Source organism: Medicago truncatula, chromosome 1 (genome assembly GCF_003473485.1).
Source record: "Medicago truncatula cultivar Jemalong A17 chromosome 1, MtrunA17r5.0-ANR, whole genome shotgun sequence".
In the NCBI taxonomy this organism is placed as follows: domain Eukaryota; kingdom Viridiplantae; phylum Streptophyta; class Magnoliopsida; order Fabales; family Fabaceae; genus Medicago; species Medicago truncatula.
In genome coordinates this window covers 9,090,149-9,220,272 of record NC_053042.1, presented here as the reverse complement: position 1 = coordinate 9,220,272, position 130,124 = coordinate 9,090,149, and the positions used below count along the sequence as shown (strand labels likewise).

At 33.2% G+C, this 130,124-nt stretch overlaps 11 protein-coding genes, 1 long non-coding RNA gene and 2 pseudogenes across 12 annotated transcripts; 6 read left to right on the top strand and 8 right to left on the bottom strand.

Moving 5' to 3' along the window:
- Window positions 1-8,734: 8,734 nt before the first annotated feature.
- Window positions 8,735-10,989, top strand: LOC25482294 (rust resistance kinase Lr10). Its single transcript, XM_013610844.3, has 2 exons — window positions 8,735-9,634; window positions 9,713-10,989. The coding sequence occupies exons 1-2, from the start codon at window positions 8,884-8,886 to the stop codon at window positions 10,801-10,803; spliced, it is 1,842 nt and encodes a 613-aa protein (XP_013466298.3). The 5' UTR covers window positions 8,735-8,883; the 3' UTR covers window positions 10,804-10,989.
- A 5,094-nt stretch (window positions 10,990-16,083) lies between these two features.
- On the bottom strand, window positions 16,084-21,690 carry LOC25482293 (wall-associated receptor kinase 2). Its single transcript, XM_013610843.3, has 3 exons — window positions 20,790-21,690; window positions 17,780-17,941; window positions 16,084-17,517 (listed from the first exon to the last, which is right to left on the bottom strand). Exons 1-3 carry the CDS (start codon window positions 21,661-21,663, stop codon window positions 16,355-16,357), a joined length of 2,199 nt encoding a protein of 732 aa, XP_013466297.2. The 5' UTR covers window positions 21,664-21,690; the 3' UTR covers window positions 16,084-16,354.
- Window positions 21,691-29,968: 8,278 nt separating this feature from the next.
- On the bottom strand, window positions 29,969-36,252 carry LOC25482291 (LEAF RUST 10 DISEASE-RESISTANCE LOCUS RECEPTOR-LIKE PROTEIN KINASE-like 2.1). The gene is made up of 4 exons (XM_013610841.3): window positions 35,236-36,252; window positions 34,292-34,324; window positions 34,133-34,156; window positions 29,969-31,336 (listed from the first exon to the last, which is right to left on the bottom strand). Exons 1-4 carry the CDS (start codon window positions 36,071-36,073, stop codon window positions 30,093-30,095), a joined length of 2,139 nt encoding a protein of 712 aa, XP_013466295.3. The 5' UTR covers window positions 36,074-36,252; the 3' UTR covers window positions 29,969-30,092.
- A 1,884-nt stretch (window positions 36,253-38,136) lies between these two features.
- Window positions 38,137-42,472, bottom strand: LOC25482289 (LEAF RUST 10 DISEASE-RESISTANCE LOCUS RECEPTOR-LIKE PROTEIN KINASE-like 2.1; annotated as a pseudogene).
- A 5,556-nt stretch (window positions 42,473-48,028) lies between these two features.
- On the top strand, window positions 48,029-49,336 carry LOC25482287 (rust resistance kinase Lr10). Its single transcript, XM_039831788.1, has 2 exons — window positions 48,029-48,777; window positions 48,879-49,336. The coding sequence occupies exons 1-2, from the start codon at window positions 48,042-48,044 to the stop codon at window positions 49,304-49,306; spliced, it is 1,164 nt and encodes a 387-aa protein (XP_039687722.1). The 5' UTR covers window positions 48,029-48,041; the 3' UTR covers window positions 49,307-49,336.
- LOC120575814 (rust resistance kinase Lr10-like) lies at window positions 49,310-49,994 on the top strand (the record flags this gene model as incomplete). Its single annotated transcript, XM_039829981.1, has 1 exon — window positions 49,310-49,994. A coding segment is annotated over one exon (669 nt), but the record flags the coding sequence as incomplete, so codon positions are not given.
- Window positions 49,995-52,538: 2,544 nt separating this feature from the next.
- LOC120575817 (rust resistance kinase Lr10) lies at window positions 52,539-53,752 on the bottom strand. The gene has a single exon (XM_039833609.1). The coding sequence runs from the start codon at window positions 53,739-53,741 to the stop codon at window positions 52,620-52,622; it is 1,122 nt and encodes a 373-aa protein (XP_039689543.1). The 5' UTR covers window positions 53,742-53,752; the 3' UTR covers window positions 52,539-52,619.
- Window positions 53,753-54,646: 894 nt separating this feature from the next.
- Window positions 54,647-78,685, bottom strand: LOC25482285 (uncharacterized). The gene is made up of 3 exons (XM_039829978.1): window positions 77,782-78,685; window positions 77,228-77,260; window positions 54,647-54,720 (listed from the first exon to the last, which is right to left on the bottom strand). The coding sequence occupies exons 1-3, from the start codon at window positions 78,605-78,607 to the stop codon at window positions 54,647-54,649; spliced, it is 933 nt and encodes a 310-aa protein (XP_039685912.1). The 5' UTR covers window positions 78,608-78,685.
- A 363-nt stretch (window positions 78,686-79,048) lies between these two features.
- Window positions 79,049-81,437, top strand: LOC25482284 (rust resistance kinase Lr10). Its single transcript, XM_013610834.3, has 2 exons — window positions 79,049-80,083; window positions 80,187-81,437. Exons 1-2 carry the CDS (start codon window positions 79,333-79,335, stop codon window positions 81,278-81,280), a joined length of 1,845 nt encoding a protein of 614 aa, XP_013466288.1. The 5' UTR covers window positions 79,049-79,332; the 3' UTR covers window positions 81,281-81,437.
- A 3,206-nt stretch (window positions 81,438-84,643) lies between these two features.
- On the top strand, window positions 84,644-94,459 carry LOC25482283 (LEAF RUST 10 DISEASE-RESISTANCE LOCUS RECEPTOR-LIKE PROTEIN KINASE-like 2.1). Its single transcript, XM_039833607.1, has 4 exons — window positions 84,644-85,598; window positions 85,680-85,712; window positions 91,517-91,540; window positions 93,086-94,459. The coding sequence occupies exons 1-4, from the start codon at window positions 84,746-84,748 to the stop codon at window positions 94,336-94,338; spliced, it is 2,163 nt and encodes a 720-aa protein (XP_039689541.1). The 5' UTR covers window positions 84,644-84,745; the 3' UTR covers window positions 94,339-94,459.
- A 2,794-nt stretch (window positions 94,460-97,253) lies between these two features.
- On the bottom strand, window positions 97,254-103,149 carry LOC112418733 (2-oxoglutarate-dependent dioxygenase 19-like; annotated as a pseudogene).
- A 3,322-nt stretch (window positions 103,150-106,471) lies between these two features.
- Window positions 106,472-108,679, bottom strand: LOC25482281 (2-oxoglutarate-dependent dioxygenase 19). Its single transcript, XM_039831773.1, has 4 exons — window positions 108,390-108,679; window positions 107,819-108,042; window positions 107,278-107,608; window positions 106,472-107,030 (listed from the first exon to the last, which is right to left on the bottom strand). Exons 1-3 carry the CDS (start codon window positions 108,636-108,638, stop codon window positions 107,296-107,298), a joined length of 786 nt encoding a protein of 261 aa, XP_039687707.1. The 5' UTR covers window positions 108,639-108,679; the 3' UTR covers window positions 106,472-107,030; window positions 107,278-107,295.
- A 5,308-nt stretch (window positions 108,680-113,987) lies between these two features.
- Window positions 113,988-117,012, bottom strand: LOC25482280 (2-oxoglutarate-dependent dioxygenase 19). Its single transcript, XM_024772394.2, has 4 exons — window positions 116,780-117,012; window positions 115,884-116,107; window positions 115,434-115,764; window positions 113,988-114,440 (listed from the first exon to the last, which is right to left on the bottom strand). The coding sequence occupies exons 1-4, from the start codon at window positions 116,966-116,968 to the stop codon at window positions 114,192-114,194; spliced, it is 993 nt and encodes a 330-aa protein (XP_024628162.1). The 5' UTR covers window positions 116,969-117,012; the 3' UTR covers window positions 113,988-114,191.
- A 6,816-nt stretch (window positions 117,013-123,828) lies between these two features.
- LOC120579452 (uncharacterized) lies at window positions 123,829-125,482 on the top strand. The gene is made up of 2 exons (XR_005645303.1): window positions 123,829-124,037; window positions 125,056-125,482. It is a non-coding gene; the product is annotated as an uncharacterized lncRNA (long non-coding RNA).
- Window positions 125,483-130,124: the final 4,642 nt, after the last annotated feature.

The window sequence follows — 130,124 nt, the reverse complement described above, 5'->3', positions numbered from 1 at the left end:
AGTATATTTTAGTAGAATTTTTTTTTATTTAAAGAAGATGATGAACATCTTCATCATATTTCTGAATTTTTTTATTTTTAATAAAAATATATTTTTAAAAATAAAATTATGTATTTTTTAATAAAAATGAGAAAAAAATATGTACATGTGCTTTTAAGAGAGATAAAGGACCTAAACGGAAAAAAATAAAGATAAAGGGCCAAAGTGCTACAAATAAATAGGATAATCGACCCCTAATGTAATATTGCCTTAATTATATTTAGGTGTTCAATCTTAATTAATTTACACTACAGGACTGACTTAGAACAATTAAAATTTCACATCAAATTTCAATTTGAATGTCCTTAAGTTTATAATTTACATTCATAAAATTTCTTGTTCCTATTTTGATTGTTCAATTTTGTCGCACCTTTGGAGGAGGAAGCGGAAATTGTCCCACATCCGCATCACCAATCCACAAATTCAGATATTCCAGTTCAAAGACCACTTGAGGTCGCATCTTTGGAGGCTACTTTGAAGATGGATGCAGCGTCCCAATCCCGACGAGACGATATTATTGACCACACATATGACATCCCGGTTGTAACACCGACAATTATGGTAACTCCTATTTCTCATAGCCCTGCTATTACTAATAATACTTTTAGCATACAACTTGAGAATGTATCTGATGAGATAGCTAGAAATGATTTTGAGGAGAACCAAGAGCATATTTTATCCCCAATCAAGGAAAAAACTTTAGATATCAGTAGTGTTGGAACAAAATGTGTTTCACAATTAACCTTATTAAGTTTTGATGATAACAAGGTATTAAAAATTGTCAATTGGTTATTACTAATAATTGTTCAAGTGTACAGGACCAAAGGCTACTCAAGTTATTTCAATAGGTCTTGGAAGAACAATGGAAAGAAAAAGAAATTCTGAGCATCTGAAGAAAACTGCTCCTGAAGCTGAAGTGCTTCTGAAGTGATGACGTCATCAGAAGCAGAAGGTCATCAGAAGCAAAAGTTTTCATCAGAAGCAATATCTTCACCAGAAGCTACGTTTGATTTTTTAATCAAACTGAAGATTCAAAGTAGCTGATTCTCAATTCAGTCTTATCCAAGAAGAACGAAGAATTGAAAGGGAGGTATCAACGGATATATGGATAGCACTAAGCACTTGTCTCTCGTTAATAGAGTTGACAAAGTACAAGTGTACAACCACTACCTCCACTACTCTGTTTTCTGTCTACGCTACAAGACAAAACAACAGCCATGCATGCAGAATTTGTACGTTCAAGATGGGAATGAATTTGAAGCTTATTCTTCAAAGGACTACACCCAAATCAGGCAAAGGATCACTAGTGGATAATCAAAGGATTTCAAACGACTCTTTAGACGTGCTGATTATCTCAACGCCTCTTTCACGCCTCTATATAAAGGAGTGAAGACTTGAAGATTGTAGATAGAGATACATAAGTTCAAAAGCGCCAAAACTCTGTCAATTTGATTCTACAAAGCACACTGAATTTCTGCACTGATTTGATACATCTTAGAAATTCAAAGTCTAGAGTCTTTACTGTATTGTATTGTGAACACCACTGATTGTATATCAAGTGTTCAACTCAAACTCAATTCTCTGTATTTTTGTTTGATTAGAAGTCTCTTGCCTGCGTGCTTGAGCATTAGAAGTCTCTTGCTTAGTGCTTGAGCATTGGAAGACTCTTGCGTGTGTGCTTGAGCATTAGAAGTCTCTTACTTAGTGCTTGAGCATTGGAAGACTCTTGCGTGTGTGCTTGAGCAATTTTTGTGAAGTCTCATACTTAGAAAGTAGTGAGCAGTTGTAATCTTTGTGATTATAGTGAAATCTCCTTGGAAGTGCAAGGGGGACTGGACTACTTCCGTGTTGTGGAAGGAACCAGGATAACTGCTTGTGTCTTTGTCTTTCTTTTCTCTGCTCTGTTCTTTTCCGCTGCAATCTGACTCTGATCATTTCATCAGAAGCAATCAAACTGCTTCTGAAGTTTTATCAGAAGAAGTATTTTTTAAGAGAAAAAGAAAACACAATTCAACCCCCCCCCCCCCCCCCCCCCCTTCTTGTGTTTTTCACCTTCAAGTAGTATTGTGGCGCCAGATGGTGCTCATGTACACCCGGTGCTGCGGAAAGACTTAGATTTTATGCAAACTTGGCTAGCAAAGGCTGCTATGAATGAGTTGCCATTTAAAGAGGTTCAGAAAAAAAAAAGAATTTGCAAAAGGCTTCATACAAAACCCGCTCTCAAGGTCCTCTTCCTCCGTTTAAATGAATATATTTTTTTTGGAACATCCGGGGGATTGGTAATAATGATTTCAGGCTTGATACTACGTGGTTCACTAGTTTGCCTTCTTCTTTGATGGTAGATTTGACATGAATGGGATGGCTAATTATAGTTTTCCTTAACTATTTCGGTCCCTTGTTTTTCCTGTATATATTTCTTTTTCTTTTGAGGGTTTTGGCATAGTCCCCCCTTTAATGTAAATATTTTTCCCTTTTTTTTTTTTAATAATATTACATATTCAAAAGGCGGTAAAGGATGGGGGCTTCTGTTGGGTGCCAACCTGGTTGGGATGCTTCAGATTTTCCAGGATGCCTAACATTTCTCTTGGCCTTATCGGTAAAAAATGTATATTACATTTTGATTGGTTAATATCATGAGAGGGTAATTACCTCCTAAACAAGAGAAGGTAATGTAGGCCATATCTATATAAATTATTCACATCATTTAATAATCATCTTTCATCATTTAATAGACACAAACATATCACCAACTTTAAATAAACTCATCTTTAACTATAAATATATATATTTAGATACTACATTGTCAAATATACTACATCTTCAAATATATATTTATATATAGATACTGCATCGTTAAATATACTCCATCTTCAAATATGCTTGACAATGAATGCAATGTCCCTAACTCGACTCTATATGCATGTGGTACCGGTTTTGGATATCAGAGGTATGTTACTGATTTATCCCCCATCTTTAAATCACATCTTTAAATCGGACTAACTATGAATGCATGAACACCAAATAATGACTCAACAATGCACATCTTTATATGACTCGACAAATACACATCTTTAAATAGCACCATCGTCACATATCCATTTTATATAACACGTATTTAAACCACACATCTTCAAATAGCACATCTTTATATAACACATCTTTAAATCGCACAACTTCAAATAACACATCTTTATATAACACATCTTTAAATCCCACAACTTCAAATAACACATCTTTATATAACACATCTTTAAATCATACATTTTCAAATAGCAGATCAATTCAAATATTCATAACATTATACACGGCACATATATCCTTAGGTTACCTTATGATTAATTTAAATCAAAGACCCTATCCTTTACTGATAACTATATTCTAAAAGTAAGAAATCAAATTATTTTAATTCTTAAATAAAATAACCCACCTAAATACCAAACTTAAAATTATCTTTAGATATTGAAGAAAAGAAACAGAAGTACCGATAAAAAGATTTAATTAGTTTGATAACTCTAATAATGTCAATTTTTCTTCTATTATAATAATTGGTGTAACTGCATACATGGAGTATAAGGGATGGAAAGAACGTAGATGCAGCTGTTGATCAATTCGGATTTATAAGTACATCCAATGTACATGAAAATAATAAATTCACATACAAGAATATACACAAAATCATAGCAGCAAATTAAAACACGAATTTAACATTAATTCATTCAAACATCATAGGATAACAAAACCCTTCATTATCCGTATGATTATACAACACTTATGGTGAATAGAGACTCCTCCTTACCTCGAGTTTTGCGAAATTGATGATTTCCTACAACAAAATCTCTCTTTAGATTCTTCTTGCTATTCCTCTTTACTTCTTCTCTCCATAACCCTAGTTTTTGTTTTGCTGCTTTGTATCTCTCTTTCTCGGTAACCCTTCTTCTCTAATCCTCTTCTCTATTTATAAGCTTTAATTGAGTTTGTTACCAATCGTTTTAGATTACTCTATGTCCTCTAAGTTTGTTACTAATCTTTTCAAATTACTATCTTCACCTCTCGAATTTGTTACCATTTTTTCTGTAACTACACCGCATTCACAATCCCCTCTACTTAAATCATTAAAGCACTGCTCATCTCACTAACTACATCTCTTTTCTACCCAATTTTACTAATCCCCCCGTCGCACTCTAATTTCTAATTATCTCTAAAAAAAACTCTATTTTCTTTCTAAATATTATTTTCTCTCACTCTTTTTTCTAATTAAACTACTAAATTGATTAAAGCTCTAATTTATATATGCTACTCTTATTAATCCAATGTCTCTATCCCAATTAACAAAATAATCCCACTCAAACATGCCAAAAATTGATTTAAATCAAATAAAAATAATAATTAAATGATAATGTCAAACTATCAACACAACTACTAATAATAATAATACTAATATTATATTAATAAACTAATATTAAAAATTGGGATGTTACACTGGGGAAAGGATGTATCGAAATTGAAAGCGCGAAACGAAGAATTATTAGGGAAGTGTTGCCTTTGTGTGAAAGAGGAAAAGAGATTGTGAAGTTCTACCGGCCACTGTGATGATGAAGAAAGAGTGAACTCAACAAAGTGGAGCACAACATTGAACTCAACGACGAGAAGCTCGATGGGTGTGACGGTGGAGGAGAAGTGACGACGTGAATTTCGATGGCTGACGGTGAAGAATTGGTGGTGTGAAGCTCGATAGGGTGTGTAAAATTTGTTTAATTATGCTTCAACTTCTAAATTTTTGAAACATTTTTTTATATACATGTTCATAATATCGTAAGACACTCTTTTATAAAATTTTTTAGTTTTTTAACATGTAATGAATTAAATATGAATTTTTCTAAAAGTCAAATTTTCAAGATTATATTAATGAAAATTTGGATCTAATAATAAAATTTTGAGTTACTTTTTTGCGAAGAAACTTTGTATAATGTTCTAAGTAAGTATGTAAACAATATGTTAAAAATTTAAAAGTTTAAGCACAATTAAGCAAATTTTAATTTTACAAGAACTAAAATTAAAAGTTGTTTAATTATACTTAAAATTTTATATTTTTAAATGATTTTTAACAAATATGTTAAGAACATTATACTAATATCTTTTATAACAAATTAGAATTTTTTAACATGTAATGAATTGAGTATAATTTTATTTAAACGTAAAAAATTCAAGATAAAACTAACGAAAATTTGGACCTAAAAATAAAATTTTGAGCTAACTTATTGCGGCAGAATGTTTTATAATATTTTAAACAAGTATGTAAAAAAGCTTAAAAAAATTTAAAATTTTAAGTATAATTAATCAAATTTTAATTTAATAGGGACTAAAACAATGTGCTGAAAATTTTTATAGGGACCAAAATCTGTCAAAATTTCTTATGAGGACTAAAAACAAAATTCGGTATTTTTATAGGGACTAAAAATTTAATTAACCTTTAATTTTTAATTTTTAGCATGGTACACAATTTTTCCAAAAAAGAAAAAGGCACGTGATGTAAGCTTTGTCAAAGTTATGCTTTATTGAAATTGAAAAGAAGGCAAAGTTCCTTTTCAAACAAGAAAAGAAGACAAACTTGTACCAGTAGACATGTAGGTCCTTCATCATCGAGTGTGGGTATAACCTTATATGGAAAAAGTCACAGATTCTTTATTGATTGATAGATATTTATTTGTGAGCCATGCTGGTCCATGATTTGAGTGATCTTGCGGCCGTTGGATGAATGGGATTGAGAGTAGAGATTTCATAGAATTTGTGGTCCATTACAAATGTCTGCACTTGGAGTTTTTGTGGTTGTTCAAATACTCATTCCGTCACTCAATATTTGATCTATTTGAAAAAAATATTTATCTCATAATATTTTACCTTCTCAGATTTTTAAGCAGAATTTGATAAATTTACCCCTTATAAATATTTTTTGTGGTCTCCATGTAAAATTTTGTAGTGGAACAAAGAAAGTAATCATTACTTAAAAGTGAAAGTTTAAAAATAATAACAAGGACAATTGAGTAAAAATATTATCATTCTCTTTCTTTTATCTTTACACTTTTGTTAATCTTTGTGAAATAGTCAAGTATATCACGTATTGAGGGACCGAGGGAGTATTTTTTAGTGGTAAATGCTCAATCCAGCGAGAAAATGAACCGCGAGAGCATCCCGACATTACGTGGTACAGCTGTATTGTAGTGTAACCACTTGAATGGTAAGTGGGGCCTGTTTTTTATTTTTTTTGTTAACAAAGCTTTTTCACATTCAGGATATATTCGCGAGAATTTTCTCTGCTGGCGTTGTGTTATCACGTGTTTTTTGTGACAATGTGTTATCACGTTTATGCTGCTTAAGTTAGACGGCAGGACATCTTTGACTCGTCTCTTTTCACACTATGATGGGTTTGTCTTTGACTCATCTCTTTTCACATTAGGACAGCAGTACTTCTTTAATTGGCGTATCATACCTATTACAAATCACCTAATACAGAGTCAAAAAAATAATCACATGAGTAAAAGAAATGTGAAGTAAATATACACTTTCAACTATTGTTGTTAAAATCACGACTTAAATCCTAAAAATTAGGATCTTGCGACTTTCTTCACATTTAACGACTCAAATTTATAGTAGAATCTTAAAATAGACAAAATTCATCGATTTTGATTGCGATTTGACGATTTCTTATAAACTAAGTTATTTTTGACTATATACCATTTATAACATATCTTTAGTATTATTATTATCATTTGTAAAATTCATAAATTTTGATTGCGATTTTACAATTTTCTATATCGATCCTACAAAAATCCTTTAGTAAAATCCTTCGATTTTGATCGTGATTTTACGAGTCCCGATTTTGCTATTCCCTTTTTTACTTGAGGTAAAATCCCGATTTTGATAAACTTAGTTTCAACTCATCAAATGGTTTTGATTTGTGTTTTGACCCCGGTTCTAATTTTTTTTTAAATACACTCTGTCCTCTAATAATAATTAACTTATTTATAATAAAAAATTATTCAAAAATTATTAATTAATTTTCATTTTCAGGTAAATTAAAGATTTTTTTTATATATAAAAAAGTTTAAGTGAGTTAAGTTTCAGAAGGTCATCAAAATCGAATAGGCTTCAAAATCTCCTCAAGTTAGTAGCGGGCGTTAAACCCATGTCCTTATGGAATATTCTCTCATGAATCACGAGCTAAGGTGTGGTTCACATCCTAGCCATCATTTTTGTAAAGCAGTAATATTTAAAACACATTTGTAAACAATACTACTCCATCCGTCCTAATTTATAAGTAAAAAATATTAATTCACACTTATTAAGAAAATTAACACTTAGTGATTTGAGGTATACTTTTTTGTGTTCTCCTTGAAATAAATTTAATGGAAAGATGTAAAAATAATTCTCATTGGTTAAAAATTATGGAGAAAATAAAAAGGTAAATAAATTGAATGCAATTTACATTTAATTTTACATTGAAAAAGATGATTTGTTTGAAAAAATATAATAATAGCATAAAAGTTGGTCTTTTTTGCTTATATTTTGAGACAAAGAATATGAGATTTTTTTGCTTATATTTTAAGACGGAGGGAGTACATCTGTTCCTTTTTAATTGTCACTTTTTGACATTTTACACAAACCAAGACATTCAATAAATGTTACTACTTTTGATACAATAATATATACTTTTACTATAATAACCTTATTCATTTAATATTTCACTTCATATATTTCTCTCTCTCCACAATAAATGAGCAAGGATAATACTGGAAAAACAACATTTAATATTGCATTGAACTTCGAAAGTGACAATTAAATAAACACAAAAAATTTATCCAAAAGTGACACTTAAAAAGGAAGGGAGAGAATATTTTATTCTTCTTTCTTGTAACTTTTTTTCAAAGCTTGAAGTATTATCCTTTCGGCCCTTGTTTTTTTTGACTGATATGCATTATTTCAAATATGCACTTAGCATTAATAATTTGAACCATATGGTCAATTTTCATTGACACGCCAATCACGAGCACAATAGATAATTTTTTAAAGGAGTACTGGAGATTGATTCATTATTATCACCACTTTCGAACCTTGCATAATATTTTGAATGGCAGGAGCACATAGTAGCAGTATTTTGATCATGCTAACATAGTAGTAGTACTTTGATCATGGTAACTTCTGTTAATATTTGCTCATGTGAGCAAGACATTAATTGTAACATTGTTAACTGGACCCCACTTTAAGGCTGATGTCTTATGTTAAATATTGATGGAAGTAGTGGTGCTTTTGATAACAATGGTTATGGCGGTTTATTTCGTGACAACAAGGTCGATTGGATAGTTGATTTCTCTTTTAATGAGGGATAAGGGATGCACTTTTTGTTGAGTTATTTGGTGTTTATGATGGTTTGATGTTCGTAATAAAAAACTCAATTCAATAGATTATTTGCGAGATAGATTTTCTAGTAGTTCTCCTCCTTCTTCAACATCCGGACCACTCGCGTATGCATGCAAACACTTCTTTGTTGGTGAAGATCTTTGGCAAAGTTCGGCCGTTCTTCAAAGTTAGGTGTGGCATTTTAGCAAACTCCTCCTTCAAAGTGGGAATCGGTGTTGAGGCTTGATGCCCTAGACTGAGTCCTGTTTGTGCGTTTTTTTTCCTTTTTTTCTACTTTCCTTTGCATTCTACAAAAAAAATTGCCATATTTTTTATTTTTACACGGATCACGAGCACAATGCACTTTTTATAAAGGAGCACATAGTTTGGTTTTTTTTCTTATCGTTCCACTTTCTTTTGTTAACAAATTAAATCTTTGCATACTTTAGGATGGCAGGAGCACATACTACGATGATTATACTATCGATTCTTCTGAATCTCCAGCTTTTCAATAGCAGCAGCTATCATGACGAGTCGACAGAATTGTCCTGTGGAACTAACGAGCCGGTTATTCGATGCCCATTCCAACTCGTTAAGGAATCATCACAAGATCAATGTGTTTATCCTGAGTTTTGCCTGTATTGTACAAATCAGAAAACCATGATTTCGCTTCCTACAACTTCAGGTCCAGTTCAATTCTTTGTCTCTGAAATTGACTACAAGTTACAAATTATTTCATTTTCCGACCCGGACAATTGCCTTCCAAAGATGTTACCAAAGCTTAACACTTCATCATTCCAATTTTACAAATTTGATACAAAATTAGCAACAACTGTAGTCTTCTTCAACTGCTCTTCGGTTAGGAAACGACACCTGAGAAACTACGATCAATTATTCCAAGGGTCACAAGATATGATCACATGTCCAATTTACGCTGCTGATTCCAAAGACAGTATCCTCACATTGGACCTTTTATCATGTACCAAGATGTTCAACTTCAATGCATCGATCGTGGTATCAAACCTGACGTTAAATCGTCTTAGTTTGAGTTGGCCAAATCCAAATTGTACTGTCTGTGAGGCGAAAGGCATGAAATGTAGATGGAATAACAACGGCACCAAATGTGACATTGAATGTTTCCACTGCAACAACAAACAGAAAAAATTTCAAATAAAAAAATATCATGTTTTGGCTACAATAGGTAAATGAGGCTTTGTCACACAGTTCAAATTACTTAATATGTTGGAAAGAAAATCTAACCGTTCATATTCTATTGCAGGTTCAATTTTATTGGGGTTGCTCACCATTGCATTTATAAAGATTTATCTACATTTCAGAGAAAAAGAAGAAGATCAAGTTAGAGTTGATAGGTTTTTAGAGGATTATAGAGCACAAAAGCCTGCCAGATTTTCATATTCTGATATAAAAAGAATCACTAGTGGGTTTAAGGAAAAGTTAGGAGAAGGAGCACACGGAACCGTGTTTAAAGGAAAACTCTCTAGTGAGATTCTGGTGGCTGTGAAGATTCTCAACAATACACAGGGAGAAGGGATAGAGTTTATCACAGAAGTGGAAATTATGGGTACAATCCACCACATTAACGTGGTTCGCTTGCTTGGCTACTGCGCAGATGGAATCCATCGAGCTCTTGTATACAATTTGTTTCCAAAAGGTTCGCTACAATGCTTCATATTTCCACCGGATGACAAGGATCATTTCATGGGGTGGGAGAAGCTACAACTAATTAGTCTTGGTGTAGCAAAAGGAATTGAGTATCTTCATGAGGGTTGTAGCCATCCAATTCTTCACTTTGACATCAACCCTCACAATGTTTTGCTAGATGACACCTTCACTCCAAAAATTTCAGACTTTGGACTCGCCAAATTATGTTCAAAGAATGTTAGTGTTGTATCCATGACTGCGGCTAGAGGAACCTTGGGATATATGGCACCTGAAGTTTTGTCACGAAATTTTGGAAATGTTTCTCGTAAGTCTGATATTTATAGTTATGGGATGTTGTTGCTGGAATTGGTTGGAGGACGCAAGAATGTAGATTCCTTGTCTGATGAAAATTTCCATGTTTTATATCCAGAATGGATTCATAACCTATTGGAAGGAGATACACATATAAATATTGAAGATGAGGATGATATTAAAATTGCAAAGAAACTCGCAATTGTTGGACTTTGGTGTATTCAATGGCAGCCAATAAATCGTCCCTCCATAAAAGCTGTGATACAAATGTTGGAGACAGCAGATTACAATCGGTTAACTTTTCCACCCAATCCTTTTCATTCTAGTACTTCTGTTAATACTACTGGATGCTCTTTGGCAAGACAAACTTTTCAAATGGAAGTGATTCAAGAATAAAAAAAGATGATCATATTTTAGATTAATTTGAGTTAATCACTTACCACTTGAAAAGATTAAACTGTTTGTGAAAAAATAGCTTATGTATTTTTTTAGTAATATGCTCACTTCAGAGTGTTGTTTTGTAGTTATTTTAGAACTTTTGAGGAAAAATAATAATGCTGACTTTCTCTCTGTATCTCTTGAGGACTGTTGTAAAATGATGGTTATAATTGGTAACGTGTTTAAGAGATTGTTTGAATTTGTTATAATTGGAATTTGATGAGAATTTTGTTTAACTTGTCTTCAATCTACCCTAGATGTTAGCAAGGTGACTGACTTTCTAGACAAATTCACATCCGTGGTCGAGATAAGCAATTCCACGAGCTACTCCTACTGAAATATCATATATTCTTTTGTAGCTTAAATTTACACTCCCTTCTTTCGAGAAAATAAATTTATCAAAAGATCCATTATGCATGAATTCATAAATAAGAGGGTTTATTTGATCCCTCGATACAAAATCCATGTAATTGACACTTCACTGATAAAGTCTTGCTCGTTTCCTTTTAAGATTACCCCCAACATCTTTATTACGACACAAACCCTCCTTCGCCCAACTTTTCAATGAAACCTCACGGGGATGGTGTGATCTCTTTTTAACTGTATGAGTTATTGGAAAAAAAAAAAAAAATATGCATGGCATGGTGATCTTTTTATGACATTGTAAATTAAAATATAGGGAAAATTTCATTGACCTCCGCAAAAGTCTCTTTAAATGACACATAGACCCCCTCTAGTTTTAAATTGGACATTCACCTCCCTTAATTGTTTTAACTAATGACACACACCTCCCTCCACAACTAACACCGTTGGCCAGAACCTTAAACAACACCATTGAACAAAAAGAAACAGGAAAAGCATATCAAGGGAGGTCTATGTAATTTCCCCTAAAATATATTTAATTCGTACCCATTGACAAACCTAAGGCAAATATGCTATTGTAATAATTTAATAAAAAGATTCTACCAAAAATAATATTGTTTACACACATGCAGCACATTTGCAATTGTAAATTTGTTGTCTTTAACGATTTGCATAGAATTTGAATGATCATCAATGATCTAATGGATAGGACTGATTGATATAATTTTCTAATTTTTTAAACTCTTAGATATGGTATCATCTATTCAAGTGAATAATTTTGTTCTAGCAGTATATAGTGTATTTTGTTCTAGACAATACTTCTGAAGACAAACTCTCTGTTATAAATACGCTTAATACATGCTTTGGTCCCTTAACTTATTTTCGGATTTTATTTTGGTCCCTTAACTATAAAGTGTTTCAATTTGGACCGTTATGTCTTTTGTCGTTACCTCTTTTTGTCCTATTCGTTACATTTTAACTGTTTGATCTAATTTTCAAATAGAAACCGTTGGGTCATGTAGGTTTATTGTAGCCTATGGTGAATGATTAACATCTGATTTTTTTTAAGGCAAAAATATATAAAGAAATTCATATTTTTTATAAAATATGAAGAAAAGTATATTCCAGATTTTTTATAAAATCATTTTCAAAATAAAAAAAAAGGTTAAATATGTTTTTGGTCCCTACATTTTATGCAATTTTGAGAATAGTCTCTACATTTCAATAAATGTTTTTAAAATCCCTACATTTTTCCTTCTTTAGTTCAATTGGTCCCTGCCATCACTGCCATGTTGATGAAACACAAGCCATCCTAACAAGTTCAACCCCACCCCACCAAATCTCCACCACAACACCTTCCATACCCGCAACGGCAAAAACTTTCAACGATAACATCATCGCTTTTGGCCTCCAAATCTTCCCCTCTAAACCAACATATTTCACTGGAAATGTGACGAACAGTGGCGATCCACATCTACGACGCTGTAGAGAAAGATCGTGGTGAAGTTCCCCGTCGTTTTTCGGCGAGATTGAACCGCCAACATTGGCATCACGTTAGAAATTTGACAACAGTGACTATTTACGCTAACGGAGAAAAAATGTAGGGATTTTAAAAACATTTATTGAAATGTAAGGACTATTCTCAAAATCGCGTAAAATGTGGGGACCAAAAACATATTTAACCCTAAAAAAAGTTGAAAAAATTTATTTTTTTACGAAATTTTTAAAAAAGGTCAGATTTTTGTTTTTGGAAAAAAAAAAGGTTTTTTCAATTTTTTCCTACAAAATTCTGGAAAGTATTTTAATTTTTAAAAATCTGGAAAAATATATTTGTAAAAAATTCAGAATTATTCTTCCAGAAATATATTTTTAAAATAATTTGTATCCAGATTTTTAAAAATTAAAATAATTTTCAGAATTTTGTAGAAAAAAATCTGACCTTTTTTTTTTTCAAATTTTGAAAAAGATTTTTTAAAATTCAGGATTTTTTTTTTACGGAAAAAAATATGACCTTTTTAAATTCAGAATTCTGGATTTTTTAAATTAAAATATTTTCCAGAATCTTGTAGAAAACTTTGTATCCAGATTTATTATATATTTTTTAAAAAATTTGTATCCAAGTTTTTAAAAATTAAAATATTTTTCAGAATTATGTAGACAAAAATTTTAAAAACATTTTTTTTTGGAAAAAAAAAACTGACATTTTTTTGAAATTTCGTGATAAAATAATTTTTTTTCAAATTTTTAAATCTTGGAAAAGATTTTTAAATAATTCTGGAATTTTTTTTCTTCTAATTTTTATATATATTTTTCAAAAATCTGGATACAAATTATTTTAAAAATATATTTCTGGAATAATAATTCTAAATTTTTTACAAATATATTTTTCCAGATTTTTAAAAATTAAAATATTTTCCATAATTTTGTAGGAAAAAAACCCTTTTTTTTCGAAAAAAAAAAATCTGACCTTTTATAAAAATTTCGTAAAATATTAAATTTTTTCAATTTTTTTTTATTCTAAAAAAAATATGGAATATTTTTTTCTTCATATTTTATAAAAAATATGAATTTTTTTAGACTAATACCTCAAAATAGTCCTTGAATTTTGAAAAATCGGCCAATTTCGTCCCTAAATTTTTCGAAATATCAAATTAGTCCCTGAATTTTGCAGACGTCCATCAAATCAGTCCCTCCGTCCAAAATGTCCGTTAATAGTGATGATGTGTCAGCCACATGTACAAGGACTAAACTGATGGAAATTGTCAAAATTCGATATTTAACATTTCAGTCTCTTTTTTCCTGTGTTTCCAATTATACCCCTCTATTACCATTCACTTTCATCCTCACATTTTCACTCAGAAGCATCAAACAAGTCCCTAACCTTTCACCTTCCCGCCTAAACTGTCACCCTCTTCACTTCACCAAAATCATCATCATCACCGGCGATCATCCTTGGAAAAGATTCGGTTTTGTGGTTTGTCAAGGTATAGCCATTAAACTTTGTTTTCCATTCACTCTTGTTCGTTTGTCCCTGTTTTGTGTCCGTTTTTTTGTGATTTTTGGTTTTAGTTTTAGGCATTATTTTTCAACTTTTAACTTCATATCATGTTTCGTTGTTGTTTGTTTGTGATTGTTGTGTGTTTGATTGCGTTTTTGAACGAAATCACGTCCTGATTTAAACAAATTATAAAAAGAGTTTGTTGAGGTTCGTATTGAAGTCTGATTTGCATTTTTTATGTTGTTTTACTTTTGATTTTGACGATGTTAGCATAATTCGCAGGATGGAAGACTCTATTACGGTAATTTTGCATCACGGTGGTTGTTTAGAGCGAGATGAGTACCAGAGGCTGCAATACGTCGATGGTGAGTTTTGTGTTTGGGAGAAAATGGATGTTGATCAGTTATGCTTGTGGGACATTGAGAAGATGGCGAAACGTTGCAGAGGATCACATTGATCTCTGTTATGATAATTCAAGGACCAATTTGATGGTATTTTCATTAATTTGAGGATCGAAATGATTGATATGATTATAATTCAAGGACCAATGTGATTGAATTTTTTTTGACATCAAATAACCATTGTTAAACAAACCTTATGCAGAGGGCAAGCATAGAAAGACCTTCCTGGGTTATTGACAGTGTTTGCTCTTCTTACAACACAAATTCTAGGACACCAACATTGAAGCTCTCTCACATCATCATTGTACATAGAGCTTGAAGATAAATACCGGTTGTTGTAGTTGTTTTTGCCCATCCGCGCACCGCCCATCAATTCTAAACACTGAATCTACAAGTGGGGAAGAAATTTCGAACCAATACATTATGTTATGAAATGATTCCAAACACTGAATCTACCGATATGTTTTTGGGGAAGAAATTTTACATCAATTTATGGAAGAAATTTTGGGGATTTTGAACTCTATGTAAGGAATTATAACATTAGGGTTCCAAATTTATATCTTTGGGGAAGAAATAGTCCTTAATGAGGAAGTGGAGAAAGAGCCGTTACTCACAAAGAAGGAAAAGAGCCGTTGCCAATTTTCTGAAAATCCATCAATTTGGTCCTTGGAATTTTGTGTAAATCCATCAATTTCGTCCTTCAAAATTTTGTGTAAATCAATCAGTTTGGTCCCTGCTTGCGTGTCATCTGACGTGGTAAGCTTTGTCAGAGGTTAACGTGACACGTCACCCCCGTTAACGGACCAAATTAACGGAGGGACTAATTTGATTGACATTTTGTAAATTCAGGGACTAATTTGATATTTCGAAAAATTCAGGGACGAAATTGACCGATTTTTCAAAATTCAAGGACTATTTTGAGGTATTAGTCAATTTTTTTATATATTTTTTGCTTCAAAAAAATCAGGTGTTAATCATTCACCGTAGGCTACAATAAACCTACATGATCTAACGGTTTCTATTTGAAAAATAGATCAAACCGTTAAAATGTAAAGGATAGGACCAAAAGAGGTAACGACAAAAGACATAACGGACCAAATTGAGACACTTTATAGTTAGAGGACCAAATTAAAATCCGAAAATAAGTTAAGGGACCATGTATTAAGCTTTATAAATAATAATAGTTTTTTTTTTTTTTGACAAGATAAATAATAATAATTTTTTTTGAAGGAAGATAAATAATAATACTTGAAGAACCACTACTACACTTTGTTAATTTTTGTCCATCATAAATAGTACATCATATAAAATCTTATTACAGTATGAATTCGAAATCAATCAAACAGAAATAAAAATTCGATTTATTTTGGTCCCTTAACTTCTCTTTGTTACACATTTTGGTCCTTTCAGTTAGTTTTAATTCAAAAACGTTAGGTTTTCTTCATTTTCTTCTGGTATTTTTCTGAGATTCTTGTTGTTGAAGGTTGATGGAGAAGATATTAAGATGAAAAAGAGGAGAAGAACACGAAGAAAATCTAACGTTTTTGAATTGAAACTAACGGAAATAAACAAAATGTATAATGTATAGAAGTTAAGGGATCAAAATAAATCAAATTTTAATTAAGGGACCAAAGCGATACTACCTAAGTAGTTAAGGGATAAAAAATATAATTTAACCTATATTTTGACATGTCACAATCATCTTCCATCATCCTCGGCAATTAACGGTTGATCTTTCAAGCTATCATCATACCCCACTATATCCAAGGTTATAGCTATCAGTTTCATCATAAAAGCTAGAAGATGCCTCATGAAGTAAGCGTTGGCTTTCCCCAAAATTTAGCTCTGTATCATTCCATGGATGCATCTCCTTTAACCTTATACCATCCAACTCCATAGCTATTTCCTTCATACTAGGTCTTTCCTCTCCTCGAAGTCTCAAACACCTTGCTGCAAGAATAGCAACCTCCTTAATCTCTTCCTTGTTATCATCATTCAAAATTCCAACTTGAATAGCTTCAAAAAGTTTATCTTGTTTTAAACAAGACAAGAAGTGCATAGCAAGACTAATGGTCTCTTCTGGCCTGTTAAAATCAAGAGGTTTGTCACCTGTTAGAAGCTCTGCAAGAACTACTCCAAAGCTATAAACATCACTTTTCTCGGTTAATTGATGCGTTTGCATGTACTCTGGGTCTAAGTATCCAAGTGTTCCTTGTACCACTGTTGCTATCTCGGTTTGATCAAGTGGAACCAATTTGGAAGCTCCGAAATCGGAAACTTTTGCAGTGTAATTGTCATCCAAGAGAATGTTGGTACTCTTAACATCTCTATGGATAATTGGAAATGATGCAGATGAATGTAGATACGATAAAGCTCCAGCTGTCTCTGCTGCTATCCTTAGACGTGTTTCCCATCTTGGATTATTTATTTTATTCTTAGTATTTTGTATGAAATCGAAAAGTGTACCGTGGCTAACGAATTCATAGACCAAGGAAGGAACTTCTGTCTCTAAACAACACCCTAAAAGTTTGACAACATTCCTATGATTTATTTGGGACAGAATAACTACCTCATTAATGAATTGCTCGATTTGATTTGCGTCTATTATTCTGGACTTTTTGACAGCCACGATTCTGTTATCGGGTAAAACTCCTTTGAAAATTGTACCGAAACCTCCTCTTCCAATGATTAAGCTTTCGTCGTAGCTGTTGGTAGCTTTTTTAAGTTCCTTTTCTGTGAATATCTGAGCTGATTGAGACGTGTCTTCTCTTGTAAAGAGTTTTTGTAGCAAAATGAAACCACCATTTTGTTGAAAGAATTTTTGTTTTAGTTTGATGAGTTTTCTTTTTTGGTATATCAAGTATAGAGATGAAATCCCCACAAATAGAATAACGATTCCAGCACTTGATCCTGCATTTGAAATGTGTAAAAGCCAATTCTTAAACTATACTACAAATCAAATATCAAAAGCTAACTGGTTTTATCACATTTATCTCATAACCCTTAAATTCTTCAGATAAAGATAAAAATTCTGATAAGTAGAATTTCGACTTTAAGTTAAGAAAATTTGAATAAAAATTGTACTGGTTTCAGTAATGGAACTCTGTATTAATTCAATCTTAATTAAAAACAAGTATCTAATAGAAAATTTGGGATATTCTTAGAGGCTTACCAATGACAACCTTGATAACTACATCTTGTGTATGACACCCTCCTTCCCTTGTTCCATTGCCGGATTGCCCCTTCGGACAAAAGCATTTGTAAGATCCATCAATGTTGTGACAGTGATCTTTATATATGCATGTGTTATTCCCTGTCTTACATTCGTTAATGTCTGCAAGTGTATACAGCAGAAATAATTAATTGGATCATGCTAAAAGGTGTTACATATGTTAACGATTTTATCATGATGTTAAATAAGTTTTTTGTCCCTATAAATATAACAAATTTTGATTTTAGTTCTTAAAAAATTAAATGAGGTGTTTCATCCTCACAAAAAAAAATTTGTTTTGTTTTCGGTCCCTAACGGAAATAATTTTCATGCGTTCTTGACATTTTTTAAACATAATATGAACCTCAAAAAATGAACATAATAAACAGACATAACATGAACACATTTTGAACATAAAAGATTTATAATCCTTACATTTATATTAACATTAATTGGTAAATATTTTAGAGGTGAAAAAATTATTTAACTAATGGTAAATATTTATTGTGAAACTTTTTTTTTTGAAGAAGTTAAATTAGCACGCCCAAATTAGTACTGGAAAGAATCGAACCTGAGACCTCAAGGAGGAGCACACTTCCAGATCCCAAGCCCATACCAACCGGCCAACCCAAATGGGTTATTTATTGTGAAACATTAATTTTCAACTTTTAAAAAATAGACAAAATTTTCACTTTAAGTTCGTTAACATGTGCCTTTAAAGCATATGTTAACATTTCCCTTAATTTTATTTTTTTTAAAGAACATAAATAATTAATATATTGTATTATCAGAAATACCTATATTAAAGTGAAAAATGAGTCTTCGTGAGTTTAACTCAGTTGATATGGACAATGCATAATATATGAAAAAAAATTGAAAAATGAAATCACTTAAGTAAAATAAATAAAATAACTATAAACAATGATTAATGATTTTTCTTTAAAAAAAAGTTATTGGTGATTTTTGCTTATTAAATAGAAACCGTATAGAAACTAATTCTAACATCAACTTTCCAATATTTGACGGACTAATAAAAAAAAAACGCCTAAAGGAATAACACCGAATAAAGAAAAAAAGAACTACCTTTCCATTGTACGAGGTTTTCATATGTATTCATGGGTACCCATTAATTTTTGAATTTTTTTTTTGTAGAAAGAATAATTTTCTTTTAATTACCAAAAAACTTCAACTTTTAAACATCCCATACATAATTCGGTTTTAAACTTCTTTTATAAGCACTAGTTCGGGTTTTCAATTATTTTGACCACCCTTACCAAAAGGGAAGAGGAAGAGAAAGTTGTAACATAAGAAAAGGTGTACCATGTCCATATCCATAAAATAACGGATAATCAAATACCTATTTATTATATCCGTAGATATTCATTTAACTACCCGTCCTCGTGGATATAGGTATTTTTGCCCACCCCTAGTCCGAAGTTCACAAAACAGTTGTGAGGCCCAATTTGGAATATGGGGACCGGTGGTATAACAATATTAGCATTTGCCAGCCAGTTCAGTTTTGTGTTAGAGAAGAAACAACATATATAATTAGTAGGACCAAAAAAGTTTGTTTTAATCTAATAGATTAATTTTGAGAGGATGATTTTGTAGACAAAAAATAACTAGGCTTAATTAATGTATTATCCTTTAAGTTATTTGTTGGTTACATTTTGGTCTCATAAGTTATTAACGTTTCGTTTTGGTCTCTTAACTTATAATCCGTTAGCTAAATAAATCATTTCCGTTAAATTTTGTAAAATACTGTTAATCTTCATCATTAAACCCAAAATTCATCACTCCTTCATCATCAAAACCCAAAATTTATCATCCATTCATCACCAAAACCTAGGGTGTGTTTGTTTCAAGTTATAATTGTTGATTCCCGGGAATAAAATGATAGAAATGTATATGCCTATGTTTGTTACAAGTTTACTAAAATTTATTCCTTGGTATAAAATGTTCCTGGGAATAGAAAAAATTTCCCAAGGAAAAGGGTGGGAATAAAGTTCCCATGGAGATGGGAATAAATTCATAAATAGTTTACCTATTATAATCCCTATTTTTATGGTTCCTAGGAATATTATAAAGCTAACCAAACATATTTTTCCTAAATTCCTTGGAATAAAATTCTCATCTTTATATTCCAAGGAATGTTATTCCTAGGAATAAATTTGGTAAACTTGAAACAAACACACCCCTAGAATTCATGAGAAATTCATCATATTCATCCTTAAATCCAAGAAAAATAAAAAATAAAACCCATCAAACCTAAAATGAAAACTGAAAGTACATTCATACCCTCCAAAAACACATTTGCAAGTTTTGTTGCCTTCACCAACAAAATCAATTGATAAATCGAATATCAATTTGAATTGTCTAGGCAACGCTTTCTTTAGGCTGGGCACTGTGCATGTGTGCTTCAGTTTTTTGGGTGGTTTTTTTGTTCTGTTATTTTCCACCCTGCTGCGTTTTGACAGTTTTCAGGGACTGTTTGTAGCTGTTTTTTTTTTTTTGTCTTGCCCTTCTCCTCTCTTCTTGTGAGGTTTTCGGTGGCTTAATAATATTTGGCTATTTTAAAAAAAAAAACCATCACCCTCTAAGAGGAATTTCAACATTCAACAATTTCAAACATTCATGATAATTTATTTATTTTTCTTGTTGTTGCTTTTGTGCTATTATTTTTGTTTCTATGTTTAGATGATTGTTGAGTTTTTTGTTTTTATTTTCTGGATTTAGATGAATTATGGGTTTTGATGATGAATGAGTGATGAATTATGGGTTTAATGATGAAGATTAACAGTTTTTTTACAAAATTTAATAGAAAGGATTTATTTGGCTAACGAATTATAAATTAAGGGACCAAAACGTAACGTTAATAACTTATGGGACCAAAATGTAACCAACAAATAACTTAAGGGACAAAATCATTAATTAAGCCAAATAACTATGTGTAGAGAATGAATTAAAATACCTTTGCAGCCATCTGGAAGATACGGGTTTCCTTCAAAACCATCCTTACATTTGCATCGGTAACCAAAATCAATGTCTTCATCGTCACAAACACTATTCTTCATGCAAGCATAACCATCTTTACCCTTTGAAGCCTTACAATTTTCACTTGCAACACTCCAATCAAGAATCAAAGGAAGCTCCGTGTGAGGAAATTTGTCCAAATGAGAAACAGAAAAATTATAAGCTCCATTTTTAACAACAAAAGAATATCTACATCTCAAAGATTCATTGGAATTAAAAAAAGCAAAAGCTTCTATAGTTATATTCCTCATCTTAGGTGGAATATCAACTTCACAACAACCAATACCAGAACATGTTCCATTTTCAATTCTCTTTCGATTACCGTTACATATTGTTAAGCAACCGATGGAATATGTTTCCTTGTCGTAAATGCTGTTGAGAATACCGTAACTATCACAACCAACTGTTAAGAACTTGTTTTCTTTGCGTGATATGCTGAACGTGCCGGCAGTGTCTAAACTTGGCAGATAACTGGAAATATTTTCTTTGTTAGTACAATAACTTGAGACATAATTTAACACACTTAGTTGACCTTGGAGGAAATTTATGTTGGTAACTGGTACGCCGTCCCAAAATAAGTTTCTGTTGTTTTCACATATGAGTTCAAATTTGGACTCTAGGTAACAGCGACCTTGAGTTGGTATTGATGAATTTGATATTCCAAATGGATATGGAATTTCTACATTTCCACATGTGTTTTTGCAACCGGGTAAGGATGAAGAAAAGGATTCATTGGATGCAGATAGTGTTACCATGGTTATTGTTACCATTAAAATTTGGCATAGTTGTGTGAGCTTTGTGTTTTGTTTCATTGTGTTTGTTAACTAGTTCCTTGCATTGTTTTGTAGTATTGTTGTTTATATATATGTGACATTTTAAGTTTATAAGGTTTCTTTCTTGGCTTGGTGGAAAGAAAAATTTAAGTTACCACGAGGTCAAATATTTAATTAATACTATGTAATTTCTTTTTCCACGTTCTTCATCTCTCGTGGACTGTTCATTTTAACCATTTTCCCCTCTTCAAATTTCATAAACTGAATCATATTTAATGTTTTTTGAAATTATAAAATTGGAAATGTATTTGACTCAGTTTAGTGTCCTTTACTACTATTAATGTTACTTCGATCACAAAAGTACACAATCTAATACGAGCATTGTTATTTATCTAAAGAGTTTTTTATCAAGAATTTATTAAGAAAACGTTTAATTAAGGGAGGTAATGATCTGTAATTAAGGAAAGGTTTTAGCAAAATACACTCTCTTAAAATTTTCTTGATATATTTTATCACTGTATCTATCATTTATGTTATCGGTTAATATGTCATAACTCTGTATCTATTATTTCAACAAGAATATGATGCATTATTTATTAAGTTAAACGCTTTGAGGTTTATATATTCCAATTAATTAATACAATTTTTAACATACAAATTGTACATTGTTGACAATTGCTCCTTGTTGAGCTAATTATTTAAATTTAAAGATGTATATTCTTATGATCGAAATCATCAATGTTATGCTATTAAGTTTTGGAAAGAGATGATCTCAAAAAAAAAAAAAAATTGGAAAGAGATATAATAGAAAGTAAGAGATAGTCTTAGAAATTGTATTTCGATCTAACACAACATTACAAACCAGCTTGTGATGTGATGATTATCTCAATTTAGAAATACTTGTTTATGTCATATCTTATCAGATGTGAGTCTCTTCAAACACTCTCTCACGTCCAAGGCCGGACATTTGGAGTGTGTATAAATGGCGGGTAGCCTGATAGTGAGAAACTTGATAGCAAGTGGCTCAATGGATATTGGAGAAGACCTTGACATCATTTTAAAAATTATGGTTGGGTTTAACACAACCTCACAAAATCGACTTATGAGATGTTGATTGCCTCACTTATAAACAGTTGTTGGAGTCATCTCTTATCCGAGATGAAACTGTAACAAATAGAAATATAATCAGATATTAAATGAATTTATAAGAATACATATGATGCTTTAATATAAGGATAATGGTTGTACTAGTAGCCCTATAAGTCCTTCGTCATCAAGTGTGGGTTTAAACTTATTGTATTGAAAAAGTCACGCATAGAGGTTTTTCTTTTTATTAACAGGCTTGATTAATTTCCTAATAGGGCTAATTGAAATCGAGAGGATTTAGATTCTTTATTGATTGATTGATTTATATTTTTGATCCATGTTGCCCTACCATTTGAGTAATCTTGACGCCATTGGATGAATGAGATTGAGAGTGGAGATTTCATGTGGATAGAATTTGTGATCATGGATGTGGTGGATCCATTGCAAATTCCTGTACTTGGAGTTATTATGTTGTTTGAATTTTTTGGGTGGTTAATGTGTTTCACGTTTTCTGTGACAATGTCTTATCACGTTGCTTAAATTAGGCCGTAGTACATATTTGACTCATCTCTTTTCATATTATGACAGTCGTACATTCTGGAAATTCCGCGAAGATCATATTTCCAATAAAACTAGTTACAAATCCGTGTTTCGCACGGATTAAATAACATATCTTATAAAAAAATTGTTTTAAAAGAAAAATGAGCAAATTAATAAATATTGCACAAACATTTTGTTCCATGTTGCTCTATGATTAGAGTAATCTTGTGGCGAATGGATGAATGAGAATTGAGAGTGGAGATTTTGTTGTAATTTTAGAGTTTTATTTTATTTCAAAGTTAATTCTAACTAAATCCATTCAAAAATGATGTTTCCACATGTTTTTTTTTATCATTTCCTAAATAAGCTAACTATGTCTCATCCTGCTTACTTAGTCAATTAAGCCTTACCTTAATTTTCTCAACTGAAAAAATAGTTTTATTTGTGGCTATTTTTGTGGAATTAGTGGCATGTTCGCACAAAATATGTTGGAAGTATATATGATAATAACACAGTGCTTTTTACGATGGACAATAGCTGAAGCACGCTTTTTACCAGAAGCATACCCAAAATATATACTTTCTTTTTAGAATTTGGGAAACACTTCTTGATCAGAAAATACCACTTTTCCACCAACACAAAAACTCTTTCTTTCTTCCCAATTTTTCTTCCTGGTTACCTCTGATATGATTTATATCAGTGAAGAACTGTTGTATCCTGGGAAGATATGCGCTTATGAGGCGGATAAAATCCTCAAGGACAGTGACTATGTCACGCCTCAGATTATATAACAGTTTACTATTTTGCAGGTTATTGCTATTCATGGAGTGATGTTTGTTTGCTCTTCATTACGAGCCTCAAATCACCGCAATTTTAAAGATAGATAAGTCTAATGATCTCTCTTTTGCTTATTGATTTTAATGTTTATATGTTTATACTTATTGTTATTTTGAGATAATTCACATGTCAATGTGGATAGAGTTTGAGATCATGGAATGTGGCGGATCCATTGCAAATTTCTGTACTTGGAGTTATTATTGTGTTGTTTGAATTTTTAGAGTGGTTAATGTGTTATCACATTATGCTGCTTAAATTAGACAGTAGTAGGACATCTTTGACACATCTCTTTTCATATTGTGATGAGTGACATCAACTTCAAAAATTCATCAACTTCATGTTATAACAATTCCAGGATTGCGCGATGATGACAGTTCCAGGATCATAATCACATGAGTTAAAAAATAAGTAAGTAAATATACAGTTTCAACTCATCCAATGGTTTTGATTTGTGTTTTTACCCCTGGTTCTGATTTTTAAAATTTATTAATAAAAAATTATTCCAAAATTATTAATTAATTTCCATTTTTCTGGTCAAATGAATGGTTTTTTGTTTAATGTAAAAGAGGCTAAGTGTGTTAAGTTTCAGGATTTCATAAAAATTAAAGTTTGCCTCAAGATCTCCTGAACTTTAAGTTGGGAGATATTCTTTCTTGGTCACAGACAGAAACAAAAATTTTTTAGACACATATAATTGAACAAAATTATAGAAAAAACAATTGAATAATATGATTAAATTTTTTTTCATTTATTTTACTCTACTTGTTTGAGTGTGCTCAAATCTTTTTTATTTGTATTTATATTCAAGCAAATCTTCTTCCTTAAATTGAGAGCCGGCGTTGAACCCATGTCTTAACAAAACATGGGCCCAACTCCTAACCAACCTTCATTGGCATAATTTTTTTCTTTCAATTTTATAAGAAATATTTTGGTGTATTAGAAAAAGAAACTTATTTTCAAATGCACTTACTGCTTTATTTTATTTTTATACCCAATTTGATGTGAGATTTTTGTTTTAGTAAAAGTAATATATTCTTTCATTTAAATTGGTAGAATATATCGCATCTAAACATATATTTTACATCAATAAAAACAGAAAAAACGATGAGTCTACGAACAATATTACATCATGTAAGTAAATAGCATAAAATGGAAAAACTTTTACAAATAATATCATAAAATCATAGTTACTAAAATATCCTTGTTTCTAGATATGCAATATTCAATATGATAGAATAATCATTGATTGAATCTGAAATCGAATTTTATCCGTCAATTTGAACCAAACAAACAAAGTAGTAAAATGATAAATCAAAGCACGCCGCACGATTGGTTGGCAACGTGGCCCGATGCACTACTAAAAAAACAAAAATTAGTGAGGGATATTTAGTGAGGGAAAACATGAAATCCCTCTCTAATTCCGTCACTAAATTTTGCGACCAAGAAATTTGTGAGGAATTTCATTTTTTCCGTCACTAATTTCCCTCGCTAATTTTGCTTTTTCTAGTAGTGATGCCTCAGGGTCTGAAACACTATTTAAGCAATCCTTGACCCATTTATTGAGACAACTTGGTGAATGTCATGGAAATCAAATGATGAAACTTTTGGGGTATATAAATACTAAAGGTTGAGGGTATTTGGGTGAGGTTCAAAACTTCAAGATGTGAATCTTGGAGAACCAAAAAAGGGGACTCATGGGAGAGGGTTGATGTCTTTTGGGGAGAGATTCATGAGGTTGGGAGACACATCAAATGAGAGTCTTTTGTGAGCAATTTGGATGAGTCTTGGGAAATCAAAATAGAAGATCATGAGGTAATCAAAGACTAATGGTTGGATTCTATAGTTAAAAAGCAATTAAACTTACATTTTGGCTGCGAAATCCTTGAGTGTCTTGTTCATGGTAGGAGATTGAGAAAATGGAAGAAATTAAGTTTTTACTTGGAGAACTTGTTGAAGTTAATTTCTTGTAACCCTTTTGTATCTCTTTGTAAAGAACACGTTGATAGTGTATTGGAGAGATCAATCTCTTCCATAGAGTAAGTCATCGTTGAACCAAACTAGGTAAACATTTTTTGGGGCTGTTATTTAGTCTCTACTCTCTTTATCTTTGTTTATTCTTTGGTTTGATTGTGGTTATGCTTCACAGTTGGTTGCTAGCTTAGATCTAGATCTGTTGTTATTACTTGTGGTTATTTTAGTTATTGGTTGTCATATTGATACTTGCTCAAGAAATCTAAATTTTATTGATATAAGATTTGGAGTTATAGAATTCAAAACGTATTTCCCTTCCAACTCGTTAAGGGGCTACAATCAATTTCTCTATCTCTTATATTGACTAGGAATACAACATATTTCAATTTCAGACCCAGACAGACAATTGCCTTCAAAAAATGTTTTTATGCTCAACAGTTCATCATTTTGACCTTACAGATTTTATTCAGAATCAAATATAATAATTTCCTTCTCCAACTGCTCTTCAGTTAAGAAACGGCACTTGTCAAATATAATAATTTCCTTGTCCAATTTACTCTACTTATTCCTACGAAGATATCGTTGATTTGAACCTTGTATTGTGTACCAAGTTCGACGTCAACAAGTTAGTGTGAACTCAAATCTTATCTCAATATGAAATTGAAATTGAGAATATTGTATTGGCTCATTAATTGATTCTTTCCTTCCAAAAAAACACATTGGATTCTTTTTATGATATATAACTTTTACCATACTGTTGTAAATAATGAAAGCTTTTGGCATCCTTGTTCTTTGTTAAGTGGTCATTTATTAAAAAGTTGTTATATTTTTTAAATTGTAGTAATTAAATATTTAGATAAATGCGTTTTGAAATAAGGGGTTCGGTTGGGCGGGAATTGCTTTTCAAATAAACTATAGGAAATACATACTTTTTGGCTTGATTTGTGGTTGGATGAGGTTGGTTTGTATAAAAGGTGTATAAGGCTATTTGTTCTAGCTTTAGAACGACACTTTTATGAAGACACCAAAAACCAACTTAGACTGGAAAAAGGGTGAAAAATGCATAGCCGCAAAATGCCAATATGTATATGTTGTCTCTTGCACTCTGCGGACAGGCTGAAGCGCCCTGAACTTCTATGACAAAAAAACGCACCATTTGCACACAGCCACATGCATCTAGCTTTTAAACTGAAATACTAGGCGTTTCTGTGCGAAAATTACTATTATAAAAGTCTAGTTTCGGTACAAAAAACAAAAAATTAGGGTTAACACTTGGGGAACACTTGTATACCTAAAGGAAACATTGGGTACTTTTTGGAGGCTTGTTTTTTATTAGATGTCAGAATTAGGATCAAGTAGAATTGAATGTATATGAGTATCCTTCATGGTTTTATAATTATGTTTTAAGTTTTCTCCACTTAGTAAATCACACTATTGTAATTATGAATCAATTCACTTCTCTGAAAATAACCTAAAATAGTTTTATGATGTTTGTAAATCGATTCATATTGATTTTATTATAAATTAATTCAATTTTACACGTGGATCGATTCATTTGCTTTGAAAAATTAATCTTGCGTAGATTTATGCATTATGTGAATCCATTCATAATATTTTATATGAATCATATCACTTTATTTAAACTGATATTTTTATCGATCTGATTATTTTTTTTTTCTTTCAAATTTTATAAAATCTTAACAGACTTTGTAGTCAAAGACCACATCGTTCATTGATGTATTGGATGCACCATCAAACTCTAACATACATTTCAAGGAAACCAGACTCCAAGGATTCCCGTAAGATAATATATAAATCCCTCCCGAGACCGCCTAATCAAAAACTTTGATCACAAAGGTGAATATTTTAACATCATGAAAGAGAAAGTGTAACCATATAAAAAATTACAAATTATACACATATATCATATAAAAATTGATAAACATATTTATGTCATAAAATCATTAGAGGCAAATTGATGCATGATGACATATTCCACTAATCCTAATTAAGATAACATTTTAGAAATCTATGGATACATATTTGAGCCTAGAAAATTGGCATATATATGAGACAAGTAGTAAGCGGAGATTGTTAGAACTAGATTGGTTAAAATACAATTTCAACTAATAATGTTATGGTAATAACAACTCAAAACAAGAATTAGCCTACTAACAGTATATTTCAGTGTGCATGGTAAGTTCGATAAAAAATATGCAAGTCAGTCTGTGCCGTAGGTCAACGGAGCAAGGGTCCTGAGGTTAACACTCTATCTCAAAGGAAGAAGTTGAGTTTGACGAAGCATGAAGAATAAATCCAAAACCTCTTATGACTGCCTCTTGTCAGAAGAATTTAAAGGCCGAAATTTCAGAAACCTTTGGAAGAAAGAACAAACTGAACCTTCACTGACTTTAGAGAACCCGATGTCTAGAAGATCGCTATTGTCAGGTCCTCTTGCATTAAAGTCATCAAGAAGACATGCTTACCAGAATATCATAATCATCTAGCATTCATTCCCTACAAGGGCTGACATGAGTTTATCCTCCAATTTCACTTCAAGTACATGTGTACAACGACCATTCTCATTGTAATGTATAATACAACTGGTTTGTTCGAACAGATAATTGTACCATCTCAAACTATCATATTTTTACGGCCACCTCATTTCTTTGTATTCTGTCTTAACGACTATATCTCAACGAACACCATAGAGACAGCACTTCTCATGGTATGGTGGGGCCTGATCCAAAATACATATATATATTGCTGTAAGTTGGACCATAGGGTTCATTTTATATTTTGTTTCTTTCACACCGACTACGAGCATAATGTAATTTTTATTATCGTCACTTTCTTTTGTTAGAACAAATTAACCCTTGCATAATTTTTTTAATTAGATGGCAGGAGCACACGGTGCTTTGATTACACTACTGAATCTTCTAAATCTCCTGCTTATCAATAGCAGAAGTGATCATGTCAATTGTTAAATAGAATTATCATTTTGTGACGATTGTTCAAAATAGCTACGACAAATTCTTAGTATAGAAAAAGGAATTGAGTATCTTCACGAAGATTGTATCCATCCAATTCTTCACTTTGACATCAACCCTCACAATGTTTTGCAAGATGACAAATTCACGCCAAAAGTTTCAGATTTTGGTTTTGCCAAATTTTGTTCTAATAACCATTGTTTGGTGTCCATTACCGATGCTAGAGAAACCTTGGGATATATGGCGCCAGAAGTTGTCACAAAATTTTGGAAATGTTTGATATTTACAAGTACAGGATATTGTTGCTAGAAATGGTTGGAGAAGGAAGGAATGTAGATTCGCCATCCACGAAAAATCTTCATGTTTTATACCGAGAATATATGGATTCATAACTTATTGGAAAGAGACGTATATATAAATATTGAAGGTGAAGGTGATGTTAAATTTTCAAAGAAACTCACAATTCCCGAACTTTGGTGCATTCAATAATGGCAACCAATGAATCTTCCTTCCATAAAAACTGTCATACAAATGTTGGAAACAAGAAATCACAACCATTTGACTATTCCACCTAATCCATTTCATGCCACAAATTCCATTACCATTAGTGAAGGCTCTTTAACAGGACGACCTTTTCAAATGGAAGTGATTCAAAAATAAGGGAACGATAATCATCTTAGATTAAGCAAAACAATTTCTTTATGTTAAATTGAATTGTTTTCTTTTAACATGCACTCAATCCTAAAATTATCCTTCCAGCTCAAACATAGCCACATGAAGGAATAAAAATAATAAAAAAAAATTACTTTTAAATTAGATCAAATTATTAAAATCTAGTTTAAAAAATATTTACTCCTAAAATGATGATTAATTAAACCTAGTATAATAGGAAGATGTTAAAAACTGTTAATATTTAAATATAGATTCAAGTAGAGTGTGCTATTATGCTTATGATATTGTTAGGGACACTAAACAGAATGGAAGAGTAGAATTACAAAAAAACAAGTGTTTTAGATATGATGGATTCTAACAAGTGTCAAGAAGTCAAGAAGTATTCTCTAATAGAGGATTACTCATGTTTTCCCCTGAATCGCTAGAACTAATGAAATCACCTGATGTTGTTTGGTCGAAGCTGGTTGTTTCATCTCTTGAAATTGTTTCATCTGGATACATGGTGGGCTCTGGAGGCATTTCTATGCGTTCAATATTTCCTTCAAGCATTTCAACTACTTTACTCATTGAGGGGCGATCATTCGGCTTCAGTTGTATACACCAAAGAGCAACCATGATCATCTTCTTTACAATTTTCATATCCTCCTCTGAGATATTTTCTATATCGATTTCTTCCTCTTTTCTAAGTTGATCATAAATCCAAAAGGGAAAATATATCTGACTTGAATGTTGTGCATTGGTTTTAAGGTTTTTTCTCTTGCCTGCCATCTCCATCAAAAGCATCCCAAAGCTATAAACATCAGCCTTATAGGAAACTCCCCCAATATTTTTGTAGAACAATTCTGGAGCCATATATCCAATTGTACCTCTTGCAGCAGTCATTGTGATGACGCTGTTCTCCATCGGATGTAGCTTTGCCAATCCAAAGTCAGATAGTTTAGGGATAAAGTTCTCATCAAGAAGGATATTGTGGGGCTTGATATCAAAATGTAAAATCTTCATTTCACATCCGTGGTGAAGATAAGCAATCCCACGAGCTACTCCAATTGCTATATCGTAAATTTTGTTGTAGCTTAAATTTATGCTCCCTTCTTTGGAGAAAATAAATTTATCAAGAGATCCATTAGGCATGAATTCATAAACAAGAGCACGTTTTGATCCCTCAATACAAAATCCAAATAATTGTACTACATTCAAATGATGTATCCTTCCAATGGTTGCTACTTCACTAATAAAGTCTTGTCCATTACCTTTCGACTTACCCAACATCTTGATTGCCACACCGGGCCCACTACGTAGGTTTCCCTTGAACACAGTGCCAAAGCCTCCTTCACCTAATTTGTCTTTGAAACCTCTAGCCATTTTCTTAATTTCTTTGTATGAATATCCAATAGGCATGGAATTGTTTTGTTGTTGTAGATATAGTTCAATACATTCATACATTGACCAATGTCTTTTTCGCCATTTGTATATCAACAATGCAATAAAAAATGCTATCCCAAATACAAATCTGCAAAAAAAAATTGGTAGAAAATAGTGTCCAATAGCCATTCCTAATTGATATCTGGGTATCCCTTTCAATAAAAAATTTTCTCCTTTTGTCATTTCATACATCCCTGTAATTTCATACAAAAAAAATTAGTACATATATAAAAACCAACAAAGTTTAGAATATCTTACTAAAAATTAGTTGTGTTTCTAGTAAAATTGTTGTTGGATAAGATAATGAATTTATTTCATATCCATACTTTCAATAAATCATAACAGTTGGATCATGAAATTGTTTCACTTTCATTGAATTTGTTGTATATGTCTTGAAATCTTTGAAGCAGGAATGTGTTTCAATATTGCACACCCTCGAGGCACCCAACAAGGGTTGTGAGGAAGGTGGCAGCATGTTTTTACAAGATGTCTCTAGTGCATCGTGCAGGAGGTGGATCATGCCACGTGCAAGGCGCGTGCTCGTCACCTCAACATATACATTTATTTATCTGTTTTCTACACAATTTTAAATGACAAAATGAGGCAAACTACTATTTATCAAAAGAGATAATTCTTACAAAGTCGATAGGGAAGAATTAAGTGCTTTTGAGGTATAAACTTAGGTTGAGATATGAAGCACGGACACTCTTAAGATTAGGCGTTTTTCGGTGTCCGACACCGACACTTGTATTAAACTAAATTATGTGATTTTTTCAAATTATTAACTGTGTCGGCGTGTCAGTGTCCGAGTCCTGTCAGGTGTTCGTGTCCATATCCGTGCTTCATATGAGAAATATTCTAAACACAATGGTGAGTAAAATCATTGAGTTTCTTGTTCAAGGGAAAATAACGGAAGAAGGATAAAATTTTGGGTTAGTTGTTAAAGGAAAAATTCTTGTAACCCTATATCTATTTGTACAAGTAATTAATAGTGGATTGGAGAGCTCATCTCTCCCGTATATGTTTGTCAAATATGAGCAAAACTGGGTAAACAAATATTGTTGTGTTTGTTATTCTTCTCCTTTATATTATCTTCATTGTTTGTGGTTTGTTAGGTCTCTTTGGTTATTGGTTGTTGTTCTCTTTTGCTTCATAGACATCATTTTAATGGTGTGTTTTATCGAAATCACAACAATTGGCGTCCACCGCAGGACAATGAGAACAAATCATTAAGTGAGAATCATTAGCTTGTAGATAGTTCCGGAAACAACTACTCTGCTTGTATATAAGAGGTGGATAAATCTCAACTTGATGTGGAGCTTCACATTAGTGATAGAAGATAACGTTAGGATGATTAGACCTCGAGATTAGATTCAAATGAAAGTCCGCAAAACATCGTATTCTTATTATCAGTTGGCTAGAGATAGGGTGAGGAGAAGCATATATTGTTGCACCAACAACATACAGCCATACTGATCTGATTTTTTATGCTCTAAATGCAGTTGAAGGGTTCCAAGAATCAGAACCAAAGTCAATCAAGGAAGCATTTGAGAGAAAATAAAGCAAGGAACTATTAAAGGTAACGAATAAAGAAACATTGGAGAAGAATAAAAATTTGAAGCTTCTGCAACCATCTAAGAGTTAAAGGGTAGTTGGATGAGAGTGGATATTAGAGAAAAAGTAACGTATTACAAGTATTGAAAAACTAAGGTACAAAGAAAGAACGTGGGAACAACTTTGATTAAGGTTAAGGGAATTATTTACAATGAGATTTTATCAAGTAAAACATTATTAGAGAAAGATACTTATCGTGATCATTGATCAATATAATCTTGAGTTGGAACAAATTGATGTGCAGACTAAATTCTTATACAGAAACCTTAAAAAGAAAATCTACATGGATCAATTGGAGTATTTTGTAGATGACAAATCTAACGAGTGTCTTTTTGAATAAGTCGTTATGTGGGTGAAAACAAAGCCCAAGGCAATGATATCATCGATTTGCTGAATTTATTTTGAGTATATATTTGTTTTGGGACAAGAAAGTTGTTTTGGAAGACAATATGTTCACAAGTCACTACATATACAAAGGTTCAAGCATTGCTTGAACTTGATTAATTTAATCAAATTTTAAATCAAGAATTGAGATAGAAGCAAAATGATTGATGGTCAAATAAACATCACCATTAATTTAAAAGCAAGGTTGAGAACTATCGTAGATACCTTGAAATCCATGAAGGAGGAAGTTATTATGAATCTCCCACACTTGTGGGGCGCCAAACAGGGGTCGGGAGGTTTGTTGCATCGTGTTTCCAAAGTATATGTTGTTGCTACTACCTTGTGCACGAGGCGGTTCATGCCACACACGACGAAATTTCTAGGAAGTCATAGGCAATAAATTGAGTGTTGTTTAGATAAAGTCTTGGGTTGGGAAATATTTTAAACGGATTGATGAGTGAAATTATTGAGTCTCCTATTAATTAAAGAGAAGAGATTGAAAAAGGGTAGAATTATGGTTAATTGTTTACTGTTAATTTCTTATATCTCTTTTATTTTTCGTAAGAACTTATTGATAGTAGATTGGGGAGTTGCTCTCTCCCAATATGTAGATTAAATTTGGGTTGAATTGCATAAACAAATATATAGTTATGTTTGTTATTCTTCTCTTTTGTCTTATCTTAATTAGTTGTGGTTTGTTTAATTATTTGGGTTATTGGTTACTACTCATTTTTGCTCCAAGCTTCATTGTATTTGTGTGAGGTTGGATGAATTCACAATAAAATCCAATTTAAAATTGATCAAATAATGATTTGTGTTTGGTTGATAATTTAATTTTTTTTTTAAGGGAACATAAATATAGAAATAGTATTCAGATATCTAAAGTCAACAAAAATATCTTATATATTCTTTGTAATATATTAAATATTTAAGAAAGAATTAAATTATTCGTGTTACACATTTATTCAGAGTAGAAAGGTTAAATAACTCACCTTGGATGATACCGGTTATAGTATCTGCAACAAAAAATTGACTTACGTGAGTAAATTAGAGTTTTTCCTTTTTAAAATAAATAAAATTGAAAACAATATATGATCATTTCCAGAGATCTGTATTTGAGGTGCTCATGGTAAAAAAAATTAAATTCTTACCGCTAACTATTGAAGCTATCTGGGACCGTATCCCTGCGTCGCAACAAAAACAAAGAATTCACATTTTTAATTAAAAGTATAATTCAGAAACTTTTAAATAGTGTTTTTAAAAAATAAAACTCAATAAATAAAAAGGAATAATCTAAAACTGACTACATCATCTGATGGCTATTATAAGCAAAAATCAACATTTTGGATTCATTCAATTATTGATGTATTCATTCTTTATTATAGACCACACACATTAATGAGTATCAACAATGATTATAAACTCTTTAAAAAGTGTTTTTAAACCAAGGAAACAAGTTGCCTCAATGTATAAATAATTAAGTGTTAAAATATATGGTTTTGATCTTTATAAATATATCAAATTTTTGTTTTTGTCTCTCTAAAATTTTCCTTCTAATTTTATTCCATATAAAATTTTCAATCACCGTTTTTGGTCCCTATTTTTAAATCAACTCATGTACTTATTTAATGAAGTTGTGGAAATATGTAGAATATTGTAAAAATGGTCTCCCAAAAAAATTAGAATTTTTTAACAAAACATGAAATAAATATGAATTTTAACCTCAAAAACTATAAAAAAAAAAAATATATATCATATTTAATTCATGTTTTGTTAAAAAAAAATTCATTATTTTTGGGACAGATTCTTATAATATTATAAACTTTTATGTAAAATTTTATTCAAAATATATGAGTTTCCTTTAAAGGAGGGATCAAAAGTGAAAATGCAAAGTTTTTGGAGACTAAAAGTGTAAGACTTTTTTTATAGAGAATAAAACGAAAAATTTGTATTTTTATAGAGACTAAAAATAAATTTAATCCAATAATTAAGTAGTAAGAAATCAGTAATCAGGATGAAAATAATTAGTTGTAGTAAATAATGATGTTTATTGATTCCCATAAAAAAATAAAAACATCAATGATGTTTACTTTACCACAACTACCGGTGATCCAAGATCCCATAACAGTACGGCATAAGTCATTGCATTGAAGATGTTGTTCACTGGAATTGAAGAAGCAACGTAATGAATCTCCGCAAAGTTTCTGACATGGAAGTTTCATCCATGAAATCTCAAATCCATATACTAACGCCTTATGAATGATATCATATGAAAGTACTTGATTTCTTTGCAAATTTCCCAACCATGAAGTGGGAGCCACTAACTTCGCATGACAACCAACTTGAAAATCTTGAGCAACTAATTTACCAGCAATAGCATAAATATAATACCCTTTGGATTTGGAGTTCGAATTAAGGCAAGATGAAGCATTCACATATTTATGATTGTTAATCACTTGATGAGTACAATTCATGTAAACTATATGCTCAAAAAGAAGCTTGTTGGAATCGAAAAATAGTTCTTGATTAATGAAATTGGCATGGTATGGATCATTGCAGTTCTTGTTGTTGTAATCATAAGTATTACAGAAATTTGATCGAGACAAGGAATGGCGCGGAAGTGAAGAGCAATTAGATTGTTGAACTTCAGGATCAACTAATCGGATTGTGAAATTATTGTAGTTGATGGACTGGACATGGTATTTTGCAGAGTATAAATATAATTTTGTCACATTATTTTCACAAGCTAGTTCGTACCTGCTGTCTCCGCATTGTTTTGGGTCATCTTTTAATCGAAATGGGTAACTTATGTTTGATATTTTCCCACAGGATGAAAAGGGACAAGAAAGCTCTTGCCCACTTGTTGTAGTGCTGCTTCTGCATTGCTGAAATAGAAGGGAAAACCCTACCAATATCACTGTCACCGGCCACATATGGGTAAAACTTTTTTGATTGAAACCGATCAAAGGTCAAAAACTTGGAATTCGATGTTCAGGTTTAGGTTCTATTACATTCTTATGTAAGTATTGGATTAACAAAAATTATACTATGAATTGATTTGATGAATGTGTTTACACTGTCGATCTAAATAAATTAAATCCTAAACCTATTACAAATTCATAATATTAATTAAATATTTTTAACCGATTACTGAGCCTTAAAAAATATGTTTGGTATTTTTTTTAAAGGGGGTCAATTCAGACACACATATTCAATTAAAAAAGATAGAATTAAATATACTATGCTTGATCTGTACACACAGCACCTTCGCAAAGTGGAGTGCACTGTTTTTGACTGTGTTGGCTACTGTAACTTAATAAATTATGAATTTGATTTTGGTGTCTTCGTAAAAGTTGGTATAAAGTTACCAAATGCTACATCTTGCACGCAAACCGACCCATCCAACCACAAATCAAGCCAAAAAGTATGTATTATTACAATGTCTTATAGTTTATTTGAAAAGCAGTTCCAACCCTACCTAAATTAAAGAACAAGGAAGCCAAAAGCTTTTATTATTTTAGGGGAGCCATTTAAAAAGAATCCAATGTGTTTTCCGAAGGAAATAATCAAATAATGAGATAAGATTGAGTTCACACTAACTTGTTTTCTTAAAACGCATGAGTTCTATTTAATAAATGCTAAGGTTTTGATTAAGTATATTATATATGAGTAATGATATATCTCTAGAAAAATAACATCAAGAATTCTTTAAGAATAAAGAGCAGCCAATCACAATGCACTATCTGCCATTCAAGAAGGTGTGGCTGAATAATACGAAGTGAACAAATAAATCATGCAATTAAAACTTGTCAGCTGTGTTTTGAAAAATTCTTGATGCTATTTTTCTAGAGAAAAAGCATTTGCCATTATATGTAGTGCATGCAAAACATGGGATATAGGAAATTAATTAACAACTTAGCATCTCTCTTTCACTCTCTTCTCTCCTTCCCAAACCTTATCCGTCTTTCTTTTTCTTATATATTTAAGAGTGTAATTTAGGGTCAATTTTGCAAACCGACCTTTCTTATAAATTTTATAATATTGGGAAGAAAAAAAAAACTACTGTTGTTTATAGTTTTGGTATGCTTTTGATGGAGATAGCAAGCAAGAGGAAAAACCTAAACACCCAGAGGATGATATGGAGATGGTCATATGGTTTGTGGTCCAAATTATTTTTAAAAGTAATGACATACAATTTAACATATACATAGATAAAGACAACAAATACAGAGTTGCGAATGTGTACATTGATCAAGATTATTACAATAACATAGTGGCATTACTAGAAGGGATCAAGAATATATTTTCTAAAGTTACAATAACCACTGAGGTCAAAAAAAATATCACTACAGTTGTAGAAACGCTTCAACTCCACAAAATGGTTCTCTGCTATCATCATGTTATGAATGCTGCCAAATATTGATAAGCTGGAAATTAAAATGGATTCAAACCTTATTGGAAGGAGACATATATATAAATATTGAAGGGGAAGGTGATGTTAAACTGGCAAAGAAACTTGCAATTGCCGAACTTTGGTGCATTCAATAATGGCAACCAATGAATCTTCCTTCCATAAACTGTCACAGAAATGTTGGAAACAAGAGATCACAACCATTTGACTATTCCACCTAATCCATTTCATCCCATCAATTTTATTATCATTTACCATTAGTGAAGGCTCTTTAACAGGACGAACTTTTCAAATGGAAGTGATTCAAAAATAAGGGAAAGATAATCATCTTAGATTAAGCAGAACAATTTCTTTATGTTAAATTAATTTCTATTCTTTGAACTTGCGCTCAATAAAATGAACCTTTAGCTCAAACACAGCCGCGTGAAGGAATAAAGCAATAAAATTTTTACTTTTAAATTAGATCAAATTATTAAAATCTAGTTTAAAAAATATTCACTCATGATTAATTAAACCTAGGCATTAAATTTTAAAAACTATTAACATCCCAACCCAGTATAATGCAATTTATCCTACACAAAAACATGTTAAAATTACATATAGATTCAAGTAGAGTGTGCGATTAATCTTATGCTATATTTAGGGACACTGAACAGAATGGAAGAGTAGAATTACAAAAGAACAAGTATTGATATGATGGATTCTAACAAGTGTCAAGAACTCAAGAAGTATTCTCTAATAGAGGATTACTCATGTTTTCCTCCAAATCGCTAGAACTAATGAAGTCACTGGATGTTGTTTGGTCTAAGTTGGTTGTTTCACCTCTTGAAATTGTTTCATCTGGATACATGGTGGGCTCTGGAGGCATTTCTATGCTTTCAATATCTCCGTCAAGCATTTCAACTACTTTACTCATTGAGGGGCGATCATTTGGCTTCAATTGTATACACCAAAGAGCAACCATGATCATCTTCTTTACAATTTTCATATCCTCCTCTGAGATATTTTCCATATCGATTTCTTCCTCTTTTTCTAAGTTGATCATAAATCCAAAAGGGGAAATATATCTAACTTGAATGTTGTGCATTGGTTTTAAGGTTTTTTCTCTTGCCTGCCATCTCCATCAAAAGCATCCCAAAGCTATAAACATCAGCTTTATAGGAAACTCCCCCAATATTTTTGTAGAACAATTCTGGAGCCATATATCCAATTGTACCTCTTGCAGCAGTCATTGTGATGACGCTGTTCTCTATTGGATGTAGCTTTGCCAATCCAAAGTCAGATAGTTTAGGGATAAAGTTCTCATCAAGAAGGATATTGTGGGGCTTGATATCAAAATGTAAAATCTTCATTTCACATCCGTGGTGAAGATAAGCAATCCCACGAGCTACTCCAATTGCTATATCGTAAATTTTGTTGTAGCTTAAATTTATGCTCCCTTCTTTGGAGAAAATAAATTTATCAAGAGATCCATTAGGCATGAATTCATAAACAAGAGCACGTTTTGATCCCTCAATACAAAATCCAAATAATTGTACTACATTCAAATGATGTATTCTTCCAATAGTTGTGACTTCATTTATAAAATCTTGCCCATTACCTTTTGAATTACCCAACAACTTGATTGCCACACAAGGGCCGCTGCGAAGGTTACCCTTGAACACAGTGCCAAAACCTCCTTCACCCAATTTTTCTTTGAAACCTTTAGCCATCTTCTTAATTTCTTTGTAGGAATATCCAATAGGCATGGAATTGTTTTGTTGTTGTAGATATAGTTCAATACATTCATACATTGACCAATGCCTTTTTCGCCATTTGTATATCAGTAGTGCAATGAAAAATGTTATCCCAAACAGAAGTTTAGCAGCCAATAATGATGGTAGAATATAATGTCCTATGGCATATCTTACTCTATATAGGGGATAATCTTGCATGCTTGTGGTTTTTCCTTTTATTATATCAACCAATCCTGTAATGTCATACCAAAAATATAATATTGATAACAACAAAATTTAATTATTATTATTTTTTGGATAACACAACAAAATTTTATTTTGGATCATCGTACTTACGATTCAGTGCTTTATGTTTTTAAGTGAATTTTTGTTTGAGATATTAATAGTATTAAGAAATTAATTCCAGATGTTTAAGAAATATATTTTAATTGCAAATTTTGGAATTTACTTTCAATTTTTGTGCAATTTTTATTTAATTACATTGTCACACTATTCATTAAAGAGGAATGCTAGAGACAATTGCATTTCAACACTCTCTTCAAATCTATCTCTTATTGGATGAAATCAGTGAATGAGACTCATTTTTAAAGTGTGAGACTCACCTTGATTTAAGCCAATAAAACTGTGTGTTGAAAGAGAGTTTTGCCAACACTATATATTCTAATTTACACTTTTGTCAATTTCACAAAAACTCCTTTTAAAGTGATTTCAAGAACTAAAAAATGTAATTAATGATTTTTAGTTTATTCTTACTTGTCTTAAACTATTTGTTTTTTTTTTCTTCCAAAAATACACGTTACTATTTTTTTCAAGAAAAACTAAGTTGCAGAAATTTTCTTTCATTCTGATTTGAAAGTTGCTATTGAATGTACTACTTTACAAAAAAAAAAAAAAAAAACTGTTTCTTGAGAAAATGCTTTTATTGGGTTATAAGACAAAATAGTATTAATTAACAAAATTTATATTATCAGTGAATGGTAGAGGCTAAGAGTATTTTGAGGTGCCATTCTAATTGGGATGTTAAAGATTCTCCTAAGGTCCTCCACTATTACGGAAGTGAAGACCTCAACTAAGATTCTTGTCCTCCACACAGTGAAGACCTCAACAAAATTAAATAATGCTTGTAAATATTTTAAACGCAGATAGGTTAAAGAACTCACCTATCCTGATAAGGGTGATAGCATCTGCAACAAAAAATTGATTTAAGTGAATAAATTGAAGATAGTAGAATGATTAAATTCATATTCCTAATAAAATCAATGCTAATTTAATGAGGAATTCTATTTATTGGGAAAAGGATATTACAATTCATGATAATATTTACGACTTTGCTATTTTTCTCTTCTAAAATAAATAAATAAAGTTGCTATTTTTCTTTTTTTATAAAAGCTTAAGAAAACAATAAAAGGTAGGAGAGGTTTAAACTCTATACAAACAGAGAACACACAAGAAAAAACAAGCCAAAACTTTTCCTAAGATGCAAAGTTTAATCTTTGCTTTTAATCAAAAGAAACCTAAACATCTAAACAATGAAATCCAACCATGTTCACCAAAGCTGCATTTATTATTTTTTCTTAAACATATCTCTTATTCATACTATTAATTTATCATAAAATATAAAAAATTTAAGTTACACGTTATTATATAGAGAGTATTATTGTTGGAAGATCAACATACAAAATAGAAATATTAAATTCACCGACTACTTTTCCTAACATGTGAAAAATTGAGAAACGGTGAAAGTAGTTCAGAGAGCTCTAATTACAAAGTCTCATATTTTTAATCATGGCTAACATGACAATGAATAATTAAATTCCAGTTACCTATAACACATATACCCAAATTAAGGTGATAAAAGTTCTTGGGATGCATTTTCTTTCTTGGAATAGATCTTATTTCTCTTTTCATAGGTTTTACACTATGTAACTCTGATGTATGGGTTTAAGCCTCTCCTACTTTTATATTTTATTGCTTTTATAAAAAATAAAAAAAAAGAGGTGATAAAAGTTCTTACCTTTAACATATGAAATAATGTGAGCCCATCTACCTGCATCAGCAAAAAATGATTGATGATTAATATTAATAATTAAATTAATATTGAGGTAGAAATTTATAATCTCAAAGAAAATTAGGGAGCATCTTATCTGAATCTGATTCAAATTTGAATGTTACTCTTTTTAATAATTTTTAATAAAAATATTATACCTTCTCTTAAAAAAATATTAGATCTATTTTCGTTTTTTATGATTATAAAAATTATTTTTTTTATCAAAAAGAGTAATATTTTTAGAAATATATTTAAATAGTACAGGATTACTTTACCACAAGTATCGTCGTCGTACCCAGACCCATATGCCAACGACAAAAAGCAGTAGGGATGGGAGCATTGAAGTTCCTCGGTGGAAGTGTCGAAGGAGCATCGATTTTGATCTCTGCAATGATTTGCACATATAAGAGTCATCCATGAAATCTCAAATCCATACACCAACGCCTTATGAATGACTTCATAAGAACGTAATTGATTTCTTCGCAAACCTGACCAAGAAGTTGGAGCAATAAAGTTCACATGACAACCAACTTGAAAGTCTTCGACAATTAAATCACCAGCCATAGCATAAAAGTAGCCTTTGGATTGCGAGTTGAGACAGGAAGAAGTATTGACATATTTAGAATTGTTGGTCACACGATGGCTACAATTTATGTATACTATATGCTGAAAAATAGGCTCATAATAAGCAACTCCTAAAGCTGTGAATGGATCGCTGCAATTTTCATGGTACACTGACGTATACTATCACAGAAATCAGATGTAGACAAGTAATTGCGAGGAAATGAAGAGCAATTATCTTGTTGAATTCCAGGATCCACTAGCCTGATTGTGAAATTGTTGTAGTTGATGGACTTCACATTGTATTTTGCAGAGTACAAATTTATTGTTGTTACATTATTTTCACAAGATAGCTCGTAACTTCTGTTCCCGCAATGAATTGGGTCATTTTTTAGTCGAAATGGATAAGTTATGTTGGAAATTTTGCCACAAGATGAAGGGGGACAAGAATGTTCTTGTTCAATAGAAAGACTACTGCTGCTACCTTGTTGGAGTAAAAACATAAATAAGAACAAGAACAACAATATCACTCTCACCCACCACATGGAGGCGAAATTGTTTTTGATTTAAAAGAGTATGCAAAGCTAAAAAAAATTGGACTTGAATGTTATGTTATAAGCAACCTATTGTTTTATATACAATATATTACAGCTTGTATATTAGATTAAGAAAAAGCTTTGCTTTTATTTTTAATGTTACAAACGAAGACTGCACGAAATTTACACAAAACCACGTGGTGAGAGTGCTTCTTCTTTAATCAGTCTTCATTATTTTTTGTGCAATGTTTTCATCATGCGCAGACCATCATTCATATCATAGTGAACATTTAAAAAAAAAAAAAAAAAAAAAAAAAAAAAATTACTCCATCCATTTTTAAATGAAAGTCGCTTAAGGTTTTTACACACATATTAATTAAAATAAAGAGAGATGTTATTTTCTAAAATTATTCTAATCAAATATTGATTTGTTTTTCATTAAAGAAAAAAAATACTTTTGAAGTAGTGTATGTATTAATTGAAGAGTACGTTTGAAAAGAAAAAAATTATTATTGGATTGGAAACTAAATTCATTTTGAAGCAATTTTTTTTATAATTCAAAATGGATGACGTACTGTATCCTATGTGTATCCTGCAGTCATACCTGCCTGATACGTATCAGGAGAGTATCCGAAGATTAAATTTTATTTATTTAAAAAAACAATTATCTGATACTTTTCAGATGCATCTGAGATACGAGGGATAGGCGGTGGAAAACCGATATGTGTGGGCTACCTGATGTTTCTATTATATTTGGTATATATGTAATTGACTAGGTAATGATGTTTTCTATTTAGAATATATCATATATGTAATTTACTAATTGTCGATTTCTTTATTATCAATATTACTTACATTTATATTTCTATTGTTGCTGCCGTCTGTTTTGTGTCTCTTTATTTGTTTGAGAACGATGCTATTGTTGATCGTTGTCTGAAGGTAATTTCATTGATGTGCCTTATCGTTTTTCTATGTCTGTTTTATCTAGGTTTTGCGCCAACTTTTTTTGCTTTTGAGTTGTAGTCCATATTTTGCATTTTGAATTTTGTATTTTGTATTTTTTTATTGAAGAATGATAAGGAGTGTTTCATTCAGAAATAGTAATTCATTGAGAATGAATTTTTTGATAAAGTCATTGTGAAGGAAACAGTCCTTATAATTCTTCTTTTTCATGTGAGTCTATTGAATTTTGCATTGATATGATGTTGTTGTTTAATGATTCATGAAACAAAATGAGTTTGTATTCTTCACTTTGAATAATCAACTTATATTTTGATTCCTTTTTAAATTACTCCAAAAATACATATTACAAATCAACTAAGCTAAAGTCATTGAATTGCAAGTTGTAAACGTTATAGGATATCACTAGGGATACCCTTGGAAACCTTTTCCATATATAAGTACAAGTAAATCTAAATAATACCGGGCAGAGTTAGAGTTTCAAGTAGGCCACTCAAATTGACCTGCTCCACTTTAGATTTTTAAAGACTCATTTGAGCAACTAAAATGAGGAGCTATGGTGTAGATGTTCTAAGTTATTCAAAATATATTAGAAAACTTTTCACTTCCTTTTTTTAAGAGAAGTTTGAATTACACTTTGCTCCCTCAATATATATATTTTTCTAATAATGTAGCAAAAATAATAATAATCTAACACACTTCGAAAAAATATAGTATTGCAGATCTAGTTTAATATAATAAAAATTTGAATACATATTTTTCGCTATTTTTTATTCACAATTTCATCAACATGTAGTTTTAAACCCTATTAAAAAAAATTATTTAAAAGTTAGTTTTATACTCTAAATTATAAAATCAATAGCAAAATATTTAAATTTAATTATCACTGACATTTAAATTATAAAGAAATGAATTAACTTTTCTTAAATGATGGTTCAAAATTAATATATATCATAAAAATATTTATTTATGTTAAAATAGATTAAAGTGTAGTGCATATGTAATTATAAGGGAGAGAGTTGTAATTCAAGCATCTTCTAAGGAAGGGGAGTATAAATTTTACTTCTTAAAGGAGGGGAGTGTATATTTTAACATAAAAGGGGAGGGGAATGTAATTTACTCTAAAATAAATAGTATGATTTCTCAATTTTGCTACTTCAAGAGCATATTTGACTAGTTTCTTCTTCAAATTAATACGAAGATCAAATAGATTTTATATTTCTATATACTTCTATCATGGTCTAAAGGTGTAGTTTTTCGAGAACTCAACATCAAATTTTCATAATTTTTTTTAGACAAATACGAAAATAACTTTGTCTTATAAATTGCTATCATGTTTTGAATGTGTGGTTCTTCAGGAACTCCACATCAAATATTCATAAACGATGATTGATAAAAGATCACACCTTATGCAATGTTACCATAAATATAAATGATGGGAATATTATCTATCGCAATACTACAAGGATGCTCGAGTATAATTTCTTTCATTTAGTTGTTCAAGAATTATATAGCAAATGATCAATACAAATTTATTTTTCACGAAATCCTTTTAATATTAAATATTTAGTTCTTCAGGAACTATATCACGTATGATCTTTAGAAACAATGATTGAATATGAAATTGCTCTAAAAAATATTCTATATAATACATAAATATATTAATTCCATCCTTCCATAAATAATTAATCCGTCTAAAAAATTGCAAATATTTATTCCAACAAATAATTATACCTTAAACCAAATCAAATACTTTCATATTAAACTACTTATTCGTTTCGGTCGTAAATCTCAATTTACTTTTACAAATTGTGAAGAAAATTATATTACCATATGCAAAATTGTATCATGATTTAGTTTATACAAATACATATTATGATAACCAAATATATATTAATTGATTTTTTTATTTATATAGACCAAGAGTAAAATGACATAAAAAAGAACAATGTACAATTAAGTTGGAACCATACTCTTATCTGTTGCCAATTGCTCATATATATTATTAAAAAAAAGGGGGAAAATTAAATAAAAATTAGGGGACATAAAACCTGACTCAGTCAACAACCCTACTGGACAAAATCAAAACAATAAAAATAAAATGAAAAATAAAAAATAAAAAAGATCCACAAAGTGGATCCAACCCTAAACAATTTTAACAATTAAGCTCGAGTCTAAAGTTGGTGAATGAAACGATCGTCAACATGAAATCGGATCACGTACCATCAAATCTCTAAAACAACGACATCAAGCATCGATGACTCTTTCGTTCAAAGTGGACATTGAATTCTTCTGGCAACACGGCTGCAGATCCATCAGTCTTGCTTTTACACTATTATTTACACTAATAATTATTTGGTTTATAAAAATGCATATCGTGATATTATTTGCATTAATAATTATTGAGGCACTAAAAATCAGAGATGCAATGAAAAAATTAATTCTTTGTACAATCTTTCGTAGATGCATAATTAATGGATTCTCCAAGAATTCATGGAGAATGAAAATATGAGTTTCTTTATTAAGTTCTTCAAAAACTATATAACAAAACTAATCGATTATTTGTATTCTTCAATGATGTATCAATATTGCATACTTAAAGAATTCATTGAGAATAAAAATTACGTTTTTAAGTTTTTCATGAACTATCCAACAAAAATTGAGACTTTTGAATTCGTCTGGAATTCATAGAAAATAAATTTGAGACTTTTATGTTTAAGCTCTTCAAGAATTATATAAATTTAAGACTATGTCGAATTCATCGGAAATTCATAATGAAATAAATGAACACAAATTGAATATGATTTGCAAAAATATATATCTATATCATAAAAATATATCAATATATTTGTATTTATGGATGATCGAAGTATTGATGTTGATGTCGGTCACAAACTCAAGCAACATTGAATATCAAAATAATTATCATATAAATAAAATTGATCAAAATGTTTATGCTAATATGAATGATCAAAGTGTTATGCTTCAGAATAGCGATGTCGATCACAAAGCATATTGATACTTCACCAGACTGATGCAGGTCATGAAGCACAAACAACATCTAACATCCAAACATAAAGATATGATACCAATTTATTTACTTATTTTTAATTTATTATTATTATTATTTGATTTTTATTAATATACAAGATTCATACGATTCATAAACAATAACCAAAACAAAATCCGACTCATGGTTTTGTAAGTAGATGTATCTATAAGGTTCAATAATTAACGGAATTTTTAACAGTATAATCTTTAATCATCGATACAAAAATCAAAATCTATTTTCATAAAAAAAAAAATTAAAAGATGCATACCTCAGTTGGTAAACTCTTGCTGATAACGTGTTATAAAACTAAGGAAATAAGAACAAGAAAAAAGAAAGAGAGGAAGAGAGAGAAATACTCTAATATTCTCTTGTTGTGTACAATTAGATTTTTTTTGGTTACTTGTGTACAATTAGATTACATATAAGCTCTATTTATAGAGAAATATAATGATTTGGGGAACAAACACCAACGACTTAGGCACAATATGACACAATAAACTAATATTATGATTTTATAACCCGACATTCACTTATAATATTCATAACCGTATCATTATTTATACTTTTTAAAAAATTTGGACGCCTGTAATTTTGGACCACGTGGTCAATTGCCATATTTTTTAGAGGATTGCTTTTTAGGCCCCCTCAATATCTCTTTAGGCCCCCTAAAAATACAAAAATAACCTTTATACGACTTCCGGTAGATAAATACCGGTAGTTCATTTTAATTTTTCTCATTTTGCACCTCCGGTATGTACATACCGAAGGCACATTTTCAAACTGTTGGAATTATTAAATTGAAAACATTCACAGTATTTTTTGTACACTTAGACCTTTTGCAATTGCAACCTCTTTTGTGTCTTAGGTCCATTGGCATCATCAGTACTTGTTTTCTTCCTATATAGAGCAATGCAATATTTGGTAAAACTAGCAAACATGTAAAGAATAAAAATTATGACCTATGAGAAAGATCATGATAACTAAATTTTTCCTGGAGGTGCTAGAATGGTTGAATTCCTCAGCATTTGCAGGGCTTACTTTCCTCTTATAAGGTGCGTTTGCCGGATATACGTCGATGGTTTCTGTCAAGATAAGAGACTCGGAAGTGAAAGAATCTGCAACTACTGAAGCATCAGTTTCATGGCTCTCATTCCTAGTATCAATAAAAGATTGACCAATGACCATCCATATTGAACGGAGTTAAGGATCTTGTCACGTTTTCCACTATATGCAAACTTATAGAAGATTTGGACCCCGGTAAACCATCTGATAATTTCATACATGTAGTTGAAAATGTGCCTTCGGTATGTACATACCGGAGGTGCAAAATGAGAAAAATTAAAATGAACTACCGGTATTTATCTACCGGAAGTCGTAAAAAGGTTATTTTTGTATTTTTAGGGGGCCTAAAGAGATATTGAGGGGGCCTAAAAAGCAATCCTCTATTTTTTATTTTCACACGGATCACGACCACAGCACAATGTACTTTTTACAAAGGAGCACATATTTTTGGTTTTTTCTTATCACTCCACTTTCTTTTGTTGAACAAATTAAATCTTGCATACTTTAGGATGGCAGGAGCACATACTACCTTGATTATGCTACTGATTCTTCTGAATCTCCAGCTTATCAATAGCAGCAGCTATCATGACGAGTGGACAGAATTGTCCTGTGGACCTAACGAGCCGATTATTCGATTCCCATTCCAACTCGTTAAGGAATCATCACAAGATCAATGTGTTTATCCTGAGTTTTGCTTATATTGTACTAAAAATAAGAGAACCATGATTGTGCTCTCTTCCAATTCAGGTCCAATCAAATTCTTTGTTACTCAAATTATGTACGAATATGTAAAAATTTATATTTCGGACCCGGATAATTGCTTTCCAAAAATGTTTCTGGATCGGAAACTTAACAATTCATCATTTCTTCCTTATTACCGATTTCCTGAAGAATCAGAATCAACAGTAGCCTTTTTCAACTGCTCTTCGGTTAAGAAACGACATTTGAGAAACCAATATCAGATAAACAAAGATTCACAAGATATGATCACTTGTCCAATTTACGCTTCTTATTCTGATGAAAGTGTCGTCAAGTTGGACCTTGCATCATGTACCAAGATGATTGAAGTCAGCGCAACTATCGATGCAAATCACCTGTCGACTAATAGCTTCTCTTTGAGTTGGCACAAAACAAATTGTGATGTATGTGAAGCAAAAGGCATGAAATGTAGATGGAACACCAACAGCTCCAAACGTGACATTGAATGTTTTAACCGCAAAAGAATACGGAAAACTATCTATATTCCAAACTCTCTTATTTTTGCTAGTACCGGTAAGATGAGACGAAACTAAGAAACTACTTTTTGTTTCTTAATGTTCTGTTTATCTGTTTTTGTTGGGAAGAAAATTCTAACTTTTAATATGATATTGCAGGGTCAATTATATTGGGGTTGGTCATCATTGCAATTACAAAGATTTATCTACATTTTAGGGGAAAAAAAGAAGATCAAGTTAGAATTGATAAGTTTTTAGATGATTTTAGAGCACAAAAGCCTGCTAGATTTTCCTATGCTGATATAAAAACAATCACAGGTGGGTTTAAGGAGAAACTTGGAGAAGGAGCTCACGGAACAGTGTTTAAGGGAAAACTCTCTAGTGATATTCTGGTGGCTGTGAAAATTCTCAACAATACACAGGGAGAAGGTAAAGAGTTCATCACTGAAGTAGAAATTATGGGAAAAATACACCATATCAACGTGGTTCGGTTGCTTGGATTTTGCGCAGAGCTAGGGAATCCATCGTGCTCTTGTATACAATTTGTTTCCAAAAGGTTCACTACAAAGCTTCATATTTTCACCTGATAACACGGATCACTTCATGGGGTGGGAGAAGCTGCACAAATTAGTCTTGGTATCGCAAAAGGAATCGAGTATCTTCATGAGGGTTGTAGCCATCCAATCCTGCACTTTGACATTAACCCTCACAATGTTTTGCTAGATGAAACCTTCACTCCAAAAATTTCAGACTTTGGACTCGCCAAATTATGTTCCAAGAATATTAGTGTAGTGTCCATGACAGCTGCTAGGGGAACCTTGGGATATATGGCGCCTGAAGTTTTGTCACGAAATTTTGGGAATGTTTCTCTTAAGTCTGATATTTATAGTTATGGGATGTTGTTGCTAGAGATGGTTGGTGGAAGGAAGAATGTAGACTCATCATCTGCAGAAACTTTCCATAGTTTATACCGAGAATGGATTTATAATTTATTGGAAGGAGACATATATATGAATATTGAAGACGAAGGTGATGCGAAGTTTGCAAAGAAACTCGCAATTGTCGGACTTTGGTGCATTCAGTGGCAGCCAATGAATCGTCCTTCCATTAAAACCGTCATACAAATGTTGGAAACAGAAGATGACAGCCAATTAACTTTTCCACCTAATCCTTTTCATTCCACAAATTCCATTACCACCAGTGAAGGCTCTTTAGCAAGACGACCTTTTCAATTTCAAATGGAAGTGATTCAAGAATAAGGGAAGATTATCATGTTTAGTTCATTTGATTTAATCTTTATACTTGGAGGAAAGTAGCATTTGTAATTTTCTAGTAGTATTCAAATGTTATTTTGTAAATATTTATATATATTCTGAGGAAAATTATTTTTCTTCATTTTGAAGAAGAAAAAATTTGTGTGCACTTTCTTTCTGTCTTACACTCATTTCTCTAATTTTATTTTTCTCTGTTTTTGTTGCAATTTTCATTATTCAAAAGAAGTTTCCTGCAGATCTTGTTAGTGCAAGAACATCTGCAGCTAACTATTAATATTACTGCACACAATAGAAAAATTTATTCTAAGAAACCTGAGTGTCGATAAATAAAATAAATCTACAAGAAATGAAAATTAAATAAAAAGATAGTTGAGTAACGGTAATCCTATTATATATCGCAGTTGCCTTGTTGTAAGTACTTAACGATTCCCGACACTAGTGCCAAAAAAATAGATGGATAAATTTAGCAAGTGTACTAACCTATCATCAAGTAATAATATTTATAAGTTGGTCTCCACATGGATTGTGAATTTTCAACTTAACAATAATGATTCAAATCATTATGGGTAAATTTGGGGGATTGTGCCTTGATTCATAATTTATGAAATAAATACTAGCAAAAGAACGAGTAGGTCATGTTCGGTTCATTTCTCTTTCTTTATAATTGTGTCTAAAACCTACAATTTATTACTTAATTAGTTTCAAGATGTTTTAATAAAATGGTTATGACCAATGTCATCTAGTATAATAACATTTATAAGTTCGTCTCTGGATTGTGAAATTTCTACTTAACAACAACGATTCAATTCAAGAAGTGTAAATTCAGGGGACTGCGCATGGTATACGGTGATTCACAATTGATGAAATAAATACTCACAAAAGAACAATTAGGCCATGTATGATTTACTTCTTTTAATTCACTTATTTGTAAATGTGTTCAGAGCTTACAAAATAGCTATGGAATGGCTTGGACCATAGCCCTCTCGGCGATCACTACCACCTAATGTCTTAGGTGAGTTTATGGTCATTAAAGTTTTGATTGTGTGTTAACACTACTGCCACAAAGGGGATAATATAATATGTCTAGATCTATTACAGATTGAACAACTAATATTAGGTTGAGTCTCAAAAGCTAGCGTTAATAGTCATTTAAGACCAAGATCGATTTATGGACATTCTTAATTACATAAAAAGCATTAAGAGAAAATATTAACTAACTAAAACTAAGCAATTTAGTTGTATTCAAAGGTACTTAACGAATTACATGATTCAAGCAGCTACATAGAAGGTCCTCTACATGACATAACCTAGAAAACTAGGTACTTACGAGTGAAACTAAACATAGCCATAAGCTATGATGAGTAAGACATGAATATAGCATCATGGAATGATGAATCCCTGCCTCCGGGGTGTTTTATGCCTTTCCTGGCCTTCAAGAATCGAATTTATTGCTTAGCTTTAGGTCGTCAAAAAGTGAGTCTTTAGGAGGAAAAGGGTTGCAGCTACTTATAGATGCATGTTCCTCAAAATTTGAAGAAAACATAAAAATGCAACGCGAACATGACCAAGGGCGCATAGCGCATGAAGACATAACTGGACATTCTCATTTTCTCCCAAGTTGCACATGAGCAGCTTCTAGTGTGCATCGCGCATGAAGACGTGACTAACTCGTACAATTTTTTTTATTCCTTGTTTTATTTCTCTTCACCGAAACGTTCATAGTGACAGTACCCTTAAAGATCACTTGATATATCATGCAAAAAGTATATTACGACCACAAAGTTGTCAGATTTGGGTTTATTGTCATGGTTTCAAGATCTTGCATACACTTTCTTTTTGTATCACACACACACAAAAACCTAATACCATTACATAATATTAATTACGTTTTTTTTATTTAGTGGACTAATGAACCTTAAAATATATGCTTGGTCTGTACACATACGAATTTTTGAGAAGGGTCAGTTCACACGCTGATTCAGTCAAAAAAGACAGATTAAATATACTATTCTTGATATATGTGTACATACAGCACACTCTCCAAACTGGAGTTCTTTGACTGTATGCTTACACACATATTGAGTTTAAGATTATTTAATACAATCAATATATGCTTGATCTGTAAGAATGAAAGGGTGGTCCTTTTTTGACCTCATCGATTATTTTAACTTTAAAAAAATATATTCTTGATGCCTAATATCACTATGTTACTGTAATAATTTAGGTCACTATACACTCATACAGCCCATTATCAATTTTTTTTTATATTTTTTCACATGGACCACAAGCTCAGCATATCTTTCTTATCACTTTCTTTTCTTAAACAAAGTATGTATCACTTTGTTTTAGATTTATTAAAAATAACTTAGAGATAAATAATTGGTAATTATTCTTTAGAGTATTTTTTTAAAAAACAAAAGCAACATACACTATGAATTCCGTAACACATTTCTAACGAATGAAGTAGAAAAACAATATGGAAAACTAAGGTTACATGAAAACAAGAGTAATATATGGTGAATTCTAACAAATAACATTTTGTGCAATGTCAAGAAATATTCTCAACTAGAGAAATAGTTGCGATTTCTCCATACCCACTAGAACTAGTGAAGTCACTCGACATTGATTAATTTGAGTTTGTTGTAATTTCATCCCTCGAAATTACTTCATCTGGATACATGGTTGGTTCTGGAGGCATTTCAAGAGTTTCAATATCTCCTTCAAGCATCTCCACTACTCTACTCATCGAAGGACGATCATTTGGTTTCAATTGTATACACCAAAGAGCGACCATGATCATTTTCTTTACTATTTTCATATCCTCTTCTACGACATTTTCTATTTCTATTTCTCCTTGTTTGCCAAGTTGATCATATATCCAAAAGGGAAAATAAAGTTGGCTTGAATGCTCTGCCTTGGTGTTCAGGTTTTTCCTCTTGCTTGCCATCTCCATCAAAAGCATCCCAAAACTATAAACATCAGCCTTGTACGACACTCCCCCTATATTTTTGTAGAATAACTCAGGAGCCATATATCCAATTGTACCTCTTGCTGCAGTCATTGTGATGACGCTATTCTCTATCGGGTGTAGTTTTGCCAATCCAAAGTCAGATATTTTAGGGATAAAGTTCTCATCAAGCAAGATATTGTGGGGCTTGATATCAAAATGTAAAATCTTCATTTCACATCCATGGTGAAGATAAGCAATCCCACGAGCTACTCCAATTGCTATATCGTAAATTTTGTTGTAGCTTAAATTTATGCTCCCTTCTTTAGAGAAAATAAATTTATCAAGAGATCCATTAGGCATGAATTCATAAACAAGAGCACGTTTGGATCCCTCAATGCAAAATCCAAGTAATTGTACAACATTCAAATGATGTATTCTTCCAATAGTTGTGACTTCATTGATAAAGTCTTGCCCATTACCTTTTGACTTACCCAACATCTTGATTGCCACACAAGGCCCACTACGTAGGTTTCCCTTGAACACAGTGCCAAACCCTCCTTTACCCAACTCTTCTTTGAAACCTTTAGCCATTTTCTTGATTTCTTTGTATGAATATCCAATGGGCATGAGGTTGTTATGTTGTAGATATATTTCAATACATTCATACATTGACCAATGTCTTTTTCGCCATTTGTATATCAGTAGTGCGATAAAAAATGATATCCCAAATAGAAATCTAGCCAACAGAATTGATGGTAGAACATAATGTCCAATGGCCCATACCCCTTCATAGTACATCAAATTTGGCCGTTTTCCTACTTTAAGCACACCTCCTGTATAGACTATAAAAGGTTGTTAATCTATATATCACACACACAATAATTAATGTTTGTCTTTATTAAGAAATTAAGGTTGCTATTGTTTAGACAAAACGGTATTCACATACTTTTGATTCGAGATCGGGAGTTAGTGTCTAGTTGCAAATTTGTTTGGATGGTCATGGTGTCTTTCCTAGTTAATCGGGGCTGAGGGGTACCTTACTGATTTGCTTCTGGAGTCACGTGGATCGATCACTTTTGATTCGAGATCGGGAGCCAGTGCTTTAGTCAAGTTTGCTTTTGGGCTAATTTTGGAGTGTTTTATATAGATCAGGGATAGAGAGGTGGGTGGAGGCTGACTAAGTATTGGAATAGGACACTTTCGAGTGTGGCTCAATTAAGGTGATGAGAATAGGTTGTTTTATTTAGAGGGGTGGTTTTTGGGGTTAGCAACAAGGGAAGGGGGTTTATGGATTTCGTTTTTTCAGTGGTCTATTTATGATAGAGTTTGATTTAGGTGGCAAATTAGGGTTTTGATGCTTGTTGTTCAGCTTGGGTGTTGAAGGTAGATCTTGATTAAGTGATGGGTGTATTGTGTCTTTTATATATGGTGTTTATTTTAGGTCTTGAGCCTATATAGGACGCCTTTGTTTTATAATCTCGGATATTGGTATATGTTCATCTTGAGCAGGGATCAAGTTTTAATAAAATTTTCCGTTCTAAAAAAAAAGATATTCACATACTTAAATATCAATGTTTGGATATATTAACATTATAAGAAAATATCCTTAATCCTGATTTGCATTTTATTTTCATTGTTTTGATCAAAAAATTCTGAAAAAGACAAAATTTAAATTATATGAATGTTTAGTATTTATTATGAAGTTAAAGAAACTCACCACCCCTGTAAAATTGTTTCTCTTTTTGCTTAAGCCCATTCCAGAAAACTTTGATGATATCTGCAAACAAAAATTGACTTATATGAATAAGTTGGTGATAATAGAATGACTTAATCATTAAAATCAATTGTAATTTAAATAGGAATTGTTATCATGGTTTTGGGGTGCCAAGCCATTAATTGGACTTGAACCTTTCGACCGTTGATATCTCTCTTTTTTCTTGGGAAGGGAAAAATTGAGAAAAAACCCTTAGATTCTAAGTTCGGGGGTCGTTTTCGCTACGGGAAGGTGTTAGGCACCCGGAGCGATTATGGTATTCCATAAGAACCGTTCTCCTAAGTTTATTTCTACGCTTTAGTTTTATTGCTTATTTGTAAAAAAGAAGGTATGATTAGTGAAGAATGGGGGTGAGAAGAAGTAGAATTTTGATTTTTATTTCGGCTTGGATGAATTTTGACTCATTGCCTACGTACCCTTTTAAGGGATCAAAACCGGCGTAGTTCTTGCTAAAAAACTTGTTTTTTTGTTTTAATTGTTTGATTTTAAATTTTGAAAAAAAAGTTTTGAAGAAGGAGATTGGGAGGCTTCATGAGCATTAGATTTAGCAAAAAAGTGAGGTTTGATTAGTGATTAGAAAGAAAGTCTAAATGGTTAAGATGAATTGAATTTTTCTTAAGAAAAAAAGAAAGGAAAAAAATGAAGTGTTGACTTCATACTTATTATGAAATTTTTTTTGAAGTGAAGTTCAATTGTTTTTTTTGAAAAAAGATGGATTTTCTCTAAGTGTTTGAAACCTAAGCGCTTATCTAACCATACAATCCTATGCATACATCTAAGGTGAGTGTGTGTGTGTCGGTGCGTCATAGTGTCCATAGTCCATATTACAACATTGCCTAAATACATTCTATGGCCTCTTTGCCAAGCTACAAACCAATGGTAAAATATTACATCACCGAATGAATTACAATTTGTAGAAAAAAACTAAACTAATGGAGACAATAGTGAAGATAATGAAGTGCTATGAAGTGATCAACACGAAAGGAAATGTTAGTAGAAAATGATAAAAAAGAATATGGCATAAAGCGATAGAAGAAAGTATGGCATAAGACGGTAAAGTGACGATGAAAATAAGCCGGAAACATGTGATGAATAATGCGCATGATGCAAGAATAAAACTCAACACATCAAAACAGTGACATATGCATAGCAAACAGTAGCAAAATTCACATGGAATAGTATACAAATCAAACATGACGAACACGAACATTATGCACATGAAGTAACGGGTAGAAATGCGAGAGAAATGACTTAAAATAGTAAAAACCCTTGACAAAACAACACTAAAATTTTTATCACCTTTTCCAAGTAAAATACCACTGAAAATTATTAAGAAAAATAGTAAAATGATATAGTAAATTTCTTGGAATTTATTGATAAAAATTAACATGAACAGAGGGTGCAAACAGTAGGCAAGTATGGTGCAAGTAGCAAAAAAAAGCAAAAAAACGTATGGAAACCTAAGCCCAAACCCAAAGCCCAAAGTCAAAACACAGGAAAGCGCAGGGACCGTTGGATTGATCCAGGAGATGGAACCCTAGATCCAACGGTCTAGATTAAAGGGAACGAACCAGAGCTGGACCGGTCCGGTTCAGCTGCTTATAAAAGGATTACAGGACCGGTCCAGTCCATTTTTCCTTCTCCTCTCTCTCTCTAACCCTAAACCTAGTGAGAGAAGCTCTCACCTCTCTCCTCTCCTCCGGTTGTCTTCTCCGGTGAGCTTTACTGCTCCGGTGTGGTGGCTTGCCGGCCCAACAGGGCGGCGCCGCCGCACCGGAGGCGAGAAATTCCACCGTTTTCAAATTTTTTTACAGATTAAGACATCCTTTTTTGTCCTAAACAAGAATATGGCGTTAGATTTTGCATGCAAGGTCTGAATCGTTGTAGATCTGAGATTTTATGTCACGGTTTTGAAACTCTTTTTTTCTTTGAAACTTTCTTGGATCAAATCCTCTTTTATCCTTCTTGATCTGTAACGATTCACTTGCGTTGATGCTTTTTGAAAAGAGAAAAGCGAGATTTACGTGCTTACGGTTACGGTTACGGTTTGTGATTCTGGAAAATTTTTTGATATGCTTGCGTGATTTTTCAGGTTTAACTATGATTTTATTTTAAAAACAAGGTTCTGAGTTTTACCTGATGTTTGTGATGGATATTCTGTTGAGTTTCTCTGGGAAACTTGATTCTGTGCTTTCTGTGTTGTTGATTCTTGGCTTTAACACTGAAAATAAATCAGTGATTCTTCGTCTGCTTCACCGATCCAGATTCTGCAGATTCTGCTTCTTTCCTTCTTCTTTCTCTTCACTGCTTCCTCGTGATCAGTGCTTGAGTTCGTCGCGTTTCAGTGATGAACTCGCACTTTGAATTGCGAGGAAATTGGTTCTGTGATGGTGATTCCGTATTGAATCTCTGAGAATCAATAAGTAATCAAAGAAACTTTGTTGAATTCTGTTGAATTTGGTGTTTTTGTGTTGATTCGGTGGAAATCAATGGTGAATTGAGGTGGTTAGGGTTTCTGCCATTGATGAATCTTTGAAGCTTTTTGTGTTGATTCTGTTTTGATCTAACAGAAAAGAGAGAGAAAGTTTTGATCTGTTTTTGGTGAAGTGGCGTGTGATGAATGGATCTGGTGAAAAAAAGCTGACACTGTTTCCCTTTTATAAGCTGCCATGTGTGCATTGGAACCAATAGGAAGCTGACATCTGGACTTGGAAAAAAAATGGCACGGTTTTGAAAGAAAAAGAAATTTGGACCTTTTTGCAAAAAATAAGAACTTGAGGACTAAACTGCAATAAATAAAAAACTGAAATGTAAATTGGAAAAGAAACTGGACCGAAATGCAATTTTGGGACCTCAATTGAGGGACCAAAATGCAATTAAAAATAAAATTGAATAAAAAACGTAAATTGACCAAACGTAAAGCGAAACAAAAATAAAATTGACAAAACGGACTAAAACGAACCAATGACCTAAATGAGGTACTTCAAAGTAACCTCTCTATGCCAAAATTTCGTGTGAAATGACCAAAATGCCCCTAGGGCTAAAATTGACCTAAACAGATTGAAATTGACTTAACACTGACTCAGACGCAAGTTTGAAATGAATTTAACAAGGTTTACTGATGAAAAGTTAAAAATGAATTTGAAAAGACTCAGAGACAGTCACAAGGATGAAAATGGGTCCCACTGCAGGAAATGACCAAAATACCCTTCTGCATGACTTTTTGCAAATTTTGAAATAAACTGTAGAAAAAGCAATGTAATGATTCAGAGACACTTTTGAATGACTTACAAGACAAGTAAAGACATTTTGAAAGGTTTTATGCAAGAAAAACATAGGTAAAATTGTGATTGAAAATACTGCGAGGCAGAGACAAATTGAACTGTGCAGTTGAAATTTGATAATTGACAAAGCTTGAAATGAAATTGGGCCCAGTATTTTTAGGTCCAAAAACAGGGTATAACAGCTGCCCCTATTTAAGTTTCTTTGTCTGGAGAGTCAAGAGACGGAGTCTTTGGCTTGACAGGACGAAGACACTTAAATATTAGCATTTGCACTGTGTTTGGACGTAAAAATACGCCTACCCATTTTCAAATAATATGCATGCCATGCATCATTTGGATTATGAATGCAAGACCCCATGGGGATTGGAATTAACAAAATACGTCGTATCCATTGCGGGATTGGTAGACATTGACAAAGATAGTGAATAGCAGAGCAACGGGAAACTAGAAACAAGTTGGACAGGTACAAGCTGTTCTTGGATTCGAACTAGCCACTTGACCGGGAATGAAACAAACAGACAACTGCGAGTTGTTCTTATGGATTCGAACTGGTCACTTCACAGGGGATAGAGGTTACTGGACAAACATGAGTTGTTCTTATGGATTCGAACTGGTAACTCACTTGGGGACATTGGAAAGTGCGAGTTGTTCTTATGGATTCGAACTGGTGACCCGACTGGGAAAAAGAGAAAATTGGCAAGTACGAGTTGTTCTTAAGGATTCGAACTGGTTACTCGACTGAAAGCAAGGCAAATAGACAGGTGCGAGCTTGTTCTTGGATGCGAACTGGTTACTCCACCGGAGACAAACAGATAGATAGGTACAAGCTGCTCTTGGATTGAGCTGGGCACTTGACCAAACGGAAACATATTGACAGGTACAAACTGCTCTTGGATTGAGCTGGGCACTCGACCGATAACATAAGCAAATTGATAGGTACAAGCTGTTCTTGGGCTTGAACTAGCCACTTGACCAAACAGAAACATATTCACTGGGGATTGGTTTGTTTGACAAAACATAAATTGAGATTGACTTGACGTCGATTTGAATTGAAAGGTAGAAATTGACCGATATTATTGGCTCACAAGGTTTTGACAGAGAACCTGACATGAGTATTGAATTGAGACTGATGTTGACATTGGAAATGCGATATGCATGGATGATATAACAGTTTCATTAAATGCATGGGCACGTAATATGCATGATTATGCATGTATGAATGCTTGTAATGCATGACTGTTGGCAGTTTGTAGGCACGAATTCACGGGGAAGACAAGACATCAGAGTATTGGGCACGTAGTGGCTCGTGCTATGTTACACATTCTTGGAAATCCTCTTTGGAGATGACGTCGTTGGGAGACGTATCGGAACCATGGCTGAGGGCAGGTAGGTATGCAACTTGCTGGGGATAGAATCTCGGAAGACTCTACTGGGAATAACGCCGTTGTGCTGGGCATGTTGTGGACATCGCATCTGTGGTCAATGCTTTTTGTATGTTATTTTTTTCAATTTTCAATCATCATCATTTTTTTGCATCCCATTTTTGCCTGGATCGCCCTTTCGGGTTTTCGATCCACCGGGGAAATAAATTCTTTTCAATGCCCCATTTTTGCCTGAACTGCCCTTTCGGGTTGTCAATCCAGCGGGGTGCTCATTTTTGCCTAAGCCGCCCTTCCGGGTTTTCAACTTAGCGAGCTCATTTATTTTCATGCATTTTCATTCTGTTTTTTCATTCTTGCCATTGACCACAGACTATCCTGAAGGAGAACTTGCTTGTAACACATATTGAAATAGACATCAACATACTCTCATTCATGCATGTTTCGTTTGAATATACCCTGTTGCTCAGGTTTGCTTTTCAAAATAGACAAAAAGTTTTCAATTTTCAAAAAATGTTTGTTTCAAGCATTGTCATTATCAAAATAGAAAGAAAATGTTTTGTATATAGCTTTGAAAGTAGAAGAAAATAGAATCTCAAACAAAAGCACAAACTCAAATTGATGTATAAGAGTGGTGGTCAGCCGAAGGCATGACTCCACGGATTCACAAAGCTTGGAAAATGGTAATTTTATTGGTTGGTGGTACATTGAACACAGCAATCATTACATTTCCCAAAAACTTTGAATTCACAAGTACAGAAGCTTCAGATGAAGATGGTCATTGACAGCTGCAGATGCCCCAAGGGGGACGGTGGTTAGCCAGATATAGTTACTTGCCTTTTGTTTCAATCTCATTTTTGCATGAACCGCCCTTCCGGGTTTTCGGCTCATCGAGACGCTCATTCTTGCCTGAGTTGCGTACAATCTCAGCGAGCTTTTCATATATATTTTTTTTGTCCCTTATTTTTGCCTGGACCGCCCTTTCGGGTTTTCGATCCACCGGGAAGCACATTTTTGCCTAGGCCGCCCTTTCGGGTTTTCGACCTACCACGCTGTTCTTTTCATATCTCTAGGCAAAGTATTTCTTGACTATATCAGCATTCACTGGATTTGGAAGTTCTACACCATCCATGTGTGTAAGGATTAAAGCACCACCGGAGAAGGCCTTCTTGACAACATAAGGACCTTCATAGTTAGGCGTCCACTTGCCCCTTGGGTCGGGTTGCTGGCTTATCCTCCTTTTCAATACAAGTTCCCCTACCTTGAATTCTCGAGGATGGACTTTCTTGTCAAAAGCAGTCTTCATTCTTGCTTGATATGACTGTCCACGAGCCATGGCATCCATACGTTTTTCCTCAATCAAATTCAACTGATCATACCGGCTCTGGCACCATTCAGCCTCAGATAACTTTGCTTCCATGATCACACGGAGAGATGGGATCTCCACTTCCAAAGGAAGAACTGCTTCCATACCATATACAAGAGAGAAAGGGGTTGCCCCGGTTGAACTGCGCACAGTAGTACGGTAGCCATGCAGAGCATATGGTAACATCTCATGCCAGTCCTTGTAAGTGGTTACCATCTTCTGGACAATTCTCTTGATATTCTTGTTAGCGGCCTCAACTGCACCATTCATCTGAGGTCTATAGGGAGAAGAGTTATGATGCTCAATTTTGAATTCTTCACAAAGAGCTTGCACCACATTGTTATTCAGGTTGGTACCATTGTCAGTAATAATCTTGCTGGGAACACCATATCGACAGATGATGTTATTCTTGATGAACTTAGCTACCACTTGCTTGGTCACATTGGTATAAGATGCTGCTTCAACCCACTTGGTGAAGTAGTCAATTGCCACTAAGATGAAACGATGACCATTCGAAGCCTTTGGTTCAATCCTTCCGATCATGTCGATGCCCCACATTGAGAACGGCCATGGAGATGACATAACATTGAGAGTGTGCGGAGGCACATGAATCTTATCAGCATAGATTTGACATTTGTGGCATTTTCTGGCGTACTGGTAGCAATCATGCTCCATAGCCATCCAGTAATAACCTGCCCGTAGCAACTTTCTTGACATAGTATGCCCTGTAGCATGGGTCCCGAAGGTACCGTCATGTACATCATGCATTAACTGCTCTGCTTCGTGTTCATCAACACATCTTAATAATACCATGTCATAGTTCCTCTTATACAGAATATCTCCGTCTAACAGGAATCTACCGGCCAATCTTCTCAGGGTCTTCTTATCTTGTTTGGAAGCACCCGGCGGATATTCGCGGCTTAGCAAGAACTGCTTGATGTCATAGTACCAGGGTTTATAGTCAACCATATTTTCGCCAGCCTGATCGATCACCTCCCCAATAGCAAATACATGTGAAGGTCTTTCAAGGCGTTGCACTTTAATTACTGGCACATCATTCCAATGGTTCACTCGAAACATGGAAGATAGAGTAGCAAGAGCATCAGCCATTTGGTTCTCATCACGAGGAATATGGTGCAGCTCAACCTTTGTAAAATATGTCAGCAAACGTCTCGCATAATCACGATAAGGGATCAACTTAGCATGGTGGGTCTCCCATTCACCCTTTATCTGATTGATGACGAGCGCAGAATCTCCATAGATGTCGAGGTGTTTGATTCTCATGTCAATTGCTTCCTCGATCCCGAAGATACATGCTTCATATTCAGCCATATTGTTGGTACATTCGAACAAAATTCGGGCGGTAAAAGGAATGTGATGCCCCTGCGGGGATACAATGACTGCCCCGATTCCTTTACCATAAGCATTGACAGCACCATCAAAGACTAAACCCCACTTGCTATTGGGATCTGGACCTTCATTAATCAACGGTTCGTCGCAGTCTTTGGATTTCAAATACATGATCTCTTCATCGGGGAAATCGAATTCAATTGGTTGATAATCATCAAGAGGTTGGTAGGCAAGATGATCGGCAAGAATGCTACCTTTGATTGCCTTTTGAGTTTTGAACACAATATCATATTCAGACAAAAGCATCTGCCAGCGTGCAATCTTTCCAGTGACGGCAGCTTTCTCGAAGATATACTTTATCGGATCCATTCTGGATATCAACCAAGTTGTATGATTCACCAAGTAATGACGCAGGCGTTTGGCAGCCCAAGCTAGAGCACAACAAGTCTTCTCAAGCATTGTATACCGAGTTTCACAGTCGGTGAACTTCTTGCTTAGATAGTAGATAGCATGCTCTTTCTTTCCAGTCTCATCTTGTTGACCCAGTACACATCCCATGGATTCATCAAATACTGCCAAATACATAATCAAAGGCCTTCCTTCCACGGGTGGGACGAGGATAGGTGGTTCCAGCAGATAACTCTTGATGCTATCAAAAGCTTCTTGGCATTCATCATTCCATACAATAGGCTGGTTCTTTCTAAGCAGTTTGAAGATAGGCCCGCAGGTTGCGGTCATATGAGATATGAATCGGGAGATGTAATTCAAACGCCCGAGGAAACCTCTGACTTGCTTCTCTGTTTGGGGAGCTGGCATTTCTCGGATGGCCCGGACTTTATCAGGATCGACTTCAATGCCCTTTTGGCTGACAACGAAGCCTAATAACTTTCCAGACCTGACACCGAATGTACATTTGTTGGGATTCAATCGCAGCTTGTATTTTCTCAACCTTTCAAACATCTTTGTTAAATATTCAACATGCTGCTCCTCATCTGCTGACTTCACAATCATGTCATCCACATATACCTCAACTTCTTTGTGAATCATGTCATGAAACAGAGTGGTCATTCCCCTTTGATAAGTAGCACCAGCATTGATTAGGCCGAATGGCATCACTTTGTAGCAGAAGGTCCCCCATGGAGTGATAAAAGATGTCTTTTCTCTATCTTCAGGAGACATTTTGATCTGATTATAACCAGAAAAACCGTCCATGAAGGAGAACACCTTAGATTGAGCAGTATTATCAACAAGCACATCAATATGAGGTAATGGAAAGTTGTCTTTTGGACTGGCTTTGTTCAAGTCTCTGAAGTCAACACACATCCGGACTTTACCATCCTTCTTTGGCACAGGCACAATATTGGCAACCCATTCAGGATACTCAACTGTCATGAGGAAACCCGCATCAATTTGCTTCTGAACTTCGCTCTTAATCTTGAGAGCCATATCAGGATGAGTCCTTCTCAATTTCTGCCTGACGGGAGGACATTCAGGCTTGGTGGGGATCCGATGCTCCACGATCATAGGGTCTAGACCTGGCATATCTTCATAGGACCATGCAAAAATATCCGGATATTCCCGGAGGAGTTGGATAATCTTCTGCTTAACCCCTTCCTCTAGAGTAGCACCAATCTTGATTTCTTGCTTATTCTCCTCGGTACCTATGTTGACAAGCTCAATCTCTTCTTGGTGAGGCTGAATGGCTTTCTTTTCTTGCTCAAGTAACCGAGTAATCTCATATGGTATGTCATCACCTTCCTCATCTTCGGCTTCATATACAGGGAATTCAAAATTTGGAGGAACCGTAGGATTACTGTGTTCAACGGGTTTGTTATGGTTCAACCTGCATATAATGATTGGATGATTTTAGAAAGAGTTTTTTTTTTTTCATGCAGATTTTTGAAATTAATAAGAAAATACAGACGTTTTGGTTTTTTCTGGCATTACCATTGTTTCCAAGAAAAAGGCACTAAAAAAGCAGTCGTGAAAGAAACGACAATTTTTATTAATCAACGGCAATGCCGAAACAAACACGCCCTTACAGAAAATATCACTGTCGCTTCGGGCAGAGCGAGAGGATTGTTATTTTGAAAACAAAACATTAAAGCAACAAGACACATTACTCGGAAACATGCATGATTGAAGGAATGTCAATGGCATCCCAATCTGTCGCAATGCCTCCTGGTGTAACAAATACAGGCCTGAGACCAGATCCAGTGGCTTCTTCAGAGATAGCATTAACAAACCCTGCACTGTGGAAGACTCCCGAGGAAACCCTTGATGACGGGGAGAACCCGAGACCTTCTTTACGCTTGTTCTCACAGAGCTGTATCACCTTGCCCCAGCCGGCAGTCTGACCGTCCTGAATAACCTTCTGAGCATCTTTCAATGAAGCCATAGCAGCCCCAGCTTTCTTAGGCTCTGCACCTTCAATGGTCAAACCCTGGAAAGCAGTCCCTTCAGCAGACCCTGCTTCAATACAAGAAAAGGAAGACAGCTGGCTGACTAGGTATGCCTCTTCACCATGGATTGTAACGAGTTTTCCATTCTTCACAAATTTCAACTTCTGATGTAAGGTGGAAGTAACCGCACCTGCATCGTGTATCCACGGTCTTCCCAGCAGGCAACTGTAGGATGCATTAATGTCCATCACTTGGAAAGTAACCAAGAAATTCTCAGGGCCAATGATTAACGGCAAGTCTATCTCTCCCAGCACATTCTTTCGAGATCCATCAAAAGCTTTGACCAAGAAAGTACTTCTCCTCAACGGGGTCCCACGGTAGCTCAACTGATCTAGAGTTGTCTTGGGCATTACATTGAGGGAGGAACCGGTATCCACCAACACATTTGATATCATGTCTGATTTACAATTTACCGAGATGTGCAAAGCCAGATTGTGACTCTTTCCCGCTTCCGGCAACTCTTCTTCACTGAACCAGAGGTTGTTACAAGCAGTAATATTTCCCACTATGCCACCAAACCGATCTACCGTAACTTCGTGGTCAACATATGCCTGCTCCAGCACTTTCAACAAGGTATTCCTGTGAGCCTCAGAGCTCAAGAGTAATGACAAGACAGATATCTTCGAAGGAGTCTGCAGCAACTGATCAACGATCTTGTAGTCGCTCCTCTTTATTATCCTCAGAATCTCATCTAAATTTGAATCCTCTATAGATTTGCCTGACTGGTTCACATCTGTAGCAATGGGTGAAACAACGGTTGGAGTTGCTTCTTCAACTGGCGGAATGGTCGGTGTAGCTACCTTCTTCTGAAATAACGGCGGACGAACCTTCCCGCTTCTTAGCGCTGCAGAAGTCCCTTCGGCAATATTGCTTACTGTGGCAAAGGAGGCTAGAGGCACCTCTACTCCATTTTCTATCATAGTAGCATTGTACTTGTATGGCACTGCCTTGTCCGAAACATAAGGAATTGGTCCTGGCAACCTTATCACCAAAGGCTCAGCATTCTTCTTCAAAGGTACACTCTTGACAGGCGGATCGTGAAAAACTGGCACGACCACGCAAACATCACTGACAGTCAGAAGATTATCATCCATCAAGCTTTGGATGTCGTCTTGAACAGCATGGCAACCCAAAGGATCACGGAGGCGTCCTAGACACTTGGCATGCTCATGGCTGAACAGGGAAGCTTTGCACAGCTTGATGTGCAGAGGCACCAGAGGAGTTGCGACGTTGCGGACATCAAGTCTAGGAGCTTCCTCACACACTTCGATCATATTCACAGCGGCATGATTTGGTAGCGGATTGTCGAGGACATGTGGAACATTATTCTCAAAAGTCAGCTTCCCTTGATCGATGAGCTTCTTCACGATATACTTCAGAGCATAACACCCCTCGACATCATGACCTAGGGCACCTTGATGAAAATCACATTTGAGATCAGACCTGAACCTTGAAGGCAACGGATCAGGTGGAGGCTTGCCCTGTCTAGTTGTACAATGCCCTCTCTGGAGTAAAGTTGGAAGCAACTCAGCATATAACATCGGTATCGGAGGGAAAGTAGGCCTAGCTTGCTGATTTTGTTGTTGTTGTTGAACCGGCATCTGTTGTTTCATCTGTTGAGCAATTGCATTGACGGGCACTTGAGGTTGACCCGATGGCAGAGGGTACTGATGATAAAATGGCGGAAAGAAAGGATGCTGAGAATACGGCATATATGGGTATGACGGAGGCATTTGGGCTGCATTGATAGGAGCAACGGTAGCCATGGATTGACCGGCTCCAGCTGATACCATTCCCACTTCCGTTTCTTTCTTCTTGTGGTGTCCATTACCATACCTCTTCGATGCGCTCGTAGAAGATTCAGCCTTCTCAAACACAATGATTCCATCCCTGACGGCTTCCTCAAGACGGGTTCCCATAGTGACCATCTCCGAAAAGTTGTTCGGGGCAGCGATGATCATCCTCTCAACATAATCTTTCTTCAAGGTCTTTAAGAATGTCTGGGTCATTTCTTCTTCATCTAAAGCAGGAGTGATACGGGCAGCCGCCCCTCTCCACCTTTGCGCATATTCACGGAAACTTTCCTCCTTCTTCTGAGATAGGGACCTGAGAAACTCCCTATTTGGCCTCAGTCGAGTGTTAAACCCATAATGGCTCTTGAAAGCGGTGGCTAACTCATCAAAGGTATGGATGTCATTCTTACTCAAACTGGTATACCACTCTGCGGCATCTTCCATCAGACTATCCTGAAAACAGTGGATCATAAGGGAATCATTGTCTTTGTAATTGCCCATCTTCCGGACGTATTTGATGATGTGATTTTGAGGACAAGTTAGCCCGTTGTACCGGTCGAAGTCCGGAATCTTGAACTTTTTAGGAACATCCACTTTTGACACTAAGCAAAGGTCTTGAGTTTTGACAGAGTCTGCATTCCCTCGGTTGGCCTGGATTTCGTGACGGAGTTCTTTAGCAAGTTCCTCCATCATCTCTTCCATAGTCTTGGTTACGGGGATGCTTCTGTGCTGTGTGTTGATGTTAATACCTTGAGGCAGAGTGTGTACCAGAGGCTCAGTGACAGCTGCTGTTGTTTGTGGCAAAGTAGCAATGATGGAGGCGGCATTTGTTGCAGGGATCAGAACATTGTTAGCAGTGCCCGAGGTGCTTGCTGTAGCAACGGGAGTGAAGAACGGTGGAAGCCCATACGGAAACCCCACTGGCATAGTAAAGCGGTTGTCTGCAGAAGTGGTAGGGAGCACGCTTGTAGTTACTGGTGCAGCTGTGGTTGTAGGGATAGCTGTAGCTGATTGCTCTTGAGCAGCTAGTAGAGCAGTCATGACGTCATTAGCTTTAGCCAATTCCTCCTTTAGAGAGGCTAACTCGGTGCGAAGCTGAGCGTTCTCTTCTTCCATAGCCCTTTTCTTCCTTCTGTATTCTCTGGTTCGATCAATTCTATCTGGTTCGTAAACTCTCTGAGCACGAGCCACTTTTCACACTGCGGCAGAGGAACCAGGAGATAGTGAGCACTTGGAAGCCTTTGTGACCAATGCATGATGCATATGATGCATGATATGCAAATGCGAATGCAAAAGACTTATTTTTTTTTCATCGAAGGATTTTAAAACAAATTAGAAATCTTGCAAATAATCAAAATTACACAACATTTTCAACAAGGTAAACAAATAAAGCTCTCAAGCATAGGAAGTAGTCGGAAGATCATCGGACTCGGAATCTGAATCACAGTATCTATCAAAGAAATCTCGTCGTCCTCGAGCTCTCTTGGAATCCCTCATAAACAGCTCGTCTTTCTCTTCCAATTCCTTCCGGACCTTAGCTAGTTCTTTCTTCAACATCAGATTCTCATGAGTCTTCTGCTCATCTCTACCATCCAAAGTCATGATTAGATTCTCGGCTTGATTGTACCGAGCTTTCCACACTTGCTTCTCACGACTCTCCATAGCTAGATGCTCCTGATACATATCCTGAGTCGCGGGAAGTAGAGGTAGAGGCATAGATGGAGTAGACGAAGACACGTATCTCATAGCTGGATAAGGCATACCAATCTCCTCAGCTCGATCTATCACCCACTGAGTATAGGCCTCATGAGCAATACCGGATCTCACACCTAGATGCCTCACACTTTTCCTTCGAACCTTGGACCAAGCATCCACGAAAGCTTTCCTTTGTCCGGTAGGAGCATTCGTGTAGAAGAAGAACTCTAGAGATGTAGCAAGATTGATGGGCTTCGACTTCATAGGGAAACCAAACTGTCTCATAGCGAGCTCGGGGTTGTAGTTGATTCCTCCACGGGTACCAAGAAGAGGTACATTGAGAAAATCTCCACAACCCATAATGATTTCCTTCACCTGAGCGGCCGGAGTGAGCCAGACGACCTCATTAGGAGTAAGGGCCATAATCCGCTGCGAGTAGGACCAGTTCTCCGAGTTGTCATGGAAGGAACTCGGAAGGTGCGAAATAAACCACCTATACAAAAGAGATGTGCAGCAAAGAATATACCCACGGCCCTTGAGAGTCCTGTCATGAATGGCGTGATAGGTATCTGCTAGCAAAGTAGGAACCGGGTTCTTGGAATGAAAGATCTCGATAGCATTCATGTCTACGAAGTCGTCGAGGTTCGGGAAGAGAATGAGCCCGTAGATAAGTAAAGCAAGAATAGCCTCGAGTGTATCCTGACGAGTAGTACCGAGATTAGCCTGATCAAGAAGATACTTCGAAGTGAACCCCCGGATGTGAGATTTGGTAATAAGATGGTTGGAGACGTCGGAAGTCTTGAGGTAGAGATCCTTAGCAATAACCAGAGGAGTAAGAGAAGCCCCGGGACCGGTGAAAGGTGTCTTCTCGGCTATAGGTAAACCCACTAGATTGGAGTAAGCCTCGAGAGTAGGAACCAACTGGAAGTCCGGGAAAGTGAAGCAACGGAAGCTCGGATCATAAAACTGCACTAGAGTGTGCACTAGCTTCTCTTCCACATCGGTTCGGAGCAAAGTAAGCAATCCCCCATATCGGAGTCGGAACCCTGTTTGACTCTTGACCTTGAGTGCCAACTCTCTCAAACTAACCAAATCCACTTCCTTGAACTTGTAGCACTTAGTCTTCTTCATACCTGTGATTATTTACAAAAATTCTCATTTGTTTAAACCTTTCGATGAATGCATGAAAAATGTTTATGCATGAATGCATGTATGCATGATTGTTTTGTTTAGTTACAAAGAACAGGGTGGGTTGAGATTCAAAGTAACAGATGGACACGGCGTCCGGTGAACTAAGGCTTTGGATAGTAGTAACCAAGGTTCTAACACAGTTCCCAAACTGCAACCTCTCTCACATATATCATGGTAGTACAGGACGACACCCGTTCCATGATTATTTGTGAGAAGGTCTAGTTTGAGTGTAGTATCGCGTGACGACTAAAGTTTGAGACAACACTCAATTTAGCCACCGCACTACGTCCTAAGAAGGCTAGGATGGGTTTGGTAACTACGGTTCATAGCTTCGTCGAACAATTGAAAGTGAAGTGCCTAAGCATGACAACACACGCCGACAATATCACCTTCAAAATGCCTCAGCTATGTGAGATTGATCGCATAATCCAATACACGAGGCAACCCCCGGATCGAATTGTCGATTATATCTCTTCCTAAACATAAGTTCACTTAGCCCGGGTATAGGACTTTTGATATTCTCACCCCACACGTCAAATGAAAATAAACAAGTATTCATATGTAAGTAATAAAACAAAGCGTAAGTATAAACTAAGGAAAACTAGGCGTGACCCGCTAAAAAATTTCCCCAGTGAAGTCGCCATTTCTGTTATCATGGTTTTGGGGTGCCAAGCCATTAATTGGACTTGAACCTTTCGACCGTTGATATCTCTCTTTTTTCTTGGGAAGGGAAAAATTGAGAAAAAACCCTTAGATTCTAAGTTCGGGGGTCGTTTTCGCTACGGGAAGGTGTTAGGCACCCGGAGCGATTATGGTATTCCATAAGAACCGTTCTCCTAAGTTTATTTCTACGCTTTAGTTTTATTGCTTATTTGTAAAAAAGAAGGTATGATTAGTGAAGAATGGGGGTGAGAAGAAGTAGAATTTTGATTTTTATTTCGGCTTGGATGAATTTTGACTCATTGCCTACGTACCCTTTTAAGGGATCAAAACCGGCGTAGTTCTTGCTAAAAAACTTGTTTTTTTGTTTTAATTGTTTGATTTTAAATTTTGAAAAAAAAGTTTTGAAGAAGGAGATTGGGAGGCTTCATGAGCATTAGATTTAGCAAAAAAGTGAGGTTTGATTAGTGATTAGAAAGAAAGTCTAAATGGTTAAGATGAATTGAATTTTTCTTAAGAAAAAAAGAAAGGAAAAAAATGAAGTGTTGACTTCATACTTATTATGAAATTTTTTTTGAAGTGAAGTTCAATTGTTTTTTTTGAAAAAAGATGGATTTTCTCTAAGTGTTTGAAACCTAAGCGCTTATCTAACCATACAATCCTATGCATACATCTAAGGTGAGTGTGTGTGTGTCGGTGCGTCATAGTGTCCATAGTCCATATTACAACATTGCCTAAATACATTCTATGGCCTCTTTACCAAGCTACAAACCAATGGTAAAATATTACATCACCGAATGAATTACAATTTGTAGAAAAAAACTAAACTAATGGAGACAATAGTGAAGATAATGAAGTGCTATGAAGTGATCAACACGAAAGGAAATGTTAGTAGAAAATGATAAAAAAGAATATGGCATAAAGCGATAGAAGAAAGTATGGCATAAGACGGTAAAGTGACGATGAAAATAAGCCGGAAACATGTGATGAATAATGCGCATGATGCAAGAATAAAACTCAACACATCAAAACAGTGACATATGCATAGCAAACAGTAGCAAAATTCACATGGAATAGTATACAAATCAAACATGACGAACACGAACATTATGCACATGAAGTAACGGGTAGAAATGCGAGAGAAATGACTTAAAATAGTAAAAACCCTTGACAAAACAACACTAAAATTTTTATCACCTTTTCCAAGTAAAATACCACTGAAAATTATTAAGAAAAATAGTAAAATGATATAGTAAATTTCTTGGAATTTATTGATAAAAATTAACATGAACAGAGGGTGCAAACAGTAGGCAAGTATGGTGCAAGTAGCAAAAAAAAGCAAAAAAACGTATGGAAACCTAAGCCCAAACCCAAAGCCCAAAGTCAAAACACAGGAAAGCGCAGGGACCGTTGGATTGATCCAGGAGATGGAACCCTAGATCCAACGGTCTAGATTAAAGGGAACGAACCAGAGCTGGACCGGTCCGGTTCAGCTGCTTATAAAAGGATTACAGGACCGGTCCAGTCCATTTTTCCTTCTCCTCTCTCTCTCTAACCCTAAACCTAGTGAGAGAAGCTCTCACCTCTCTCCTCTCCTCCGGTTGTCTTCTCCGGTGAGCTTTACTGCTCCGGTGTGGTGGCTTGCCGGCCCAACAGGGCGGCGCCGCCGCACCGGAGGCGAGAAATTCCACCGTTTTCAAAATTTTTTACAGATTAAGACATCCTTTTTTGTCCTAAACAAGAATATGGCGTTAGATTTTGCATGCAAGGTCTGAATCGTTGTAGATCTGAGATTTTATGTCACGGTTTTGAAACTCTTTTTTTCTTTGAAACTTTCTTGGATCAAATCCTCTTTTATCCTTCTTGATCTGTAACGATTCACTTGCGTTGATGCTTTTTGAAAAGAGAAAAGCGAGATTTACGTGCTTACGGTTACGGTTTGTGATTCTGGAAAAATTTTTGATATGCTTGCGTGATTTTTCAGGTTTAACTATGATTTTATTTTAAAAACAAGGTTCTGAGTTTTACCTGATGTTTGTGATGGATATTCTGTTGAGTTTCTCTGGGAAACTTGATTCTGTGCTTTCTGTGTTGTTGATTCTTGGCTTTAACACTGAAAATAAATCAGTGATTCTTCGTCTGCTTCACCGATCCAGATTCTGCAGATTCTGCTTCTTTCCTTCTTCTTTCTCTTCACTGCTTCCTCGTGATCAGTGCTTGAGTTCGTCGCGTTTCAGTGATGAACTCGCACTTTGAATTGCGAGGAAATTGGTTCTGTGATGGTGATTCCGTATTGAATCTCTGAGAATCAATAAGTAATCAAAGAAACTTTGTTGAATTCTGTTGAATTTGGTGTTTTTGTGTTGATTCGGTGGAAATCAATGGTGAATTGAGGTGGTTAGGGTTTCTGCCATTGATGAATCTTTGAAGCTTTTTGTGTTGATTCTGTTTTGATCTAACAGAAAAGAGAGAGAAAGTTTTGATCTGTTTTTGGTGAAGTGGCGTGTGATGAATGGATCTGGTGAAAAAAAGCTGACACTGTTTCCCTTTTATAAGCTGCCATGTGTGCATTGGAACCAATAGGAAGCTGACATCTGGACTTGGAAAAAAAATGGCACGGTTTTGAAAGAAAAAGAAATTTGGACCTTTTTGCAAAAAATAAGAACTTGAGGACTAAACTGCAATAAATAAAAAACTGAAATGTAAATTGGAAAAGAAACTGGACCGAAATGCAATTTTGGGACCTCAATTGAGGGACCAAAATGCAATTAAAAATAAAATTGAATAAAAAACGTAAATTGACCAAACGTAAAGCGAAACAAAAATAAAATTGACAAAACGGACTAAAACGAACCAATGACCTAAATGAGGTACTTCAAAGTAACCTCTCTATGCCAAAATTTCGTGTGAAATGACCAAAATGCCCCTAGGGCTAAAATTGACCTAAACAGATTGAAATTGACTTAACACTGACTCAGACGCAAGTTTGAAATGAATTTAACAAGGTTTACTGATGAAAAGTTAAAAATGAATTTGAAAAGACTCAGAGACAGTCACAAGGATGAAAATGGGTCCCACTGCAGGAAATGACCAAAATACCCTTCTGCATGACTTTTTGCAAATTTTGAAATAAACTGTAGAAAAAGCAATGTAATGATTCAGAGACACTTTTGAATGACTTACAAGACAAGTAAAGACATTTTGAAAGGTTTTATGCAAGAAAAACATAGGTAAAATTGTGATTGAAAATACTGCGAGGCAGAGACAAATTGAACTGTGCAGTTGAAATTTGATAATTGACAAAGCTTGAAATGAAATTGGGCCCAGTATTTTTAGGTCCAAAAACAGGGTATAACAGGAATGTTATTAAGTAATGTCTCTAATACCTTTTTAGTATATTGGGTACCAATATTTTAGTGTGTATTTTCTATATAAGTGTAAATATTTTTTACGAATACGAAATATATATTATTGTGCGAATCAAATATACTTTACATGCGGATGATGTTGGAGTAAGCCCTAATAGCCAATCTATATTGATTGGGTTTAGCTTTGTATCATGATATTGACATAAATATATATTATGAATATATAAATAATAGGGCATTTTTTTATTGATTTTGTTTTATTTCAAAATAATAAAGTCCCTAGAATAGTTAGTCTGTTTAATGGAACATTGAGTATAACTTAATTGTGAGATCCCGTTAAACATAAGGAAACTATTCTTAAAGTATCCGTAGTCAAGCTTTATTGGGAAGTGGAATATCATTAAAACATAGAGACTATTATGTGGGTAGACTGATGATCACATCTCACAGATCATGGATAAAGAGTTATCAAGTCTTCACATAGATATAAATATTAGGAGTAATATTTATATTGGATTGACCCGCCATGAGAATACTACATAGTAAAAGTTATGAAAAGTGTCATAAGATATTCTCATAGTGATAGTGGTGTATTCCACCCTTCGACCTGAAACCACTATGTACCCTAGATGTTGGAGTCGAGTGCTTTGTCACCATTCAAACGTTGTCCATAACAGGATGACTAAAGTTGGTTAATTGGTACTCCATGAATCATGCTGAGGGACATAAGTGACCTAGATGAAATTTTTCCCTCCTACATAACAAGAAAAATGTCTACGAGCCCAATATGAAACTAGACAAGGATGACACCGTCCGGTCTATGCCTTGTGTTCAATATAGACATAAGGGCAAAAGGATAATTATAAACATGATCATTATCACGGAAATGTTTCGTCAGATCACATGACATTCTCGTCACTTGGGTAGCAGTGATGTGTTGCTAGATACCGCTCATTGTTTATAATATTAAATATGTGATTTAATATTATTGTCAACGTTACAGGAACCTATATGGTCACACACAAAGGACAGATAGATGAGAGAAATAAATAAGTAAGACTTATTTATAAAATAATAAGTGAGACTTATTAGTAATTAAATAATTAAATATGACTTTATTATTTAATTTATGAAAAATAGAGAAACGCGATCCACCGTAAGGTATGCTGTATTTAAGTGTTGTCTTGCTGACCACACAAACGATTCTATAAATAGAACCCTTGTGTTGAAGCATTACTAACTTTTTGTGAGTGCTTAACCTAATTCACAAAAGTTGTGAAACCCTAGCCGCCGCTCTCTAAACCTCGTTCTCTTTGAATCTCCGTTGGAATTGGCTAGCACCGATCATAGGAGACGTTCTGTTCATGTGGAATGAGTAGAGGCAACGCTGCTTTGCTTTGCTCGTGATCAGAAATAATTCTTCTACAAAGATTCTGCTCTTCAAGAGGTAAACACATGAATCGTAATTTGATTTGTGATTAATTCTTTAATCAAGACCCGTTTCAATGAGATTTGTTCCGCTAAGAGGATTATAAAATTTTGAAAAACCCCTCTTTAAATCCCTTCAGATGACACCTACAATATACAGATGATACTCTTTGGTGGGCAAGGTGACAGTTCAAAATCTTTGGACTTTGAAGGCGTTGTTACAAGGGTTCGAGATGGTGTCGAGGTTAAAAGTGAACTTTTCGAAGAGTTGTTTGATTGGGATAAATGTTCCTAGAGATTTTATGGATATGGCTTGCAACTTCTTGGGTTGTAGGGAGAGTAACCTTCCGTTTAAATATTTGGGTCTTCCGGTTGGCGCTAACCATATAAGTATTACTACTTGGGACTCTCTTTTGGAGCTTATGACCAAAAGATTGAACTCTTGGGGGAATAGATTAGTTAGCTTTGGGCCTCTTCAAAAAAAAAAAAAGATTTGTTAGCTTTGGTGGTAGAATCGTGCTTTCAAACTCGGTTTTGAATGTCATTCCCATTTTTTACCTTTCATAGGAATGTGCTTCCTCCTAATGTGTTTCCTCCTAATATCATTCCCATTTTTTACCTTTCATAGGAATGTGCTTACCTTCCGTTTAATCGAATTCCAACCCGTTCGAATCTTGCTCATAGGAATGTGCTTCCTCCTAATGATAATTTGAGTTGTGTGCTTTGTGATTTGGAGGTAGAATCAACAAACCATTTGTTTGTGCATTGTGATGTTCAAGTTATACAATGGTTTGAGGTGGAGTTTATTATGCCGCACAACTTGTTCTCTCATTGGCTCTGTTGAAATGGAGAAGTGTGGTGTAAAAGAGTACTCGAAGGGGGATGTGCATGGTTTGGCAAGCTACTCTTTGGGAAGCTCAACAGACGATATAGTGGATAAGGTAAAGATGTTTTCATGGAGATGGGTTCTCTCTAGGCTTAAGATTCCGACTTGTTTTTATTATGAATGGTGTTGGAATCCGAGGTTTTTTCTAGGTGCGTAGTGAAGGTGACCTTGGTGTTAGTGGGTTGCCTGGTTGGTGGTTTGCTGTTCGGTTGCATAGCTGCTGTTATTTAGTTGCTGAATCCGATCATAAGTTGTGGGGCTAAGGGGATCGGCTGTTTTTATTGCTTCAGCTGCTGTTTTGCTGCGCTGCAGTTTGTTTTTCAGCAGGTACTGCATGTTGTATGGCGTTTGTTGGCAGGTATCCAAGGTGTTTTGAGGTCGTGGGGTATGTGTGCCTCTGTATCAGTTTGGTTTAGGGGATTGGTAGTGGCTAGTTTTAGCTATGGCTTTGTAATTCGGTGGTGTTAGAACCGGATTACAGGCTCATAATTTGCTACTGTCACTTTTGTTTGGGGTTTCTGTTTAGGTTTGTAGCTTCGGCTTTGTTGTGGGTTTGGGTGTTCCGTCTATATACAGAGCCCTTTTGTTTTTCGTTGCTCCATCCTTTCCATTCGTTTTGCGGGGTAGGCGTTATTAATATTTAGCCGATTCAAAAAATAAATAAAAAATATACTTTACATGCAACTGCAGAAACTAATTTTTCTCTTATCAGATTTAATATTGTTACATTCTCAAGGTTGAATTCAAATTTATGACCTCCGACTAAGATATTCTCAGCGTTGAATTCGAATTTATGACCTTCGATTAAGATGGAAGTGATCTCTTCTCATATAATTCAAATTCTTTCAAAAAATAATAAGAAATATCTATTGATATAAATGTTGAATCATCAAAGTATAAATTTTCCTTTTAACTATTTTTTTTGGTTAAGTAGTTTACTGGTTAGAATTCACTTTTTTCAACCCTGCATATAACAATGTATGTCCCTGTCAACTGAGCTATACCCATGGGACAATTTTCCTATGTATTTATTATTTTCTATTTTTCCAATTGTTATAATTTATCTTTTTATCATTAGAGGATAATTTTTTTTTTGGTTACATTAGAGATAATTTAGTAAACTAGGTCATAATTTATTTTTCATAAAAAATAATAAATATGTATCCTTAAAAATATATTAAACAAAATAAGGAATAGTTTTAATTTATGCTAGATCACTTATTACTTTGGTTACATACTTACGAAAAGCAACAATTCATAGTTAAATTGAACTTTGTGGAATTCGAATGGGCTTAAAACTCTCTTTTAAAAGTTTTAACGATGTTGCATGCCCAACTATATTCGAACCTAGGGTTTCTTACTATATTTTTTACTCGAATTAAATTCTTACTAAGTAGAACAACATTTATATATTTTTTTTTTGTCAAGTAGCTAGCCTAGTGGCATGAAGTTCACACATTATAAATATGGAGAAGTGTAGTGTCTGGGGATCGAATTCCGACCCCTACATATATTATGCAATGTCAATTAAGTTAAACTCACGAGGACAACAACATTCATATTTTACTACCTAAATAATTGAATTAATGAACGATAAACTATATATTATTAGAAGAAGATAGCTAAATTAAGGGGATCAAACTCTTACCTTTAGCTGATAAAACAATCCGAGACCATTTCCCTGCATTACCAAAGAACGGAAAAATTTATCATTTTATAATATAATAAGTATTCGTTTTTGATCGTATTTATGAGTTTCACATGACATTGTTCATAAATAATCAAAGAAGAGCCATCATCATACTCCATATTTAAACAATAATTACAATATTGAGAAGTCTTAACGTGATAGCAAAATAAACATCATTTGAGCATACAGATAGATGAAAAAAAAAGCGAGGAGGAAAGAGATATAATGAAATAAAGTCATCTAGTATGTGTGTGCCTAACTAGGATTTATTTATAGTTGTGATCATACAACTATTTTTCTTTATAATTTTTTTTTTGTCGAAAAGCTTTTGATTATAAATGATGTAAAAATGAATACACGGGGCATGTCATCGTTTGGAAATTAATTTTGAAAAGGTTGAGTTAGGTCTAACAATAGAGATTAAATGAAGGTTGATGAGTAGTCAAAATTTACAGAGAATACTAAAAATTTGTAACGAAGAGATAAAAAAAGTTCAAATGGTGGATCTTTACCACAATTATTACTCTCTGAAAATCCCATAAGAGTGAAGCAATAGTGCACATTGCATCCAAGTTTCTGTGTGGTAGTGTCGAAGTAACAGAGCTCGGACTTTTCACAATAATTCTGACAAGGAAGACGCAACCATGAAATCTCAAATCCATACACTAATGCCTTTTGTATTTCATCATATGATATTACTTGATTTCCTTGCAAACCCTTCAAAGAAGTGGGAGTAATAAATTTCACATGACAACCAACTTGTAAATCTTCAGCAGTTATATGACCAGCTATAGCATAAATATAATAGCCTTTTGATTTGGACTCCTGAGTGAGACAGGAAGAAGTATTCACATATTTAGGATTGTTACGTACTGGATGGCTACAGTTAAGGTAAACAATGTGCTCGAAAAGCTTGTTTTCAGAACTGTAGAGTTGGCCCCTGTAACCGGCATGGTATGGATCCGTACAATTTTCGTCGTTATTATAGGTATCACAGAAATTAGATCGAGACAATGAATAATGTGGAAGTAAATTGAAATTATATTCTATGACTCCAGGATCAGCAACTCGGATTGTGAAATTGTTGTAGTTGATGGATTGCACATAATATTTTCCCGAATACAAATATAAAGTTGCCACATTATTTTCACAAGATAGTTCGTACCTGCTTTCTCCGCAGTGTTTGGGGTCATCTTGTAATCGAAATGGGTAACTTATGTTGGAAATTTTGCCACAAGAAGAAGGTGGACAAGCATTTGTTGTAGTGCTGCTGTTACCTTGTTGGAGTAGAAGCATAAACGGTAACAACAGTACCAATATCACTCTCATCAACAACATAGTAACCAAGTTGGGTTTTTTGATTGAAATAGGTTAAAGGTCAAAAACTTTGGACTTCGATGTTCATATTTGGGATGTCCTTCCTATATTATTATGGAAGTCCTATATTTAGCTGCAAAGAGAGTACATAATACTATTCACTATTAATTAATAAATGTTTATTTCAAGGGAGTATTAATTAAATATTTTGAAATAACAAGTTATTGTAACTTAGTAAAAAAATTACATGCTTGATCTGTCCACACATGTTTTTTCCAAAAGGTATTGTGGAATAAAATATATGTTCATCTGTGCACACTTGGTTTAAGATGATTCAATAAAATATATATATGCTTGGTATGAAAGGAATACCAAGCATGGTGGTCGTCATTTTTTGACTTATGATCATTGCTTATTGATCCACACACATAGATTATGCCTGCCACTATGTTATTTTAAACTTTATCAGTGTATACACATGCAGCCCTTTAGCAACTCTGGAGTTTTCTGCCTTTATCAATTACTATTGTTCGTATTTGCATTATTCATATGGTGAACAATGTCGACATATGGTCAATTTTCATATTTTTATTTATTTTCACACGTTCCGATCTCGAGGACTAAATATTTTTTTTCCTATCAAAAAGCATAGCATATTTTGAAAAAAGAGCACAGAGTTTGTTCTTCCTAATCACACTCTCTTAATAGCATATTGTTTTTCCTATTAAAATTTTGCATTTTTTTTAATGGCAGAAACACATACTACTTTGATCATGCAACTTCTTATGATCTTGCTTATCAAAAGTGGCAATGCTCATGACCAGTGCAGAGAATCATATTGTGGACCTAACCAACCTCTTATTAAATTTCCCTTCCAAATCGTTAAGGAATCATCACAAGATCAATGTGTTTATCCTAAAGAGTTCTGCCTATATTGTACTGAAAATAAGAAAACCATGATAGTTCTCTCTACCTCTTCAGGTCCAATCAAATTCCATGTCTCTGATATTGACTACGAATCACACTCGATGTCAATATCAGACCCAGACAATTGCCTTCCAAAAAAGTTTTTGATACTCAACAATTCATCATTTCGACCTTACCGGTTTGATTCTGAACTGGATATCAAAATCTTCTTCTTCAACTGCTTTTCAGTTAGGAAACAACACTTGAGAAACCAATATCAGACATCCCAAGAGTCACAAGATATGATCACTTGTCCAATTTATGTTGCTGATTCGGACGAAGATATCGTTGATTTGGACCTTCTATCTTGTACTAAGATGTTCGACGTCAACGCGTCTATGATGGGATCAGACCTGAGGTATAATTTTCTCAGATTGAGTTGGCCCAAACAAAGTTGTGCAAAGTGCGAGTCAAAAGGCATGAAATGCAAATGGATGAACAACACCACCAAACCTGGCATTGAATGTTTTTATTGCAACCAAAAACATAAAAAATTTCAGCCTCCAAAAGCTCTTATTTTTTCGGCTATAGGTGAGTCTTTATTATATTTCAAAGTACTATTTGCGTCTTCTTTATTATTTTATTTGTTTATACTGGGAGGAAAATGTAACTGTTAATGTGTTAATTAATGCAGGTTCAATTATATTGGGAATGGGCACCATTGTATTTATTAAGATTTATCTGCATTTCAGAGAAAAAGAAGAAGATCAAGTTAGAATTGATAAGTTTTTAGAGGATTATAGAGCCCAAAAGCCTGCCAGATTTTCATACTCTGATATAAAAAGGATCACGAGTGGATTTAAGGAAAAGCTAGGAGAAGGAGCTCACGGATCGGTATTTAAAGGAAAACTCTCTAGTGAGATTCTAGTGGCTGTGAAGATTCTCAACAATACACAAGGAGAAGGGAAAGAGTTCATCACTGAAGTGGAAATTATGGGCAAAATTCACCATATCAATGTGGTTCGTTTGCTTGGCTTTTGCGCAGAAGGAGTTCACTGCGCTCTAGTATACAATTTTTTTTCGAAAGGTTCTCTGCAAAGCTTCATATTTCCACCGGATAACAAGGATTATTTCATGGGGTGGGAGAAGCTACAACAAATTAGTACTGGTATAGCAAAAGCAATCGAGTATCTTCATGAGGGCTGTAGCCATCCAATTATTCACTTTGACATCAACCCTCGCAATGTTTTGTTAGATGATTCCTTCACTCCAAAAATTTCTGACTTTGGGCTCGCCAAATTATGTGCCAAGAATCTTAGTATAGTGTCCATGACAGCTGCTAGGGGAACCTTGGGATATATGGCACCCGAAGTAGTGTCTCGAAATTTTGGAAATGTTTCTCTTAAGTCTGATATATACAGTTATGGAATGTTGTTGCTAGAAATGGTTGGAGGAAGAAAGAATGTAGATTCGTCATCTGCAGAAGATTTGCATGTTTTATACCCGGAATGGATTCATAACTTATTGGAAGGAGACATACATATAAATGTTGAAGATGAAGTTGGCAATGCTAAAATTGCAAGGAAACTTGCAATTGTCGGACTTTGGTGTATTCAGTGGCAGCCAATGAATCGTCCTTCCATTAAAACCGTCATACAAATGTTGGAAACAGAAGATGACAGCCAATTAACATTTCCGCCTAATCCATTTCATTCCACCAATTCCATTACCAGTAGTGAAGGTTCTTTGCCTAGACGGCCTCTCAAAATGGAAGCGATTCAAGAATGAGATCAGTTTAGATTCATTTGATTTTTGTCCATTACTGGGTAAAAATTAAACATTTCATTTGTAAAAAAAGTAGAATTAGTATTTTGAATTGATTTTAGTATGCTGCAATGTTGTTTTAAAAATATTTTGATGTATTTTAAAAAAGAGTTATGTTGCATATTTTCTCTCTACATGTTTATTCCATTACTCTCTTTTATGATCTTGTCTTTCTTTTCTTGTTTCAACATAAAATAGACTAAATTCACTATGTACTAAATGTTTTGTTTTGATAATGTTGATGATAAAAATAATGATACGTACCTTTTGGAATATACAGTTACTGCTTTGGAAGGAGGTTCATGGCACTATGTAAAATATAATATATAAAATAAGGTGGGGTTTGGGAACACGTAAGCCCCTGTTAGAGTGTTTTGTTTTGGGCCATTGGTGTCTCACTTGATGTTTTCTGATGAGCTCTATACTTGTTTCGAGAGGATAGATAAATGCAAATGAATTGTGTCACAAAACCTCTAAGGCAATTATGTCAAGAAAATACTGGTATTTTCTTCTCACAAAATACTACTCGAGCTACTAGGAAGATATTGGTGCGTCTATCCAATTTTCGACAAACTAATTTTCTTGAATAGTGTCTTGGTGTTCCTTTGATTAGGAGGGCTCCTAAGAAAGCTTATTACATTTATAGGGGTGGAGCAAGTTAGTTCTAGACTGGTGACTTTGGGAAAAATGTGATGGAAGCTATTCCTATTTATCCAATATTGATGACTGCTAAACTTAATGATAATTGTCTATGGCCGGTGGGAGATGGTAAGGGTGTCCACACACACATATGCAAACGGGGTCATTCCACACAAACAATACACACAGCACAATCATAAAGTGGAGTGTTCTATTTTTGACTGTATGGGCTATTGTGACTTAATAAAATATATGCTCGCACACATTAAGTTTTAGAATATTTAATACAATAGATGCTTGATCTATATGCATGGTGCGGTGATTTTTTTTTTATCTCATGGATTATTGTAACTTTATAAAATTTTCTTCATAATAAAATATTGTAACTTTATAAAATATATTCTTGATATCTAATGCCACTATGTTATTGTAATAATCTTGGTCACTGTACACACATGAAGCCCATTAACAACTCAGTATTTGGTTTGTCTTTACCCATCTGAATATGATAAATTTACATATATTTTTACTTCCACATGGATCACAAGATCAATACATCTTCATAATAAATGTGTTGTTATATTTGGCTAATGAGCTTGGCATAAGAGAGTTTAATCCTAGAGGAACGACCTATTCAAATTTCAAATGCAAACTGATGTTCCTACCACCCCCAATAACTAGTGCCGTTTCACCTTTTTAACTCAGTTAAAAAATATATTTTAATTTGATTACATGTCCGATTTAAAAACAGACTACTTAATAGTAGTATCAAGTATGTAAAATCAATTTTTCAACTGATCTAGAAACTTTGTAATTTTGTTCCTTTTAACCAAGTTAAAAAATGAAGTCATAAGATTTGGTAAGGTGTTTTTTTTTTTTTTTATGAATGGCAAAATATATTATATATAATTAGGGAAATAAATCTCAAGTATTACACCAGAAATAAAATACACCAAAACACCCTGCGAAAAATCAACAACAATCAATTTTCCATCACCACCAACAGAGATCAAAAGAGCAGCCAACGATGATTTTTTGCATCAAACGATCAGCTCCGTCCACACTCAACATCTGAAAAGCCGAAGGAGCCACCGAAAAAGCCTAAAAGAACTTGCGTAAAAAAACTAGCTCTCGAACTTGGTAAGGTGTTTTCTAAATCTATTCATAGCTAGAACCGATTTTAAAAATGTTTTTCAAGGTACTTTAAGGATAGACACATTGATCTTGTGTGTCTTTGTTTCGTTGGAAGGGGAATCGAATAATAGGTTGATTAGGTCCTCAAGATGAATTTCTGTACTCTTCATGATTGTTGCTACTATTGATAAAAGTGCTATTGCCATGCAATTTAATTTGCTCAAGAAAAGAAAGAGACTCAAAAAGATTAAAATTGAGGATATGGTATTATGGTCCAAATTATTTTCAAAAGTAAAGACATACAGTTTAATCTAAACATACAAATGGATAAGGACAGAACATGATTATTACAATGGGCTGCATCAAGATTATTTTAATAACATAGTGGCATTAGGGATCAAGAATATATTTTATAAAGTTATATTTTATAAAGTCAAAAAAAGATCAACCCACCATGCTCAATGATCAAGCATGTATTGTATTAAAGATTCCTAAACGTGAGGTGTGTGCCCATATATTTTATTAAATTACAAAAGCACCAGAGGTGATCCTGAAAATGGGATTGGTGAGCAACAGCCCAAATCCCCTTTTTTTTTGCACTACATTTAATATTTTTTCTTAATGGTTGGTAATGTGTATATATATTTGTTTAGGAGCACAAAAATATTGTTTTAGAGAATCTTGATTATGAAAAAATTTATAATGATTTTTTTAAAAAAAAAATAAAATAAAGACATTTAAATAATTAAAATGACATTATTTTATTAGTTCGTCAGCGTATCAGAAATCTTAAAACCGGTATTAAAAAACAAACGGTCAAAAAACAGAGCATTCGCCTTTGCGAGAGTGCTGTGTGTACAGATGAAGCTGACATAGTCAATTATATACTACTTCCTCCGTCCCAAATTGTATGATGTTTTGAGTATTTCACACATATTAAGATATGTAATTAATATTGTGTGGAAAAGAGATATTATGAGTTGTTTTACAAAATTGTCATCAATAAATGATATGGGAAAAATAAATAAAGGAATTGAAATAAGAGAGAGTAATAAATAGCTAAGGATATAATAGGAAAAATAACATTAATTTTTCATTGGTATTGTAAAGCGACATACAATTTGGGATAAATATTTTTTCTAAAGCAACATACAATTTGAGACGGATGGAGTAATTTTTTTAATTGATTGCATGTGTGTGAAAACTGACCCCTTTTCAAAAAATAATGTGTGTACTTTGCACAGACCATAACATATATTTTAAGTTTCAATAATCTATAGTATTAAGCGCTTAGAAGAGATGGGGAACGAGTCTCTTCTAGTTTAACCAAAGTTTTGGATTCGAATCCAGTCTTGGGTATGCAGCAACGTTAAATTCTTGGGTATCCAGTCTTGGGTATGCTCAAGGAATTAGTCTCAGCTGTTACACGCGGAGGATACCCGGCTTACACAAAAATAAAATACTATGTATCGGTATTATGTTTGGTGTGTGTCTAGATATGAACCAAAAAACTTTATAAATCAAGCAAAAATTTAGGAAGTTACTACCCCTTAATTGAAAATCATTTGACGAATACAATACTATTATGTTATGTAAATGCAATTCCTAAACGAAATATAGGAACAGGTATTTTTATCCAAAAACAGATTTTCCTCTATGTGGTGGGTGAGAGTGATATTGTTACTGTTGCTGCCATTTTCGTTTCTATTCTGGAAAGTTACTTGCAGTTCTAGTTATGAGCATGATTGTGCACTTTCATCTTGTGGCAAAATATCAAAAATAAGTTATCCATTTCGATTAAAAGATGATCCAATACACTGCGGTAACAGCAAGTATGAACTATCTTGTGAAAATAATGTGACAACTTTATATTTGTACTCCACAAAATATAATGTCCGTTCCATCAACTACAACAATTTTACAATCAGACTGGTTGATCCTGGAGTTCAAGAAATGAATTGCTCTTCACTTCCACGCCATTCGTTGTCTCGATCTAATTTCTGTGATACTTATGATTACCACAACAAATTTTGCAATGACCCATATCATGCTGTTTCATATAAAGAACGAATGTTCAGTGCCGGCACAGGTTCCCATGAACTTCTCTTTGAGCATATAGTTTACCTGAGTTGTACCAATCAAGTCACTAGCAATTCCAACTATGTGATTACTTCACCTTGTCTCAATCGACACTCCAAATCCAAAGGCAATTATATTTATGCTATAGTTGGTGATTTAACGGCTGAGGACTTTCAAGTTGGTTGTCATGTGAAATTGGTTACTCCCACTTCTTTGTCTGGTTTGCAAAGAAACGATCTTTCCTATGATGCCATTCACAAGGCGTTAGTCTATGGATTTGAGGTTTCATGGCTGCATCTTTCTTGCAAAAATCTTTGTCTAGATTTAGCGCCGTGCTTCTTCAACGCTTCTTCCAACGATCCAGAACTTCAATGCAATATAAATCCCCACTGCTATACTTTCATGGGATATTGGAGCAGTGGTGATTGTGGTAAACTAAAGATCATTTCAACTAGTTTTGATCCAGATTTTTACAATTTGTTACTCATTAATTACATTTTTTGGTTTGCAGGGTTATGGTCTCAGCTAACTTCATATGCTAAAGGTATGAATTTTTATCTCCTTAATTTTTTGTTTTGGACAAAGTTCTTTTAATTTATGTTTTTTATCTTAATATATTGTTAGTGTAATAAAAGACTATCAACATATCAAGTTAATCATGTGTATGCGTGTGAATTTGGTTTTTTTTTTTTTTTTTACAGCAATTTATATTAATTATCATATAACTAATTTTTTGAACGATCTGACAGTTTAATTAAATCCAAAAATTATTTTGGGGGGGGGGGGGGGGGGGAGGGGGTTGGATTGGTGGGTAGAGTGGGAAGGGGTTATGTATGTGTCAGTGTTAAGCGTTATGGAGCCATGTGTTACAATGGAGAACAATAGAGAACGTGCGAGACAATTTAACGGGGACAAATTTAAACGAGCTTTACAATGGAGAACAAATAGAGAACGTGCGAGACAATTTAACGGGGATGAATTTAAACGAGCTTTGAGTGAGATGGATTTGAATAAGTCTACAGGGTCGAATGGGATCAATCCAGGGTTCTTCCAGCATTTTTGGGAGGAGTATGTAAGAGGACTAATTGAAGAAGGCCAGCTGGACAATCTAAAAGAAATCCAAATCATCACTACAGGACAAAAAGAAACAGAATTGATTAAGAAACAAAAAAGTCCATGTTTCACAAATATCAGATTGAAGGATTATGTGTGAAAGAAACCAGGGTGGTATTGGTTTTGCTAAGTAATATATAAACAGTAGGATTGAGATCCGCAATTATGGCACTCACGCAATCGAGTAGATCTTCAAAGCTGAACTGTTCTTTGAGTATTATGCTACACCAGATTTTGAACGTTTGATGATTGCAACAGTTCATCTGGATCAGAAGGTGGTATCATGGTACCAGATGATGCAACACACAAACCCCTTTCAGTCATGGAAGATCTTCACTAAAGCATTTCAGGTAGATTTTGGCCCTTCTATGTATGAATGTCCTCGTGCTACTTTGTTTAAATTGTCACAAAAGAATTATGTTAATGAGTATTACATGGAATTTACCTCACTAGCTAACATAGTTTATGGGTTGAGTACTGATGCTATGCTTGATTGTTTTGTAATTGGATTAAACCCTGAGTTGGAACGTGAGGTTATAGCACAAACACACACCACCTTCAATCAGAGAGTTCTTGCATTGGCAAAATTATTTAAGGAAAAATGAAAACCAACCAAAACCAACACTTACCTAAATAATTTCAAACCCTAACCCATAAATAACCCCACCCCAAATAGATCAACTCAACCACCTCTGCTACCTACACCTCTATTGAAGCCTAATCCACATATTAAAAAAATAAATAAAAAATATTAAGAGAATCAATTCAGAAAAAGTGCAGTTAAGAATAGAGAAGGGCTTGTGTTATACATGTGAAGATAAATGGTCTTTCAACCACAAATGTCCACATAAACATATCATGTTACTCTATGTTGAGGAAGAAGATCATCTAGAACAAGCCCCTGCCACAAGGGATGAAGAGAAATATGAAACTGAGCCACAAGATCTAGAACTTCATATATCTCTAAATACCTTGAAAGAAACCACTTGGGTGGGACCAATTAAGTTTGTTGGTCACATTGGTAATACACCAATTCAGATTTTGGTGGATCGAGGAAGTTTAGATAACTTTCTACAACCAAGAATCGCTCATTTTCTCAAATTGGATTTCGAACCTGCTCCAATATTCAAAGTGCTTGTGGGAAATGGTAACTCTCTTACATCAGAAGGTTCCATCTGAGAGCTAAAGGTAGCCGTTCAAGGCCAGGAGTTGAAATTACCAGTTTTCTTACTAGCAATAGTAAGAGCTGATCTCATATTGGGGGATACTTGGTTAGCCACTTTGGTGCCACATGTAGCTAACTATAAGTCTCAAAGCCTAAAGTTTTTTAAACAGTGAAATTTTATTACTTTACAAGGTGATAAATGAAACGACCACAACAAGCTCAAGTACATCACATGCACATATTATTAGTCACAGAAGCTACTACTGAGGCAGCAAGATCACCGGATTACCTTCGAACCAGGTTCAGGACCTATCAAAGTTAGACCTTACAGATACCCTTTGAGCCAGAAGAGAAGATTGAACTAATGGTCAAAGAAATGCTAGAAGAAGGTATCATTTAGCCAAGCATCAGTCCATTTTTTCCCCCATTGTGTTGGTTAAGAAGAAAGATGGAACTTGGAGATTCTGCAAGCATTAAACGCAATAACTGTGTAGGATTCTTTTCCTATGCCTACAGTAGATGAGTTGTTAGATGAGTTGTTTGGAGCTCAATATTTTAAAAAATTGGATCTTCAGTCTAGTTATCACCAAATTTTATAAATGTATTTGAGATGTTTAACATTTCAAAATCCTAAACGGTGGTTTAAGGTGCTAGACTGGGCAGAGTATTGGTACAATACTGCTTTCCACACAAGTTTAGGCATGACACCATTTATGCTAGTGTATGGGAGGGACCCTCCTACACTTCTCAGGCAAGCAAATTCCCTAGGAAATACTACACTGGCTCAACAACAATTACAAGACAGAGATATAACATTAGCACATGCCAAAGCTAATCTGATCAAAGCACAACAATACATGAAGACACAAGCTGACAAACATAGACATGAGGTGCACTTGTTATCAATTCATTCTAAGTGATTTGCTTAGAGTGAGTGGAATAAATAGAGAAACCTTCAATCCAATTTTGTAGTTAATTTTACAATCATTACAGAGTACTAAGGTTCTTCGAAGTTGGGACGGGTTGGTTGGAGTGTGGGGTCTTCCCATCAGAATTGAATGACACATATATTGTTTTGATTCCGAAGGAAGGATTGGAAACTTATATCCTTGTGCAATGTGTTTGTATAAGGTGATCTCTAAAGTCCTTGCTAATGGACCGAAAAGATACTTACATATAAATGCATTTTGTTGTTCAATCTTCTTTTTTGTCTGGTCGTTCTATATATAATTAAATGATAGTAAATGAAATAATTCACTACTTGAAGCATAAGAGGAAGGAAAAAGTTGGAGAGGCGGCGTTAAAAATAGATGAGTGAGGCTCATGACATATCATTTTCAAGTTGGGTTTCTCAGAGAAATTGATGGCGTTGATCATGATGTGCATGGATTCAGTGAAATTTAACGTTTTAGTTCAAGGAGATCCTTAACGACCATATTTGCTTATTCTCCGTGCACAAGGATTGACTGCCCTTGTTGGTAAGGAGGTGAAAAGAGGGAATTTGCATGGTCTCCGGGTGTGTAGAGGGGCAGCTACTTTCTTCCACTTTTTATTTTCACTTGATGGTGAAGCTCATATCATGAAAAATATACTTAACACCTATGAGGAGGTGTCGGGACACAGTAAATTTTCAGCAGTCAAAAGTGTTTTTCATTAGCAACTCAAAACTACACCTGGCAACATATATTAGTCCCTCAAATTTATTAGAAGTTACCATATAAGGACCTATTGAATGGGAGAGGGAATTCGACTTCAAGCAATTGCTATTTCCGTCTTTCAAGCTGCTCAAAAGTCCCTCAGAATTATTAAAAGTTACGATATCACTTTGAGTAAATAGTCAATTTTCCTCTTAAAATTGTAAGTTTCATCAATTACCCCCTTTGAAATTAACAAAACTTCAATTATCCTCTGAAATTTCACAACGTTAGTCAATTTACCCCCTCCGTCAAATTTTTCTGTTAGTGAACATGACGTTTTGCAAATACCCCCCAAATGCCCCCCAAACTTAAAAATTTATATTATTTTTTTCTTAAAAACAAACAATTAATAGTTAAATATTAAAACTAACTATTAATTTTGAAATTTGGGAAAACTACATGCATATATACATCAAAATAGGCTCCAAAATGGGGAAAAATATGTATTTTTAAAGTGACAATAATGGGATGATTTGTGGATTAATATTGGAGGTTGTGTAGTTTAAATGGTTTGAGCAAATTGTTGAAGGAGTTGGAGGAGTTAAAAGACTAAAATGGTGAAGGAGAAAATATAAATTTAAATCTGATTATTAATTTGTTTATAAACCTCTAAAAATAATAATTTGTCTATTAGAAATAATCATTATTGTCACTTTAAAAATACACATTTTTCTCTATTTTGATGTATATATATATATATATGTAGTTTTTCTAAACTCCAAAATTAATAGTTAGCTTTTATATTTAACTATTAATTGTTTGTTTTTAAGAAAAAAATAATATAAATTTTTAAGTTTGGGAAGCATTTTGCACATAAGTGCAAAATTTCAGGGGGGTATTTGCAAAACGTTATGTTCACTAACAGAAAAATTTGACGGAGGAGATAAATTGACTAACGTTGTGAAATTTCAGGGGGATAATTGAAGTTTTGTTAATTTCAGGAGGATAATTGATGAAACTTACAAATTCAGGAGGGAAATTGACTATTTATTCATATGACTTTTGTTTTATTGATCGGGTCATAACTCTTCACTCTAGTGTGGTGGACTCCTTTAACTCAACCTTGCATGATCAGTCTTATCTAGGATATATATTAGCTAGTTGTCGTAATATTTTATTGTCTTTTTGTAAAAACTATTATATCGAGTTTTCTAGGAGAGAGATTAATACGACTTCTCACAACCTTAATAAGGTGATATAAAACACATGTTTTTTTACGCTTATATAAAGCTAGATCTAAAGCATTGTTCTAACATGAAATGAATTAGATTTATGTTTGTAGAAAGAAAAAAAATAGGATTTGTCTCATACTGTATATTCGTAAAAAAAATTCATACTCTAAATTTGTGAATAGGCACCTCAGTAACAAGATCTCTGAGCTATGAGACTTGTTTTAGCCCTGATTGAATAGAAAACTAAATTCAACTAAACATTTAATTTTCAAAGATATTTAGGTAATTTAAATTTTCAAAACTGAATACATTGGATGAGTGTTATTGTTATGTGAATCGTATAAAATATGGGGAAATTATACCTTATACCCCTACATTTAATCATTCACCCCAACAAACAATTGAAAATGTCAATTTTACCCCTTTTTCATTTTCACTCATCCCAACAAAAGTTTATGTACATCATTATTTTTTTGAAATTATAAAGATTCCTTACACGCCCGTCAGTACCACCATGTAAATTCCTCCACCGTAGTCTTCCACCCAAACAACAACCCAATTTCGATTATCCTTATCTCTCTAATTCCATTTTGCTAAAACAAAAATCCAATTTCTCATCCATAACCAACACCCATAACATAATTTTTCACGTTCACATGGAAGTGCTTTACTATATCATTGGGAAAATTAATGACAATTCAAAGGCTTTGATTTCAATGGATCATTGCTTACTAGAAGGCAGAGGATAGAACTCGTATCTGGTACTACAAAACAATAGATCATTGCTTTGCTTTCAATGGTAGAATGGAATCAAAATCATTTAAAGAAACAATCTAAGATGGGAATTGAATCCTTCCAAAAGCAAAGCAATGAAGTTTGTGATGCTTACATGTTGAATGAATTTTTCAATTTCTATAGAAAATTATGCACGTGAAATCATTTTGTTGGGTGAATTCAAAATTAAAAAGAGGGTAAAATTGACATTTTTTATAATTTGTTGGGATGAAGGTTGAAGTGTAGGGATATAGGGTATAATTTCCAAAATATGGTTGGAACATTGGATTGGATGAATACTATTGTTATATTGGATGAAAACAATTATGCCCATTTATATATTTCTTTTAGAAAAAAAACATTGAGTTTAAAATTATTAATTTAATCATTTAATATCACCTAAGTTAATTTTTTATTTTTTCTGCAGATACAATCACTGCTATCCGGATAGGTGAGTTCTAATCAACCTTTTCTCCTGTCGGAATTATTAATTAAAGTGGCACTATTGACGATATACAACAGTCCATGATGGAATTTTAACCGTATATGTTAAGGTTACAGGACTATGTTTTTACCACTAAACTAGTACCACAACACAAGTATGTGTGCTATTATAGTAAGTATTATAATCACTATTTGATATGTACACGTTATTTTTATGCTCCATAAAACGTGTACATATCAAATAGCTATTATCTAAAAAATAAATCCAACATTGTTAACGAGTACACGTTTTATGGAGCATAAATAGTAAGTATTTATGAAAAAATATGTAATAAATGCATTGAAAATCGAAACATTTGACATTTTTTTTATAAATAATTGCTTATTATAGAATGTTTAAATAGTAACCGGGAGCAAACTTTAATAAGAGCCTTATAATAATTATGAAGGGAGCCTCTTTTTTTTTTTTTTTCTTATCAAAGCTAGAAAAATTAAGGCTTAATTGCACTTTTGGACCCCCTATCTTTTCAAAAGTTGCGGTTATGGACCCCTAACTAATTTAAATACAAAACAGCCCCCTATGTTTTGATTCTTTGGCAGTTTTGGACCCCCAATCCATTGTTGACTCGGTCAACGCTGAAGTGGCACCCTAAGTGAGCTGCCACGTGTCAATTTTTATTTTATTTTTTTGCCTTGGGGGTCCAAAACTACCAAAGAATCAAAACATAGGGGGTTGTTTTGTATTTAAATTAGTTAGGGGTCCATAACCGCAACTTTTGGAAAGATAGGGGTCCAAAAGTGCAATTAAGCCAAAAATTAAATAGCAAAGCAAGAGTAGGTCTGAACCTTATTAAAGCATATAAGGAGTCAAACTATAACCAAACTCAACTAAAACAACATATATACAAAGAATCAAATCACTATCTAAACTAAGTTGTCAAACAAATCTATTAGCACATATTAAGAAACATCTCCTTGCAATCAAACATATTTGAGATTGCTTTTGATTACACCCTTTTTGAGACAAGTTTGGATGTGCTCACTACTTGTAATGCCATCAGAGCCTTTGCCTCTTGCGGAGCTGCTACTCTTTCCTGACTTCCTGTTGGACTTAGGTTGGTGATGAGCATCTGGTTGAGCCTCCAAATACTTCAAAGCCACAGGGTGCATATTCATCTTTTCATTGTCAGTGTCAGGATCCATAATGCCATCTGTTGTGTCAGAGTCCACCACATAACCTCAACATTTATTAAGAATTTGGACACTTTTCTTGCATGCCTCTGAACAATGCTTAGAGTTATTAGCTTTCTGAATCCTTCCTTTGTCTGGTCCTAACACTTGAGTAACAGTCACAGGTTCCTTGATTTTATTAATAATAGCTAGGCATCTTAGCAGAAACACTCACAGATTCCTCTAATTTAGTAGTAAGCAATTCAGCAGAATCACACTGCATGATAACAATATTAGCTTGAAAAACACAACCTTTAAGTTTGCAAAAATATGCCTAAATTTTACTGCTATGTATATTTATGTTGTTGGTGTAAAATTACAGGACTAATTGAAATAATCAAAGGGCCAAACTCAATTTATGAAGGTCGTACAAACTATAAAGTAGGACTGGCCATAGGGCACTATGTTCTACCATTATTTTTGGGGACTAGATTTCTCTTTGGGATAACTTTTTTTACTGCGTTGCTGATATACAAGTGGCTAAAAAGACATTGGTCAATGTATGAATGTATCGAAATATATCTACAACAAAACAACCTCATGCCCATTGGATATTCATACAGAGAAATTAAGAAAATGGCTAGAGGATTCAAAGAGGAATTGGGTAAAGGAGGTTTTGGCACTGTCTTCAAAGGGAACCTTCGCAGCGGCCCTTGTGTGGCAATAAAGATGTTGGGCAAGTCCAAAGGTAATGGGCAAGACTTTATCAATGAAGTCACAACTATTGGAAGAATACATCATTTAAATGTGGTTCAATTACTTGGATTTTGCATTGAGGGGTCAAAACGAGCTCTTGTTTATGAATTTATGCGTAATGGATCTCTTGATAAATATATTTTCTCTAAAGAAGGGAGTATAAATTTAAGCTACAACCAATTGCACGATATTTCAATTGGAGTAGCTCGTGGGATTGATTATCTCCATAATGGATGTGAAATGAAAATTTTGCATTTTGATATCAAGCCACACAATATCCTACTTGACGAGAATTTTATTCCAAAGATATCTGACTTTGGACTCGCAAAGCTATATCCAATTACGAATAGCATTGTCACAATGACTGCAGCCAAAGGCACAATTGGATATATGGCTCCTGAATTGTTTTACAAAAATATTGGTGGAGTGTCGTATAAGGCTGATGTTTATAGTTTTGGTATGCTTTTGATGGAAATGGCAAGCAAGAGGAAAAACATGAACCCACATGCAGCGCATTCAAGCCAGCATTATTTTCCCTTTTGGATTTATGATCAACTTCAAAAAGAGGCAGAAATAGAACTAGAAGATGTTACAGAGGAGGATATAAAAATAGTAAAGAAGATGGTCATGGTCGCTCTTTGGTGTATACAAATTAACCCAAACGATCGCCCCTCCATGAGTAAAGTAGTGGAGATGCTTGAAGGAGATATTGAAAACCTTGAAATGCCTTCGGAGCCAACTTTGTATCCAGATGAAATGATTTCATCGGATGAAACAACCAACTCCGACCAAAGAGTATCAAGTGACTTCATTAGTTCTAGTGATATTGGGGAAAACATAACTAGTCCTTCACTAGAGAATATTTCTTCAAAGATGTAATTTTTTAGAATCCGCCATATTTTGAATACTTGTTCTTATGTAAGGTTTACTGAATTCATGATTATGTTTGATGTATCTAAAATCTAATAACCCTAACTCATTCTAGCTACTTGTATGTATCTAATGGTAATGGTAAAATATTAGTCTCAGTTTTGTCTATCTAATACTTATATATATATATATATATATATATATATATATATATATATATATATATATATATATATATATATATCTGAAGGTGAGAAAAACACAAGAAGGGGGGGGGGGGGGGTTGAATTGTGTTTTCTTTTTCTCTAAAAATACTTCTTATGATAATACTTCAGAAGCAGTTTGGAAGTGCTTCTGATGTAATAACCAGAATCAGATATGCAGCGGAAAAGATCAAAGCAGAGAAAAGAAAAGCGAGACACAAGCAGTTATCCTGGTTCCTTCCACAAATCGGAAGTAGTCCAGTCCCCCTTGCACTTCCAAGGAGATTTCACTATAATCACAAAGATTACAAATGCTCAATACTCTCTAAGTATGAGACTTCTCAAAAATGCTCAAGCACACAGGCAAGAGTCTTCCAATGCTCAAGCACGCAGGCAAGAGGCTTCTAATCAAACAAAAATACAGAGAAATATTTTTGACTTGAACACTTGATATACAATCAGTGGTGTTCACAAATACAATGTAATTATGACTCTAGACTTGTGAATTTCTAAGATGTATCAAATCAGTGCAGAAATTCAATGTGCTTTGTAGAATCAAATTGACAGAGTTTTGGCGCTTTTTAACTTGTATATCTCTATCTACAATCTTCAAGTCTTCACTCCTTTATATAGACGTGTGTAAGAGACGTTGAGATGATTAGCACGTCTAAAGAGTCGTTGAATTCCTTTGATCATCCACCAGTAATTCTTTGCCTGATTTGGGTGTAGTCCTTTGAAAAAATAGCTTCAAATTCATTACCATCTTGAAGGAACATTTCTGCAGGCATGGCTGTTGTCTTGTCTTGTAGCGTAGACAAAAACAGAGTAGTGGAGGTAGTGGTTGTACACTTGTACTTTTGTCAACTTTGTTAAAGAATGACAAGTACTCAGTGCTCTTCAAATGACCGTTAATACCTCCCTTTCAAATCTTCGTTCTTGTTAGACGAGGTTGAAATGAGAACCAGCTACTTTGAATCTCCAAATTAAATTTACTGATTAATTGTAGCTTCTGGTGATGATTTCGCTTCTGATGAAAACCTTGCTTCTGATGGTTTTCTGCTTCTGATGAGCTTCTGCTTCTGATGACGTCATTACTTCAGAAGCACTCCAGCTTCAGAAGCACTTTAGCTTCAGACGCAGTTTTCTTCAGATGCTTTGGATTCCTTTGCTCTCCATTGTTCTTCCAAGACCTATTGAAATTAATTGACTTGCCTATGGTCTTGTACACTTGAACAATTATTAGCAATAACCAATTGACAATTTTTAAAACCTTGTTATCATCAAAACTTATTAAGGTTTATTGTGAAACACATTTTGTTCCAACAATATCTAATATATTCTGAAATGCATGTAAAATAACATGTAAACAAAAAAAAAAGTAATTTCATTAAAATACTGTTATGGACTTTAGATAAGCCTAATCTTTAAATTCAATTTAGGCCTTTGATGTCAGTGGCCTACTCTGCTATTAGTAATTGAATTTAAGCAACTTTAGGGTGATGTGAACTGTGATTTCTAACCTGTATGTGCAAGTTTAACAATTCATTATTGGTCCTGCATTGTTCTGCTATTTCTTGCAAACTAAGGATGTTTCAATTTATCAAATTGAATTTAGACATATCGCTCATGAAAGAGTGGTGGTCTTATTATGCTAATCTGGTATGGCCTCTTGTGATCTAATGATGTAAACGGGACTTTTTTTTCTTGACCAAACCATGTTATTCACGCCTTATAAGCAATCACAGGGTATGTCATGCATTGTGTAGTTTCTGGAATATGTTCACTACAGAGTGTTTCTTTTGTTTTCAAGCAACGAAAGCACGAGTCATAAACTACTACAAGAAGTCCATTAAAAACAAAACCCCTCATTGAAATCTTAAAGAACTTGAAAGAACGCAAATGAGTAAAGCCTAATACTATAGACCCTAGTATAGTAGAAGTCATTGTGAGCAATGGGTATGGATGGGAAACCACCTATCACTATCAGTGCCAAGCATCGGCGCACAGCCACTATACGACTCTCTCTTTCTATCGCCTCATGTAATTCACACACACAACAAAGTCTCAACCTTCAAGAAATTTCATGCTTCAATTGAGTATAGTGTCTATGCAAAATCAGTGAGGGAAGATACTTGACCATTTCAGACTTAACGCCTTGAGCCGACTGTAGCTTTGGTGAGCTCACATACTCCAACTCACCTAAACTTTATTCACCCAAAAAAAATGACAAAAGAATTTAAAATCTCTGCAGTTGAATTGTTTCACAGAGCCTAAAAGGATTAGTAATACTCTCTCATTCATTTTGAGCATATTTGTGCATATTCTCAATTTCTCACCATGTGTGCTCTGGAAAGATGATGTATCATAGAAGATTTGGTCATAAAAAAATGTTTCTTATGGTTACTCGTGCATATTCGTTGTACATACCCTTAATATTTAACAGATATAAGCTGGATATGCAAAAGAAAAAAGCCCCGCGCTATACTCGTGCATTTGTACTGAGTATCTTTTTGAGCAACATTCAAAGTGAGAACAAAGTAATTTTTGCATACATTACTGTCACAAGGATTAACACACACGTAGGACTTGAGTAGCTTTGGGATACATGTAACAAAATAATTCTAAAAATACAGAAATAGATTAATTTGATACATGCAACAAAGTAATTTTTCCATACATTATGTTGCTCAATTTTTTTCCTTTTAATTATTGTAATATTAACTAGACTATTTTAATTTGCTCAAGTGATGACTCCACATCAATCACATTGCCACCATTTGCTACCAAGGATTCTTTATATGTCATTCCAATGTAATTCATTGGATTTTTATCATCAACAAATTCTGTAGCTGGGGCAATGAATTTGTCTAACGAAGGTCCATGAAGAGTAACAACAGAGATCCTTTGCACCTTGTTGTTGTTAACAATTACTCGGTGGACATGACTCTTATATTTCCCATTAGTTAAAATCTACAATCAAAGAAGATAATTAGAGATATGGGAGAAATATTATTCGTAATATGAAACTTATTGGATTTTACTCCTTTTCTTGAAAAGATTTTTATTGTAGAGGATTTTAATAATTGTTATCTAAGTATATGTATTGAAAATATGTAAGCTGAGTAATATCATTCGATTAAACTTGAAACTGAATTGCTAATTTTAGAATACTCAGATCCAAATTGTTTTCGAGTACGAATTATTTAGTACAATTGTCTGTTAAACTAGTTGCTAAGTATAAAATGACATAAACGGCTATAATGGTAAAATTGAGAGAAAGCTGATAAACTATAAGTTCAACCGCCGTATAAAGTAGCTTATCAGAAAAAATTATAAGCCAATAAAAAACATCTATAAGCTATAAACTAGTAAATTGATTTTACCAGACACTGTCTTAAAAAAAGTACCACAAGATGATCACCAAGCTGGATTAGTATAGCATGATGAGGAATATGAACATTAATCCAATTTCCTTTATGTGATAGGATTTGGAGACCCCATTTACATCTTGCATTAGGGTTACCACAAAGATCAGTGTGGCTAGGGATACCAATATCACTCTTGGATTTAGAATTGGGTGGATAAAGATTCATGGCCATCACATCAAAACCTGACTTCATGTTGAATGCTTTTTCTATGTAGTTTTCATCAAACCCTAAGTTTTTTGACACTGCTCTTGCTAGCTCAGCTACAACCTTTCTCATTTGTTTGTAATATTCTTCTATAGTTTTGCTGATACACAAAATGACCAAATGTACATTGAAATAAATTAATGGAATATCTATATAAAGGAAGTTTCAAAACTAATTACCTATAACTACTTCTGCTCGTACATTTTCTTATATAAATCTATCTACCTTTTTTTTTTTTTTTTGTGAAGAATCTATCTACCTTTAACAACACCTTTTTCTTTTATTTTTTTAAATTTAAATTTAAACTACAACTTAATTAAAGAAATTCCAAAACTAATTAAAATAAATTTTCAACATTTGTCTATATATAATTGTTATATAATACTAGGTTTCAGATGCACTCCGTGTCTGTCTATCTGCTATTTATTTTATTTTATTTTTTGTACTAACACGTGTAAAATATGAACTGTACATTCTATAAAATTTATTAGATTTTGATTAAAATTATGTATATAAATATTTGTGATTTCAAATTATAATTACGGTAGCTTTTCATTTTATATTAAAAGCTCTTTATTTTGGTCATACATACCTAAAACTTGTTGGGTTGGAAGGAGCTTTATCTGGATGTGCAATAACTTTGAGATATTCCCTATTTTCCCCATCATTGGAATTTAGCCCCCATCGGATTTTATCTGATGAACCCTTTTTACCTTAGATTTTTCTCTCATCAATCGTTGTTGGATCAAAGTAATCAGAAATTCCATTCAAAACACTTTTAAGTACGTCATCAGGTGTGATGGTTGACCAGCTGCATGAATATATAAAGTCAAATAAACATATATTATATAAAAAATTGTTATATGAGGGCTAGCCAACATAACACATGGCCTAAACCTGATATTAGTTGTAAGGTTTAAATTTTCACAAGGGTGCACTATATAATATTGACAAATAATTAAAGAAAAATTATTTCAAGATAAATATTATTTTTAAAAAGCAGACAACGTAAATTAATAAATAAATAATTGATATAAGTGCTTGATAAATCACTATTGAAGATTATGTTCACTCTTTTGTCTCTAATTATGTTCATAATTGAATTTTTTCTAAAAAGTAGGCCAGTGCAATCACTATGTTGTATATTTATACTATATATAAAAAAAACTACCCTTTCAGTATACTTTTGGGTTCGAATTTTGATTCCAAAAATACCCCTAATTTTAAATTTTAATTTTAAATACAAATAACACATGTAACAAAAATTCAACAATAAATTTAATTTAAGGAGAAAACGTACACACAGTTCCTTGCGAATTGTTCTTATTGTTAGCCAATTATAAAATAACACGTGGATTACTAATGATCGTCCCCGTTAACCCTCTTTTACCCTCCGTAACCACATATCAATCTCAAAAAAAAAAGTAACACAAAATAAAAACTCATGTTACTTTTCTATCAGCCGCTTTTATGTTGTACATCTGTGTTTCCCTAAAAAAAAATGTTGTACATCTATGTTGTGTTCCCCTCAATACAACCGGGAAAGATTGCCAAGTATTTTCATATCCTTTACACAAAAAACACTATTTCCATATTATTTTATCTTATTAATATTATTATTATATTTTATTAATATAAGTTACTCTTCCTTAATGTAACACCCCGTTTTCCCAACGTAAAAATTTCATTTAAATAATCAGAGTTCTCAACATAAACGGAATGTCACACTTCTTTTCAAAAATCGTAAATGGAATAAATAACTATTTATCCTTCATAAATCAATAACATAATATTTAATACTTCGCAGCGGAATTTATTCAACATCTAAAATAGTCTTTGGCACGAAGGCCTCATTAAAACATCTCTTAAAAATCCAAATTAAATCATAGTCATGTAAAAACATAAGCAATACATAAAGGAATAGAAAATAGCCACAACAAAATCTCATCCCGTTACGTATCAGAGCACCTAAGACACACGAGAGGGAAACCTCACACGACATCAACTATTCTTGGTTACCTGCAAGTTACCCATGGTGCGCAATATTTAGAAGGGGTGAGATTTCACAAAACAATAATATTAAACATATAGTTCAATAATTATATTTAACAACATGAAAACATCATAATATTCATCATAGATAATAATATATCATATATCACATCATTAATAGTTCAAATAAAGAATCACAGCTTAAACAACTTGACAACTTAACACTTTTGACTCGACAAATGCGACTCCAACTCGACTATGCAACTTAAACCTCTTATATGCATGTGGTACCAATACAGAGCATCAAGCCCCCATCGCTATTTGAGTATTAATATACTCCAGAGCATTAAGCCCCTATCGCTATTTGAGTATTAATATACTCCAGAGCATCAAGCCCCTATCGCTGAAATGCTAATGCATGGACTCGACTTCTTAAACATCTTAAATCGACAACCTCTTATATAATCCAATAATTTGGAACCTCATCATCTTAATCAACTTAGACCGACTCATGCAGCTTAGTTAAATAACAAACAGCAACATAAACAGTATGCAAAACAACATGATATAACAATATCAAATGCAAGTCATCAATATCTCAAATATTCATATATAATTCAAGTATTGTGTATACAATTATATCACAATATAAACAACATCAAATGGTAATCAACATCTTAACACATCATATATACATATAACACTTCATCAATCATGGACAATATCGTATTCACAAACATATACATACATATACTAATTCATCAATCATAATCAATTATTCACTGTGATGTGACCTACGTTCAGTAATTTGACCATAACTCAAATTCTATAAATCCTTTTGAAGTCAAACCAACGGCATTAGAAAGCTAACATCCATACCTACAACTTTCGTGTTTACACCTAAGACCAATTCTGTACCAATCAATACCAGTTTTCATTTCAAATTCGGACAAAGTTGTGCTGAAATTCATAAAAATTCACTGTGACCTACGTGCAGTAATTTGACCATAACTCAAGTTCTATAAATCGTTTTGACGTTAGACCAACGGCATTAGAAAACTAACATACATACCTACAACTTTCGTGTTTACACCTAAGACTAATTCTGTACCGATCAATACCAGTTTTTATTTCAAATTTGGGGCAGAGATGAAAAGAAAAAACAGAAAAAGCAACCTATATTATTCAACTTCACTTTCATTCAAAATCATCACAATCATCACTCTTAACCCTAATTCTCAAATTCTCAAAAACTAAACCTACAACATGTTAAGTACAATTTTCAGAATCATAGACTCAAGATTATTGAATGTTAGTCTCACCCTTACCTTATAACTCAAAATCACAGCAATCCTAGGTCTCTTGCTCTTCTCTTGGCTTTTTCTCCCTTTTCTCCAAAATTGATCGTACTTTATGTTTTTTCTAAACTAGGTTTCTCCTATTTATATCTCTTTTTCTATTTTATCTTATTTCTCTTTCTCCCCCAAAACTCTCTAAAATCTCATAACAAACTCTCGACTCAATCTTATTTCTATTTTCAAATCTTATTCTATTAAATAACAACATAAGCCACTTAATAAATCACATAATCAAATAAATATATTTTAAACTCTTCTTAATAAATTTTAGACTCAATTAAATAATTAAATAAATCAAATAATTCAAAGAGGGCGTTACACTTAACCTTTGATCAATTGTAACAAACGTGAACAAAAAATAATGGTAAAGATTGGATTTTAAATCCTCTAAAAAATATTAGTAACAAACATGAGCAAAATGGAACATCAAAATTCAGAATTAACCTGTAAATTTTTTTCTTTTTGTTTCATGTTACAACTAATCAAATTCGATTAATTTTATGGATTATTTGACTTTGTTGGATTATAAGTGATTATGATTCAAATTGTTTACGATTAATTTCAAGGATTATTTGACTTTGTTGGTTTATAATTACTTATACAAACTATGATAGCGTGGCTTTTTTTTTATACAAAGTGAACCGTGGTTTTTTTTTTAATTATTAAATAAATCATTATTTTGTTTAAATTAATGTTTCTTTTACATAACATGTCATTTATACATTTATGTTATGATGTTACTAATTATTATTAGAATAAACAATAAAAGATCATTACCTCCCTGTAATATAGGTGATTTCTGGTTTTCCCCCCTATAAAATTTTTATTTTGATTCACCCCCTGTAAAATATTTTTGTTTTGATTTACCCCCTAATAGGTCAAACAAAAACCTATTTTATTTTATTTTTCAAGAAATTTTCATTTTTGTTTGGCCTATTAGGGGGTAAATAAAAAAAAAATTACAGGGTGTGAATCAAAATAAAAATTTTACAGGGGAAAAACCGAAAATGACATATATTATAGCAGGTAAAGACCTATTAACCCATAATTTTGTTATATGTCTTGACAATATTTTGTTTATAAATCAATATATCAATAATTTCCATTAATATTTTAAAAAAAAATTTCCTGTTCAAAAAAAAATATTTTAAAATTTAATCAAAATATACAAACAAACATAATAGAATAATCACATGCGTTAGCATATCGTGCCCGTCTTTCCGCTAGTTTATATAAAAAAAAAACTAGGTTTTATCATAAAATATTATTATATATAATTTTAAGTCGTATTAAAATAAATCTAAATAGTTAAATACTATCGTATATATGTTTTTGCACTCTAATTTCCGCTTAAAAATTAAATTCGAGATCGATTGAAAAACTTACATAGAAGAACCCATATTCTTCACATGCATGACTAAGGAGTTCAAGGGTAATAGATCTTTGATCAGTGTCATCAGATAATAATAGTGAATAATCAATTGTGGGTATTTCTTCATTTGAAGCTATATAATTATCACTATGGTGGTGTTCTCTCAATGCCTCATGAGATGAAACATTAAAATAAACCGGGGCAGCTTTAAATTCCGGTGGGAAAGAGTGTAATTTGGATACAAATGATCTTATTTGAACCATTACAAATATAAAGAAGCAAAAAATGTTCTACCAAAAAGAAAAGAGAGAGAACAATAAAATGTATTTGTTTGTAAAATAATGTGAATATAAGAATAATATCAATTACATATTTATAGGCACGGGTATGAATATGAATATTATTATAGTTAATTATTGAAAGACCATTAGAACCAACATGGAAATGACACACAACATGCTATTTGATATTACTAATTTTCAGGTATAATTATTAATAATTTTCTCATTGTCATAACGTGTAATGTATATTATTTAATATGAACAGTGGCGGAGCCCTTCATGGGCTGGGCTGGGCCACGGCCCATCCGGAAAAATTAAAAAATCAATAATTATAGGTCTAATTTACGAGATTTTATGCAATTTGTATCGATTTTATGTTTTGGTTGATCCAAATTCCTACAAAGTGGTGTAGTGGCACACCCGAAAATTTAAATAATTCAATTATAGGTCTATTTTGTGAGATTTTATACAAATTTATGTCGGTTTTAGGTTTCGGTTGATCCAAATTTCCGCAAATTGGTGTAGTGGTCCACCCAAAAAATTTAAATAATTCAATTATAGGTCTAATTTGTGAGACTTTAAATAATTTTTCAATAGTTAATTTTAGTGGCTCACCCTAACATTTTTTCCTAGCTCCGCCACTGAATATCAATATATAAACTTTTCATAAAAAAAAGAGGACAAACTAATGTTAGGTGAGTAGAATCTGAATAAAACGTGTATACAATTGGTGAGCCAGTTTTTTCTGTTAGTTGGTTAAGAGAAGAAGTTAATCAGCGCATATAAATTCAAAAGACCATGATAACTTGACCCATAAAATAATAGTTTACGATAAAAAATAAATAGTGGCAATTAATCCAAGGTGCTATGTTTTCTTCTTCTCTTTTTTTACCGGATCTAAAGTATTCCGTTCGTTTGTGGCAAAATAAATTAAACCATTCATTTTTTTGAAGGAAGAATTAAACCATTCATAAATCCTTCTTTGCTAATATATTATAAATCTAGCAATAATCCTACCTTATCATATTGTATGCTGCTGTCACTTCTACCAATATATAATTACTTATGTCTCGTCTGGTATTATGATGTCCAAACTTATGTACATTATTTATAAAAATATTAGATGTATTATTGTGACTAGCGTCAAGACGAACACTCCTGTGTCCGTCTGTCTGCTTTTTCTACTGTACTAATGTATGTATGTATGTATGTATTTGATTATATTTTTTTGTATAAATTAATATACAATATGGCATACACAAATATAATGTATTTTACACATTGTAGAAGAGTAATATATAAAGCTTATGACATAAAAATCTCATGAATAGAACTAATAGGTTTCACAATTGAAAAATGGATGGCTTACACCAAATAATATGAAAATACTGTTTTTTTTAAGGGATATGAAAATACTTGACAATCTTTGTCGATTGTATTGAGGGGAACAACATAGATGTACAACATAAAATCGACTAATAAAAAAAGTAACATGAGTTTTTGTTTTATGCTAGTTTTTTGTGAGTTTGATCTATGATTAACGGAGGTAAAAGAGGGTTAACGGAAACGATTAATGACATGGATTAGCAATTCACGTATTATTTTATAATTGGCTAACAGCAAGAACAGTTCATAAGGAATTGTATGTAAGTTTTCTCCTTAAATTAAATTTATTCTTATCTATTTGTTACATGAGGTTCCTTAGAAAAATAATAATATGATATGAGATAAACAAATGGGGTGCGGTTATGGTGCATAAGGAAATCCTTATGCACCCTGCATAATTTCAGAAATGGTTTTGGAGTACAATTCATAGAAACCATTTCCACAGTAAAATGGTTTTGACATAATTTTATACAAAACATACTATGATATATGCAGGGTGTTGGAAACCATTAAGTACATCTAATAGTTTTGGAATTGAACTCATAGAAACCTTATGCACCATAGCCGCAGCCAAACAAATGTTATCAGTGTGACGGTTAATATAAATATGATGAGTATATATTATTCAAGCACAACGTATCCCATCCCCATAAAAAAAAAAAAAAAAAAAAAACGTATATTCCAAACATGGTCTTAATGTAGGTATTAAAATAATTTTAATAAGAAGTGCCACAAGATGATCACCAAGCTGGATGAGTATAGCATGATGGGGAATATGAACATTAATCCAATTTCCTTTATGTGATAGGATTTTGAGACCCCCATTTACATGTATATCAGTATATTAAGGAAATTTCAAACCTAACTACCAGGCTACTAACTAGTTATTTTGCTCGAACATAAATGAATCTAACTTTAACAACTCATTTTTTTTTCAAATTTAAATTTAAATATATACCTTCATTAAAGAAATTAAAAAAGTAATTAGAAATTGTAGTTGAACATTTTTCTATTAAAAATTTGTCGTTAATAAAAAAAATTCAATTTCAAAACTTAGAACATTAATATTGAAACAAAAATTAACAAGAATTTGGATAACAGTGAAAGAAAAAAAAAACAGAAAGACGGACACATCAATGTCCGTCTTTCTGCTAGCCACTAAATTTTATATAATCGTGGATGTTGGATGACCTGATGTTTAGTATTGAACGGCTCTATTCTCTCCCATGAGGAGAATTTATGGTTGTGGAAGCATGACACAAATAGGGTTTCCTCGGTTTAATTAATTCGGAGCAGGCCCGGTCTTTAGCAAGTGCAAAGTGAGCTACGGTGTTGGGTCTTGCAATCTTAGTAGCCTCAATTTTTTTTTAATATAGCACATAAAAGTGTTAGGTGTATATAATAAAATATAAAAAATCAATAGACATTTTGTAATAGTTTAGTGGTAAAAGAGAATGCACTTATGTCCTTGGTCTTGAAATTCAATCTCGAGCATTTTTGTGAATCTTAACCAAATATAAAAGTCTCAATTACATACACAGCTACCAGACCGTTACAATTTAATATGCATTTAAGAGTTAATTATGAATGTAGAAAATTAATATAGAGCTTAAATTTTAGTGGTTTAGTGAAGTTCAACACAAGTTAGTTAGCTACTCCCATACAAACTAATTTTTACTTAATAAGAATGACGAATTATTTTTAATGTTATTTACAACTTAAATAGATAAATATTATTGTTTAAAAATAATGTTTTTCTATAGGGCCCATTTTTAATATTTAAACATGGCCTTGATTTTATCAAAAACGGCCTTGGTTCGGAGTACATGGTTCTCACACGTTTATAGGAATCCAAGATTGAGGACTATAACCAACCTTCCATGACTCTTGCATGTGCAAGAGTATTTTGCTAGTAAGATGAACATAGTAAATCATTATTTATTAATAAGTGACACAAATGGTTATTTTACAAACGTCTACAAAGGAGATTGAACTATATCTCTTAAGATTACAAGACTAATACCTTATCACTAAGCAAGCTATAGGTAATATACTCTCTCACTCTCTCTTCAATGCGATCTCTTGTTCCCAATAAAAATTCTTATGACATGAAATCCATATCATATCCACATAATTTATTGGAATATATTTTTATGATGAGATCCACACGAATTCTAATCAATATATAAGAGTGTATATATATTACAACTTCTAATTATTATAACATTTTACACTAGCTTAATCTGCTCAAGCGATGACTCCACATCAATCTCATTGCCACCATTTGCTACCAATGATTCTTTATAGGTCATTCCAATGTAATTTTGTGGATTTTCATCATCAACAAATTCTGTACCAGGGACAATGAATTTGTCTAACGAAGGCCCATGAAGAGTAACAACAGAGATCCTTTGCAACTTGTTCTTTTTAACAATAACTCGATGGACATGGCTCTTATATTTTCCATTGGTTAAGACCTATAATAAAATGAATCATTAGTGAGGATGAGTTAATATTATTCAGAAGACTTAAGTTAATGGATTTGACTCTTCGAAAAATGAAAGTTAGTAGAATGAAAAAATTGTTCATTATCAATTTGTCATGCATGTGTGTATAACATCAATAATTTATTTTTTCGATTATCTGATGATATTATTCATTTTACATTAGTTTCCAAAGTTTCCAACATAGCTAGGAAAATGAAACTAATTTCAATAAAAGTACCTCAAGATGATCACCAAGCTAAATGAGTATAGCATGATGAGGAATATTAACATTAATCCACTTTCCTTTATGTGATAGGATTTGGAGACCCCCATTTACATCTTGCATTAGGGTTACCACAAATCCAGGATCAGTGTGGTTAGGGAGACCAATATTACCCTTGGATTTAGAATTTGGTGGATAAAGATTCATGGCCATCACATCAAACCCTGACTTCATGTTGAATGCTTTTTCTATGTAGTCTTCATCAAACCCTAAGTTTTTTGAAATTTCTCTTGCTAACCCAGCTACAATCTTTCGCATTTCTTGGTTATATTCTTCTATAATATTTCTGATGCACATCAATAATTTCATTGTTAAACACTTAATTGTACTTTTGGAAGAGTCAATCAAAGCTGACAAATAAGGACTAATTAGGACTAAAATTGATATACTTAATTAGGATTATTTGTCATGCATGAAAAAATTATACAATTGATATACTTAATTAGGAGGTAAAGATGTAACATTTACCCTTTCATTTAAATTAATGTGTATATACCTTAGAATTGTTGGATCGGATGGAACATGATCCTTAGGATGTGCAATAACTTTGAGATATTCCCTATTTTCCCCATCATTCGCAGTTAGGCCCCATCGGATTTTATCTGATGAACCCTTTTTACCGTAGATCATTCTCTCCTCAATTGTTGTTGGATCAAAGTAATTTGAAACTTGTTTCAATACATTGTTGAGTACATCATCTGGCATGGTATGGTTTACCAGCTGCATGTGCATACAAAATAAATCATCACATTTTTTCAAAGTAATCAGAAACTTGTTTCAAAATATTTTTTTGTACAACATCTGGCATGTGATGGTTTACTAGCTGCAGGTATATATATGACATCCAAATGTAATAGCAATTGTATATTTAAAAATTCTAAGTTAACATAAAAATTTATTCAAAAAAATTAAATATAAATTATATTTAAGTTCAAAAGAATTTTTTCTTAAGCAGACAACGAATATAAATGAATAATTGACCTAAGGGTTTGAATAGTTCTTTATCAGAAAGATATCATTTAAATACTACCGCTTAAAGTTGTGTTCCATCGTTGGAAAAAACTTACATAGAAGAACCCATATTCCTCACATGCTTGGCCAAGCAATTCAAGGGCAATAGATCTTTGATCAGTGTCATCAGATAATAATAGAGAATAATCAATTGTGGGTATTTCTTCATTTGAAGCGAGATAATTATCACTGTGATGGTGTTCTACCAATGCCTGGTGAGATGATGCATTAAAATAAACTGGGGTAGCTTTAAATTCCGGTTGGAAAGGGTGTAATTTGGATACAAATGATGCTATTTGAGCCATTACAAATATAAAGAGAGCAAAAATGAATTTCTACCAAAAAGAAAAGAGAGAGAGAGAATAATAGAATTATCTGTTATCTGTAAAACTAATATGTTGAATATGAATAATATATGTGCAGTATAATTTACATATTTATAGGCGTGGGTGTAGAATACCAGAGTTTATAGCTCATTATTTAAACACCACCATTAGAACCAACATGCCAAATATATTTTTTGTAAATACACAACATGGAATTTGAAATTACATTTTTAAAAAAGGACAAACTAATGTTGGGTGAGTACGTAGAATCTAAATAAAATTTCTAAGGACAAACTAATGTTGGGTGAGTACTTAGAATCTAAATAAAACTTCTATACAATTGACGAGCCAGTTTTTTCTGTTAGTTAGTTAAGAGAGGAAATTAATTGGCTCATATATATAAATTAACAAGTGAACATTAAAAAATTAATAATGGCAGTAAATCCAAACACTAGCACACAAGGGGAAGGAGTAGAGGTTAGTTAGTTATACACATATTCTACGGTCCACTTGTTGTTTGTAGGAAATTAGATCATTCATATATCCTGTTGTGAATTCCGATCCCCACTAGATCGAACCACACCAATGCAAAGGATGATGTGTGGAGCTAAGGAGAGTGGTAACCACCAAACAAAGTGTTTGTGCAAGCAACAAACAACAAAACACCACCTAGATCTAATCTAGGAAACAAGTGTGAAACACAAAGCACAATCACAAGATAAACAAGGAGAGGGAAGAAGAAAACAAATACACCAAGAGATTGTTCACCCAGTTCGGTCCAAACTTGACCTACTCTCGAGGAGAGATTGTACTCTTCAATCCACTATCAAAGAGTTCTTACAAAAGGGATACAAAAGGTTACAAGAAATTAGCTTGACAAGTTCACAATGAACAAACCCTAATTTCTACCCTTTTCCCAATCTCACCAAGACACTCAATGATTCTCTCTTTACAAGGTGTTTCCCATGTTTTCTACCCAAGAGATACTCTAATCAAAGAACCCTAAACCCTAGAGTTGCCCCTTTGATTTCCCAAGTCTCTCTCTCTTTCAAACTCCTCTTCAAATCTGCACAAGAACACTTTATACTAGTCTTCCTCTGTTGAAATCGTGTCACGATTTTCCCAATCGTGTCACGATCTGCGTATCACCCAAGAAACGACCAGTCCTTATCAAGGATACTTAACGAGCAAGTTTCACGATCGTGTCACGATTTTCCCAAATCGTGCCACGATTTTGCACCCTGCAACCTAGCTCACGGCACCCCGAAATCGTGTCACGATACCAAAATCGTGTCACGATTTCCCTGTTCTTCCAGACCACAAATTTGAAGACAATCTCAACATATCCTTTTTAGCTAATATATTATAAATCTATCATGTATCATTCTATTTCATGAAAAATTTTGGTTGGCAAGGGAAAACCTTATGTGTTTTACATGTTTTCCGACAAAGATTAACGAGACCGAACTTAAGGGATGCAACAAGGCCTCAAAGTTTTGTAGCGCAATTTTTCCATAACAAGAAAATCGACTTCTAGTAACAGACAAAAACTCTCACTACATGTAAGTAGGTAAAAGTTCATTATTATTATTCAAGTTGTACGTTTAATTTTGAATATACCTACTGTTTTATGCATAGGCAAAAGCTAAACAAGAAAATAATAACTCGTTTTAAATAGAATATAACTCCTTTCAAAATATTTGTGTTTTGCCTAATGTTATTTACAGTTTAAATAGAGGATGTCTCACTAAAAAAATTGCATTCTTTATTAGAGTTCCATTTTAAATAAGATAATAGTGGAAACTTAATTTAATTAGATCAGCCCTGGGGATTAATCAACAAGAAATAATAGTGGAAACTTAATTCGTACATATATAAGATAATAATCCAAAAAGTATATCCATTCCGTCTCGTTTCATATTAAAAGTTGTTTAAACTTATGTGCAGTTGTGCATGTTGGCTTATATAAATTAACATATACTTGCAATATATTCTCACATCACATGCGGTCATAATTTATTGATTATTAGTCAAAAATCAGAATTCATTGATTCTAGACTGAGATCGTTCCTTTGCTAATTAAAAAAAGGAGACTAGGAGTTCCTGGGTTTCAATGTCTTCCTTTCTTAAATAATTAATCCAGTTTTAGTAAAGAGAATATCCTCCCCATAGTTAACATAGGCATTTCTGCAACGTCACTCCTCCAAACTATCCAATGACATTCACCAAAGCCAAATTGGGTAGCTTTGGATTGATTTAAAAATCTCCTTGCACCAGTTTTCCTAAAATCACTAGGTTGATATTTGCTCTTCAACTTTGATGAATTAGGTTCAAATCCCACGCACACCATGATATATATATGAGAGAATAAAAATAAAACTTTTTGCAATTTAGGCCTTCACAGCCACCATAGTAATTTTAGAGTATATTACACTTCCAATTGTTGAGAGACTGAAGTTGCTAAAAGCATCAACTTTAGAGCTCAAGATAAACTCTCTAATTTTGCATGAAATTTTGGCCCCAATAAGCTTGCAAAAGAAATTAGAATTCCAATGTTGCTTTTGCATCTCAATTGTGGTTTTATATAACACATGGAATAAAAGACTCACATATCATCATTTATTGAGTAAATAGGCAATTTCCTCCCTGAAATCGTAAGTTTTGTCAATTACCCACCCTAAAATTAACAAAACTTCAATTAGCCCCCTGAAATTGCATGACGTTAATCAATTTACCCTTCCGTCAAATTTTGCTGTTTGTGACATTTGACTGTTTACAATTATGATCAAATACCCCCATGAAATTTTGCACTTATGTGCAAAATGCCCCCTAAACTTGAAAATTTATATTTTTTTTCTTATCCTTGACTTAAAAGATATTAAAGGAAAACAATTAACAATTATTGATCATATAAATTTTTATGGAATTTATGTTTACGCAGCTATTAGTCATATAAATTTTTATGGAAGGTATTAGTCTCATGTGTTTTAAATATATACATATATAGAAGACTTTTTTTACGCAAAGTTGGTAATTATGTTAGAGTATGCACTCATAAGAGTACACAAGTCTTTGATAATTGTGTTTCCATAAAGAAAATTCATAGGTTAATATCTGCAGAAGGAAGAAGAAACAAGGCTTAGGTTTGTGAATTTGCAACTTAATTAATGATATAATTTTTATAATGCAGGAAATTTCATATCTATTAGTTGCAGCATTTTAAATAGATTGTGTCACATATCTTCTGCATGAAGCCGGTAGATCACATTGTCCTGCAAAGTTATGTGATAGATATCAATTTTCTGCGGCTATGGCATTCTTGTCTTGGTTTATTTCAACAACTTGATATCTTTTTAATGTTTGGTTTTTAGTTTTACCTTCTTTGTAAAAAAAAATATCTTGCCCCTTGTTGATATATATGAAATATGAATGAAAAGGATGCACATGAAAAAAACCATTATTTCTTTGGCATATATTCATTCATGTTCTTGTGAATAGAATTTTGATGACAATAGGTACAATATACTACTTGAAGAACTGAATGTATGATTTTTGGTAAGGAAAAAAATATAAATTTTCAAGTTTAAGGGGCATTTTGCACATAAGTGCAAAATTTCAGGGGGGTATTTGATCATTACCGTAAACGGTCAAAAGTCACTAACAGAAAAATTTGATGGAGGGGATAAATTGATTAACGTTATGCAATTTCATGGGGTAATTGAAGTTTTGTTAATTTCATGGAGATAATTGATGAAACTTACAATTTCGGAGGGAAATTGCTTATTTACTCTCATTTATTAATAGAATGTAAAAAAAAAACACAATTTTTGACATTATATTTTATTAGTTAAAATTCATGTCGAACCTATCAAATTATGTAAATCTTCTATAAATATAGTTACACCCATATAAAAGTGTATTAAAGGTGTGTTCACAGTTCAACTTAACAACACCAGTACCATCAATTTCAATTATTTGGGAATGCGATGCCTAATAAGAACATCAATATTTTTATAATCTCTGTATATACTTGAACAGCCCCATTGCATAACCCCATCTGAAATCTGAACAAATTACTACACCCCACTTCTAGTTACTTGGTTTCCATAACTGTTGTCTGCTACCAGAGATCCAACATGCATACCAATTTCTTGAGTATTCAAATGCTTCTGGCAAAAGGTCATGTTATAATAAGCATTTATGTTATAAGCTGAAAAAAAAATTAATTTAATGAAGAACAGATACAGACACTGGATACATCACGGACACTGACACGTCAACACCACTAATAATTTGAAAAAAATCACATAATTCAGTGTAATTATGTGTCGATGTCAAAACATGACAAGTGTTCAATACGGCGACACGCCTAATATGTGGAGTGTCCATGCTTCGCATTTAACTGATAGCAAGCATAGATTGGAGGAAGGTTCTTCAAATGCTATAAGATATTGGTATAAAGTTAAACAATTTAGCTGATATCTTATGTTGGCTTATAAATTTAACTTTATTCAATTTAACTTTATTCAAATGCTAGCACTTTGGGTAACGATGGGCTATCACTTGAAGAACCCACAGCTGATATTTCTAACGTTTCCTTTCATGACCTTTTGCCAGAAGCATTTGAATACAATTCCAATTTTCTTATATTTTGGTAAGAACTGGTGATACTGCCCAAAAAACAAAATATAAAATATCATTGTTGAAATGTGGATGCCTGAATAACAGATTTAGTTGGTTGCTTCATATTTCCCTAAAATATTGATGATCTTAGTTCTTACCTTGCTTTTATGTCAACAATAGTGGTGTGACTCGTGTCCAAGGTTTTAAGAAAAAAACACTGTTACAGCTGTGCAATGTTGTTAGTAATTCACACCGCGACGACCGCAATCAGTAACGCAATATCCGTAACTTTAAAAAACACAAGATCCTACACGGGACCGCAACCATGACCGCGACGGTTATTTAAAACCTGGATCATGTCTAGTTAGAGGTGTTAGATGGGCTGGCCCGGCCCAGGCCCAAGAGACCCGACTACATAAATGTGTCAGTTCGGCCCGACTCAATTATAATTATAATTGGGCCGCATATTCTTGAGCTCTGTCCGACCTGTGTGGGCCATGGGCCAGCCCGGCTCGGCCCGTTTATTTTTTACTTTGAAAATTTATTCACTTTTAAATCGGAAATTGATTTAAAAATAACATGCAAATAAACTAATAGGATAAAATTCTCATCTATACTAATTTCCGATGCAAACATAGACAAATGCAAAAATATATCAAAATAGATATAATATAAGTACTTTGGATTTTTCAATACTGTAATTATACAAATCATCACAAGTGGAGTTTATTGCTACTTTCTAGAATAACGAATGGATATCAATGTACAAGATATATGGATGACCAACATAACATGCAAGTCAGAACAAACTTATTCATACATTTTTTTTGTAAATTAATCAAGTAAAATGCTATTTATTTTCACTGATCCTGTGGGGTATATGAAGAGAGTGTGTAATTATATCATTAATTACACTAGCTTAATTTGTTCAAGTGATGATTGCACCCCGATCTCATTGCCCCCATTTGCTTTCAAGGATTCTTTATAGGTCATTCCAATGTAATTATGTGGATTTTCATCATCAACAAATTCTGTACCTGGGACAATAAATTTGTCTAACGAAGGTCCATGAAGAGTAACAACAGATATCCTTTGCACCTTGTTCTTGTTAACAATAACTCGATGGACGTGGCTCTTATATTTTCCATTGGTTAAGATCTACACAATCAAAAATAAGTTATTTTTTTTAGTTGGATTAACAAGAGAATAAGGATTTAATATTATTCAAAAGCCCAAAGTTATATCAGATTTGAATGTTCTAAAGATAGTATTTCCTGCTCTTACAACAGTGATTAATTTGATCATCCCACACATTAAAAGATTGCATAAGTAAATCAAAGAAAGAGCAGTGCATTTACTAAACGTTATATATATAAGGGTCTGAGTTCGAATCCCGAATTCCCTACTTAATCCCCTTGAAGTTGAAATTTTAATCACGAGGCTACTTGAAAAAGAAAAAAGAAAATATTGATATATTTACCATTTCCATAAATGAAAATTGAAGATAATGATTTGGAAAAAAAAAGTTATTCCATTTAGAATTGAAAGGAAAGACATTAATCATTTTGAGACAATATTGGGTTGTTAGCTCAATGGTAAAAGATTGTCTTTATAACTTGATGTGGTCGGAAGCGTAGGCTAGCAAGTACTAAACCTATATTGAAAAGGAATAAGTTTGCAAGCAATAAACTTATGAAAATAGGGTTGTAGAATCCACCATAAATTGAGAAAACTTCTCTAAAATATTATTGAATGAATAAAAGTTCCACTTAAGTTACAACTGTTAAACTTAAATAGGGAAATAACAAAACATTAATGGGCCGAAAATAACAAACTTAAAACAAAAACAGAAAATTATCAAAATTAGTCTAGAATAAAATTACTATAAAATTAATAAGGAACCCCCCTACATCATCATAACAGTAAGAAAGGAGCTTATATCTCATGTATGGTGTGTAAAATGACTATTTATATCACATTAATATTTATTTCTCTTGTTCCAATATTTTATTCAAAAAATATATTACTCATTTTATTATCTAATGTGAACTATTGTTCATTTTAGAGTTGTGTGATCCAATATTTTTTTTTGGTATAATGAGATAAAACAAAATTTAGACAAATTATGGAAATTAATTTCAAGAAAAATACCTCAAGATGGTCACCAAGCTGGATGAGTATAGCATGATGGGGAATATAAACATTAATCCACGTTCCTTTGTGGGATAGGATTTGAAGACCCCCATTTACATCTTGCACTAGGGTTACCACAAAGCCAGGATCAGTGTGGTTAGGGAGACCAATATCACCCTTGGATTTAGAATTTGGTGGATAAAGATTCATGGCCATTACATCAAACCCTGACTTCATGTTGAATGCTTCCTCTATGTAGTTTTCATCAAACCCTAAGTTTTCTGACATTGATCTTGCTAATCCAACTACAATCTTTCTCATTTCTTTGTTATAATCTTCAATAATTTTGCTGATGCACAAAATGACCAAAAGTACAGGTTAGGTATTATACATAACTTTTTATAAATTTATAGCATAGTAAGAAATATATATGTCTGCTAAAATAATAATTAAGTATTATATATACACCTGAGACTGGTTAGGTTGGAAGAAGCTTGATCTTTAGGATGTGCAATAACTTTGAGATATTCCCTATTTTCCCCATCATCAGCACTTAGGCCCCATAGGATTTTATCTGATGGAACCTTTTTACTGTAGATCATTCTCTCCTCAATTGTTGTTGGATCAAAGTAATTTGAAACTTGTTTCAATACATTGTTGAGTACATCATCTGGCATGGTATGGTTTACCAGCTGCAGGTGCGTACAAAATAAATCATCACATATATTCAAAATTTGTTATATGATTGTATTCAAAGTAAAATAAGTTTAATTTTGTGCTTGACATATGACGAATTAATTTTTGACTTGTACGGATAGAAAAAACTTATTTTAGTTTTCAATGTATTAATTTCTGATACATAATCAAATTTGGAAGAAGAAAGTTGGAATAATCAAGAAGAAGAAACATTGTGAAAAATCATTTCTAATAAAAAAGTAACTAAAGAACATGAAATTGGTCTCGAATTTTTGTCGATAAGTGTTTGATAATCAAAATTATAACAAACATATCCTCAATTTTTGTCGATAAGTGTTTGATATACACACACATATCCTCAGTTTTTTTTTTCTAATACCAAAAATTATAACAAAACTTCACCTTAAAAAAAAATAACTAATTTAATTATTTAAAGCCGTAGTAAATCACATAAATATTCAAATAAAAAATCACATAAATGTTTAAGCCATAGAAAAAAAAATTAGATTCGAATAATTAATGTATATGATTTATATTGAAAAATATATACATTAATCATTCAATGAACCTAAAAAAATAATCTTTTATAATATATGAGATCAGATGGAAGACCTTATTTTAAGAGGACCATATATACACACCCCGTAAATAGAAGAAACCATATATACATAGAAGAAACCATATTCCTCACATGCTTGGCCAAGCAATTCAAGGGCAATAGATCTTTGATTAGTGCCATCAGATAATAATAGAGAATAATCAATTGTTGGTATTTCTTCATCAGAAGCTAGATAAGTAACACTAAGATTTTCCAATGCCTCGTGAGATGGAGCATATGATGGTATTATTTTCGCCATTAATATCGAGCAATAAAACTTTATCAAGTTTTTATAAACTTTTTAGAAGAGCTTTATCTGTAAACTTATTGTGTGCAATCATAACTTATATATAGGCGTACGTGGGTGTGAAAATCCAGGGTTTATAGTCCATTATTAAAAGAGAACAAATACCCAACATGACAAATATTTATTTGGTAAGTTATACACAACATGCCATTTGATTTAGTCAAGAAAAATGGCATTTGATATTACATTTTGAACATCAAGAATTTTTTATGATGTCATGATAATGTGTCACTCATATGTAATAAATGTTCAACAGGCAATACTACCGCATCGCGACAAATCAAGATTCATATTTCGATTACCGACACTTGCTATATATGGCAAGTCTCAAATATGATTACTTTTAATTGAGGAAATTTGTTGAAGGAAAAAAGGTTGGCAAATTAATATTAATTTTTTTTACAAGAAGGAATACAAACTAATGTTAGGAGAGTGGAATCCAAAAAAACCTTGTATATATGAAATCGGTAAGCCAGTTTTTTGTGTTAGTCGATTAAGTGTCTGTTTGGTTGAGCGTTTGAGCTCCCCAAACCTGTGTTTTTACTTCTAAACGCGAGTTTGCCGTTTTCTATGATGTTTGGACACAGTCAAAAGCAATTTTAAAAAAGCAAGTTTGCATCCAAAACGTGAGTTAACAGGAAGCCACAAATTGTAGCTTTTGCGGAAACTCAAAAGCAATTCTGGAATTTGCATTTTGTTAAAAAATATATTTTTCATAATTACCCATGCTTCAATTCAAAGCACCAATTTTTTCTTTTCATCAGGCTTCAATGTTTATTCTCAAGCACACTTTCTCCTCATTTTTGAAGCTCATTTTTCTTCAACTCAACTCATTTTTCTACCCATGATAATGTTTACTCTCAATGATTATGGCTTGTCGTTGTTACTTAATTTCTTTTCTCTATAAATAATAGTTCTCACATATGAACATACGGTTGAGTACTTAATTTTTGAAGCTTTTTCCAAACCAGAAACAACCTCAAGCTTTGGAGAACAATAGGTATGTATTCCACTGTCTTTAAATTATTTTCAATTCATGTAAATTTAAGTTCAAAGCAATATACTTTTTCGTCAACTTTTCAATTCAAATAATTGTTTTTATATTCCTTTACTTACTCACAAGTGTACCTTTAAAGTCATTTTCAATTTTGCAATTTAACTTTCAAGTTGTTTACATTTCTGTCTTTTTTTAAAAAAAAATTAAAAAATTCTGTCTTTTAGATTAAAATGTTTTTATCATATCAATTCAAGTCATTAATTTTAAAGAAAATTAACATGAAACCTTTTTTAGCCAATTGAACCATAAAACCAAATTTCAGCTCTCAAAAATTTTAAAAACAATCCCGTGAAAATTGTGAGTTTATCTATTAACTTATTCAAGACTCCCCCACTCGCATGATAGTTAATTAACTTGTATGATTCAACAACATCTCTCCTTCAAGAGCTACCATGGTTTTTAAAGGAATTCAGATTTCATGCAGTCTGAGGATCGCGAAGAATGTTGATTTTAATTTAATATTTTAAATCAGAATACTAATTAAGCATGATATTAACTGTTTAACATTGATCGAATGATTTTCGATGTCTAAAATATGTGAAAGCGGAAAATTTTAACTATGAAATAATAAACCTGAACTGCTTGCAATTTGAGCTTGTAAAGTTACTACAATAAGTGCATGTTTTATCATTTCACAATAAAAAGACATGTTTATACTCTAAAGCTACAAATCCTAACTTCAATAAGTTACAAGCAATTCTAAAGGCAAAATCAATATTTGAGAATAAGTAAACATGTCCAAATCAATTTTATATTTTTTTAGAATTAATGTTGGCTACTCCAAATATGGAACCAAACTTAGACTAGATAAATTTTTTGATAAAATATCCAAATAAATTTGAATGCTACAGAACATAAAAAAAAAAAAAAAAAAAATTAGTTCCCTCTAAAAAGAAGTAAAATTAAACTAGTTTGATTCACACCATTAGAACTGGATAAATTTCTCCATTAGTCTCTTAATTAAATAAAGTATCATCTATGAACATTTATGTGACACTTTAGCTAGATTGCAAGTTCTTTCGTTTAATTAAGAAACAACGAGGAAAAATACAAACAAGGTGCAATACGTGAACTCGTGAATTAAGAATGCAAATAAATATTTGGAAATAATACAGTCCGTCATATTTTATATTCGTAGGAATCCTCCATGTAATTGTAGAGTTGAATTTTAGGTATTTCATGACCATTAGATGAGATGCAAATTTGGAAATAACGTATTTAAGCTTTTATAATAACAGTATGGAGATTTGGGATTGACCAGAATGTGACATGATATTGCTTCATATAGTTTTAGATAATCTTATGTTTAGATATATGAATAACTTTTTTTTTTAGACGGATGAATCAGTTTTCTCATATATTTTCACAGTCTATGTGAAACTACCGCTTACACTTATATTCCAATAATTTTTAGATTATTTTCAAGCAATTACATAAATAACTTTTTGTCAAAATAAATAACTAGCTTAGTTAGATATTTATTTGCAAACAATATGATATACCATAATATGAATGAAATGATATAAGCGTGTTTATTTTCGTAAAATGGTCATGCTAACCGGTGCACTAGTTAAGAAGTCAAACATAGTAAGTAATATTTGCATTAAATACTTAAATAATAACCCCAAAAAAGGTAATATTTACATTTAAATTGTGTAATCAATGCATTAAATGCTTCATCTTTTGGCTTAAAATTTTCTCTTTTGACTTCATTAACAAGTGTCCTAGCATTACCCTTCGTAAAAAGCAAATTAAATCAAAACATTATATCATTTATTTATATATATTTGAATGACGGGCCTAAGATATGAAGTGTGAAAAAGAAAAACAAGGGTTTGAGTTATGTTCCCTTGGAAAAGAAATGGAAATGAGAATTGAGATTAATTTAAAGTGGAGTCATTATTTATTCTTGTCGTTTGATTTGATAAATATGGTTACTATGGATTTCATTTTCATTATGGCAATGAGAATTGAAATATTCTTTACTATGTTTGGGTTTTATGGTTTAATTTTATTTTGGAATTTTATTGTTTGCCCAAAATAAATTATCTTTATTCTTGAAATAGTACCACATGTGAATTGTGAACGTGTCAATGAATCAGCTGAAGAGGTTCAATGAATTGTGTGGTTGAACTGTGAATTGATGATATAATGTCAATGTACAATTTTCAAAAACACTGTTTACGTGTTTCAGATGCCATGATGACCAGCTTTTGCATGTTCTACTCAATCTGTCAATTTGTGATCAACTACGACTAATTGGTACATTTTGTCAGCAAAAAACAGCGGTAGATCTTCTATTGAATAATTGAAATTATAATGCCTTTTGTATGACCAAAAATGTGATGAATACTAATATTTTAATACTTCATGCTCTTGGATCTTTATGTTCTACTTTAATTATATTTTTGTATAGTTAATCAAAGAATTAATTAGAGAAAAGAATACTATAACCAAAACTTTGTTAATAGTTTTATAGGAGGCATTGATTATTGGAAGGACAAATAATATTTGTATAAAACTATAACCTCAATCTCAAATGCCATAATTCAGAATTATTATGAGGTACTACACTAGCTGCCGATACATTACCAATTACTATAGAACCATCTAAAATGTATAAACCATTCATTTTAGACCCTTTAAGAGTAATTAAAGCACCATGCGAAATTTCATAAACCCCATATTCAATTCTAATGCAATAATCTAGACTATCAAACATGTTTAGGGAAATTAAATTTCGCATAAGTTCGGGAACAAACCTCACATACCTTAGAAGGAATTCACAACAATCAAACATCTTTAGACGAACGGTGCCCATGCCTTGGACTTTGCAAGCTTTGTTATTCCGAGTCGAACAACTCCTTCTTCTTTTAGAGCCAAAAGTCTTAAAATATTCCTTTCTAGGACACATGTGATAAGAAAACCCCAGGTCCAAAACCCAACTCTTCTCCGACTTCGAACTTGTGACCACTAGTGCACCCGCAGACATATCCATCTTCATCGGACTCCACCGCAACTTGAACGGAAGAACCACCATTGCCCCCTTTATCACGAAAATGCTTCTTGAACTGATCGGGCCCATGACAGAGAAAGCATCATAACTTTGATTTGTCAAACTCCCTTGGACTTAGACTTGGACCTCGACTTCCCCTTGCCTTTTTCTCTATGCTCACTTTATCAACTTGTAACATTCAAGCCTTCACCACCCTCATCAACCTTCAAGTCCTTAAACTTGGTCAATTCTTTGGTTCTCAAAGTCGCTTAGACCTCATCCAAAGTAGTGGTATCCTTGAAATGCTCAAAAGACTTTGGAAATGAACAAAGTAGAAAAAAGTCTTATCCTCATCTTCCATATGAACTTCAATGTTGGCCAAATCATCAAGAATTTTGTTAAATTTCGTCAATGCTCCGTGATTGATTTAGACTCCACCATCTTGACTGAATAGAGTTGTTGTTTCAAGAGTTTCCTATGAGCCAATGATTTCGTCATGTACAATAACTCCATCTTAGCCCACATTGATGTCACGATGGCTTCCCTCGCGACATACCTTAAAACCTTATCTTCGAGACATAAAACAATTACATTATTTTCCTTGTATATCATCTCACCCTTTTCCGCTTGTATCAAATTTTCCAGCATGGCGGGTTCATCCTTCAATGCTTGTACACACTTTTGTTGTATTAAAACCGCTTGCATCTTAACCTTCCACAATACGAAATCATTACTTCCAGTGAACTTCTCGGTGTCCCACTTTGAACCCATGATACCAACTTTATCAATTTACGCATACGTCCCACGGTGGGCGCCAATTGTTGTGAATTTAGACAAAATCACACCAATGAAAAACAAAGAAGTGTGGAGCAGAGAAAGTGGTAATCAATGGATAAAGTAGCCCCAAGCAATAACAACAAACATACCTAAATCTAAGTGTATAGCAACACCACAAGCATAATCAATGCAATAAAGATAAGAAAGCAAGAAAGAAAACAAACACATGGTAACCTAGTTCGCTCCAATATGACCTATTATGGGGAATATAGTAGCTCTCCAATCCACTAAGATGAAAGTGATACAAATGGGATACAATAAATTAGCATAAAAGCTCACAAAGAATAAGACCTAATTTCTACCCACTTTTCAAGCAGTGCCGTTCCTAGAGTTTTACGGACCTTAGGCATAATATGAGAAAGGACCCCTTACATAATACATCATAATTTTTTTTAGCTCATTGTTGTGTTTTTATTAGCTCTTCATTTCGTTTTTTTTTTATTTCCCTTTTCACTACCAAATAAATATTTTTTTATACAACATCTGAATATAAATTAAATACTCTATAGACACCAAAACAAAATAAAATATCGTAAAAGTAGAGAACAATAATACATGCGAAGTATACTGAAATTTTACCACCCCAAAACATCGTATGTCAAATGCAGCTATTGATAAAAAAGAACACCAAAACAAAAAAGGTGATGCATCTCACATTCCTTCTCGTAGAGATCTCGCATCGGTTTCATAATGATGAATGTGTTTCGCAATATATGGCATTATCAAAATATTGATATAATTTATTTTTTTGGAATCTTTAAAAGACAAGATTTTGGTTAATTTCTCTAGTAGACTCATTTTCAACTAAAATAGAATTTGTTTTGTTATTAAAACTATCCCAATTATTTGGATAATAAATATCATCGATATTTTTAATATTAGTGAGGCACATTATTATGAATAAAGCGTCCAAAAAATATCATCAATTTCTTCGATAATAAATTTTTGCGCACATTATTAAGAACAACCAAAAAAAATTATAGGGGGTGTATATTGAAATTTTTGTGCTACATGGGGTATATATAGCAAATTGCGCCAAAAGGACCAAAAACATTAACAAATGTTAGCTCAACACTTCATCATGTCAATGTTTGGGGCCTTTTCAGAGAATTTCGCTATATATACCTCCAAAAACCAAATATTTCTATATACACCCCGACCTTAATTATTTTTTTGGCCCCCTACCGGCATGGGCCCTAGGCCATCGCACTCCCGGCCTATGCCCTAGGGACGGTCCTATTTTCAAGTCAACCACACTCACAATGAATCCTAAGAGAAAACTCAAGGAAGCTTTTTTATCCTTCCAATGGTGAAATCTCACTACGAAAGGTGTTTACAATGTTTCTCAACCCAAGAGAACCTCACTACAAAGACATTCAACCAAAAGATACCTCCTTTGTAAACCCAAGTTTCTCTCTCTTCAAGCTCTCCTTCAAAATCTGAACTGAAACACTTAAATTGTACCTTGTAAGTGTCAAAATCGTGTCACGATTCGAAACGTACAACTCAAGGTACGAAAATCTTATCCAAAAATTGTGTCACGATGGCTCAAAATCGTGTCACGATTTTACACCAAAAAACCATGCTCTCTGCCAACGAAATTGTGTCACGATTTTACACAAAAAAGAAAATCGATTGTGATTTTTCCAAATAGGTTGCTGAAACTTAACAATTCATCATTTATATCACTTTACCGATTTGATAATTCTAAGAGTGTGTTTGGATAAAGCATTTTAATGAGGGAAAGTAATTTTTTGGAGTATTTAAATTGACTTGACCCAAATTCCATTGTTTGGGAAAATATTTAAGTCATTTTTAAAATTCAAGGCATTTAGATAAGAATTTCTCTTTTGCAAAATTTGATGGATTTAAAATAACACCTAAAATACCAAAATTTCAGAATTCTCTCATTTTCACCACAGACGTGTTTCTCTCTTTTTCACGCGTTTCTCAATTTTCTCTGTTTTCTCTCTCCGAGCTTCACCTTCACCTTCATCGTGCCTCTCTCCTTCTGCGGTGGTGCTTCTCCCTCCTCGCCGTCTCCGTCGCCGCCGTTTTCTGTCTCCCCTCTCCGTGACAGTTTTCTCTCTCCTCGCCGAAGTTTTCATCACACGCGACCCTCACTAGCTCAGGTATGTACATTTTTTTGCTTTTATTTGATAGATTTCAGTGCTTTTTGATTTTAAGCTGTTAGAATTGATACATCTCGGGGCCTATGTTAGAATTTGTTGGAATTTTTGAATTTGTTAGAATTTGTTGAATTCACTGTGTATGCTTGTGGTTTGTGTTTGATTGACTTTTTGTTGAATTCACTGTGTAAGCTTGTTAGATTTTTTGAATTTGTTGAATTCACTGTGTAAGCTTGTGGTATGTTGAATTCACTGTATAAGCTTGTGGTTTGTGTAAGCTTGTTGAATTTGTTGAATTCACCATGTAAGCTTGTTAGATTTTTTGAATTTGTTGAATTCACTATGTAAGCTTGTGGCCTGTTGAATTCACTGTGTAAGCTTGTGGTTTGCGGTGTAAGCTTGTGGTTTGTGTAAGCTTGTTGAATTCACTGTGTAAGCTTGTTACATATTGCTCTTGTAAAGCTTTTTCTATCAAATTTCAAGTCATAATTTCTTGTGTTTAGATTTTAAGCAGAAATGGACACTAGTACGATCAATGATTCAATAGCTTCAAAAGAACACTTAATAGAAAGTTATTTATGCTGAACCAAACATAAGCACAATGTTCTCTCACATATTAACTCTTACTCCTTTAATTTCTACAAGTTTTCTCTCCTCACATAACCAAATCGCCTAAGAGAACACTCTACCATCGTTTCTACATTGACAGCTACATCTATTTTATCCATAACATTTATATTTATACTTGTAATTTTAACCCTTTATTGTCTAATGCAGAGTCTCATCATTCATAACATTCTTAGTACAAAATAGGGTTATAAGGCTAAATATGTGTGTTTGTGAGTGTTTACGGATATTATTAAATGAAAAAATATGACATACAAATCATGTTCTGTACAAAACAATCAGAAATCAGTTGCAAACTAAAAATATTGAACTTTCTTCAAATCAGTAACAACTTACACAATTTTTTGTTTTCATTTATTTTTACTTACATCGATAATGTGTATTTGGACAACAGCAAGCAAGCATGTAAACAAGTCTTCATGGGACACTTTGACAGCTCCTTCTCCCACGGTATCTCAAAGTGTTTGGATAAAGCCAAGCAAGCATGTTAACAGATCACCTGCAGATTTGTGTAGTTTAAGAAAGTAACATCAGGCATAAGATGTAATCTTCGTATTTTTACTTACACTAATGTATATTTTTATAGTTTAGAGTATCTTCATATTATTTACATTTAGACTTCACCATCATACTTGAAACTTACCTAAGGCACTTAATACTTTTAACATTAATCAATTTGCTCTCTATTTTCTTTTTTAAGTGCTTGGATACCAATAATAAATAACACTTTTTCAGCCTCTAAATTTAGCATTCAAAACTAACGAATAGTAAATACAAAGTTGTTACTAATAAATACCACTTTCTCATGGTTTCATAGTTTATTTGGATGCAACTTAGTTATAATACAAAGCTACAAACACCAAAAGCACAAGACAAGCAAAAAAGCAAAAAAATATCCTTATAAACATAAGAACAAAATAGGATAGCACGATGCCATCACCAAAAAATAACCCAGCATTTAAGGGAAAAAAATAGATGGCCTCCCAAAGAAAGAACCGTGTGACTGGTATAGGGAGTATACTATTAATGCACAACTTAGATTCACATATTAATGCAAAAAAGAGTATATTGTTTTTAAGCCTAAAAAGTTTGAAATGATAAATGGTTAAAGACCATAGATATCTTAAAAACAGTTGAGTTAGAAGGTTGAATTAACCAAGAAAACCCATGGAAATGAGTTAGTCACCACAAACAACCCAAAACTTTGATACATTATGTAAAAAAAAAAAAAAAAAAAAAAAAAAAAGGATAGATTTAACATTAAAAAAATAAATTCACGTCTTTTGAATCAAATAGTTGCTAGATACTAACTCCAAGAAATAGAGAAAGACAAAGTTCAAATAACAAACATGTTATGAAAAAACAGATAAAAAACAGAATATTGAATTATTAATATATATCATATCATAAAGTTTAACCATTTCCACCTCATCCACAAAAAAACAGATTAAAAAAAATTCAAGAATATTAAATTATTAATATATACCAAATTCATTTTCAAGATCAATGGCTTGCTAGGACTACTTCAACAAAGATGCACGCCCTCTTGAACTTTGATAACCTTATATTACAATGTATTAAAGAAATTTTAAAAAAACAAAATCAATAAGAGTTCTGCAGCATTAACAGACCATATATATAAAAAAAAAAAAAATGTAAAATCATATCAAGTTACTCACTGTCCCTAAAAAAACTTCTATGTCATTGTTTCATATAGATTATTTTTCTAAAAAATAAAATATGACTTCTTAATATCATACATAAAAATAAATTTAAATTTATTAAAAGAAACTATATTTAAACTGCATCTGCCATCATTTTCTTAAAGTTTAGGCTTAATTACACTTTTGGTCCTCGTGTTTTGACCTACTCACAAAACTGGTTCTGCCATTTTAAAACAGAACAAAACGGTCATTCAATTATCATTTTTGTTGCATTTTTCGTCCTACCTCCTATTTTCAAACCCCAGAAACGCAGAGAAATAACAGTTTTAGACCTGCCCCTATGCTCAACCATGAAATCAACAAGGAATAAAACATGTGGACACAAGGAATCTATTCTATTCAGCACACTAACCAAAAAAACCCTAATTTGAAATATATCTTAGAAATTAGGGTTTTTTTGGTCAGTGTGTTGAATAAAGTGGATTCTTTGTACCCACATGTTTTATTCCTTGTTTATTTCATGGTTGAGCATAGGGGGTAGGTCTAAAACTGTTATTTCTCTGCGTTTTTGGAGAATAAAATGGGGGGTAGGACGAAAAATGCAACAAAAATGATAGTTGAATGACCGTTTTGTTCTGTTTTAAAAGGGCAGAACCAGTTTCGTTAGTAGGCCAAAACACGAGGACCAAAAGTGTAATTAAGCCTAAAGTTTATTCTGCATATAATTGTAATTTAACTTTCTTTGAATAACTTTTCTCAATATTTTTTTTGTACAAAATAAACAACTTTTCCAATAATTTAGTGTATAATATCAAAAGGTAATTTTATTTATAAACATTATAGTGCATGAATTTTTTTGCTATGTATGTGGTAATTAGGATGCTTGAATTTTTTTGTTTGAAATATTTTTTTCCCTCTATTTTGTTTTGAAACTACACACTGAGTCGTCACCTGATTTGCGGGGTCGTATTTTTTTTTTTAACAAATTTTTGGATTTGCAAACCTTTTTCTTTTGTTCATTTTTATTACGTAAAATTTTAATTCATATTCATATTTTAAATTTTATTGCTTGATTAATTGACGACCGCTACAATTATTTATGAGCCCGTGGCATCGACACGGGTCTCACACTAGTTGTATTACATATTTGTAGTGCAACTAGTTGAAAGAAGCAATAAGCATGGAGGCACAACTTAAAAGGAGATGTGCACATCGGACTTTGTCAACAAATCATGGGTCAAAGAGGAAAGCTTCTAGCCGAACGTGGGGCGTCACCGTCCCCTAAACAAGAGGAAACTTACGCATTACCGGTTTAAATAGTCGGGTAAGGCTACAAAAATCATTAATGTGTGCTTTTTTTAATCAACGATCTTAACTCTCCATTGACGTATATTCTTTTTTTAGGAAAATTAATGTGGATTCCCATCGACATATTTATGTGGTATGATCATGACTTGGGGCACAACTGATTGAATTTTTCACTTATCTTCGTCTTTTTTTGATTTAATAGAAATTATTTAATTATCGCAAGGTCCACCATAAAAATGAAGTAAATTAATTTCATTTTACGAACTCTCAAGTATTCATAGATGGCAAGTATACTTTTTATTTTTTTTCTCAAAAAAAAGTATACTCTTTATTTTCTATTACTTGTAATCCCCAACTCTTAAATGAAGTGATAATAATGCCGAGGTTGTTAGGTTGAACGTGTAACCGAAACTTGAATCCCCACCTCTTTACATATGTGTGTAAGTATTTATTGATTAGTATCATTTCCTCTTGGAATTGCTTATAAAAAAGTATAGTCAGGAAATTATTACTAGTATTCGTTAGAATTATTGTCTATTCATAGAAGACGGCAGGCTTTGTGATTGTGATCAGTTTACGATTTAAAACAGATCAAAGTAACAATCAATGATAACTAATATAACACTATATATTCCTCGCGAAACAAACAACACTATATAAAAGTAATTAAATTTGGTATCAGTTGATTTTGAGCTTCACCCGAAACAACTGGGGAATAGTTTTCTCTCACCCTGTCATGTCATGATGCAACTGAATTTGGAGCTATTATTGAGGAAACAGGTGAATATATGGTTGTCCATATTTACTTATGGTTGTCCATAACTTATCTTGTGTGCATAAATGAAATGGTTAAAGGGTTTACCAAGGAAACACCTCACCAGTGATGAACCAATTGCCAAACCTGACCAAAAACATCACAATGCAAGAATATGTGATCTGTCGATTCAATCATCCCGCAACCAGAGATACATAACTGCGCATCTTCTTGAAAGATCCTTCTCTGATATAAATTGTCTTTCGTAGGCAATCTATCACGGAAAAGCCGTCCAACAAAGACTGAAATCTTAAGAGGGACATATTTCCTCCAGACACTAAGCGCATCAGCTGAAGGTGTAGGAGGCATGGGTGCAAACTTGGGGAACAAAGAGTGGTATATCCCACGCACCGTATAACCTGCTACTGAATGAGGAACCCAGTATCATGCATCATTAGTATTCACCTACAACACAACAGTTAAATTTTATAATAACTCAAATTAGTATATTATAATTATTATTATTATTTTTAATAAGGAGATATAACAAAGTAATAGTTTAATTAATTTATTATTGACATAAATATTGAAGTGTGAAAAAACTATATTTAGTGTATTATATCTTTTGAAAGGATATTTAGAGAAATCCTTTTTTAAAAATTGAAGAGTTCTGATATACACTTTGTTTTGGACCGGCTAAACCATTTAGCCCCAAATATTTATGCCCAATACAAACATAGTCCAAATTCCGCATTTGGAAATATTACTCGCAACACATCCCCTCCCCGCGAGGGGGGTGTTCGGAGCAACAATGACCAGTTCAAAAGAACAATAACGGTCACCATTATGGTTCCCTTGAATCTCTTATCGGTAGATACACTTGCTACAAATTTGTAACTGTCGAGCACACGTGTGCCTTACGACGGCTCTGCAAACATCTATCTCTATATAAAGGGGACTCTTTGCAGTACCCGAGGCATAATCTAATATCTCTCTAAACCCTCATTCTGATCTCTTGCTGACTTTAGCGTCAGAGTGTAGGTATCCCCCCCCCCCCCCCCCCCCCGTTTCAATTATATCAACAAACGTATTTACCATCGTTAACCACCGTACAAAACTGCACTGTAATCATCTTCTGATGTACAATCAGTGGCGTCGCCTATGTGAAATTACACACTTCAATACAAAATAATATAAGTGTATTATATTTTCTAATTTATAGTTAGCGTTTTATGATTATTCTTATTTTTATATCAATGATATTAAAAATAATAATTTAAATAAATCTTTAATTTTAAAAAATTGCCACGTGTTTAGTTTTAATGATAAATTATAATTAGTGTAAAAAATATTTTATTTAGGAGATAAATCTTTAATTTTAAAAAATTGCCACGTGTTCTTGAACTTTTTGGTATATAAATGTGTTTGGACATCGTCATCCTTTTGACTAGCTCATGAGATGAGATACACACTCATTTAACATAACATCATATACGTTAATTATAATGTGAGAGTTGGACATTTCTTCCCAAAAAAATGTGGGAATTGGACACACACTAAGCATGATGATGGGTATTGAAGTTGTACTTGAGTCCCACATTGCTCGAGATCTTCGAATGATAGATGTATAATGTGTTTGAACACCCTTATTCTTTGTGATAAGACCCAAATTCATTTAACAACTAATGCTTTACACTCTCACTTTGACAACATAAAAATAGTTCTAAATCGTTAACA

What these genes read in the sequence shown, in the direction of transcription:
- LOC25482293 (XM_013610843.3), bottom strand. Translation starts at nt 21,663, where the DNA reads ATGAAACAAAACACAAAGCTCACACAACTATGCCAAATTTTAATGGTA. An exon ending in TCTTCCAGATGGCTGCAAAG is followed by an intron (nt 17,942 to 20,789) that starts GTATTTTAATTC and finishes ATACACTTGCAG; the next exon opens with ACATTAACGAATGTAAGACA. An exon ending in AGTTATCAAGGTTGTCATTG is followed by an intron (nt 17,518 to 17,779) that starts GTAAGCCTCTAA and finishes TTTCAAATGCAG; the next exon opens with GATCAAGTGCTGGAATCGTT.
- LOC25482281 (XM_039831773.1), bottom strand. Translation starts at nt 108,638, where the DNA reads ATGGCTCAAATAGCATCATTTGTATCCAAATTACACCCTTTCCAACCG. An exon ending in AGGAATATGGGTTCTTCTAT is followed by an intron (nt 108,043 to 108,389) that starts GTAAGTTTTTTC and finishes ATGCACATGCAG; the next exon opens with CTGGTAAACCATACCATGCC. An exon ending in TCCGATCCAACAATTCTAAG is followed by an intron (nt 107,609 to 107,818) that starts GTATATACACAT and finishes GATGTGCATCAG; the next exon opens with AAATATTATAGAAGAATATA.
- LOC25482294 (XM_013610844.3), top strand. Translation starts at nt 8,884, where the DNA reads ATGGCAGGAGCACATACTACGATGATTATACTATCGATTCTTCTGAAT. An exon ending in TCATGTTTTGGCTACAATAG is followed by an intron (nt 9,635 to 9,712) that starts GTAAATGAGGCT and finishes ATTCTATTGCAG; the next exon opens with GTTCAATTTTATTGGGGTTG.
- LOC25482287 (XM_039831788.1), top strand. Translation starts at nt 48,042, where the DNA reads ATGCTACTGATTCTTCTGAATCTCCAGCTTATCAATAGCAGCAGCTAT. An exon ending in TCTTATTTTTGCTAGTACCG is followed by an intron (nt 48,778 to 48,878) that starts GTAAGATGAGAC and finishes ATGATATTGCAG; the next exon opens with GGTCAATTATATTGGGGTTG.
- LOC25482291 (XM_013610841.3), bottom strand. Translation starts at nt 36,073, where the DNA reads ATGTGGCCGGTGACAGTGATATTGGTAGGGTTTTCCCTTCTATTTCAG. An exon ending in TTGGATCACCGGTAGTTGTG is followed by an intron (nt 34,325 to 35,235) that starts GTAAAGTAAACA and finishes GTTGCGACGCAG; the next exon opens with GGATACGGTCCCAGATAGCT. An exon ending in GATAGCTTCAATAGTTAGCG is followed by an intron (nt 34,157 to 34,291) that starts GTAAGAATTTAA and finishes TTTTTGTTGCAG; the next exon opens with ATACTATAACCGGTATCATC.
- LOC25482280 (XM_024772394.2), bottom strand. Translation starts at nt 116,968, where the DNA reads ATGGCGAAAATAATACCATCATATGCTCCATCTCACGAGGCATTGGAA. An exon ending in TCCAACCTAACCAGTCTCAG is followed by an intron (nt 115,765 to 115,883) that starts GTGTATATATAA and finishes TTTGTGCATCAG; the next exon opens with CAAAATTATTGAAGATTATA. An exon ending in AGCTTGGTGACCATCTTGAG is followed by an intron (nt 114,441 to 115,433) that starts GTATTTTTCTTG and finishes TTGATTGTGTAG; the next exon opens with ATCTTAACCAATGGAAAATA.
- LOC25482283 (XM_039833607.1), top strand. Translation starts at nt 84,746, where the DNA reads ATGTGGTGGGTGAGAGTGATATTGTTACTGTTGCTGCCATTTTCGTTT. An exon ending in TTGGAGCAGTGGTGATTGTG is followed by an intron (nt 85,599 to 85,679) that starts GTAAACTAAAGA and finishes TTTGGTTTGCAG; the next exon opens with GGTTATGGTCTCAGCTAACT. An exon ending in GCTAACTTCATATGCTAAAG is followed by an intron (nt 85,713 to 91,516) that starts GTATGAATTTTT and finishes TTTTTTCTGCAG; the next exon opens with ATACAATCACTGCTATCCGG.
- LOC25482284 (XM_013610834.3), top strand. Translation starts at nt 79,333, where the DNA reads ATGGCAGAAACACATACTACTTTGATCATGCAACTTCTTATGATCTTG. An exon ending in TCTTATTTTTTCGGCTATAG is followed by an intron (nt 80,084 to 80,186) that starts GTGAGTCTTTAT and finishes TAATTAATGCAG; the next exon opens with GTTCAATTATATTGGGAATG.
- LOC25482285 (XM_039829978.1), bottom strand. Translation starts at nt 78,607, where the DNA reads ATGTTGTTGATGAGAGTGATATTGGTACTGTTGTTACCGTTTATGCTT. An exon ending in TTCAGAGAGTAATAATTGTG is followed by an intron (nt 77,261 to 77,781) that starts GTAAAGATCCAC and finishes TTGGTAATGCAG; the next exon opens with GGAAATGGTCTCGGATTGTT. An exon ending in GATTGTTTTATCAGCTAAAG is followed by an intron (nt 54,721 to 77,227) that starts GTAAGAGTTTGA and finishes TTTTGTTTGCAG; the next exon opens with ATATCATCAAAGTTTTCTGG.
- LOC120575817 (XM_039833609.1), bottom strand. Translation starts at nt 53,741, where the DNA reads ATGTACTATGAAGGGGTATGGGCCATTGGACATTATGTTCTACCATCA.